Source organism: Aethalodelphis obliquidens, unplaced genomic scaffold, assembly GCF_003676395.1.
Source record: "Aethalodelphis obliquidens isolate GAN/ISIS:26980383/991018 unplaced genomic scaffold, ASM367639v1 scaffold1, whole genome shotgun sequence".
NCBI classification, from domain to species: Eukaryota; Metazoa; Chordata; class Mammalia; order Artiodactyla; family Delphinidae; genus Aethalodelphis; species Aethalodelphis obliquidens.
The window spans coordinates 15,025,505-15,169,683 of record NW_020837945.1 but is presented as its reverse complement, the minus strand read 5'-3'; the positions used below and the strand labels follow the sequence as shown (position 1 = coordinate 15,169,683).

The 144,179-nt window shown below is 38.1% G+C and overlaps 1 protein-coding gene across 1 annotated transcript; it reads right to left on the bottom strand.

Annotated features, from left to right (window-relative positions):
* Positions 1 to 47,103: 47,103 nt before the first annotated feature.
* Positions 47,104 to 125,100, bottom strand: LOC113623593 (glutamate receptor ionotropic, kainate 1-like). Its single transcript, XM_027113092.1, has 9 exons — positions 125,094 to 125,100; positions 124,965 to 125,052; positions 95,967 to 95,995; positions 94,267 to 94,434; positions 90,380 to 90,637; positions 79,753 to 79,934; positions 62,526 to 62,579; positions 59,138 to 59,311; positions 47,104 to 50,005 (listed from the first exon to the last, which is right to left on the bottom strand). Exons 1-9 carry the CDS (start codon positions 125,098 to 125,100, stop codon positions 49,793 to 49,795), a joined length of 1,173 nt encoding a protein of 390 aa, XP_026968893.1. The 3' UTR covers positions 47,104 to 49,792.
* Positions 125,101 to 144,179: the final 19,079 nt, after the last annotated feature.

The window sequence follows — 144,179 nt, the reverse complement described above, 5'->3', positions numbered from 1 at the left end:
TAGCATATAGCTCATAGCAAGGTCTTAAAACCCAGGTCAGAAATCCAATTTTATTTCCACTAAGTGTGTCTACTGTGTCCCTTTGTTTGGATCCTGTTGTGCTAGTTTTATTCTTGGATTTAGTGTTCCAATCACTGGTGCAGAGTAACTCCCACTTCCCGTTTCTCTTCCCTGCTCATCCAAGTGGTAAAAAGTCCCCTTTTCATGCTCTAACAATGCTTCTTTTCCTGCCTCAATATCTACAAAGACACCCTGCCTGGTCCTTTACTGAACTGAAATATCTTTTGACCTTCGAAATCAGGTTTCCCTAACTGACACAATTACCTCTGTCTTTCTTCCTCCCAACCCTAGATGAATATTTTTTATATGTTCTTTCTTCAAAAATTAATTGTTGGTAAGCTTTTATGAAATCACCAATGCATTATTGATCAGGGTGAATAGACAATGACTAATTCCTGGATATGATGAATAAGGTCCATAAGGAATCCATTTTCTGGGCCAAGGCTGAAGCATACACAATTTAGATAATGATATATAATTATATTAGTCATAATTACAATTTGCTTGCCTTATGTAGAAGCATTTGCACAGAGGACAATTATAGTATACTTAACTGAAAACAATACTTAAACTATTGTCCCTATTTTAGGAAATAGCTTTAATTTCTACTCTGTATTAGACCTTTTGACAACAACTGCTTAATAGCAAGTGAGTCAAATGGTGTGACTCTCTTCTCTCTTATCAGACACAAAATTTGATGGCCAAGAGACAAAAATTAAGAGATAAAAGAAGAAAAATAAAAGTTTTCATTAATGTTTCATTTCTATGCTCTTTCCCAAGATGATATTTATGGTCCAAATAAAATACATATATTTTAGAATTGAGGAAGTAAGTGGCTAGCATTTAACTCTAGTAATAGTCAGGTATATTTTTTTTAATTTTTGAATTTTATTTTATTTCTTTCTTATACAGCAGGTTTTATTAGTTACCTATTTTATACATATTAGTGTATACATGTCAATCCCAATCTCCCAATTCATCCCACCCGCCCACCCCCTCACTTTCCCCCCTTGGTGTCCATACATTTGTTCTCTACATCTGTGTCTCTATTTCTGCCCTGTAAACCAGTTCATCTGTACCATTTTAGGAGCCTACTTTTCTTTTTCATTTTTTTAACATCTTTATTGGAGTATAATTGCCTTACAATGGTGTGCTAGTTTTTGCTTTATAAAAAAATGAATCAGCTATACATATACATATGTTCCCATATCTCTTCTCTCTTGCATCTTCCTCCCTCCCACCCTCCCTATCCCACCCCTCTAGGTGGTCACAAAGCACCAAGCTGATCTCCCTGTGCTATGCGGCTGCTTCCCACCAGCTATCTATTTTAAGTTTCGTAGTGCATATATGTCCATGCCACTCTCTCACTTTATCACAGCTTACCTCCCCCCACCCTTTATCCTCAAGTCCATTCTCTAAGTAGGTCTGTGTCTTTATTCCGGTCTTGCACCTAGGTACTTCATGACCTTTTTTTTTTTTTCTCTTAGATTCCATATATATGTGTTAGCATATGGTATTTGTTTTTCTCTTTCTGACTTACTTCACTCTGTATGACAGACTCTAGGTCCATGCACCTCACTACAAATAAATCAATTTCCTTTCTTTTTATGGTTGTGTAATATTCCATTGTATATATGGGCCATACCTTGTTTATCCATTCATCTGTTGATGGACGATTAGGTTGTTCCATGTCCTGGCTATTGTAAATAAAGCTGCAATGAACATTTTGGTACATGACTCTTTTTGAATTATGGTTTTCTCAGGGTATATGCCCAGTAGTGGGATTGCTGGGTTGTACGGTAGTGCTACTTTTAGCTTTTTAAGGAACCTCCATACACGTCTCCATAGTGGCTGTATCAATTTACATTCCCACCAAGAGGGCAAGAGGGTTCCCTTTTCTCCAAACCCTCTCAAGCATTTATTGTTTGTAGATTTTTTGATGATGACCATTCTGACTGGTGTGAGATGATATCTCATTGTAGTTTTGAGTTGCATTTCTCTAATGATTAATGATGTTGAGCATTCTTTCATGTGTCTGTTGGCAATCTGTATATCTTCTTTGGAGAAATGTCTATTTAGGTCTTCTGCCCAGTTTTGGATTGGGTTGCTGGTCTTTTTGTTATTGAGCTACATGAGCTGCTTGTAAATTTTGGAGATTATTCCTGTTTCACTTGCTTCATTTGCAAATATTTTCTCTCATTCTGAGGGTTGTCTTTTCATCTTGTTCATGGTTTCCTTTGCTGTGCAAAAGCTTTTAAGTTTCATTAGGTCCCATTTGTTTATTTTTGCTTTAATTTCCATTTCTCTAGGAGCAGGGTCAGAAAGGATCTTGCTGTGATTTATGTCATAGAGTGTTCTGCCTATGTTTTCCTCTAAGAGTTTTCTAGTGTCTGGCCTTAATTTAGGTCTTTAATCCATTTTGAGTTTATTTTTGTGTATGGTGTTAGGGAGTGTTCTAATTTAATACTTTTACATGTAGCTGTCCAGTTTTCCCAGCACCACTTATTGAAGAGGCTGTCTTTTCTCCATTGTATATTCTTGCCTCCTTTTTCAAACATAAGGTGACCATATGTGCGTGGGTTTATCTCTGGGCTTTCTATCCTGTTCCATTGATCTATATTTCTGTTTTTGTGCCAGTACCATACTTTCTTGAGTACTGTAGATTTGTAGTATAGTCTGAAGTCAGGGAGCCTGATTTTTCCAGCTCCGTTTTTATTCTAAAGATTGCTTTGGCTATTCGGGGTCTTTTGTGTTTCCATACAAATTGTGAAATTTTTTGTTCTAGTTCTGTGAAAAATGCCAGTAGTAGTTTGACAGGGATTGAAATGAATCTGTAAACTGCTTTGGGTAGTAGAGTCATTTTCACAATGTTGATTCTTCCAAACCAAGAACATGGTATATCTCTCCATCTATTTGTATCATCTTTAATTTCTTTCATCAGTGTTTTATAATTTTCTGCATACAGGTCTTTTGTCTCCTTACGTAGGTTTATTCCTATTTTATTCTCTTTTTGCAATGGTAAATGGTAGTGTTTTCTTAATTTCACTTTCAGATATTTCATCATTAGTGTATTGGAATGCTAGAGATTTCTGTATATTAATTTTGTATCCTGCTACCTTACCAAACTAATTGATTAGCTCTAGTAGTGTTCTGGTAACATCTTTAGGATTCTCTATGTATAGCATCATGTCATCTGCAAACAGTGACAGTTTTACTTCTTTTCCACTTTGAGTTTCCTTTATGTTTTTTCTTCTCTGACTGCTGTGGCTAAAACTTCCAAAACTATGTTGAATAATAATGGTGAGAGTGGACAACCTTGTCTTGTTCCTGATGTTAGTGGCAATGGTTTCAGTTTTTCACCATTGAGGACGATGTTGGCTGTCGATTTGTCATATATGGCCTTTTTTATGTTTAGGAAAGTTCCCTCAATGCCTACTTTCTGCAGGGTTTTTATCATAAATGGGTGTTGAATTTTGTCGAAAGCTTTCTGCATCTATTGAGATGATCATATGCTTTTTCTCCTTCAATTTGTTAATATGGTGTATCACATTGATTGATTTGCGTATATTGAAGAATCCTTGCATTCCTGGGATAAATCCCTCTTGATCGTGGTGTATGATCCGTTTAATGTGCTGTTGGATTCTGTTTGCTAGTATTTTGTTGAGGATTTTTGCATCTATGTTCATCAGTGATATTGGCCTATAGTTTTCTTTCTTTGTGACATCCTTGTCTGGTTTTGGTATCAGGGTGATGGTGGTCTCGTAGAATGAGTTTGGGAGTGTTCCTCCCTCTGTTATATTTTGGAAGAGTTTGAGAAGGATAGGTGTTAGCTCTTCTCTAAATGTTTCATAGAATTCACCTGTGAAGCCATCTGGTCCTGGGCTTTTGTTTGTTGGAAGATTTTTAATGGCAATTTCAATTTCAGTGCTTGTTTTTGGTCTGTTCATATTTTCTATTTCTTCCTGGTTCAGTATCTGAAGGTTGTGTTTTTCTAAGAATTTGTTCATTTCTTCGAGGTTGTCCATTTTATTGGCATAAAGTTGCTTGTAGTAATCTCTCATGATCCTTTTTATTTCTGCAGTGTCAGTTGTTACTTCTCCTTTCTCATTTCTAATTCTATTGATTTGAGTATTCTCCCTTTTTTCTTGATGAGTCTGGCTAATGGTTTATCACTTTTGTTTATCTTCTCAAAGAACCAGCTTTTAGTTTTATTGATCTTTGCTATCGTTTCCTTTATTTCTTTTTCATTTATTTCTGATCTGATCTTTATGATTTCTTTCCTTCTGCTAACTTTGGGTTTTTTTTGTTGTTCTTCTTCTTCTTTCTCTAATTGTTTTAGGTGTAAGGTTAGGTTGTTTATTTGAGATGTTTCTTGTTTCCTAAGGTAGGATTGTATTGCTATAAACTTCCCTGTTACAACTGCTTCTGCTGCATCCCATAGGTTTTGTTTTCGTGTTTTCATTGTCATTTGTTTCTAGGAATATTTTGATTTCCTCTTTGATTTATTCAGTTATCTCTTGGTTATTAAGTAGTATATTCTTTAGCCTCCATGTGTTTGTATTTTTTACAGACTCTTTTCCTGTAATTGATATCTAGTTTCATAGCGTTTTGGTCAAAAAGATGCTTGATATGATTTCAAATTTCTTAAATTCACCAAGGTTTGTTTTGTGACCCAAGATATGATCTATCCTGGAGAATGTTCCATGAGCACTTGAGAAGAATTTGTATTCTGTTGTTTTTGGATGGAATGTCCTATAAATATCAATTAAGTCCATTTTGTTTAGTGTATCATTTAAAGCTTGTGTTTCCTTATTTAATTTCATTTTGGATGATCTGTCCATTGGTGAAAGTGGGGGGTTAAAGTCCTATACTATGATTGTGTTACTGTCAATTTCCCCTTTTATGGCTCTTAGTATTTGCCCTATGTATTGAGGTGCTCCTATGTTGGGTGCATAAATATTTACAATTGTTATATCTTCTTCTTGGGTCAATCCCTTGATCATTATGTAGTGTCCTTCTTTGACTCTTGTAATAGTCCTTATTTTAAAGTATATTTTGTCTGATATAAGAATTTCTACTCCAGCTTTCTTTTGATTGCCATTTGCATGGAATATCTTTTTCCATCCCGTGACTTTCAGTCTGTATGTGTCCCTAGGTCTGAAGTGGGTCTCTTGTAGACAGCATGTATATGGGTTTTGTTTTTGTATCCATTCAGCCAGTCTATGTCTTTTGGTTGGAGCATTTAATCCATTTACATTTAAGGTAATTATGGATATGTATGTTCCTATTGCTATTTTCTTAATTGTTTTGGGTTAGTTATTAGAGGTCTTTTCCTCCTCTGTGTTTCCTGCCTAGAGAAGTTCCCTTAGCATTTGTGGTGCTGAATTCTCTTAGCTTTTGCTTGTCTGTAAAGGTTTTAATTTCTCCATCAAATTTGAATGAGATCCTGCTGTGTAGAATAATTTGGTTGTAGGATTTTCTCCTTCATCACTTTAAATATGTCCTGCCACTCCCTTCTGGCTTGCACAATTTCTGCTGAAAGCTCTGCTGTTAACCTTATGGGGATTTCCTTATGTGTTATTTGTTGTTTTTCCTTTGTTGCTTTTAATATTTTTTCATTATATTTAATTTTTGATAGTTTGATTAATATGTATCTTGGCATGTTTCTCCTAGGATTTATCCTGCTTGGGACTCTCTGTGCTTACTGGACTTGATTATCTATTTCCTTTCTTATGTTAGGGAAGTTTTCAACTTCACTTCAAATATTTTCTCAGTCCCTTTCTTTTTCTCTTCTTTTTCTGGGACCCCTATAATTCGAATGTTGGTGCATTTAATGTTGTCCCAGAGGTCTCTGAGGCTGTCCTCAATTTTTTCATTCTTTTTTCTCCTCTGTTCTGTGGTAGTTATTTCCACTATTTTATCTTCCAGGTCACTTATCCGTTGTTCTACCTCAGTTATTCTGCTATTGATCCATTCTAGAGAAATTTTAATTTCATTTACTGTGTTGTTCATCACTGTTTGTTTGTACTTTAGTTCTTCTAGGTCCTTGTTAAACATTTCTTGTATTTTCTCCATTCTATTTCCAAGATTTTGGATCACCTTTACTATCATTATTCTGAATTCTTTTTGAGGTAAATTGCCTATTTCCTCTTCATTTGTTAGGTCTGGTGGGTTTTGGCTTTGCTCCTTCTTTGGCTGTTTGTTTGTCCGTCTTCTCATTTTGCTTAAATTACTGTGTTTGGGGTCTCCTTTTAGCAGGCTGTTGGTTTGTAGTTCCCATTGTTTTTGGTGTCTGTCCCCAGTGGCTAAGGTTGGTTCAGTGCACTGTGTAGGCTTCTTGGTGGAGGGGACTAGTGTCTGTGTTCTGGTGGGTGAAGCTGAATCTTGTCTTTCTGGTGGGCAGGTCCACGTCTGGTGGTGTGTTTTGGGGTGTCTGTGGCCTTATTATGATTTTAGGCCACCTCTCTGCTAATGGATGGTGTTTTGTTCCTGTCTTGCTGTTTTTTGGTATAGGGTGTCCAGCACTGTAGCTTGCTGGTCGTTGAGTGAAGCTGGGTCTTGGCATTGAGATGGAGATCTCTGGGAGATTTTTGCCATTTGATATTATGTGGAGATGGGAGGTCTCTCGTGGAGCAGTGTCCTGAACCTGGCTTGCCCACTTCAGAGGCACAACCCTGACACCTGGCTGGAGCACCAAGAGCCTTTCATCCCCACAGCTCAGAATAAAAGTGAGAAAAAATAGAAAGAAAGAAAGAAGGAAGATAAAATAAAATATAATTATTAAGAAAAAATTTTTAAAAAGTTAAAAAAAAAAAAGGACAGATATAACCCTAAGACAAATGGTAAAAGCAAAGCTATACAGACAAAATCACACACAGAAACATACACATACACACTCACAAGAATCAAAAAAGGGAAGCAAATATATATATCTTTGCTCCCAAAGTCCACCTCCTCAATTTGGGATGTTTCATCATCTATTCAGGTATTCCACAGATGCAGGGTACATCAAGTTGATTGTGGAGATTTAATCCTTTGCTCCTGTAGCTGCTGGGAGAGATTTCCCTTTCTCTTTTGGTTCGAACAGCTCCTGGGGTTTAGCTTTGGATTTGGACCCACTTCTGCATGTAGGTCGCCTGAGGGCGTCTGTTCTTCACTCAGACAGGATGGGGTTAAAGGAGCATCTGATTTGGGTGCTCTGGCTCACTCAGGCTGGGCGTGAGGGAGGGGTACGGATGTGGGGCGAGCCTGCGGCATCAGAGGCCAGAGTGACATTGCAACCGCTGAGGCATGCCATGTGTTATCCCGGGGAAGCTGTCCCTGGATCACGGGACCCTGGCAGTGGCGGGCTGCACAGGTTCCTAGGAGGGGAGGTGTGGAGAGTGACCTGTGCTCGTACACAGGCTTCTTGGTGGTGGCAGCAGTAGCCTTAGCATCCTATGCCCGTCTCTGGGGTCTATGCTAATGGCCATGGCTCGCGCCCATCTCTGGAGATCCTTTAAGTGGTACTGTTAATCCCCTCTCCTCATGCACCAGGAAACAGAGAGGCAAGAAAAAGTCTCTTGCCTCTTTTGCAGCTCCAGGCATCTTCCCCGACTCCCTTCTGGCTAGCTGTGGCGCACTTGCCCCTTCAGACTGTGTTCATGCTGTCATCCCTAGTCCTCTCCCTGGGATCTGACCGAAGCCCGAGCCTCAGCTTCCAGCCCCCACCCGCCCCAGTGGGTGAGCAGACAAGCCTCTCGGGCTGGTTGGCACCGATCCTCTGTGCGGGAATCTTTCTGCTCTGCCCTCTGCACCTCTGTTGCTGCACTCTTCTCCGCGGCTCCGAAGCTCTCCCCTCCGCCACCGGCCGTCTCCGCTCACAAAGGGGCTTCCTAGTGTGTGGAAACCTTTCCTCCTTCACAGCTCCCTCCCACTGGTGCAGGCCCCATCCGTATTCTTTTGTCTCTGTTTTTTCTTTTGCCCTACTCAGGTACATGGGGGTTTGTTGCCTTTTGGGAAGGCTGAGGTCTTCTGCCAGCATTCAGTAGGTGTTCTGTAAGAACTGTTCCACATGTAGATTTATTTCTGATGTATTTGTGGAGAGGAAGGTGATCTCTGCATCTTACTCTTCCTCCATCTTGAAGCTCCTCTCCAGAGATTTCTTTTTTGAGAATTGGAAAGACTGTGCTTTTCTCTGTTTCTGTTTTTGTTATTTTTTCCAGTTTCTTTTCTTCTGATTCTATGTTTTGAATCTGATTTTTCCTCAAGTATGTCAAACTGAAAATATCTTGCCTAACTCGTAGTTTGAGCTATTTCTCTTCCAAAACTGGCTGCAAGGACCAGTAGATCCACATCTAGTCGTGCACCACTGGGCCATCTCCCCAGTGCCATCTCCAGTGCATAGTCAGGGGAGCCTTTTGTGTCTCAGAACCTCTCAGTTTGAGCCATGACCAAGTCTAGGGACTAATGGGGATTAAGAACAAAGGCAAAGGCCCTATGTGTATGTGAATTTGATTTGCACAAGGTGTTCTCCATTGGTGGCAACAACAATTGGGAATCTGACTTTTTGTTCTGATTATATGGTGACCAGTCAGGTAGATGAAAGTCATCTAATTCTTCATCTCTAGGGTGAGAGATAACCAATAATTTGGTTTCTTAGCCTTTTTATTTTGTTTGAGTAGGATTATTTATCAGAACTACCCTTTAACTTCTGTCCCCATGAGTTTTTATGTTCTGTGTTTACTTTCAACCCATGGCTAAGGTTGTTGAACTGAAGCCACAGCCCTCAGTGACTGTGTGCTGTGTCCAGAGATGAGAAAAGGCTCTTCACCTCATTCTGTAAATGTGAAATTTAATCCTAGCTCCAGAAAGTATTAACAATTTAAATTATAAAACCTTACAAAGTAAAGGATCATTTTATTTTTGTTTACATATTTGATTGTTTATATTATTATTCCCAGGCTTACCATAATATAGAGAAACTGAAATTTTAGTATACTTGATGTGCTACCCTTAAAAAAATTATAGAAATTCCTAGCTCAGAAGCATTTTTATGTAAAAACTTAAGTTCCTATAACAAAAATGCACCTTTGATCATATTTGATTTTAAAAAGAATTAAAAATAGGCTAAAAGGCCATTTCAGGCCTAATTGTATCACTGAAAATTATAGTTCAAGTGAAATTTTGTTTTTACAGATTGTTTTGTTTTCTGATGAAGAAGCTAGTTAAACTGAGCATTCTAAACTTTGTACACAGGTTTACTGATTAGAAAAGCTAGCATTGCTTGGCAGGCTTGTGTGCTCTGGCAGCCTCAGGAGCAAAAGACAGTAGGTGGCCCACACATAGAGGTGGGGCTGAAACCACAGCTGAGCCCAGGGACCATGTGGCTAAGGAAGAAGAGGTGAAATCTCTCCTCACGGCTGCATGAACCATGGATTTCCATCTCCAGTGATGGCTTCATAAACTCAGAGCCTGTGGAACTACCAAACAGACAAGTTCTCCCACAGCTGAGATAGGTCTGGCTTTAGCAGCTGTGGGCTTTGTAGGCACGTACACTTGGGGGTTGGGCCAAGCCAGAGTCTGAGCTGCTTTCATAGTTCTCACAGCGGGTCCAGGTGCACAACTACTGCAGTCCTAGGACCTGACTTCAGTGGAACTGTGCTGGGCTGGTGAAAAAAATGAGTGAGAGTCACCAGGGCCAATAGCTGGCCTACCCAGGGTTAAGGTGGAGCCAAGAGCAGTGCCAGCAACTGTGTACTCTGTGAGCCTGCACAACAGGGGAAATGTGACACAACAGAGCACAATCACAGGTGAACACCTCCAGAGGAGGAATACACATTGGCTTCTCTCACAGTGGGAGTGCTCCAATCCCACCTACCTCATACCACAGATCAGAAACACAGCTAAAAGCAGATATGGGGACCTCCACTCCAACAACTAGGGAGCAGACCCTGTCCCTGACAGAACAAAGGGGAGGTCTTGCTCAGTATCTAGGGTTCTGGTCACCACAATGATAGTCAAACCCCCTATCAAGGGGATAATGGCCAGCATACACTGAGGAAAGAGGTGGCAGTCATCCATACTAAAAGCAGCATCACACCAAAAAAAAAAAAACAAAAACAAAAAAGAAACCCACTCAGGCTACACAGAAATGTTGCCACATAAAAATAGCTCTCCAAGACAGTCTGAGGGTCTGGCATTGAGAGGAAGAACCCCCCAGAGGATTTAACCTTGAAGGCCATCAGGGCTTGAATGCAGGAACTCCACAGGGCTGGGAGAAACAGAAACTCCACTCTTGGAAGGTGCACACAAGGTCTCATCACACTAGGACCCAGCTCAAAGCACTACCTCCGTAAGAACATGAGCTAGACTTACTTAGGGATATTGGAGGTTCTCCTGGGGTGGCAAGAGTTGGCTGTAGTTCACTGTAAGGGCAAGGACACTGGTAGTGGAAGTCCCAGGGAATATTAATATGCATGAGCTCTCCCAGAGGTCCACATATTGGCACTAATTCCTGACCCCACCCAACAGCCTGTAGCTCCAGTGTTGAAATGCCTCAGGCCAAACAACCAGCAAGACAGGAACACAGTCCCACCCATGAGCATACAGGTTGCCTACAGTTGTACTAAACTCATAGACACCCCAAAACACACCCCTTGACATGGCCCTGCCCACTAGAGAGACAAGACCCAGCTCCACCTACCAGAGGGCAGGCACCAGTCCCTCCCACCAGGAAACCTGCACAAGCCCATGGACCATCCTCAACCACCAGGGGGTAGACACCAGAAGCAAGAGGAAGTACGACCCTGCAGCCTTCAGAAAGGAAACCACAAACACAGTAAATTAGAGAAAATAAGATAACAGAGAAATGTATTGCAGATGAAGAAGCAAGATAAAAACATACAAGAACAACTAAATGAAGAAGGACCAGGCAATCTACCTAAAAAGAATTCACAGTAATGATAGTAAAGATAATTCAAAAATCTCAGAAAAAGAATAGAGACATAGACCAAGAAGATACAAGAAATGTTTAACATAGAGATAGAAGACTTAAAGAACAAACAAACAGAGATGAAGAGCACAATAACTAAAAAAAAAAAAAAAAGAAGGAATCAATAGCAGAATAAGTGAGACAGAATAAGGAGTAAGTGAGCTGGAAGACAGAGTGGTAGAAACCACTGCTGCAGAACAGAATAAAGAAAAATAATGAAAAGAAATGAGGACAGTATCAGAGACTTCTTGGACAGCATGAAATGCATCAACATTCACATTACAAGGGTCCCAGAAGAAGAAGAGAAGAGAAAGGGACTGAGAAAATATTTGAAGAGATTATAATTGGAAACTTTCCTAACATGGGAAAGGAAATAGTCACCCAAGTCCAGGAAGTTCAGAGAGTCCTATACAGAATAAACCCAAGGAGAAACACACTGAGACACATATTAATCAAACTAACAAAAGTAAATGCAGAGAAAAAATACTAAAAGCAACAAGGGAAAAGCAACAAGTAACATACAAGGGAATCCCCATAAGGTTATCAGCTGATTTTTCAGCAGAAACTCTGCAGGCCAGAAGGGAGTGGCATGATATATTTAAAGTGATGAAAGGGAAAAATCTACAACCAAGAATACTCTACCCAGCAAGGTTCTCATTCAGATTCAGTGGAGAAATTAATATCTTTACAGGAAGCAAAAGCTAAGAGAATTCAACACCAAGCCAGCTTTGAATCAAAGTTAAAGGAACTTCTCTAGGCAGGGGTGGTGGTGGGGTGAAGGGACCACAACTAGAAACTAGAAAATCACAAATGGGAAAGCTCACCCGTAAAGGGAAATACACAGTAAAAGTAGGAAGTCATCCTACTTATGACTTTGTACATATCATCCAAATATGATATCAAAACCAGCAACCATGAGGAGAGTACAAATGCAGGAAATGGAAATTGCATTTGAAATTAAGAGATCAGCAACTTAAAACAACCTTTTATATATAAAGACGGCTAGAGGGAACTTCAAGATGGTGGAGGAGTAAGATTTGGAGATCACCTTCCACAAATACATCAGAAATACATCTACATGTGGAACAATTTATACAGAACACCTACTGAATGCTGGCAGAAGACCTCAGACTTCCCAAAAGGCAAGAAACTCCCCAAGTACCTGGGTAGGGCAAAAGAAAAAGAAAAAACAGAGGCAAAAGAATAGGGATGAGACCTGCACCTCTGGGAGTGAGCTGTGAAGGAGGAAAAGTTTCCACACACTAGGAAGACCCTTCACTGGTGGAGAAGGGGTGTAGGTGGGTGGGAGGGTGGACAGAGGGGAAGCTTAGGAGCCATGGAGGAGAGTGCAGCAACAGGGGTGCAGAGCAAAGCAGAGAGATTCCTGCACAGAGGATCAGTACCGACCAGCACTCACCAGCCTGAGAGGCTTGTCTGCTCACCTGTAAGGGCGGGTGAGGGTTGGGAGCTGAGGTTCGGGCTTCGGAGGTCAGATCCCAGGGAGAGGACTGGGGTGGGCCACGTGAACACAGCCTGGAAGGGACTAGTTCACCACAGCTAGCCAGGAGAGAGTCCGAGAAAAAGTCTAGACCTGCCTAAGAGGCAAAAGACCATTGTTTCTGGGTGTGCAAGGAGAGGGGATTCAGAGCACTGCCTAAATGAGCTCCAGAGACTGGCACAAGCCATTGGTATCAGGGCAGACACCAGAGACGGGCATGAAATGGTAAGGCTGCTGCAGCCACCAAGAAGCCTGTGTGCAAGCACAAGTCACTATCCACACTTTCCTTCCTGGAAACATGTGCAGCCCGCCACTGCCAGGGTGCCGTGGTACAGGGACAACTTCCCCAGGAGAACACATGGCGCACCTCAGGCTGTTGCAATGTCATGCTGGCTTCTGCTGTCACAGGCTCATCCTGCATTCCATACCCCTTCCTTCCCATGGCCTGAGTGAGCCAGAGCCCCCTAATCAGTTCCTACTTTAACCCTGTCCTGTCTGGGAGGAGAAAAGATGCCCGAAGTTGACCTACATGCAGAGGCAGGGCCAAATCCAAAGCTGAACCCCAGGAGCTGTGCAAACAAAGAAGAGAAAGGGAAATTTCTCCCAGCAGCATCAGGAGCAGCAGATTAAATCTCCACAATCAACTTGATGTATCCTGCATCTGTGGAATACCTGAATAGACAAAGAATCATCCAAAAATTGAGGCAGTATATGTTGGGAGCAACTGTACCCTTGGGGTTTACTTGCTGTATCTAATTGGTTTTTGGTTTTATGTTTATCTTAGTTTACCAGTTAGAGCTTGTTATCATTGGTAGATTTGTTTATTGATTTGGTTGCTCTCTTCCTCTTTTAAAAAAAAATATATATTTTTTCCCCTTTTTGTGTGTATGTGTATGCTTCTTTGTGTAATTTTGTCTGTATAGCTTTACTTTTACAATTTGTCTGAGGGTTCTGTCTGTCCATCTTTTCTTTTTTTTTTTTTTGTATAGTTTTTAAGCGCTTGTTATGTTTTTTGGTTTGGATGCTCTCTTCTTTCTTTTTATTAGTTTTTAATTTTTTAATTTTTAACAATATATCTTTTAAATTTTTATTTTAATAACTTTATTTTATTTTATTTTTTCTTTCTTTTTTTCTTGTCTCACTTTTCTTCTGAGCCATGTGGCCGACAGTGTCTTGGAGCTTTGGCCAGGTGTCAGGCCTGAGCCTCTGAGAAGGGAAAGCTGAGATCAGGACGTTGGTCCACCAGAGACTCCTGGCTCCATGTAATATCAAATGGTGAAAACTCTCCCAGAGATCACTATCTCAATGCTAAGACCCAGTTCCATCAACGACCAGCAAGTAAAATGCTGGACATCCTATGCCAAACAACTAGCAAAACAGGAAACCACCACACTCATTAGCAGAAAGCATGCATAAATTTGTAATATGTTCACAGACACTCCAAAACACCTCAACAGGACACTGTCCTGCCCACCAGAAAACAAGATCCAGCCTCATACACCAGAACACAGGCACCTGTCCCTTCCACCAGGAAGCTTACTCAACCCACTGAACTAAACTTATCCAGTGGGGGCAGATATCAAAAACAATGGGAACTAGGAACTTGCAGCCTGTGAATAGGAGACCCTCAAACACAGTAAGTTAAGCAAAATGAGAAGACCTAGAATCACATAGCAGATGAAGGAGCAAGATAAAAACCCAACAGACCAAAAAAATGAAGAGGAAATAGACAGTCTACCAGAAAAAGAATTCAGAGTAATGATAGTAAAAATGACCCAAAATCTTGGAAATAGAATGGAGAAAACAAGAAACCTTTAACAAGGACCTAGAAGAACTAAAGTACAAACAATGATGAAAAACAGAATAAATGAAATTAAAAATTCTCTAGAAGGAATCAATAGCAGAATAACTGAGGCAGAAAAACGGATAAGTGACCTGGAAGATAAAATAGTGAAAATAACTACCACAGGGCAGAATAAAGAAAATAGGATGAAAATAATTGAAGAGAGTCTCAGAGACTTCTGGGACAATATTAAATGCATCAACATTAGAATTATAGGGGTCCAGAAAGAAGAAAGAAAAAGAAAGGGACTGAGAAAATATTTGAAGAGATTATAGTTGAAAACTTTCTTAATATGGGAAAGGAAATAGTCAGTGAAGTCCAGGAAGCACAGAGAGTCCCATAGAGGATAAAGCCAAGGAGAAACATGCCAAAACATATTAATAAAACTTTCAAAAATTAAATACAAAGAAAAAATATTAAAAGTATCAAGGGAAAATCAACAAATAACATACAAGGTAATCTTTGTAAGGTTAACAGCTGATCTTTCAGTAGAAACTCTGAAAGCCAGAAGGGAGTGGAGGGACATATTTAAAGTGATGAAAGGAAAAAGCCTAAAAACAAGATTACTCAGCAAGGATCACATTCAGATTCGTTGGGGAAATTAAAACCTTTACAGACAAGCAAAACTTAAGGGAATTCAGCATCACCAAACCAGCCTTACAACAAATGCTAAGGGAACTTCTCTAGGCAGGAAACACAAGAGAAGGAAAAAACCTACAATAACAAACCCAAAACAATTAAGAAAATAGTAATAGGAACATATATATTGATAATTACCTTAAAGTAAATGGATTAAATGCTTCAACCAAAAGACATAGACTGGCTGAATGGATTAAAAAACAAGACCTGTATATATGTTGTCCAGGACAATTGAGAGAGGAGGCTGGGTCTTGCCCAGATAGAAGATAAGAGACCACATATTCCTCATTCTCGAAGTCAGGAGACCTCCCCGACTACACATGTGCAGAAAGGCTCCCTGGAGGTCAAAAGAGGAGTGATGCTAAGTGGCTAAGTCTACCCATAGGCCTCTTCACTAGAATCCATCTTTGCTGAGAGATGCACGTACACACCTGGGAAAATCCTGATACACCAAATATGGATTCTGAACCAAGCAAATCAAAATGATTGGTCAAAGGAAACACGGAAGAAACACCCCATAAATGTGATTCAAACTGCCATGAGGGCACGACTCTCTCTCTGAGCCCACCCGTGTGTCTATCCACACGTCCTGTACTCTTTTTTTCCCTTAATAAATACTTTGTTTCGTTACTTTCCATCCTTGTGGAATTCTTTTTCTGCAAAGCCATAGGGCCAGGGCTCTGGCACTGACCGCTGGTCTAGTGGCTAGGGTTTGGTGTTCTCACCGCCGAGACCCGACCTCAATGACTGGCTGGGAACTGAAACCCTGCTTCAAGCCACTGCAGACCAAGGCCACTCTAGATCAGTACCTGATACTCTTACCGTTGGTACTTTAAGAAATCGAGTCACTGGTATAGACTTTGGAGCTACAGTGATATCACTTAGACAACCGTGACTGTAGCACAGCACTGAATCAGGACTTCCAGGACTCTTTTTAGTAGGTCTGGAGTAGAAGACCTTAGGAATGCAGAATGCTGACCCAACATCCGGATGTACATGACTTAAGTAGGATTAAATGAATAGTGGGGGGAAATCTAATTGAGGTTATTGGGTTTTGAGTATTGCTGATATGTAAATGTTCTATTAAGGAAGTGAAGTTATCCTTTATCTTTAACCCTTAATGTAGTCTCCTGTAAATGACACATTCTTTATATGGTAATTTATTTTCCCTGACTCCTCAAAATTCAGTAACAACACACTAGTTTTTATGGCAATGTGGTTATTTGCATAAGACAAACAAACAATTGTCTTCTGTTTTCACCAGGACACAGTTGGACAAATTTGTTGTGTCAATAAGGTCATACCAAGATTGCCACATCTGAGAATAAATCTCATTTAATCAGGTATAGCAAACCCACACCGAAGAAACAAGTGTTGTTCCTCATACTTAGAACAAAGATCTAGAAAGCCCTCTTAGGAAACTCGTCTGTTATTTGTTCTATGGTTTCTATAAATCTCATGAGGAAGGTCATTTACTGGCAGGACAGGAAATCTACCAGAGGTTGGGCCCCTCAAAGAGAGAGAAATTCACCAAAATGTGTAGGTAGTATAAGAATACTGTGCAGATGAGTTCCTTGTGTTTAGTTTCTTACCCTTGTTTGGTAGGGTGAATAATGGTTCCCTAACTGCAAGTGTGCACGTCCTAATCCCCAGAACCTAGAATGTAGCAAAACGGACTTGTTGATGTGATCAAGTTAAGTATCTTAAAATGGGGGGATCATATTGCTTTATCTGGGTGGGCCCAATATAATCACAAGGGTCTTTATAAGAGAGATCCAGGAGAAGTCAGACAGATAGAAGGAGAGGGACAGAGCAAAAGAGATTGAAAGATGCTCATTGCCAGCTTTGAAGATGGAGGAAAGGGTCCACAAACCAAGGATTACAGGAGGCCTCCCAAAGCTGGAAGAGGCAAGGGTACTGATTTTCCCTGAGAGCTTCCAGCAGGAGCCCACCCTGCCAACTCTTTGACATTAGCCCAGGGAGACCCTTGTCAGACTTCTGACCTCAGAGTTGTAAGAGAATAAATTTGTGTTGTTTTAAACCACCAAGTTTATGGTGATTTGTTTAAGCAGCAATAGGAAATTAATACACCAATAAGAGCCACAAAAACACTTCTGGAACAAGAGAGGCTTATGAAAATGCAATCAGCGATTCCTTTTGAAATTTCCATATGGAAGTTAATTTTCTAACCTTAGTAGCTGCTAAACAGAAGCTCTGAATTTGTTGTCCATACTCAAAGAAACTTATGCAGTTAATCAAAGCTCTTATTTCACCCATGTACATTAATTAGGTCCAACACAATGACACCAGATTTTCTGTAACATAAATAATCTTCAGAGATTACTTATGATACGAGAGGGACTGTTGAGAAAATTATCTAACATTTGGAAATAAAACAAGAGGATGAATGCATGTGCTTTTAAGGTCATTTGGGATCATTGTCTGACTGGCCCACCCAAGGATGATTTAACTTTCTAGCAGATTGTACTTTTGTTTGTTTTACTATTTCCTATTGTTCAGGGTCAAGACTATGAAATTATATGTTAACTTGTAGACTTTTTGTCCAACAGAGATGCAAATAATTTATGTCTGGTACAAAAGACAACCTCAAAAATTATGGTTTTATTGTTCTGTAGGACAAAAATCAGTTTCATCTCTAATTCAGCATTCTTATTTCAGTTAGCCTCTCTGGGTGGACTATATAATCACTGTTCCTTTAACTCTTCTTTGAACCAGTTTTACTGTCCTGTTGGTTCCATCATTAAGGAGTTTATTTCCATCATTATTATTCCATCAGTGTATTTATGGCACATGCTTACTTTACATTTGCATGAGAGTCATTTAATAACTTTACAAAGTTATATATTGACAATTGCTAAGTGGTATGCTTGTACTATCTTACTTGATCCTCACAGGAGCCAGATAAGGTAAGTAGGATTGTTCCTACTTTAATGAAGAGGAAAGAGATCCCATAGTCAGTAAGATGCACTGGAGGGATTCAAAATCAGGTGTGTGTGTCACATTCTTTCTCCTGCACCACTCTGTATTCCCCAAGGTAAGGTCATGAGAAAGAAAATGAAGATGAGTCGGTTAATCTCTACCATCTAAAATCCTCACAATGGACTTTGCATGTGTCAAAAGGAGAAGATATTCTTACACCAAGAAAATATAAAAATAAAAAATGAAATATAAATGCAAACTAAATCAGCCCCCAAATCCTGACTTCCCACTAACTCAGTGACATGTTAGAAGCCTGAGTTGCTCAGCTGACCCAACTTGAATCTGCTGGGTTTAATTAGAAAGACAAAAGCCTCTGCCCTAGCTCCCAGTTTCTGTGCTTCATCTATGCAGAGCAGCCTCTCCTGAAAGTCAATATAGCATAGCTGGAGAGTGCTGTCAGCCTGAGTCAAAATAAAAGAAGTCGTCAGCCTCTTTTTTGCAGTTCCCTCCATAGGAGTCCTGGGGCAACTGGAATTTACACACAGAATTCTGATGGCCATCAGGGTTCAAGGCAAGAGGAATGTCTAGAAAGTGTCTAACTCTTGGGTTTATGCTAGCTTGGTTGAAATGCCCCTAATTTTCCCTCTATCACTGACCTTTATTGCTCTTCTGAACCTCATTCTACTTGTCTACGGTGGATTAAATTGGTCCCAGGATGGTCCTACTTCCTAGGATTTCCATTTTGATTTACTTGTGTGTGGCTGTTCACTGACTGTTTACTGTAAGTGTTGGTAACTTTTGCTGACTTAAAATTGAAAGACTGGGGAACATGTTTTAAAGTCCTTTATCTTCAGTCACAGTGAGTCTCCTCCTTTGGAACCTTCTTCCTGGACATCCCTCTGATTCCCTTCTCTTCAGTACCTTGTCTTCCTTATTTTTAATCAAGCTAAAAATACCTCTTTCTCTGTTATCCTGAGATATCAATAATGCCTTGACTTTTATAAAGCACATCACATGGCAACACATGACAGAAGCAATTTGTGGTTCAGAAAGCTACATGGAAAATGAGAAGTTTTTAAGTAAAGCAGGAAGACTTAATAAAATCATAAATTAATGTGCTTTTAGCACCCTAAGCAACAACAACAACAAATCACATATTGCATTTAAAAATTAAAAAAAATACTGCTAAAAGGCATTTTGTTGGTTTTCAAGTGTTGTTCACAAACAAATTTTTGTCATAAACCTGGCATTGTAAACAAGATGCCTTTCAACACAGTGATATTAATTTTAATTGCTAGCATGTTTTGTCTGAGCATGGTGTATTAGGAAGGGCTTGACTTTGGGATCAAATGATGTGGGATTAATTGGGTGACTATGAGCAAGTTGCTTAACTTCTTCAAGGTCCTTTTGCAAAAATTAAAACTGTCTTTGACTAGTTGTTGTAAAGATTAAGAGAGATAATTCTTCAAAGCCTCTAACAGTACCATCAGTGGGAAGCTCAATAAAAATCCAGTTTCTTTATTATCTTGACCTAGGTAGAAACTCCTCAGCTCTCCTCACAGATGCAAGATCACTCATAGACCATTTTGCAATGATCCTTGCTCTTTGTCAGAGCCTTCCTTTATGCTGCTTGTCAGTAAAAAACTAACTGCCTTCCTACATCATTAATTACATTAATGCAGTGGCTGTCAAATTCTAATGAGCACAAAATCATTGGGATACTTGTTCGAGATCTGCATTTTTTTTATAAGCACTCTACTTGGTTTTGATGAAGAAGGTCCTCATACTATACTCTGAGAATCACTGAAACGGGGTTCAAAACCTGTCAACTCCATAGACCCAATGCTACCTGTATTTGCTGAACAATCTCACCAATTACCAGTCAGTTATCAAACAATCAGAGTCTGATTTCAGTGACAGACTTTACACTCTGATGATTAAGATATCTATTTATTATCTATGTATCCTGTATTTATCTATTATCTATTTATGTGGGGGGAGTATATAGTATATAATTGAAAAGTAAATGAGTGCCACTGATAAAAGTTTTACAGAATTGAAAAAATAAGCTGTGGCTGGTATGGCCAGTGCAGGTTTTAGAAGAAGAAGGAGATTGAACTAGTCATTGAAGATAAGCAGCATTTGAAAAACTGCATATTCTTAAGTCTCTCAGTACAGTATTGATCTAGCAAAATATTGTCATCATGCAGTTCGGCATGTATTGATTGCATCCTATACCCTTATATTCCAAGAAATTTTTAGAAATTATACAGACCTCTCTGGGACAAGACTTTTTGGTGTATTGTAGGCAAAAGAGATACATTGAGTCTTTTCAAAGTCTGTGCTTGCTGAGAAAATAGATTTGTCCCCAAAGATCCTGATTGTTATAATTATTCTTGGGGTCACACTGACCTCATACATCCGCTTTCAGAATCTAGCATCAATCCTTAGCATGGACCCAAACCAGTTTATTTTTTGCCAGTGTTCCCTCAGTGGAGTACTATCCTAGTGATTAGATTCCTGGCATGGCCACACAGTCCAAAACTCATACATTAATGTGGAGCTGAGCTAAACCTGGAAATTTCAGCCATTTGCCCATGGTCCAGGGACTCCTGCATGCTGCCAGTCCTGGAAGCATTTACACTGATCTCCAGGCATTTCCCAATGCTACTGAAAAACAGCAATCATAGCAGTTGTATATACATACCCAGGTGTTTCAGAATCCTCATTAGAGCACTTTCTTGAAACAATATTTTCAATTGCCTAGAGAACAAAACCCTGCCTCTCTAACATACTCTTTACTGCTATTCCCTACTCTTTCCTTTTCACCCCCATCTATGGACATGTTTACCCCAATGGTTACCATGAAACTTATGTTTCAATTGTGGACTCTGTGCGTATTCATAATGAATTTGTTCTTGCTACTTTCTTTACTTGGAATTTTCTCCCTTGACATATACTTAGACATACTGTTCATTGTTAGAGTATAAGCCTCCCAAGGGTAGGGATGGGCATCTGTTTTGTTCACTGATATAACCCAATCACCAAAGATAGTGCTTGACACCTAGTAAGTAGTACTCACTCTATGCTTGTTGAATGAGCAAAAGAATCTATCAAGATCAGTTCAAATATCACCTCCTCTCTGAAGCCATTCCCAATTCCTTCAGTCAGAACACATAACTTTTCCTCTGGGATTTAATGGTATTATACTTATTATTCTATCACAGCCCACATCACAACAGTCTTGTATTACAATCAGGTGTATGTATTTCCCTCCAAATTATACCTTTTTTAGAGTCAGGGGCAGTGTTGTATTCATCATTTACTTTCATTGCTCACCACACTTCTTATACCTAGCAGTGCTGCATTATTAGTACATACTTAGTGCTTATGAATTAAATTGAATTTCTGACTAAGATCTTCCATAAAAACTTATCTTTAATACTACAACTTTAGAAGATGCAAAAATGAATACTTTAATTAGAAATTATTTGGAAGCAACTTGAGCCCCTCTCTGTTAAATCTTCCAGTGTCAGAGACTTTTTGTGGTTCTACTTGGATCACAATATGATAGCCCTATTTTGCTCAACCTCAGTCCCCTGTAACTTTGGATTCCTTGCAAGTAGCAAGATTTCTGTTGCTCTGGAAAAATCATTTCACCTCACAGGACTTCTGTGTCTTCTATAAAAGAAGATGTTGAATGGAACAATCTCTGAGATTCAACCATTCTGTTACTTCCTCTGTCTGGCTTGGAAATTCACCCAAATTCTCAGCACATGCTTACACAAGCCTGAGTGCAACAAGTCTTAGGAATCCATCCCGGACCTCTTTGAAAACTAACACTGCACTTTTGAGAGTCAAACAAGGAAGATGGCCAATCTGTGGAGGAATATCCAGGTCTCTAATTAATCAATCAGAATGTAATGCTTAGAAATCCTTCTAACATGGGACAAAATCCAGTCCTGTCTTTTGTCTCTCTACTTACCCTACTCCTTTCAGCTCCAGGAGACTTGCTGAATTTACTCCTTACTTGCCAGACATACCACTTTCTTATCCATTGAGGAAATAAACTTATTTCTTTAAAGATTATTTTTTATTTTATCATCTCACACCAGTTAGAATGGGCATCATCAGAAAATCTACAAACAACAAATGCTGGAGAGGGTGTGGAGAAAAGGGAACCCTCTTGCATTGTTGGTGGGAATGTAAATTGATACAGCCACTATGGAGAACAGTATGGAGATTCCTTAAAATACTAAAAATAGAATTGCCATATGAGCCAGCAATCCAACTACTGGGCATATACCCAGAGAAAACCATAATTCAAAAACACATATGCAGCCCAATGTTCATTGCAGCACTATTTACAATAGCCAGGTCATGGAAGCAACCTAAATGCCCATCGACAGATAAATGGATAAAGAAGATATGGTACATATATACAATGGAATATTACTCAGACATAAAAAGGAACGAAATTGGGTCATTTGTAGAGACATCGATGGATCTAGAGACTGTCATACAGAGTGAAGTAAGTCAGAAAGAGAAAAATAAATATCATATATTAACACATATATGTGGAACCTAGAAAAATGGTACAGATGAACTGGTTTGCAGGGCAGAAATAGAGAGACAGATGTAGAGAACAAGTGTATTGGACACCAAGGGGGAAAGAGGCTGGTGGGGGAGGGGCTGGTGGTGGGATGAATTGGGAGATTGGGATTGACATGTATACACTAATAAAAAGAAAAGAAAAAAAATATTTTTTATTTTAGCTCTAGGACTCTTTTTCTTATTCTGTGACAGGGTCTTATACTTTAAATCCCAAGTGCTCACCTACCTACAACTTCTTAACTAACCCTTTTGAGGCTGTGCCCATCAGAACACAAAGAAGTAAGTGGGACTTGCCTAAAGCAATATCATGATATTTTGGCAGAACTGCTGAGTAAGTCCTTCAGCTTTGTTTTTCTAACATCACATTAAGCAATACTATTTCAACACAAATGCTTTGCAGCATTTATTTCCTCAGGATGAGGATTCTGGGGTTTAGATTCACTCAGCGTCAAGAACTTTCAGTCAAGTGAAGAAATGAGTCAAATAAATCCCATGGCATTTCATGAAACTGCCTCAAAACTACAAAAGACTTAATTAGACTATGGTTATTTGACTTAACGATGTTTTGAAACAATATTCACAAATCGTGGGTGAGAAGATTGCTTGGTGCCATACTTCAAAGATGTCATTTCCGAAATTGCTTTAAGCAGGAAGCAACACGCATTACTCACCCTATTATAGAATAATTAAGTTTGAATGGTAGAAGTCAGTTGTTTTGATACCATTACAGTTCAACTGAATCATGTTAAGTAGAACAGGTTGGACTTGGCCTCATTTAGATCAGCTTAGTTTCCTTCTCTCTTCTTGTATGGAGCAAAATTTACTATAGGCCATCACTGAATAAAATCTTTTAAAATAAGAAAAAACAATTATAAAAGATGGGCTTTCCAGATCTCTAATTAGCAAACTACTTTGAAAGTATAGTAATGAAAGTACACCTGTGGTTTAATTTTTAATAATGTTATTACCACTGCATTAAAAATACATAAAACACCTTTCTGAGAAGGGGAACACAGCAACACAGGAGCAATGGAAGTGTTGCTGCTGCTTAGCACTGACAATGCAGCAAGTAAATTTGGTTTTTTTACAGCGTGAAACCTCATCATTCAACAACACAGTTGCCAACAGTCAGTTTCTTTGTTTTGTCCAATATGTGTGACATTAACATCAGTACACTTTAAGTTTTTGTCAGATTGTACCGCCAGGCAAGTTCGAGCAACCGACACTAAACATGACTGATTTTGGAAGAGACATGAAAAAATCTACACAATCAAATAGTTCATAAAAAGATGCTCTTAAAAGATGTGTACCAGGTACTGATGGTCTCACCTCTGCACGGCTTCCACCCAAATGCCACCCAGTGCACAGTTCCCCTGGGGCAATGGCCTTAGAAACACTCCTGGACAGACATGTTGTCGAAAGCTGCTTGCAAAGGGGTCACACTCCAATTACTAAGACAGGCTGTTGATTTCTATTTAATGTAAATTCACTGAGCATAGGGAATAAATGATCATCACACATCTGCCATCAGTATTTTGCTTAGCATGAAAAAAATTACATACTGGAAAAGGCTTGAAGTGTGGCATCAGATTCACATATCCATAGATTCTACATCCACAGATTCAACCAACTGCAGATTAAAAATATTAGGAAAAATTCCAGAAAGTTCCAAAAAGCAAAACTTGAATATGCCGTGTAATGGAAACTATTCACATAGCATCACATTGTATTTACAATGATTTGCATACTATTTAATTTGTATTAGGTACTTTAAGTAATCTAAAGATGATTTAAAGTATAGATGAGACTGTGTATCGGTTATATGCAAATGTTACACCTTTTAATGTAATAGACTTGAGTATCCACAAATTTTGGTATCCATGAGGGTCCTGGAACACATGCCACATGGATACTGAGGGACGGCTGTATTTCCTCCTGTATCCTTTGTGTAATTCAAACCAAAATGCCTTCAGAGAACCCTTTGGGGCTGGTATTACATAGCCTAGTGTTTGAGAATTTGCAGGGGCTTATTTGTTTTAGAATATCTTTATTCCAAACCCGTTTCTTCTTTATTGCTTCATGATCATTTGCATTTTCATTCCTTTTCATTGTACCATGGCATTTGGCTTAATTCTGCATATATTCATTTACCTCTCAGTTACAGTTTATCATTTACCCTGTCTGGAATGCTTGGGATAACCTAATACCCCAGTGTCATCTTGATAATCTCTAACTGCCCTTTAGATTTTATATTTGATGTTCCTTCCTCCAAGAAACTCGAAACCTCAAAACTGGGTTAGGAATTCTTACAAAGTTTCCCCATAGTGTTCCGTAATTTTCGCTATGAAACTATGCATTGGACTGGATTGATTGCTTACTTGTCTTCCTCTGCTATTTTACTACTGATGCACTGAGGGCAGGGTATCAGTGCTTCATAAGACTTACATGTTCTTACCGTGCCATTTGTGAATCTGTCAGTTAAATATGTTGAATGGAAATTTCTCTAATGGAGGCAGTTTTGGTATAACAGGAGCAGCATGGATTTTGGCATCATAGAACCCAAGGGTCAAATCCTTTCTACATTCTACAAGTTGGACAAGTTGATCAAACCAACTGAGTTCCACTTTCCTCATTTGTCAAATGGGAATACAAAAATATATCTTGCAGGAATGTTGAGAGGTTAATAACCTAACCTGACACCTAAAATATTTTCATATCCAAGCACCAAAGGATGACCAGAGAGGGTCTGGCTCTTTTTACCCCTCAGAGATTTCCATTAAGTGCAGGGATTGAATTCAATCTCTGTCTCTAGAGATGCTGTGTTTCTGTAAAGTAAATCTCCTTAGAAAGACACACGTTTATGAAATATGTAGAAAGCATGTGATGTTATGAAATTATTTTCCAATTAATTTAGGATGTGTCCAGCTACAAACAACAAGCTTGGATGTGGATAGGGGCCCCAATAATATTGAGTAGGTCACCAGGTAAAAGCAAGCATCAGCTCTGTAGTTTTCAAGTGTTGGATATTAACTGAGATGTAGCAGGTACTTCTGCTCTGAGTGGAATTTTTCTTGCAGGCAATCACTAAGTGATCTCATGCAAGGATTACAACAGTTTTAATGGGACAAGGGTATCACATGTGAAAGTGCTACAAGGTAAGAATAAAATTGGAATTGGAACACAATTGAGCAATTTGTTGAAAGAGATGACTTGCTTCTATCATGGCCCTTCTTTAAACTCCCTTGAAATAGAGGACATGCCCTAGCCTTTGAGGACAAGCACTTTGTCAGACTTGCTCCAGAGAGATCACCACCTATTTTCATTCTTTTGTGGATAGTCTAGTCTTTTCTGAACGTAAATCTTACTTGTGCTTTACACTCTAGCTAGAGCATTGTCAGCAGTTTTTCTTGGATCAGAAAAAGCAGTAAAACAGGAACCTCACAACATGATCCAGGCCCTAGGCTGTGACCAGAAATTGGCAATGTTCTTGGGAAAGACACTGAAGTTGAGATAAAGCCAGGTGCTTACCTCCTTTTTTAGGCTAAGCATAAGTTACTTAAATGTTATGAAAGTTAGCAAATCACTTACAATCCTATATTCTCTCTTGACTTCACATGACTACAAGCTTTGGGTGTACTGACAAATCCAATAGTAAATTGACTTAGCCAACAGCATACCTTCCTAAATTTTGAAAAGTAGAAAACCAGCTTTCAAATTGGGAGAGGACTAAATCCTAATCTCACAACAACCACAAAGAGAAAGAAGCAGGAATGAATAAAAAATTACTTCTGAATCAAGATAAAGCTTTTCTTAGATACCTATTAAGAGAAATCAGGGATGACCTATAGAAACTGGTAAGAAATTTTACTTCCTGCCTAAGAACAAACAAGTGAGACACCTGACAGAAATCCTGTCATTTAATTTGGAACTTCATCTAAAAACAATTTTTCAGGGATTAGGTATGGGGTGGGGAGGCAGTGAAGAAGATCTAAAATCTGCTACTGTTTGTTTCATTCCAAATTTTAAATGTAGAGGGCGCACAGGATGCGACCGTGTCCATCAGAGGGCCCAGGACCCAGTCCAGCACAGACACAAAATTAACAAATGGCAATAAATACATACATATCAATAATTACTTTAAATGTAAATGGATTAAATGTTCCAATCAAAAGACATAGAGGGGCTGAATAAATACAAAATACATTAATTACTTTACATTTTACATTTAAGGTCAATGGACCAATTATCCAGACAAAAGATCAATAAGGAAACACTGACCTTAAACAACATACTAGAACAAATGCACTTATATAGAACATTCCATCCTTTTTCTGGTGTACATGGAACATTCTGCAGGGTGGATCACACACTGGGCAACAAAACATGTCTCAGTAACTTTAAAAAGATTGAATCATATCAAGCATCTTTTCTGACCACAGCACTGTGGGCAAGAAATCAACTAAAGAAAAAAAAAATGACAAAAAACACAAACACTGGAGGCTAAACAATATATGACTAAACAACCAATGGATCACTGAAAAAAATCAAAGAAGAAATAAAAAAACAAAACCTAGAAACCAATGAAAACAAAACCACAATGATTTAAAATCTATGGGATGCAGCAAAAGCAGTTCAAAGAGGAAAGTTTATAGAGATACAAGCCTACCTCAGAAAATAAGAAAAATCTCAAATGAATAACCTAACCTTACACCTAAAGGAACTAGAAAAAGAAGAATAAACAAAGCCCAAAGTTAGTAGAAGGAAAGAAATCATACACAGCAGAGCAGAAATAAATAAAATAGACACTAAAAAACAATAGACAAGATAAAAAAAAAAGCCTGTTTCTTTGAAAAGATTAAGAAAATTGATAAAGCTTCAGCCATACTCATCAAGAAAAAAAGAGAAGGCTAAACCTATAAAATCAGAAATTAAAAAAAAGAGATATTACAACTGACACCACAGAAATACAAAGAATCATAAGAGATTACTACAAACAATTATACATCAATAAAATGGACAACCTAGAAGAAATAGACAAATTCCTAGAAATGTACAATGTCCCAAGACTGAACCATGAAAAAACAGAAAATATGAACAGACCAATTACCAGTAATGAAATTGAATCAGTAATTAAAAACCTCCCAACAAACGAAAGTCCAGGACCTGATGGCTTCACAAATGAATTCTATTGAACATCTAGAGAAGAGTTAACACCTGTTCTTCTTAAACTATTCCAAAAAAATTGCAGAGAAAGCCAGCATTACCCTGATACAAAGCCAGACAGAGATATCACAACAACAACAAAAAAGAAATTGCAGGCTAATTTCACTGATGAACATAGATGCAAAAATCCTCAATGAAATATTAGCAAATAGAATTCAACAATGCATTAAAAGGAGAATACAGCATGATCAAGTGGGATTTATTGCCGGGATGTAAGAATGGTTTAGTATCTGCAAATCAATCAATATGATACACCATATTAACAAATTAAAGAATAAAAATCACATGATCATCTCAATAGATGCACAAAAAGCTTATGACAAAGTTCAACATTCATTTATGATAAAAACTCTCCACAAAGTGGGTATAGAGGGAATATATCTCAACATAATAAAGGCCATATATGGTGAACCTAACATCATGCTCAATGATGAAAGCTGAAAGCATTTTCTCTAAGATCAGAAAAAGAGAAGGATGTACACTCTTGCCAATTTTATTCAACATAGTATTGGAATTTGCTAGCCACAGCAATCAGACAAGAAAAAGGAATAAAATGAATCCAAATTGGAAAGGAAGAAGTAAAACTGTCACTGTTTGCAGATGACATGATAATCTACACAGAAAATCCTAAAGATGCCACCAAAAAACTACTAGAGCTCATCAATGAAATTTGTAAAATTGCAGGATATAAAGTTAGTATACAGAAATCTATATTCCTATACACTAACAACAAACTATCAGAAAGAAAAATTAAGGAAACAATCCCATTTACAATTGCATCAAAAAGAACAAGATACCTAGGAATAGATCCACCTAAGGAGGTGAAAGGCCTGTATTCAGAAAACTATAAGATACTGATGAAAGAAATGAAAGACAATACAAACAGATAGAAATATACTGTGTTCATGGATTGGAAGAATTAATAGTGTTAAAATGACCATACTACCCAAAGCAATCTACAGATTCAATGCAGTCCCTATCAAAACACCAATGACATTTTTTCACAGAACTAGAGCAAATAATTCTAAAATCTGTATGGAAACACAAAATACCCTGAATAGCCAAAATAATCTTGATAAAGAAGAACAAAGCTGGAGGTATCAAGATCCTTGATTTCAAACTATACTATAAAGCTACAATTATCAAAATACTATGGTACTGGCACAAAACCAGACATGTAGGTCAATGAAACAGAATAGAAAGCCCAGAAAAAAGCCCACATGTTTACGAGTAATTAATCTCTATGACAAAGGAGGCAAGAATATACGACAGGGATAAGATAACCTCTTCAATAAATGGTGTTGGGAAAACTGTACGGCCACATGCAAAAGAATCAAACTGGACTCTCACATCATGCACACAAAAAATTCAAAATGGATGAAAGCCCTAAATGTAAGATCTGAAACCATAAAACAAGAAGAAAACATAGAGAGTAAGCTCTTTGACATTGATCTCATAATATTTTTTTGGATGTCTCTTCAGGCAGGAAAAACAAAAGCAAAAATAAACAAATGGGACTATACCAAACTAAAAAGCTTTTGCAGAATGAAGGAAACTATCAACAAAACAAAAAAGCCACCTACTGAATGGGAGAAGATACTTGCAAATGATATATCTGATAAGGGATTAATATCCAAAATATACAAAGAACTCATACACCTCAACATCAAAAAAATAATCTGATTTAAAAAATGGGCAGAGAATCTGTATAGACATTTTTCTGAAGGAAATACACATGAAAAGATGTTCAACATCATTAATCATCAGGGAAATGCAAATCAAAACCATGATGAGATATTAACTCACACCTGTCAGGATGGCTATTATAAAAAAAAGACAACAAATAACAAGTGTTGACAAGGATGTGGGAAACACGGAATCCTTGTGCACTCTTGGTGGGAATGTAAATTGGTGTAGGCACTATGGAAAGCAGTATGGAGATTCCTCAAAAAACTAAAAGTAGAACTATCATATGATCCAGCAATTTCACTCCTGGGTTGTTATCCAAAGGAAACAGAAATACTAATTAGAAAAGACATATGCACTCCTATGTTCACTGCAGCATTATTTACAATAGACAAGATATGGAAGCAACCTAGGTGTCCATGGAGTGATGAATGGATAAAGAAGATGTGGTATATGTATATGTATATGTATATGTATATGTATATGTATATGTGTATCTATATCTGATCTGCAATGGAATATTACACAGCCAAAGAAGAATGAAATCTTGCCATTTGCAACAACATGGATGGACCTAGAGGATATTATGCTTAGTAAAATATGCCAGAGAAAGACAAATATTCTCTGGTTTCCCTTACATGTGCAGTCTGAAAAAACAAATGAACAAACCTAACAAAACAGAGTTATAAATACAGAGACCAAACAGGTGGTTGCCAGAGGGGAGGGGGGTGGAAGGAGTAAAACATAGTTGAGGGAGATTAAGAGGTATAAAATTCCAGTTGCAAAATAAGTGAGTCACAGGTATGAAATGTACAGTGTGGGGAACATAGTCAATAACTATGTAGCATCTTTGCATGGTAACAGACTATAACTAGATTTATCATGGTGATCATTTTGAAATGTATAGAAATACCAAATCACTATGCTGTAGAGCAGAAACCAACATAGTGTTGTAGGTCAATTATACTTCAAAAACAAACAAACAAAAACTGAGAGGAAAGTAAATCAGATTTGTGATCACCAGAGGTGGGAGTGGGGGGAGGCAGAATAGGATGAAGGCAGTTAAAAGGCACAAACTTCCAGTTACAAGATAAATAAGTGCTAGGGGTGTAGAGCACAGCATGATAAGTATAATGAACGCTGCTGTATGTTACATATGAGTGTTGTTAAGAGAGTAACTCCTCAGTGTTCTCATCAGAAGAAAAAACAGTTTTTTTAATTTCCTTAATTGTTTTATTTTTATTAGATGATGATGGTTCATTAAATTTACTGTGATAATCATTTCATGATGTATGTAAGTCAAATCATTATGCTGTACACCTTAAACTTATACAGTGCTGTATGTCAATTATATCTCCATAAAACTGGAAGAATAATAAAGACATATCTCATGGCAAAAAAAGGAAAAAATGGAGAGGGGGCAAATTATGTATCTATTGGTGTAAGCCAAAACTAAACAACCAAATACTCTAATATCTTAATTCATAGGTATAAGGAAACTTCTTGCTATAAATTTCAGGTAGGGTGGCGAATCAGTCTCAGTTTGCTCAAGATTGTCTGGCTTTTAAAACTGAAAGTCTCATATCCAGGGGAAACCTTCAGTTTTAGGCAAACCAGGATGGCTGTTCAGCCTAATTACAGGACAAGTCCAATACTGAATTTTTTTCCCAGTAAGTAGTTTCATGGTATCAGTCAAGGCATCCTACTTTTTTTTTTTTGAAAGTTGCAAAATGTTCTTTATTTATATAACTCAACTAAGAAAGTTCTTTCTGAGTCATGTGTTTCAATGTATTTTATTTTTTAAAGTTATATTGGGGTAATATGACAATTGAAAATTGTATACATTTAAGGTGTACACTTTGATGATTTGATAGATGTATACATAAGTTGTCCTAATTCCTGAATCAATAAAATTTAGCATCTACAATATAGCTGCAATACAGTGCACTTGATGGATTCATAAGATCATAGAGCTGGAGATCTCAGGGATGATAAAATTACTAAAATGTGTAGGGAAATCAAATATATATAAATCAAATTCAATGTGAGATGTTCTGAGAATATTTTCTGTTCAAAGAATCCTATAGTTAACTTTTCTTAAACGTGAGTTCATAATTGTTCTCGCATTTGGTTTTGAAAAACTGAATTGTCATATAGTTCTTGTTTAAGTTGCCTATGTTGGAATGCATGATTTAGAATAAAATCTATGTGATTGAACTCAGTCCTTTTCCTCCTTCCTATGGTGGTTGTGATTGGTGTCCCACCCAATTCCCCTGGTGCCTTGTTACAGGGAGTGTTGGTTGCCCTAGTCCTATAGGAGCTTACTAGCTGGGAAATGCTGGGGAGGATATGCCCCAAACTCGCAGGAGGGTGGTGGCCTATAGCCAATGAATGAGTAATATTGGGGTGTGTTAGACTCCTAGAGGGCCCATACATGCTGGTGAAATGCATGCTCCAAAAGTCCCCTGGTGGGATAAGAATGAAGGTAGATTCCTCCTAGTTTCTTTCTCTGTCTAACCTTCCCTCACTCCATTACCTGCCTCTCCTGAGAATGCTCTCTCAATAAATCATACAAGTGTCCCCATCTTAGGCTGTGCTTCCAGGGCAACAGAACTTTACTGTAACTTATATCAATCTGTAATTTACTATAATTTTATCTAAAACTGGAAAGATTGCTACCATTTAGTTGGCCATTCATATCTTCAAGATAACATAGAAATTTTCCATTAGGTCATAGAGGGGTAGGAAGATGGGAATTAGCATATTGACTGTCTATTAATTTATATCATCTCCTTTAATCATAATCAAGACTCTGCAAGGCAGGAATTTTTATCTCCTTTGTTATCCACAGGAAACTGAGTCTCAGCTAAGTCAAGATAGAATCATTAGTTAATGGGGAATCCAAGCTTAATTCAGCTTGTCTCATTTCAAAGACTCTTCTTGTTTCTTTTTGTTTTTGTTACTCTTCTGTCTTCCTTTACTTTTCTTTCCTTTTTCTTCAGTTCCTCAATTTATAATGTCAGTTTAAAAATGATTGAAGTACATTTATTTCCCTAATAGCCAGTAATCTCATCAATAGTCAAAGTAAAAATGGTTGGACTTGCATTTTTCATAAGCTATGATTAATTTAAAAATTCATATCTGAAATAATAAAAATAGAATGAATAAAAAGCACTTGTATAATTTAGTTGGTAAGTTTGACCCTATGTAATCATCAACATATTATGCACAAAAGTCTGAAGTATGAATTCTATCAAGCTAAACATATGCAGAATAATTGTCTAATGCTCAGGTAACCTTTCATAGGGAGATTTTCATTTATTGTCTTTATTTTCAAAATGTTTTGTTGGCAGATCTTGTCAATAAAATGTGAGAGCTGTGAGGGTAATTGCAATTCTTGGCTAGATGTGTCGCTTTGTGTAAAGATGTTCTATTTCCATTTCTAATAATAGCAAGATGAAAAGAAAATGTGTAATGGTTGAATGGAGCAAACTTAGTTGAGGTTCAAAATTACATCAACAATTGCCACATTATTTCTTTAAAAGTAAATCCCTTGCAATTGTTGGAATTGTCTTTTCAAATATTTGACAGTAACCACACTCATCACATATATTGATTAAGAAAAAAATGTTTATTTTTCAATTCCTTGCCTCAGAAGAATTTTAATCACAAATACTGCCACTCCCTGATTAGATTCTTTCATTTTTTTGGTCATAAATCATGACTAGATTATTTGAGTAAGTCTAGAATTTAGGTAATTAGATGATGTTGTTATCAGCCTGTCTGACTTTGGTTCAGAATATCTACTTTAAAAGGGTATAGGATATTTAGAATGAAGTTTTTAAAAAACTGTTTCCCTTAAAAGACACTGCCTTTACTCTGACTTATCATACCACATAAACTTTAAAGCTGTATTTACCATGGAATCAATGAAAGGAATGAATGAGTAAAAAAAAAACCTCTAACATTTATACCCAAAAGGTCAGTTCCAGTTATTAGTGTCAAAACCTGATTTGCCCAGGCAAACCTTAGGATCATCAACTAACATAAAAGCCAAAAATGAACATTTGCCTCCTGTTTTTCCGAGTGTTCTTTCGTAGGCTGCACCCAAAGGGAGCCAGCATTCACATATTATTTTCCAGTGATAATTAGCTTGACCTTGAAATCACTGGTTTGTAATTTCAGTAATGTCAACAACTGTAGCCTGGCCATGGGCTGAACTTGCTGTTTGGCCCTGATAGGACTGGGAAGGAAAGGTGGAAGGATGTTGAACAGGGCCTGCCCTGCCCCTCTGCAGCACCCATGCCTTTCCTCATATCCCCACCTCTCCTGCTGTTATGAAAATTAGGGAAAAAGAAAGGTTGGACACAGGCCTTCCTTCTTGCCTTCCTCCTACTTTCTCTTCCTCAGCATGAGTTCATGGCTGCTCTGTGTTGCTTTATTAGATCTTCACTTAGATCTGATAACTGGAGGGCAAGAGGCTATGCTTATTTTGGCTTTGGTCTACTAATGTCTCTTTCAGTCTCTTCTTTATTGTGAACACTGATGAAAGTTTACTTCTGAATAATGGTACAGTATAAAAAGCATGACTATACCTAACATCATTGGTTAGGGATGAATTATACAAGTCACAGGGGACAGAGGATGGGCAACATAGTTCAACTTCATCTTGATACCTCAAATGCCATCTTTCTCAAGCTGGCATAAGAAGTGTCTAAGTCTCTGGAGGTTGAATGAGGGAAATAATTATTTTCTTGGCAATTTCTTCAAGGTGATTTTTGTGTGCACTACATTTTGCGAATCTCTAGCCTACAGAATTGCTAGGAATCATTAGCACAGCTGAGAAGGTACTTCGTGAACCAGTCTCTACTCCTCATCTACTATTTGACCTCCTACCGTAATTCATTCTCAGCCACCAACCAGTCTCCAAGAATGGAATGCCCTTCCCCACCATGCTGCCTGCCACTGTCCTCCAAATGAGGCCTACCTTCATTTCCTCTGAGAAAGCTTTTAAAGCAACTCAGATGGAAGAACACTATTGCCCTGTGACCCCCTCTGCACCTTAAAGATGCCTCTAACCTATAACTCAGTCCAGACTAAGGCATATATTTGTTTTCATGTCTATCTTTATATTGGAATCTGCTTTTCTTGAAGTCAGGGACCGGGTCTCACCTGTTTATGGATACAGTTCTTGTCACAATTCCTAGTCCTTAGTATTGATACATCTTTCTCAGTACTGATTATAAAATAAACGTTTCAGAGCAATCTTGGTAAATGGTACATATTAGTATTTGTTATTTTATTAAATGGTTCTACTCTGGAAGAATTCTCAAATATAGGTAATGTGGCTGACATCCACTTCTTTCATTGCTGTAAGAAATCCTAACTGTTCATCCTCAGTCTCAGTGATGATCTTGTTCTCTGTCTTACTGAGGAAGCAGAAGCACTAAGTTTCACCGCTATGTCCCAGCATCTATGCTTGTATTCTCTGCTTTCCCTCCTGTTACTAGAAATGAACAGTTCGTGTTCATATGCATGTGTGCACCAGACTCTCTCCCCTCACCTACACAATAACATTGTTCCAGCAGTTTCTCTCTCTCTTTCATTAGCAACTTGTCTCTCTCTGACTGGGTCTTTCCAATCAGCGTACAGACAATGCTATAAAATATCTCATCTTTGGGATATCTCTCTCCATCTCTTGTCAAATGTACTAGATACTTTCACAAATGCTATTTCCTTTCATTCTTGCAACTGTGTAAAAATCATTAGCCTTGTCTTATGAGATGAGGGTGTGAGGATTCAGATCCATACTTTCTGGTTCCAAAGACAGCACTCAGCTGAGAAGATGGCCCAGTGTATTAGAATAGTATCCAAGAAAGAACACATAACCAGTGTATAAGTACCCAAAATGTTCTTGCTGATCTGTTTTTGGTGCTCTGAGACTGCTGTGCCTACCCCTCTAGCTCAATCTCCCCAACTTCAGTATGAGGGAATTGAACATCCTATCATTCTATACTGCCAGTTAGGGAATATAAAGTAATTCTGCCAGAGAGGTGAAGTTGCTGAATCACTGAACTTTCAGAGAAGTTATGGGTTACTATATTTTCAGTCTAAGCTTTTCCAATTTTTTTTTTTTTTTTTTTTTAGTATTCTGTAAGTGTAAATGAGAGTAATAAGAATTGTAATGGACACGGTCGTATTTTGCATCAAAGAAGTCTGAATCCTCACTGTTCAAAGAGAACCAGATGCAGTAAAACCCCTGATCATTTTATTATTCAGGGCAGAGCAAAGCTCTGGACCATTGGCATCTGTGCCTTTTCAGGCACTCATGGGGTAGAAGCACAGCTGTGCCACAGAGGATTCTGAGGAACTTTGCTGAATGCTTTGAATATCACAGGATTATCAGATATATTTTAAAATAAACAAAAGCACAGATATGAATAAAGTATAGTCAAGGCTTTGAGGGAATGCTAGTTGGATATCACTGGGTAGAGATTAAGGCTCTATCTAGCCATCTCAAAATTCTGAAATCTTAGATTACAGAGGCAGTGTAGTACAGAGATTGAGATCATTGGCCTGCTCATGTTCTACCTGGATGGATTATGATCTAGCTTGTAACCTTTGGACAATTATCCAACCTTGCTAAGTCTCTTGTTTCCTCATATAAAATGAAAATAACACTCATAGGGCTGTTGTGAGGATCAAGTGAGCAAATAGATATAAACCATTTAAACCATGTATGTTCCTATTTATTCTTTTCCAATAATTATTATTTCCTTGTTAAGCTTCTGAACACTCTCTAACACTTGACTTGGGAGTAACTGAAAAAGGTCTGCACCTTGACCCAACAGTAGGTTTTGGCGTTAGTTTCCTTTTTCTGAGCAGTGCATGAGATTTCTTAGAACAGTCAGCCTTTGGTACCTGGAAGGATTAGCCCTACATCCCTCCTGCACTTTGGGTGGGCAGTTAAGTGAGGAGGATTCTCTACCAGTGGGCACCAAAAAGACCCCTGGTTCATCTAGAGGCACCTATGAGTCACCACTGATGCAAGATCTCTTCTTCTTTCTTCATATTTCCTTCCTATTGCATGTCTGTGATTTTGTTTTCTTTTATTTTTGCTCCTGATAACTTCAATTTAATCCAATCTGGGTGGACAAAGGGCTCCCAGTGCAATTGGCTTTCAATCCTCAAAGGTATCCTCGCCTTGCCACTGTCCTAGGCTCTTGTGAAACATTCAAGGCTGTCCTCCTTCACCTCGCTGGCAGGGACCACAGTGATCTTTTCATTCCCCACAAGACAAGCACTTGAAACCACTTAGTTAATAGAGAAGAGAAACTTTATATTCTAATACTCTAAATTGTGAGCTGAGTTAATAGGTCAATTCTTATAACTGAACAGGTAAATACTTTAGGGTAAATCTGACCACCAAGTTTATGTAGACTTTATTCCAGTGGGCTGCCCACAGGTTGTGAGTTTTTCTCTCTGTACAATGTTCCTGGGTTGTCTGACATGAGGCACAGAGGAAGGTACTCAGGGAGTTGGTGAAACTATTCGGGTGGAAAAGTAGTTGATCAATCTCCCACATTTTAGGACATTTAAAAGGCATACTAATAGAATTTTGAACTCATGGAGACAAAGTGTTGATGTGATTTACTCAAAGTTACATAGATCATGAATGATAGGACTAAGTTGACACTGGACTCTTTCTTGAATTCCAAGACTGACGTGTACTGGTGTGTGTGTGTGTGTGTGTGTGTGTGTGTGTACATATATTAGAAACACAGCACCTTAACACATTATGATAAAGAGTAAATGGAGAGTTGTTATACATATATAACAATGCACATTATTAATCTTTCTTTCTTTAAATGGGTTATTCTGCTTCAAAGTCATGAAAAGCAATTGACTTGCTGAGTCAAACACGCAAATCTAATAAAGGAAAATAGTGCTGCTGACTGGTTATCTGTGTTAAAAAGAATCTGAATTTAAATTTTATTGTTGGAAACTTAGCTTTAAACTATGGCTGCTTTAGACTGATTACTGAGTTGTAGGTGTCAGTACTCGGCAGACCTGAACACAACTGGAAAGCATTACCTCTCTTTTTATTTGTAAGTCCAGTAGGATTTTTATTAGTAGGGTAGTGTTTGACAATCCTCTCTCTAGTTTTCATTAATTGATTCATATACCCTGTTCTTAATTTTATTGATTGATATCAATGTCTAGCACCATCAATTTTTTTATGCATTGTTGAGCACACTATTTCTAGTCTGGGAATTCTGAAAAACAATCAATAAATTATACTAAGTGAATCACTCAGCACATTTTCAATGTTAACCTTTGGCAAGGAGTCTCCCTTTTTGCCTTGATTACCTGAAGAATGGGTTCCATTAGCAATGCAGTATTTGAAAACAAACGCTGCATATTGAAATGGCTACCCAGTCACATTTCAGAAGTGTTCCAGTCATTAGGGGGGTTATTCTAAAATATGCTGCTGTTCAAATTGGAATCGTGAAAAATTTGGAGTTAGGGGATGCAAATCTTTTAACAGAGAAAAATATGGTTATGGTCTCTGTCCTTGTAGAAGGATACTTCTCTAGTATACTTTATTAGGTCTTGTATTATGTTAACTGTTAACTACTTGTATTTTGTCAACTGTGTATTTCTTAGGTATTTATACATAATATTTGTATATTATGTTAACTATTTGTGTTAACTATCTCTTCTTCAATTGATTGTTAATTCCTTGATGGCAGGAAATGGTTTACTCATCTTTGAAGTCCAACACCTGCATTTTATAGATATCCAAAATATATGTAGAAAGTATGGTTGAATAAAGTAACACTTCCAAAAGTTACACACTTCCAAACGTTACACACTTCAAGTAGTAGGAGAAATGCAGTGGGAATGTAGCAAGACTGGGAATTAGGATTTTCTTCCTACCGGCTGTGAGACCTAGGAGGAGTTACAGGATTACAATGAGGAGAAACATATCTTCATGCCTCACCCCATTCTCCTGTCCCCTTTCTTCTTCTTCTAGAAAGATCTGGACAAGTGGACTGTACGACCTGCAGGTCAAAGAAGTGAAATCATGTGACCCTCTCAAGGCCATGGTGCCTATGGTGGTGGGACTGGAGGGGCAGTCAGATTTAGTTTACTTGCACCACCAAAATCAGCTCTTATACAGCAATCCAATTCTAAGGAGATTTTTGTTTGAGTTTTGAAGGCTTTTCAAGTTTAGAAATTGGCCTGAAGGGAATGACATGAAGGGAATGACACTTTTAAGCATTTACTGACTCCATAATTAATAGAGTCATTCATTCATTTAGCAAACCTTCTTTTCGCTAACACTTTATCATGAAATTACTAAGAGTAAGATCAAGAGATAAAGTTATCTTGGGGGAGATGGTGCAGAGAAAAGAGAACAGAGAAAAGATTTTATGTGTTTCAAAAACTTGTCTGCACCTGACTCTGTTTCCTGAATAGAAAAGTTAACAAATGTGATTCATTGTGGTGTTATTTCATTTGTTTTTAATTAAAGGAGGCCCACTCTATATCCATGGTATAAACATAGCCCTGATGGACTAACTGTACAATTATTGTCTTACTCAGGTCCCTGGAGTATAACACAATGACAAATATCTGAAATTCATCCTCTATCTAAGCAATGTGATCTCTGTCCAGTCACCCGCAATTTTAAGCCAGTTCTCAGAAAAGCTATTTAAAACAAAATCTGAAGTATACATAATAGTGGTTATGAAAATAAACATTAAGCAAAGGAAGAAATGATAAACATAATCTTTAGACCACATAACTTCTTTGGATGTCAGCTATTTCAGGAACTGAAATAATGCATTTATCATATTCTCATCTGTTCAATATATAATTATTTTAACTATTATGTGTATTGTTTATAACCCATTATCTTGCAATAACAGCTTACATGGATCACTGCATAATTTAAAAATATAGTGGCTTTTCTTGCCAATATTTGATTTCCAACTTTAAATCTGCTGACTTTATATCTTTGCCATGAACTCTGGGTAAACTTTTTTTTTATTTCCTAAGGATTTATCTTAGAATGTGCACCTGCCTTTTCTTTTATCATAAACTAGTTTGCTTTGGCATTGGCTTGTGTGATGGCATGTTTTCCAAAATAGAATGAATTAGCTTCTGTACTTGCAAATCAACTAAATGGGCAGGAATACAAATCTGAGACCCAGGGGGTGTGAAGTGGGTGGGAATAAGGCACTTGTCTAATTATCTAGATTATGTGATCAATTTAATCTGGAAATCAAATCATTCTGTCTTGAATTACTTATATTACTTTGGTCACGTTAATCAAATTTTGTCTTTGTTGGATATATACTTATTATAGCTAATCAATATGTTCTTTGTCTATGAAGACAAAAATGTGGATTCCACATGGGTTGAATTCACATCTTTCCCTAGTTAGCCTGATTGGGTGGGATATTGTATTATTAAACATTTATTTATTTAGTCACCAAGTTTATTGAGGACTTGAAATGTGGCTAGTATAAATTGAGGACTATAAGTTTGAAATGCAAACTGAATTTAAAAGACTTATGAAAAAAGTAAAATCACAATTTTTATATTGATTACATGTTGAAGTAATAATATTTTAGATATATTGGGTTAGATAAAATGCATTATTAAAATTAATTGCACCTGTTTATTTTAAGTTTTTAATGTAGTTACTAGAAAATCTATGTGACTCACATAGTACTTCTACTGGACAGTGCTGCTCTAGAGCAAATCTTGCATTTGTGCATAGAGGCTATTACTTAGATGTTCATCACAGCATTGTTTGGATGTGTAAAAGAAAAGCAGACAGCCAAAATATCCATTCGTGGGGAATGGATAAGTACCCTGAAGTATATTTAATACATAAGTTGTCCTTCTGCTTGGATCCTTTACTCTCTTAATATTTACATGTCCTGCTCCCTCTTTTCTTTTAGGACTTTACTCAAGTTTCACATTTTTTATGAAGTATTTTCTAACTACCCTATATAACACAGTAATGCCCATTTCTGTCTTCAAGGACTCATCCTGCACAGCTTACCTCTCCTGAGTTTTGCTTTTCTGATAATCCTTGTCATTATCTGAAGTACAATATTGCCTTTTATATATGTCTGATCCCCCCACTAGAGTATCAGTTTCATGAGAGCAAGGGCTTTGTTTTGCTTACCATTGCATTCTTGGTGTCTAGAATAGTGGTTGCAACATATTGAGTATTTAGGAGATATTTGCTGAATGAATGAATGATGGAATACTAGATTTCAACAAAAATGAATGAACTGGGTAAATAATAAAGATGCATCAACTTAGATATATTCCAAAAGTTAAGTAAGATTAACTGGAAAAGAAAATTGATGAATGAAATATATATGCACACAATATATGTAGGCACACACACACAAAATTTATATATATCCATACAAAAATGTACACACCCACACATCCCCATATCTCTCTCTATGTGTGTGTGGATATGTATACATGCACATATATGTATGTGCATACACACAATATACATATATGTGCATCTATAAAATGGCATTCATTTAAATAGATTAAACACATGTGTGCATGTGTACATATTCACATGTACACACCTACATAACAGACTGTAGTATAGAAAGCAAATTCTTCAATCAACCTTGCAGAGCCAGGACATTAGTAGATGAATGGAAGGAAGATGATAACTGACATGAGTCTTTGAATGCTCTCTCATAAATAAAAATGTTATTTAGAATCATATAAACTAAGGAGAACTTGGCAGACCTCCCATTTTATGCTGACATCCCCTTTCAACATTTCTGACAGGTGATTTTTCACCTAGCCACTGACTGAATATTTCAGGGGCAGATATCTTAGCACCTTAGTTATAAATGAGACAATGCATATAATTGGTTAAAATTGTAAACTTCAAACATTTAGGAACGGATGTCATTTCTTTGTCCAGAGCTGTACAGGGAACTGAAGCAAGGACCTGAAGAATTCTCTCTTCCTTTAGGTCTAAATGTCCTAAATATGAGAGAATGCTGGGATGAATGGGTTTCATGTACACAGTGCAAGCTAGGAGTCAGAATGCAGGTAATTTTCAATAGGTGTGGAATGAAAAATACAAATGGAAATTTTTCTGAAGAGTGGAAATTTGACTGAGTTTGCTGCCAGATCCAATGTCATCTAATTAATCCAAAGGACAGCCTGTCCTGGCAATCAAAATCAAATTGTATGCATAACAGGAAGTGTTACTGGAGCCACAGCAGGATAAAATCATGGCAAAGCTTATGTTTCTCTAGGGAATTTTTTTCACCTGGATCCCATTAAAAAACCCCACAAAATCCTCTCAATACTGACATACTAAGTAAAAGTCCAAATAAATATCAAAGCAAATATAGGTGTCTCAGTGGAGAATTTTAACTTTTACTCTTTGATTTTTAAAAGCTTGACTTTGAATATTTTGTTTATGTATTCAAATTTCTAATCTTCATTCCATCAAAATAAATCAATAAATTACATTTTCATAACCAAACAGTGGCAGAAAGCTGTCCATATTTTATATAGTTCTCAGTGATATACCATATACTTTGGCATTTGTAAATAATGTTTCACTCTTATGTAGGAAATTTATTTTGGACCAGATCAATTAGGAACTATTTACATGGTTTAAAATAAAGTATCACCTCAGTGAAATTTAATAAGAGTTTGCTAGATTTTAGCTTCCTGGGTTCAGTTCAACAAGCATCTTTTAAATGCCTGCCATGTACTGCACAGCAACGTGAGGACACAAAGATAAATTGATTTTGTCCTTGTCCAAGGGAAAGATCTTACAGTGTCTGAATGAAGCATGTGAAATGCTAACATAGAGATGTACAGGAGCTATGAAGTCCAGTGGAGAATCCATCCCCAAATAAAGGTTAGAGAGAGGCTTACTGGACTAGGAGAATTAACTCTGAGAGAGAGTCAGCTACATGAAAAATGGGAGGCAGTGCTTTTCAGACTGAAAGGAGTATGACAAAAGTGGTGTTGTGAGGTCAGTTTTGCCAGGAAAAGAGGAACTCACCTATCTTTACTGTATGAGAAAAGCATGGTGAATGCAGGAAACTATAAGCAAGTTTGTGTTTCTAAAGGGTAGAATACCTACTATGCACTCTTGTACATCACTTTGCTTATATGGTGACGACAGTTGTAGAAGGGCTAACAGTCAAGATATGGGGCCTAGTTAGAGGCTATTTTAATGGTCCAGGGAAGAAATGATGAGGGCAGTGGGCAAGGAAGTTTGTTAAAAAATATTTAGGATAGAAAGTCTGATGGGACTTAAGGCAATGAGTGTGCTGAGTTGGATGAAGAAATTTAGACAAACTTGTAGAGGTCTGGTTTGAGTGATATGTCCTATCTTACTGTGATGTGTCAAGTCAGGTGCCCAGATGATGGATATCAGGATACTAGAGTAGGTAGTTAGACACTCCCAAGTTTCCTATACATACGTACAGAGGAAGCCCCCTCAGAGACTGTTCTAGATCAAGGATTTATACAAAGGGTCACATGTGTGGTAGAGGTGGTTGCTGAAGAGATTTCTCTGGACAGAGCTGTTGCCTCTCTGTGAGTTCACACCCCTCTGCCTTTAGGATACTGTTTTCTAATTCCATTCTTGGTGAATGGAGCTTCCAGGGAGCCATTTGGAGAAATCTGAAATAGGTTGGCTACAGTTGGAGATGCAGAAGATCAATGGCTGACGCAAACATGAGAAAGTGGAGGTGGACTATGGTGTGACTCCCAAGTGACAAAAGAAGTCTATATAGAGTTGACCAGTTGAAATGATGGGCCAAGCAGAAGTCTGCTGCATTGCAATTAGAGGTATTCCCTGAATTAGAATGAGTAGGTATCTCCTGTGGACCAGATTTGTATCCATGGTACCTGGGTGGGATAGGCTTGGGTTATAGTCAATAGGACTGTCTAGAAGGGTGAGGAGACTTCAGCAGAAAGAGCAAGAGGTGTACTACTGGATTTCAAGGGGCTGAGAACTCTTTATACCCTTCCATCTGAAACAGGGATCCACTGGTCTGAGTCAAAGAAACATCAGGAGAGCCTGCCCAATAGGAACTCTAAGCTTTAAAAATCTACCAGGCTTACGGGGGCACCCGCTTAATGTAGGAATTTCCTGCTAAGCTTAGAGAACACTGAGCAGCCCAGCCAAGCAGGAAGTGTCCTAACACAGGGGTCCTTAACTCCCAGGCCGCAGACAGGTCTGTGGCCTGTTAGGAACCGGGCCACACAGCAGGAGGTTAGCGGAGGGTGAGTGATTGAGGCTTCATCTGCCGCTCTCCATCACTGGCATTACTGCCTGAACCATCCCCCTCCTCCACCATCCGTGGAAAAATTGTCTTCCAAACTGGTCCCTGGTGCCAAAAAGGTTGGGGACCGTTGTCTTAACACTTTTTGAGCCTGGTAGGAGGTCCAGCAGCTAAGGGTGTGGTGAGGAAGTCAGCAAGGAAAGGAGAAAGAGGAGAGCCCACCATCCCTCCATTTCCCTAGAGTCTTCCAGCAGAGCTCAGGGAGAGGAGAAATATGATGTTATATCAAGTTGCACTTTTGATTAATGTCTTAGACTACATAGTATAATTCATAAGTTGAAGTTCAACTTAAAGAACCTCTAGGACTGCCATTACCTTAGTAAACAAAAAATCATAGTCTCTATGCAATTTTCACTAAATAATTTTAAATGGGCAGTAGGAACAAAATAAACTGTTTGTTGTCCCACTAGTTGTGTTTGTTTGATATACTGGTTACATCATCATTCATTGACATTGGGCCTACAGTAGTGTTAATAATTTTAATAGATAAAACTGATGGGTTCTATTTGGGAATTTGTTGATATGTGGGTGGCAGCAGGACATCCAGATGGATTTTTCCAACAGGGAAGAAAATGAATGAATTTAGACCTAAGTTCATTTTGGTCTAAATTTTGGAGAGAAATTAAGGTTAATTCAAGAAACATTTGTTTATTTCTCTTGAACATTTTTTTCCCTTTTAGCTCTTTATGAGTGATGATTACTTCTGAACAAAGATGTCCACAATTCCTCAATAATCATTGTGGGTTTTTCTGTTTCAATCAAACTTACACATAGCTACGAATATAAACTGTCTAAAATATCATTTTGTTTCTGCCTGAAGAACAGTGACTTCTTTATAAATCATCAATAAAATTAGAAATTCTCAGCAGAATTTCTCAGGTGGAAACCAATTGTCTTTCCATATTTATGTAAACTCATTTCTCGCCACTTCCACGTGGGACCACTCCATCTGAGCCCATCAGAACTCCTTATGTTTCATTTATATTTTTGCTGGTCACCAAACTGGAACATGATTTTAAGCAAATTCTGCCTTAAATACTCAGTTCAGACACCTATTTTTTTTTCATTTCATTGACGTATAGTTGACTTACAATGTTGTGTTAATTTCTGTTGTACAGCAAAGTGATTCAGTTATACATATATATATTTCATATATTTTTCATATTCTTTTCCATTATGGTTTATCAGAGGATATTGAATATAGTTCCCTGTTGCTATACAGTAGGACCTTGTTGCTTATCCATCCCATATGTAATAGTTTGCATCTGCTAATCCCAAACTTCCGATCCTTCATTCTCCCACTCTTCTCGCCCTTGGCAACCACAAGTCTGTTCTCTGTATTTGTCAGTCTGTTTCTGTTTCATAGATATGTTTATTTGTGTCATATTTTAGATTCTACATATAAGTGATATCATACAGTATTTGTTTTTCTCTTTCTGACTTACTTAGTATGATAACCTCTAGATACATCCAAGTTGCTGCAAATGGCATTATTTCATTCTCTTATGTGGCTGAGTAATATTCCATTGTGTGTGTATAACATGAGTTTCAAGGAGACCAGCATGTTTGTAAGGCCCCTGAGATTGCAAACAAATCTTTTTGTGGGAATAACAGGTACATGGTTTAAATCAGTTTTAATATAGGGTCTGTAACCCAGGAAATAGTTAAGAACCCCTGATTTAACCTAAAATCTGATTCATTTTGCCGTACCCACCATTTACTGCTCTTCTCAACACCTGTGATTTCAGACTCTCCTCCTCCCAGATGCTCTGATGTGCTTTTTGCTCCTTTACCAGCTATTCCCACTGATTTCCCCACGGCCAGCTTGAACTTACTCTGGGTCCAGAGTAACTCTGGCTACAAACAAGAAGTGTTTCAGCTTCTTCACCCCACATTCAGCTATCATTTCCCGGACTGACCTGAGATGTGGTTTGCCAGGGTTTTCTATTACCTCAGCATGGCTGATTGTTACCTAATGTCTTTGGGTCCCTCCTGAACAGTCGTGTGTGTTTGATGATTGAAAGCTCCCTCCATCCCTGGCATCACTGCATTTGGCCGCTTGTATGCTGCATGACTGTCTCCATTGAATGACTGATTTTCCACTGCCAGGTCCTGTCCTTCTTTTTATAAGCACTGCTACTTCATCTTAGGCTCAATAATAACAGTGATGCTGTCAAATAACAACAGCAAGAATGCACTGCTTACATATGCTAGGCAGTACACTTAAAGTTTTATACGTGTTGCCTCATTTCTTCCTGACCACCACCTTATATGAGATACATTTTAACAAGGACCTTCCATTTAATGGTAGCTACCCTTTCTTGAGCAATCACTGTAAGCCAGACATTTTGCTAGGCTGTACATATATTAAATATAATCCTTACAGACATGTGAAATAGGTATTTTATCCCCAATTTATAGAAGAGGGAACTGAGAAAAAAAAAAGAGGCTAAATGACTAGGTTTACACAGAGAGCAAACTGATTAAATCTCAGGGTCTACACTCTCAGTTCACAGTTAAATAGGCTGGTCTATTCCTAGGACCCCTGCCTTACTCTCCCACTAGAACCTAGGACCCCAGTAGACGAGTCTAGCCCAGGCCCTTGTTTCTGCCTTATTGAATTGTGTCTGAGTATGATATTCATATACGGGGAGTTTGAGCTATAATACTTGCTCATAGATTGTATATGGTCTTCAGTTCCTTTGCTGTTCACTCATTCACTTATCCATTCATCTACTTGTTTGGCATCTATTTATCGGGTGATCATTCTACCTTCAGCATTGTGCAAGGACTAGGGAATCGAGACTAGAAAAGCACAGCTTGGAGACAGACATGCAATCAAATACCATGGTCTAACAACAGATGTAATAAAGGAGAGGAGCCTGAATTTGTGAGTCAGGGCCAGCAGACGGGGGCTAGTGCTTGAATTGGGTCATAAAGGATGACCCAGGGGAGGCACTTCAATCAGAGGCAAGAGAATTTGGAAGGAGCATATGACAAGTTCAGGGAGCCACAATAGGTTCAGCAAGTGCTGGGATTAAGGCAGGAGATGAGAGAGATGGCACAGGAGGTCAGCAACCAGATCACTAGGGGCCTTGCATATCCTGCTGAAGAGTGTGGGTTCAAATGAAATCTTCAGATGAAGCCTGCTATTCCTCCACTACATAGAATTTATATTAGTAGACAGTAGAAACCACATCTTGTAATTTTGGGGAAATATCCCCTAGAGCACCAAGTTAATATTACTTATATAATGGAGTCCCAGTAATTCTTGTTGAATGGGAATTTATAATTTCTTAATATGTATTTGCTTAGCAAATGCCCAGAGAGATAACACTATAACACACCCTATCGTGTTTGAAATATTCTTTAAGTCTTTCTCTCTTTCTGGTCAGCCTAAAAACACTGAAAAGTAGGTAGCCTGAGAGATCTGTCTGAAAGGCTTACTGATTCTAAATGATGTGTGGAATTATCAGGGGTTAGTGCACCCACAAATACCTCTCTGCTCAGGAAGTTTACCTCCTGTGACGAATTTGATCTTCACCCCGTAGATTCAATCTGCTGACTTGCTTGTTTACATTATTTCTGATTATAGTTTTGGAAATCATTTAGAAAACGATAGTTACTAAAAGAAAGGACCAGGGGAAGTTTTAGGACCAAGTGCTTTATTTCATGTTTCCTAATAAAACCTGTTAGCTTCAAAGTTTTGTTGTATTAGGTACTCACTGAAAGAAATATCTGCATTTTCTCACTTCTGCATGTTTTAGTTTGTCTCAGAATTCCCTCAGTGCCAGTCTTTCAACAGGCTGGGCCATTACTCCTGGTTAACCAGTTTTCCCATTTTCTCTGCAGATGCCTACACCCTGCCAAAGGCAGTATAAGGCATCGTGACTCAGGAGACAAAAGAAAAGATGAACACAAGGTTTCTAATGCATCTCCCCTTCTACCCCCAGCTGTGGAGCCTGAGAATGGGGAATTTGTTCTTTGGAGTAACTGAATGTCAAATGCTTTCAATGTGGTCCCTCATCTTAGAGCTCATTATTTCTTTAAACGTATCTAAAGATCACTTGGTAATTTCACCTTCTTATGCAACTTAAGTACAAGAAAAAAGGTGCTTAGGGTGTTCCAGAGTGTTTGATCCCAAGCTTTCATGTTGTCTCATGCCTCTCCTTGCACTGGTATGAGATAAAAAGAATCCAGCTGTTTTCTTGTTAAAGATCAAGGTGATCAGGATGGTGATTCAGGACATAACTATGATCGCTGCAGGGAGAGGAGAGGCTGTGTGATGTTTTCCTATTAGGCACAGTATGTCAGATGTATATAGTTGTCCGAACGGGTCATTTTATGCCTATTTGTGATTTCTCTGTTGTTGTTTCTGTTGCCAGTTTTAAATTCCTGGCATCATCCTCAGTAGAACTGAACAAGAGCTGTTATGAGTGGTCCATTCCAATGGTAAGAGAATAGCTAATGTTTCAGATTCTTACTATGTTGCTGCACTGCTCTTCACAAGTATTAACTTTACTCTTTATCCTCACAATAATACTGTGAGATAGAAGATTTTATTCCTATTTTACAGGTGAGAAAACTGAGACACAAGGAGTTTAAGTAACTTATCCAGGTTACATTGCTCATAAGTGTTGGTGGAGCTGGAATTTAAACCCAAATAACAATGCCAGGAATAGGATGAGGTAAGAGAGGGACCCAGGGCACATAATTTAAGGAAGCACTCTCTCTCAGTCTCTTGGAAGTGCAGGGTTCAAGCTTGAGAATAAGTGCCTCCTTAAATTGTGTGCCCAAGGCACTTCTTTGCTGTTAGCCATACTTCAGTCCCAGCCTTGTAAATAACCTTGGTTTGGAGCCTGGGTAGTATTAACCTTCATACTGCCTGTCTCTCTGGTCCTGACCCTTACAGATCAGAGCCAGCCTTCAATGAGGAAGTAGATTGAAGAGCCTGAAGAGGGGTCTGTAGGTGCTGAAGAGACTAGCAGAGATAAAGACCTAAGTAGGTATCTTTCTTTAGATTTCTCCCTTGCTCTTGGTTGGGCATTCTTCCCTTGCACTATGTTCCCTGCCACTCTTCTCTTTTATGACTTTGTCTCACCCCATCCTACTCCAGTACAGAAAGGAATAAAGATACTTTTCACTTGAGAGGTAAATCTCTGCATCCCATAGAGAAAGCATTAGAACAGCATCACAGCCTATGGTGTATCCTCAGTTAGGCCCGGCTGCCCCCAAGTACCTTATTTCATCTTGTCAAGTCCAGACACACTCTGAAATGTGTGTTGGGGTCAAAGATAATCCAAGAATACATGTCTATAAGGCATCTCAGGATCTTAGAACAGGGTCTGGTGAAGGGATGTCAAGTAGCCTTAGAGGAAAGGAATGGGTGCCCAAGATTTCAGGGCTATTGCCCTGAAATAGCAGTGAGAATTCTTTTCTTTCCCAAACACTGTACTCTTGAAAATCCTTTAGTACATGTGGTAGGTTTTGAAAGGTACCAGACTTTTCCAGTTAGCTGACAAATGGAGAAATAATCAGTATATCGTTAGAACAAAGAGGTCCTTCTGTTCAGTTCTGTAGAAGTCAAGACTTAGGAAACCACTGGGACTAGAGGCACTAGAGGCTGACAACATGGGAATTATCTCTGGTACTCTTCAGAGATGGACCAACCTACCCCTTGACTCAACAGTCCATAGAATAAGCACCTGCGCGCTATTTTGAACATGTGTGGAGGGCCAGCAGCAGCTGGGGTTATAGTTGAAATGAAGGATGGTGAACGTTATGATCTGGTAGCTTTTTAAAGCTTCTCAGCATCACACTGGAAACTTCCTGACAGTTCTTCTAGACAAACTTTTAACAGTGAATTCCCAGCAGACTGGTTGATGATGCCTTCTCATCTCTTATAGACATAATGCCAACAGAGCCAAATGGGAAGGACCTCACCACTTGGACAAGTCCAGAAGCACTAAGCCAAAGGAAGAACTTAACTGTGAACAAGCATCACTTGCCTCTTTGATCAGGTTCATAAATCTGGGTCCAAGGCGCCATGGCTTGTGTCGATGGCACTGCAGGGAGCTGACAGTCAGCTGGGAAGCCCGGTGGGAGGCAATGGCCACAATGTACACAGCATCATACATCAGAGCCGCTTCAGTCTGTGGAGGAAGACACACACCACATCTTCAATTCCACCTTTGCTTAGCTTCCTTTACCTGCGTAATCACTCTGCCTGCTTCCTTATCTTCTATTTTTCTGAACTCAGCAGCCATTTGTTCTCCAGCTGAACACCTGTCATTCTCCAATACTTATTTTTCTCTAAAATAATATCTCAAATGCCAGAAAAAATTGTAGTCATGGCTCTGCTTTGTTTTAAGTTCTTAAAAAGAAAAAAAGAAATGGAACTTTGATCAGCCACAAAAGACTTGACTCAGGGAACAAATATTTTTGGAGTGTCTTATGGTAAGCCCAGTGTTAAGATCAACTACATTGAGTTAGAGGTTCAATGTTGGATTCTGTTTCTCAGTATTTACCTATCTATCAGTCTATTTACTTGTTTATATTTGGTAGAAAGAAAGTGTTGTGAGTAAAATTAACATGTGATTTTCAGATAAGGATACTCATGTTAGGACACTTCCATTTACCAGAGTCAAGAAGGTTGTAGTCATAGAGTGAAATTCAACGGCAGATTTGAAGAGACCTTCTGAAGAACAGACATGTGGAACTTCCTCAGAAAATATGTACTCTTGTTAGCACTTACTTTCCTGATAGAGATTATAAGTAGTCATTCCTTTGGGGAGCTGGACATATTCTTCAACTCCTCATGAAATTTCTCTCATTTGCAAAATTTCACATAATGCTCTCAGCATTTTATAAAATATACTGCCCTGTGGTTTTCTTTAAGGATAAAATCTTATAATACCTTCATATTTTACTTGAGGATTTTCATAGCAACTTCAAATATATTAGCTCATTTGAAATTCTCAACAACCCCACAAAATAAGCAGAATAGATGGATTAAACTATTTATTATGTAGGAAATTGACCTCCAGACAGTATATTGATTTGTGTAAGGTCATACATATAGCCAGTAATTGGGTAGTTAAACCAAGAATCTAGGTCTTATAATGAAGACTATCATGCAGTTTTCCAAAATCAGTTGAGTTATTCAACATATATTTATTCATCATTTATTGAACATGTCTTGATGGAGGTAGAAAGAGAAAATAAGGGGAACTACATCTTGCATTCTATTAATCTTTGAGTCCAGAGAATATCTCTACTTTGAATACTTATTATCCTGTGCAATCTCTATCACTGCATTTTCCATATACTATACTTATAGTTATTGTTTTTACATCTCTTTCTTGATAAAAGTGCTCAACTTCATTTTTTAGTGGCTAACACAGTTCTTGGCACATAAAAGTTGTTTAATAAATGTTTGCTGAAGGAATTAATATTATTTCATGCTTAAAATAAAATACACTTTTGTGAAAACTGTATAATCCCAAGGTTTTATGATGTATTTCTAAGATTAATTGCTTCACTCATACTTAATATGAGTGATATATAGAAGTTGTGATGGTGATAATTGTTAAAGCTTAAAAATATTCTGGTCATGTCAGTTCAAGACTGATATAATTCATTTTATAGATCAGAAAGGGAAATTAAGTGACTAGTCTAAGGCTAATCTATTGACAGAATGAGACCGTTAAAAATGTAATCTATCATAGTAGCTGGCATTTATTGAGCACTCATATGTCAGGTGCTATTTCAAATATTTTGAAAACATTTGATCTTCACCATGACTTCCACTCCTTTATGGATGAAGAATTGACAAGGTTAAATGTTGCCCCCAAACTAGTGGTGGGAAAGCCAAGATTCAAATGCAGGAAGTTGGTGTTAGAGTTTATGCTCTCAACCACAAAGCTGAACTGCTTCTAAACCAACTATTTGTCTGATGATTTAATGATTATAATAATAAGTCAACAGTGGTCAATATCCATTGATGATTGACTACATGCCAGGCACTATAAGCATTTTACAAGTTGTCTCCTTTAATTACTGAAGTTAAACCTTTGATGTAGGTATTGTCCGCATTTTACAGACAGAGAAATTGAGGCTTGGAGATATAGGAAACAACTTTAATAACTTGCCTAAAGTTATGTAGCCAGTAAAGCAAGGAATGAAGATTCCATCTCAGGATGAAAGTTTAGATTTCAGAGCTCATACCCTTAACCACTATGCTATGGGGACCTGGACCTTTTTAGCAGTGCAATATGCCTTTTTGAAACACTTTTGTATATATATTCAATAACTGGCTGATTGATTTGATAGAGAAGTGTGAGGAGAGGAATTCCAATGATCTTAACTTTTTCATAAACTTAACATAGAGACTAGGATTTTAACTTTCTTTGTCAAGGTTGTCTCTACACTGGGCCAGGTAATAACAAGGTTCAAAACTATAGGCCTGACCAGTGCTTTCCAAATTCAAGGAAAAAAACCCATTTATTCTTAAACTATGCTTCCCCTTGTCATAAAGTGTTTTCTTAAATTGAGGAGATATTTAAGTATTTTATAGCACAAATGAACTACCACTGAATTTCCTCCTCTTTTCAGTTTTATGCTGGAGGCCTGCTTACCAAACAGCAACTCTCAAGTCATTTTAGGTAAATGTAAAAAAAAAAAAACTGGCTTGTGTTTCAAATATGTTTGTGTTCACATTTTATTTGCATCTAAAGCCTGGAAGAGACCACAGTGCTCAACGCCTGTAAGAGAATCTTTTTGCAACAACGTGTATCATGAAACAGGCATATTGAAAGTGAGCTTCTTGCCAATGCATAATGTTTTGGTTATTACAATGATGTGCAATAAAGGATTAACTCAGAGGGCTCAGGATATTCAATCTCTGCACATTCCGAAGAAAGGATTGGCCTTTGACTGGCTTCTGGGAGATTACCTCCTTAAAATATCCTGACTGATCAGAGTATCGTTGTATCCCTGGGGTCTTGGGTAATGCAAATAGTTTATGCTAACGGTGTGATTTATGGTGAATGCCTGTTTTTGTTCACTTGGGGCTCTGGACCATGCCATATCAGTTTGACCTCTGGAGTGGCTGGAGACCAACTAAAGTCAGCTGTGTAGGTGCTCTATGCCTATGTGACTGACCCCCCTCCCCCCACATAAAATCCCTGGACACCAAGGCTCAGATGAGCTTCCCTGTTGACAACACTTCATAATGTTGTCACACATCTTTGCTGTGAGAATAAAGCACTGTCAATGCAACTGTCGTGGGAAAGGACCACTAGAAGCTCATGCATGGTTTCTTCTGGACTTGGTCCTTTGTGACTTTTTCCTTTGCTGATTTTAATTTGTATCCTTTTACTGTAATAAACTGTAACTGTGAGTATAACATCTTTTCTGATTTCTGTGAGTCCTAGCAAATCATCAAATCTGAATGTGGCCTTGGAAACCCCAATACAAAACAATGAGATGCTACGTCACCTTAGGGATGAGAACTAAAAACATGATATAGCCCTATGGAGTCTTCACATTTTTCTGCCTGCCTGGTATGTAACTGTTGTTGGAGAAAGCTAGAAGAGATAGGGAGACCTAGTCTTTGGAAAGCAAATGAGCAAAAAGTATAGATTTCCCATTTTCTTTCCAAATTTAGAAACGTTCTCACTAACCTGATATGGATAGACAAGTCAGTCCTCTAGGAGGGAAATACTTTAAAATAATACCTCATCCCCCTCATTTCCTGAATTTCCTTTCTTTCATGGTGTTAACATTTTCCTCTATTACAATGCAAATATCTCACCCACAGCATAGAGCTAACAGAAATTTGCCTCTTAGTATGAATTAGCTGGTTTCCCTCTTTTCTGAGACATGCCTCTTGAACTGATGAGGATTCTGACAAGGGTGGGAGGACTAATGTTTTGCCTACACGAGCCCTGCTAGGGAGCAAAAGCTGGTGGGGGTGGATGCTTCTGAGGGAATGAAAGTGCTAGGAGAGGTGGTGAGCACGCAGAAAGTAGGGGAGAGCAACTCAAGAGAGAGCTGGGGTTTAGAAACACGTTGTAGAAGGTAGCAAAGATATCACCATGTACTCACAGTCTAGAAATTCAGTAATTAGGACTGCAGTTCTGACATGTCCAGTGAGGACTGGCCCAGAAGTTGGCATATTGTGAGCCTCAATGAGTATTTGCCAGCTTTTGAGAAAGACAGGAATAGGGGAAAGAGAACTATATGTGGAGTTGGAAAACAGGCCTGAGTGATGTTACTGGTCATACAAGGTCACACATGTCCCAGGGAATAAGCCACCTTGGGCTATATGTGCAAACTGAGGAATGTGTCTCTTGTAAATAAATGAATTCTGGCTTCAATAAGACAGAATAATAATTCTGCCTCTGTATTTCAGAATGTCTTTTGTTCTTCTTTGATTGACTACAAATTGGCAGAACAGCAGGTATCATCAAGTAAATTCAATGCTATGTCCTAAAGGCTTTATATATGTTATCTGATTTAATTTGTAAAGTAACACTGTAAAGTATTATTATAGAGATTTACAGATGAGCTAGGAGGTTCAGAAAGACTAAATAATTTAGGTTATTTAGTTATTCAGGGATATAACAAAGACCAAAAACTAGGTTTTCCTTATCTGGAAAGATCTTGCTTTTTCTACTGAATCTCACTGCCTATTGTCTTTCATCACAAGTATAACAGTGGACACTCAGGGTGGACACTAAAGTTGGACACTCAAAGTGGTCTTCTCTGTGGATCATTATAGGAAAGACTTAGATGTAAGATAAGGGTACTGACTTAACTACTCATCGTGAGTGCATTTGAAGAACTGGGAAGGCAGAAGACATCGATGTTTTGCTGTTCCCATAACTGCAGTATTGAATCATACACAATTTTAGGTTCAAAATCAGAGAAGGCTCCATCTGAGAATGGGCCACTCCATTACTCTAGTCTATCCTCAAAAGTCAATAGATCAAATTAGCCCAAATGCTGAGAGAAATTTAAACATATAGAAAAGGAATGAAGTAGATTTTACAAAATCACTCTAAACTTCAAGAAAGTTAATTAACATTTTGGTTGATAAAACACTTTTTTAAATATCTCAAGATGTTTTCAAATAATGAGTTTCACTATTTTTGAACTCTATTGACTCGGTAACAGTTTTAACTCAATTTTAACCCTGTTTTTGGTTTTTGTTTTTTTGCGGTACGTGGGCCTCTCACTGTTTTGGCCTCTCCCGTTGCGGAGTACAGGCTCTGGACGCGCAGGCTCAACAGCCATGGCTCACGGGCCCAGTCGCTCCGCTGCATGTGGGATCTTCCCAGACTGGGGCACGAACCCTTGTCCCCTGTATCGGCAGGCGGACTCTCAACCACTGAGCCACCAGGGAAGCCCGTAACCCTGTCTTTTAAAGTCAATATTTTTTCTCTAATGAAATTTATGTTTCTTAAATCTGAAGTCAAAATTTTTGGGCTTAGACATGTCCTACTTCTTCTTATTTTCAGATTTGGATGTGTTTTGACATAATACTATTCTTTGAGGATATTTTTAGTGTATGACGTTCTAAGAAATTCTTAATAGTTAAAACTTTGAAGAGGAAAATAGATAAGCAGGTGGAAAGTAAAAATACATAAGTTAGAAAAATTCCTATATTATATATTCATATGTGCATCTGTGTATGTATGCGGCACACAGAAAAATATGACTATAAAGGGCTACAGGGAAATTCACTTTGGAGAATGGTGGGATAATGCGTGTGATTTAGGAGAAAGAAATTCCATTATAGTAGGGTATTACTTAAATATTAATGGTGGTTAGTCTATGGCTAATTTTTCAAATAATATTATTACTTTAGAATAATCTATTTACTAATCATGTCCATTTCTCATTTATAGAAGCTCTCTTTGAACTTTTGCAGTATTATTTCTGGCCTACATGAATATTTTTCATTTAATATCTTGAGTCTTAGTAGACCTCAATTCATATTTATTTAGCACATTAATTCCTGTATTAAATACATATTTATTGAAGATCTGCTCTGTGCCAGCCCTTTCCTAGTGCTGGGAATAGAGCAGAACATGAAAAGACAAAATCTCCAGCTTCATGGAGTTTATGTTGTTATAGGGGATGACAACGAACAAATATAAATATGACGTATTGTCATAAGGGCTACAGAGAAAGGTAAAGCAGGTTAGGGGAGGGGGAATAACAGGAAGGGGACTACTATATTAGGTAGCAGGTTCATAGAAGGCCTCTCCGGTGAGGTAGCATTTGAGCAAACCTGAAGAAGGGAAGGTTCTAGGCAATGGAAGCAGCAAATCCTGGAGGTGCAAAAATGAATGAAATGCTGGACCTGAGATATATAGGCCAAGTGGAATTGAAACCAAAGGACTTTTAAACTTTAAGGTAGAGAAGAAAGAGTTTGAGTACAGAGGCAATTTGAGAACAAAGACCTGTTAGCAGTGGGCCCGGGCTTGGGGACTTGAGGTGTGCTCTCTTGACTCAATGATCAGTCCGTTGGATGCCCTTATACTTGTCCTTTAACCTTTCTGTGACTCTGTTTCTATATCCCCAAATTAGCCACCTCTACTAGAAGCCAAAAGGAAACAGTGAACTGCAAAATGGACTCTTTGGATAAATAAAGGTCAACACTATGCTTCACAGGATCAATTTCAAGGCTCTATCTTGAAATGACGATGGGATCCGACTACTAGTGGGCAACTGAGTGCTACCAATGTTTTCGACTAATAATGTCATGACCTAATATAGCTACTGTACCCAATTTTAGAGCAACCTGGTGAGCCACCGTCTTCTGTCCTAATAAATCCCCATTTCCTTTTTATAGTTTATTATAATAACAATAACAGCAATAATAACAGAGACCCCTCTGGTTAGATGAAAAGACAATGAGAAACTCTAGACCGAATGGGATCTCTCATCCACTGGGAACTTGGCTCTGCCATGCTTCGTGTCCACAGGACTGCTGGGCCTGATTGGGTGAGAATGGAATGGCTCTATCTCCCTCATTCAGTGGTTTGCCACATCTCAGTCAATATGTACAAACTGTTGTGTCAGCTCAGTATAACTGAAGGGAACAGGCACTTCTTTGCTAAATTAAGCCATACTTGTGATGAATATTTGATGTTTGTCGCGAATCCACAATCTGTGTTAATATAGCTCCAAACTATAACTCTTTTAGGCGTACATACGAAGCATAGGTAAAAACCTCATCCTGTGATAGAGATCGTGTTTGGGAGGTGGGGTTGGGGTATGGGCAGAAGATTTTGAATCATATTTGAACACACTGGAATTATAAATCCAGCAGGAAAAAAAAAAACCCCAAAATTAGCACCTCTTTCTCTCTCCCTCCCTCGCTCCCTCTCCCTCCTTTTCTCTCTCTTTCTTTAGCTTTTCTTCTTCCTTTTCAGAAGTCTAGTATTTCCCTGGGTATTCTTTACTTATTCTTATTCAAAGCAATGTTTCAAATCATCCTCACACTCATTTGTACCAAAATGCTTTTTATCATTATCTTTCAGATCTCTTTGTGTATTTTTAGTTATTTCAGGTTTAAAAAAACAGAGACCTTGAACATGGGATCCTCCAGAACCACTTCATTTATTCATTTATTCTTTTTTGTCATTTGTACCTCATTTAAAGAAGGTAGAAAAAGAAGAGAAATCTCAAGTTTATTTCTATGTGCGATGATACCTTTCAGTTACCAGTAAATTGCATCTTAAAAGCAATAGTGTTTCTCCTGATGATGGGAACAGAGAATGAAATACTATGCCAATTTAAAATGCTATTACCTGCCCACATTCCCAATATCTTTTCCTTTGGATGACACTGTTCCGGAACAGAAATCTTTTTTTTTTTTTCCTGCAATTTTCTTCCATCACACAGGGAGCTTCATTAGAGAAGTGCATTTGACAACAAGAGACAAATGATGTTAGTGAGAAGCTCTCTGACGAGGCAGTTTGCAATTTATCTGTTCAGCAGAGTACCTGTCTCTTCTTAGGAGGCAGGCTTGGCATCTGCTTCGAGAGCGACATATGGCTGGTATAAAGCACTGTCAGTGTCTGCAGAGGTGTACCTCCATGTATCCAGGATGGGAAGAATGTGAACACACCAACTCTATGGAAATCCAGATTTTTCCACATGCACTTCTGCTTGCTGAGATGTAGCAGAAGCGAGGAAGGCAAGCTGGTTCTGCAGAACCTTTATAGGCAGCTTGCTCCTCTCTTTCCCTCCCTCCTTCCCAAGGTCACATTCCCAGGGGCAACCCTCTCCCCACTTACCCTTGCTTTTGTTTATGCTTTGTCTCCATTTGGCTGACAGTGGTGGCTACACCTGTTAACTTTTTAATCTGAAGCCATTACTCTCAGGAAGCTGAAAATAGCAGTTTTTGATAGTAGCCATGCACAGGCTTTCAAAATAGTAGTCCCTATATATGAACCTTCAAGTTGTGAACTTTCAAAGATTCAAATGTGTGTTTCATCAACTTCAGCCATGAGTGAAATTGCAGTTTTCCCTCCGTCTCCTATTGCTGATGATCTGTCAGCTCTACCATCTCCCACCTCCTCTCCCATCTCCAGTCAGTAACTCTTCTTGCCTGTTCACTCGATGCCAGCCTCTGTATGCCAGCTGTTGGACTGTACTACTGTACTCTTCAAGGTACTGTACTGTAAGATTAAAAATGTTTCCTTTATTTTTTGTGTTTGTTTGTTTTCTATTTATTATTTCTGTGAAAAGTATTATAAATCTATTATAGTACAGTATTATATAGCCTATTGTGTTAGCTGGGTACCAAGGCAAACTTTCTTGGACTTAAGAACAAATTGGACTTACGAACGTGCTCTTGGAAGGGAACTCGTTCATATGTAGGGAACTTACTGTACATAAAATGTTTCCTCCTCTTCTCATACAAGTCAAGGCACAGGTTATAACACTTTTCCTCTCACTATGAAAAGCATATGAGATTCTTTTTTTTTTTTTTTTTTTTCGGTACGCGGGCCTCTCACTGTTGTGGCCTCTCCCGTTGCGGAGCACAGGCTCCGGACGCGCAGGCTCAGCGGTCATGGCTCACAGGCACAGCCGCTCCACGGCATGTGGGATCTTCCCGGACTGGGGCACGAACCCGTGTCCCCCGCATCGGCAGGTGGACTCTCAACCACTGCACCACCAGGGAAGCCCAAGCATATGAGATTCTTAACCTAACCTCTAAGGAAGTCAAACATCATCTCAAATGATTTTATTTTAAAACTACTTACTGTCATCATGCCATCCAAAAGGCCAGTCCCAGGCCTGGGTGGGGCCTGCAGTCTCTCCATGGACCACTTCTCAATGATGGATGACACGTGAGGATTGTCAACATTAAGCAGCCGAAACCCGGTCATATTTACACCACTGTACCTATAGAGTTCCAGATCTAAAGCAAATAAGTCCTGCGCAGTATTAAAAATGATAAAAGTAGAAAGAGTTAACATTTTCTGTGCTCTTTAGGCAAAAAAGAACTAATGATTGTAGAAGCAACAAATGATTAAAACAAGAATGGCAGCCATCATCACACTGGTTCTATAAAAGAACATTTCCTCTTATTTTTCACTTGCATGCTGCCTGACAAACTCTAAGTAATCAGTTCTCATTTTCATTCTTTTTTTTTTTTTTTTGCAATACCATTAAAATTGGTATAAACCAAGAACAAGAATTTAGCTGCCAATAATTAGTATGCCCTTGGGAACAGGATGTGACATTCTGAGAAGCTAGAGAATTCTGTTCCTAGGATATAGTCTTTGGGGAATTGAAAGGGATCTTTGTGTCCGTTTGATTCACTGCTTTTATTTTCTAGATGAGGAAACTGTGGTTCTGAGTTGTGATGTGACTGGCCTGAGAATGATCCACTTGTCAGTGGTAGTACCACTCTTCTCCCTCAAAACTTGCTGCCCCAGGCTGCCTTGAATCTTGCAAAGGAGGTGAAGTTTGGAACTTGCATATACATTTGATGGAAAGATAACTCTCAGCAAAAAAAAAAAAAATACCATTCCCTTGCTCACTGAAAATAACCTATGTCCCATATAATGAGAGCATAAAGAATGCCTGGGGCAAATAAGTCCTGAGCAATATTAAAAATGATAAAAGTAGAAAGAGTTAGCATTTTCACAAGCTTAGAATAAGAACCAAAGTGTTCTCTTCAGAGAATAAACTGGAGCTTATGGTTGTGTTGATGTATCTTAACAGTAGTATTTGTTCCCTTTTAGATAATGTTGCAGGGAAAAAACTTGAACCCACTCTAGTATTTTCCATTACAGGTGAAGCTGAGTGTAAACCAGAAGTTTATGTTGACTCATATTTAAAATAGACTTAAGTGATTATTTCAACTTTTTCCTGTAAAGAAATGTTAGACACTAAAATATATCATTAAAATATCTCATATTTATGAATAAACCAAACTTTCAAAATAGCATTTAACAGTTAATAAAAGAGAAAAACTTCCATAAAAATTACTTACCAATGTAACTGCTTTATGAAAGAACAATACAAAACAGTACATTATTTCTGATGATAGTGGTTACTAAAGAGAAGTAGCTTCAGAAACACTCCATGATTTATATGTGCAGAAGATGCATATAGATTTATTATTTTGAATAACTCTTTTCTACATCACTAGTTCTTCCCAAGATAACTTTGGATTAGACTGTAGAACTATAAGAATGCACCTCTGAACTCGCTCATGTGAGAAAAAGTATACTGCCTTTTAAATTGTTATATTTATTTCCCTTGCACTAACTAATTTTTTCTTTAAGTTTCATTAATACTCATGAGTAAGAGTGGTAGGAATATAAAAGCAAAGCATGGCAGAATGCAGATAAAACCAAAGGAAATTGCTTAAAGAAGCAAATTTAAAGAATAAGACCCAAGGAAGAATGATTCCTTTAGCACACTCAATGAATAGAAGGAAAGTTACTCAAGATACAGGGGGTTCAGACAGAAACTTCCAGGATGCATATTGAATCCCTTATTAATTCAACAGTACAAAAATACAATGTGCTAAAATGGATACATTAAGCATGTGCAAAATTAGCTTGGTTTCCAAATTGTTTCTATGCAATATACAATATGGAAAATTTGAGGCCCAATTTTCAACATCCCCTTGTTAGTGGAGGTTGAGGAAAGAAAGAGTGTGAGGGCAACTGGTTTGTCCTTCCATTGAAGACCAACCTTCTTAGGTTTCTTTGTTTATATTTTTCTCAAACTTCAATGAAGCTAACTCAACTGGTGTGTACACCCGGGAAGGATAGGAAGTTCTAAGGCAGATGGCAATCTCACCTTGAGTAAGACCTACGTGTTCATGGTGATGGGGAAAGGACCATATTTGTGATCAGAGTAAGATACTTTCCAGTTCTCAGGGTCTCCCTCAACTGTTCTGACAGAGGACCTGATCAGGATGTCAATGAAGGAGGGAAGACCACGGAAACTTTAGTTCAGGAATTTCTGCCCTGCATCCCACTCCCTAGTTCCAAGCTCAGGAGCAGTGATAATTTTGACAACTGCCCCAAAGCATTTGTCTCATGACATCCTCTGCAACCGTTCATGCTCTTAGAAATACTTGAGTTAGGAGTGGAATTTACTACTTCTAGAAGTATGTGTATGGTAGCTGCCTGATCCTTGTTCCAAATTCTTTGATTTCCCTAACGTACTAGCCTGCCTTGCCAGTTTTATTTGGTAAAATGATACTCTTACTGAATCTCCCAAAATCTGGGTAGATTTTAGTCGACACACTTTTATAGGTTAGAAACGGAGGTTGGCTCTGTATTTTCTTCTCACGTAAAAGAGTGGAGTGTATGTGTTGGAAGGGGTGTTTTGTGTGTGTGTGTGTGTGTGTGTGTGTGTGTGTGTGTGTGTATGGCGAGAGCTATCACATCATTTTGATTTGTTAACTGCCTAAATCATTCTCCTTGATCTGATAATCTGTCAAAATTTAAAGTTGTATAGTTTCTTTTGAATTTCTCCAGCTTAGAGCCATGATTTTTCTTATGATGAAAAATGTTCAATGTGGAAAGCATCTCCCAAGCTCTTTATCTTGACGGTCTTCAAAACACCTGACAGGTGAACCTTGGCTAATCCAGCTATCCACTGGACACAGGTGAGGAAATCACATCAGATCAAAGAATGCCAAGATACACTTCAGTGTGCCCTCTAATGTATATAGAAAATGTAGATGATTCTTCTTTATTAATAGTTTGTACTTTGGCAGTTTCTATTTAATGAAAGCTTGATTTTAATTCCTTTCTGGGTGCACTTGCATTGATGCTAGTTAAGAAAGGAAAAAGAAAGAAAAAGAAAGAAAGAAAGAAAGAAAGAAAGAAAGAAGGAAAGAAAGAAAGAAAGAAAGAAAGAGGGAAGGAAGGAAAGAAGGAAGGAGGGAAGGAAAGAAAGAAGAAAGAAAGAAACAAAGAAAGAAAGGGAAAGAAAGAATGAAAGAAAGAAAGAAAGGAAGGAAGACACCTGCTGTTCAGCATTTCTGGATTTAGAGGGTTCTTAGGAAAGTAAAACAAATCTCCATGACAATAACTTGCCTTGACACTGGTGGGGCTGACTTAAAAATAACTGAAGATTTTTTTTTATAGTGTGGAATACATTTCCACCAGATATGCTTACCAGGGTTGTGAAAAAGTAATGATAGTACTCAGTCATCATGCCCATGAACAGGATCTGCAAAAGAGAAATAAGAGAAGAATCAGAAACAGAATTATAATAAGAAATAGATAATTAGTAGGTTGACTGCAATAGCTTGGAGGCATAGAATAGGAAGGGGCTTTGGAAATCCATACACCAAGTAGATCAGAAACCTGAGACAAACCAATGATTGATGTGGAGCTAGGATCCAGGTCACTGACCTCCATCCAATGCACTTTCAGTATGCTATGTTTGACCTTCATGGAAGTAATTGGTCTGACGATCAAATTTAAAAATAGTTTATGCTCAAAAAATTTTATATCTGGAGTTGTCCATAATGGCAGAGAGTTTTGCCTTTCCTACTCCCTGGGTTTCTGAGTAATCCTATGCTTAGATATATATTTTATTGATCTCCTTAGCTTTAGTACTTATCATAATGCCTCAGAGTAAAACTCATTAAATGTTAAATTGGCAATACTGATATGTAGATATATTTAAATGAGGATTTATAAATATGTATATCTCGGAAACCCTTCTCTCTACCCCTTTTCCATCTTATCCCATAGAGTGAGTAGGGGAAGAGAGGATTGTTTATAGATAGAAGGATGGGGACTATTTTTATACCAAGTCTCGCTGCCTCTTAATTCTGAGTCTGTTACCTAATTGGGACCCTGACAGTTCCAAACATCCTGTGTATATTGTCTTTATTTGGTGGGGAGGGGCAAGAAGGAGGTAGACAGAAAGGACAGGGGTTCTAGGTAGAGGTAGTTTCTTAAAACTGTGATCTTACTTTTGGATTCCTGAAAATGGTGTCCACTGCGAAGAAACAGTTGCAAATGCTTTGGAGATAAGATATTGTCATCAATCTTTTAAATCAAGAGTATCACCTTCCTTGGTGCAGGTCACAAAGGACTGTTTGAGTGCTGTATTTTTGGTATTTGCATAGAAATGAATGGAGAAGACTCAGAAATGAAACTTTCAAGACAGTTTCCCCCACAACTCTGATATATTCTGGATGCAAATGAGAATCCCCTCTGGAGGTTTTAAAATCAGATATTCTTAGGCTCCATCCCAGAGACATCCAGAATTAGAATTTCTGAGAGTGGAGCTTCTGTATTTCATAGCAGTGGCTGATAATCACTGCTTTATGGAAAACATGTCCGTTTGCATTAAGGAACAAGGACTTTCATAACTTCAGTTGAAGAGATGGATTGAAAAATTCTTCAGAAAAGCAAAACAAGTTATTGAAGTTCTTATAAGGTGTCTAAGATATGTAAACTAGAATGATTTTACATGAAAGGGGATAAAAAATGGAGAGGGTATTTGGAGACGGCATGTAACATACACGAGCACAGATCTGACACTTCTTATGCCCTCTCTGCTAACATGGAAACCAGAGGAATATTTGGTGAAATTGTAATGTCATGAAGGCAAGAAAAATGACAGGAAACTCTCTCTATGAATCATAAGCCCACAGTATGTAAGTCACTCCTATGGTGATAACAAGACCAGGTGCACAAAAGAATTTTTAAAAGGGTAGGATTGCTTTAGGGCCATCAATAACATTGAAAATCATGCGTGGTGAGCTCTTATTAGCTGGTCTCTTATACCACTGGAGCATAAAGAGCTAACCTGCTGAGGTCAGTCAGGAATTCAATTTTTCATTTAGGTTGTTAGTATAATTGCAGGCAAGACTATCTCTTGAAAGGGAACTGGAAAGTTTTATGTCAAGATATAGACCTGGACACTGAGGTTTAAAATATTGTTGCTGAAAAAACACAAAGGCACCTGAGTTTCCAGCTTTTCACATGGGCTAATTTTTCTTTTTAAACTTTATTGTGGGGGCATTTGATCACCATTTGAGAGTATAGGCTTTTTTTTTTAAGCAACCATTCAACTAATTATTATTATTTATAATTTCTGGAAGCAAATATTCATTTGATATGTCTGATACTTAATGTTAGAAAAGAGTCATGCAGATGCAGTGAATAAATAACTAATGGACCTGCTTTTGTAGCAGAAAGAATCCTTGGGACTTCCAGATACACTTTTTATTTGATATACTAGAAAAGTCCCCCTTCTTGACTTTCCTACCTAGTGCCTGGGTCAGTGCTTCCTGGTTCTTCCCTTGAATTTCCTAGAAATGAAAATTAAGAAAAAAGTATAGTCATGGATCACTGAGCTGTCAATTTTATGGACTCTCTAGGACATGGGTGAATGAGAAATTTTTAGATAGAAATAAAGCCAATAGCACCAAAACTCTTTATAATGGTTTGTAGACTGGTTGGGATTGGCTGCTCTGCTGTCAAATGGTAGTATACTTTATACTTTATAGCATTCACACCACGATTCTCTCTGCATGTTGGTATTTCAGCTAAAAGTCATTAACTGTTTACGAAAATGTCATATCAAGATAAATGTCAGTTTTTCAAATAGTGTAATCATGATATGGGGATTTTTAAATGGTTCTTTGCAAAACTGACTTTTTCTTAACAAACACTACCTTGTTTGAATTTTTTTTACTGTATTTTGCTGGATTGACCAGGAGGCACTGACTTAGGTAGTGTACACTTTACCAAGACAGTATTACTAGGAACTAGGTTTGGCTCTATTTAAATCATTTTTAATGGTGCAAAATGCATCACATCACACACACTAATAAGTAATAAATGTGGCTGTCAATACTATTTGTACTGATGGCACATTCCCCTTAATTGCTTCCACCAATACTTTAATAATGGTTGCTTCCTAACAGAATTATTCTTACTAAATATCCCCTTGAAACCTTATTATTGACATAGATTGATAGACTGTAAAAACCTAGCCCTTTCAATAACATTTTATATCTATAGTAGGGATGTATTTAATACCTATTAGTCTTCTTGATTTTGGAAGACCCATAGCATGGACTTCATTAGTGCCATTTCCAATTTTCCAATGTGATGTGATTGTATTTCCTGGCCCCTTGTGCTTGGGTGGAGCCATGCGCTGGTTTTGGCCAAGGAAGTGGGAAAGATACTGACATATGTCACCCTCCAGAGATCTCACTCACCCTGACAGGTGACTACCATGATTATCAGTGCCAGACAAGTCATTTTTTTGTTTTTGTTTTGTTTTTCTGAATAAATACAATTGTCTGTTTCATGAATACTTCAAGGTATGTCATGACTTTCTTTTGATTACTAGAGACTTTAGGGTCAACATTGTGGGTCCTCCATTAGCAACTACTCAGGAACATAGGGTATATATTCTATGTGCTAATGCCATTCAGCTTTATGTTTTTCTTTAACTTTTCCCTTGGTACCAACTCTGTCCCTTTCTTAAAAAATATTTATGACTTTTTTCAAATGTATTTTTCTAGGCTGCTTCAGTTCTTTGTATAATAAAGATATAACATGAATAAACTATCATGGTTGGGAGAAGCGGAATATTTTTTTTTCCATAAAGAGAAATGAAGTATTCAGATCTGATATAGCTGGGTTGGGCTAGGGTAACAAAAAGGCCTCTAACAAAATACCATTCATAGTTAATCATATTCTATGTCCTTGCAGAATCAATGATAAGAACTCAAAAGTTCTTGTAGATGATGGTGGTTCATTTTACATGTCAACTTTACTGGGCCGAGGGGTGCCCAGATTAAACGTTATTTCTGGGTGTGTCTGTGAGGCTGTTTCCAGATGAAATAAGCTTTTGAGAGAGCAGATGACTCTTCCCAATATGGTGGGCATCATCCAATCCACTGAGAGCTTGATTAGAATAAAGAGGCAGAGGAAGAAGGAATTCACCCCTTTTCCTTCCTGCTTGACTGCCTAAGCTGGGACTTTGGTGTTCTCCTGCCCTTTGACTGAGATTTTCACCACTGACTCTTCTGATTTTCAGGCCTATAGTTTCAGACTGTAATTACACCACAGCCTTTCTGGGTCTCTAGCTTGCAAATGCCAGACTGTGGGCCTTCTCAGCCTCCATAGTTAAGTGAATCAATTCTTCATAATAAATCTATTCATATATATTTCCTATGGGTTCTGTTTCTCTGGAGAACCCTGGCTAATACAGAGAACAATACTAAAATACTGAAAGTCCTACATACTCTGCATACGTATGACATTCCTTTCTATCTAGATAACACAATCCTTAAACGAGTGAAGGGAAGAGAGGCTGACACCTACGTGAAGGCTTTCTCTGTATTATGCTATTATGGAAATGCCACAGACTATTCTATTGTTTCAGTGGCTAGAAAATAATTACTGTTTTCTTTCTTTTGTAGTCAAAATGAATCATCAGAAAGCAGAATAAAACTCATTGGCATCTTTACTCCTGTCCTGCCCCCTAGGTTCATCAGAACCATTTTTTTTTTTTAGATTCCATGTATATGTGTTAGCATATGGTATTTGTTTTTCTCCTTCTGACTTACTTCACTCTGTATGACAGACTCTAGGTCCATCCACCTCACTACAAATAACTCAGTTTTGAGAATGGACTTGAGGACACAGGGAGGAGGAAGGGGAAGCTGGGACGAAGTGAGAGAGTGGCATGGACATATATACACTATCAAATGTAAAATAGATAGCTAGTGGGGAGCAGCTGCATAGCACAGGGAGATCAGCTCGGTGCTTTGTGACCACCTAGAGGGGTGGGATAGGGAGGGTGGGAGGGAGGCACTAGAAGGAGGGGATATGGAGATATATGTATACATATAGCTGATTCACTTTGTTGTACAGCAGAAACTAACACACCATTGTAAAGCAATTATACTCTAATAATCATGCTAAAAAAAAAGAACTCATTGGCAGTTGACTCTTGGAAGGACAACTCTAATGACCCCACTGTTATCAAGGTTCTCTGAAGCACAGTTGTTCATTAACTATCATGGCTCCACATTTGCCCAGCTGTTCTCTGGAGTTTTTACAATAGAACTCTCATGGCCTTGTTCACAGTAGTATTGATTCTTCCTGGTCGAGCTCTGTTGTTCTTTGCAAAGACGGTCTTTTGGATTTAGATGAGTAAATGTATCACATACATCCTGAGCATCACAAAGACCATATTTTAGTTTGTCTTGAGAACCCTCATCCAAGTCTAGATGAAGAGAGTTTGTGGAGTCTAATTCCTATGGTTGGTGAGAGAGTTGGTCTATAAGACACTTGGAAAGCCTCTGAGAAAAATCTTGCCATAACATGTCCTGGTATAAAGACGCCTATGTCACATTTCAACAGGATCATTTTCCTGAAGGCAATGCAGAGCTATGGAGACAGCAATTCTCCACAAACTCTCAGCATCCATTGCTAAAAGCAATTCATACATCACAAATAATTGGCATAATGCTGCTATCATCGTAGCAGAAACTTGAAATGGAACCTGGAGTGCTCCTAAGCATTTTTGAGGGATTCTTATAATATTTATAAGGGTTTTTATTACTGCATCTTTCCATTGAAAAATAGGTGTATTAGAAGTTTATATTGACTAACCTAAAGTGTATTGCTCCTTTTATAGCCTTCTCAGTATCAGGATAAATTCTAAACCATCAGACATGATTTCTAGTCAATAATTTCAAGTGAACAACTTCCAAATATGTGACATACAATGTGGCTAAAATAATGTTTTTACCTCAAGATAGAAATAAGTTATTTCAGCATAAAATAAATCTTCAGGAAACCAGTTGAATAATATCAAGTCTCAGAGAAGCAGTTTTAAGAAGAAAGTTTGAGCTCTAGGGTGTAGATTTTTCTCACCTGCCAACTGTGGTACTTTAGGCTGCAACTGCACTATCCTCTGAGCAGAATGCTCCTTTGGCAACATAGTTTTTAATGTTTGTCACCAGTAGAATTAGCTAGGTAAATTAGGCCTTTAGATCAATCTTTATTGATGCAAAAAAAGACACTCGTACAACACTGAATGACTGTAACATATCTACAAAGGTAACAGTGGAGTGTATGGAAAAATAGCACTGGATCCCTGAAAACCCTGACATGTAGAAAACTACCCATATCCTTATGGAGTAGGATGAATAATGGCCCCTTATAAATGTCCACATCCTAATTTCCAGAATCTGCTAATATGTTACTTTACATGGCAAAAGAACTTTGCAGATGTGAATAAGTTAAGGATCTTAGTTTATGGGAAATTACTCTGGATTATCCAGGTGAGCCCAGAGTAATCACAAGGGTTCTTATAAGATGGAAGCAGATGGTCAGAAGGTAGAGAGGTGATGTGAAGATGGAAACAGAGGGAATGAAAGGCAATGTGATGTGGGACCACAAGCCAAGGAATGAGGACAGCTTCTAGAAGCTGGAAAAGACAAGGAATTAGGTATTCCCTGAATCCTCCAGAAGGAAAATAGCCCTGTCAACAGCTTGATTTTAGACTTCTGACCTCCAGAATTGTAAAAGAGTAAATTTTTATTGTTTAAGCCACTACATTTGTGATAATTTGTTACAGCAGCAATATGAAACCAACACTCCACATTTGCTCATCTTTCTGGGATTATGGCCTATGAGATTGCACAATTTTGGTGTTTTGATATCAAGAGCATGTATCAAGAGGAAAAATGACTTGTTTGAAGTTGAAAACTTTCTAAATTTCCTTGTGCCCCTCCATTCATGTACATATACTAACCACATGCATATACACAGATACAGCTACTCACAAAGAGTCTAGGGTTTTCCTTCCATTCGAAGATAGTGCTATGCCATTTACAAACCCAGGTCACTTTCCTAATGCCTCCAAGTGAAATCAAAGGAAAGCAAAGAGTATTCCACACAGTGTAGGTGAATGGAATAGCTGCACTATTTGAGAGTGTCTTTCAGTCTTAATTCCTTTATTGGCTTCTCTCCAGAGGTATGGTCAGAAGAAGAAGGGAGGCTGATACTAATAGATATTAATAAATGGAGTGGAGCCCAATGGGGTTTAGTTTAGCTTCAGAAGATAATCCTACTAGAAGAGCCACATGGCATCATCCAGGTGCACAGCAGAAGAGATTATGCTATTTAAGGAGTACAGTTTGCTGACAACAGAGCAGGAAAAAAAAGATTTCCCTTAGCAGAATGAAATAGGCAACGTGGCAAATAGGAGAGAGTGGAGCTTTTGGAGGATTACATGAACCCAAAGAATAAACTCTCTGCAATATCCAAGGGAAATTGGTGGAAATATGAGGTATAAGAAAGACTATAGTAGAAGAAAAGTTTTAACAGCAAAGAACTGAACGAATCTTGAAGTTGGAAATTTAACAGAGGATATGTTGCATACACTGTAATCTTTGTGCAATAAGCTTCTTTGGTAATGGTGGTAATAAAAACTATACCTTAAATTTGCCTGAGGGTGACCTTTGGAGGGAGAGATTAGTCATGTAGTCACTAAATGGTGGTCTTGCTGGTCTCATGATATCTCTGTAGCACAATAAAGTTATCATAATTTTGGTCCTGTTTCTCAGATTTTTGGCTTTTTAGATGACTTTATTTTGTCAATTTATCTAGTAGCTATCAGGCTTAGAAAACAATTATTTTTATCAGTGTTTCTGAGTGCATTAGTATCTCCAAAGAACTCTTTGAAAACACCCATGACTGTACCCTATCCCTAAATATTCTGATTTATTTGGTCTAGGGTATGTTCTAGGCATTGGTATCTGTGACACCAAGACTCTCCAGGTGATACTTACGTACAGCCAGAGCTGAGAACCACTGATTTATATTAACCAAACTCATATTTTAAAGGGATAACAATAATGATCAAAACTACTATTTGATGAGTGTTACAACATGTCCACTGCTGTAACAGGTTCTTTATCTACTATTGGGGAGGAAGTGTTATCCCCAGTTTATAGATGTGAGCATAGTTATAGTACTTGAACCCAGGTTTGATTTCAATCCTGGGCTCTTTGTGCTATATTTATAATAGGAGGTATATGTGGGAGGAAAGTCAGTAATTTGTACAAAGTCCTTCTGTACTTTGAGAACCCAAATAAAAACATATGGTTCTTTGGTGAGAGCAAAGTTAGAAGGACAGGAATTGGATCTTTATCTTGAGGAATGAATCCATCAAGCCAAGAGAGCTTGATAAGTTGCCCCTCTATTCTTGTTCAGAGAGCTGGCCTCCATTATAAAAGGTTGTACCATGGATGCTGCTGCAGGTATTATGGGGAGCCTCACTCACTTTTCCTCCTTCTGTCAGGAATTCAGACCTACATAGCTCTTCTATTATAACATCTCTTTAGATATTAGAATTAATTAGATTCCAATTTTAAATCCCTTTAGTGATCTTTCAAGAAGAACTTTGGCCTCTTTAATGGGGTCAGCTTTCATGAAGAAAAGATAGTTTGGGACTTCCCTGGTGGCACAGTGGTTGGGAGTCAGCCTGCCAATACAGGGGACACGGGTTTGAGCCCTGGTCCGGGAGGATCCCACGTGCTGCAGAGCAACTGGGCGCCTGCGCCACAACTGCTGAGCCTGCATGCTGCAGCTGCTGAGGCCGGTGCGCCTGAAGCCCGTGCTCCGCAACGGGAGGGGAGGGGCATCTCAGTGAGAGGTCGGCGCACCGCAGCGGAGACCCAACACAGCCAAAAATAAATAGATAAATAAATTTATATCTTCAGAAAAGTAAAAAAAAAAAAAAAAAAAAAAAAAAAAAGTACTGCTTTAAAAAAAAAGGAAAGGATAGTTTGTAAAAAAAAATTGTAATGCAATTGTTAAAATTGTGTGATACACATAATAATAGATATTTTTGTGTACTTGATGTTATAATGGCAGTGGACACAAGGTGCTTAGGGCTTTGCATGGCATGCTAAACAATGCGGGCTTATACTTAAGGCAATAAAGGGGTGGGGCGGGCACTCAGGAATTTCAAACTTGAGAGGTGTAAGATCAGATATTTTATTTAAAATGAACAGCCTCACATGGAGGCTGGGTAGAGAAAAGGAGAGGGAGGGGACTTGTGACTGAGAGATCAATTGTTCTAGCACAGGAGGAAGATGATGAAAGTGATGGAGAAAAGGAGGTAGAATCTGAAACATAGTTAGAAGGCAGAATCTACAGCATTTGGTAACTAATAAGTAGGAAAGGTGAGGGAGAGTCAAGGAGATTCCCAGGTTTCTGGCTTGAGTAAGCGAATGGTATTTCTGGTTGGCGGGGGAAAGGATGAGTAGGAAGATGTGATATGTTAAGTCTGGCATGGAGATTTAATGACATCAGATGAGATCCTCATAAGATTGTGAGACTTGGTAATTCAGACTGAAAGGAGGTTTGGGAACCACTATTGTGATATGATAGAGGAGGTGATGCAGTGATAGAGTTAGGATTGGGAAGCACTGTATCACTCTTGTAGTTTTGCCTAGATACCATATCACTAATAATACTGGCGATGCTAATCCATAACATGTGGAATACTTTATGCATCAGTGGTGGGCAGCTTAGTGCCTTATAGGCATTGTCACATTTAACATTTCTCAAAACAGCATGAGCTATGGGCTATGACATTCCTATTTTACAGATGCAGCAAAGAACAAATAACTAAGTCCTCTACTGAATAACCTCATTCAATACATTGAAGTTTTTCACAGCACTTTATTCTCCCTTTACCCTGGCACAGTCTTTAGCACATAGAAAACAGCCAATACATGTCAACTGAATAAATGGTGACATTTAGATCTTACAGAATCATGCTTATAACAGAAAGTATGTGGCTAACAGTCATGGGGAAAGTAGGGTGGAGGGATATTTTTGGTAAAACCTTGCATCTATGAAGGGTTGAAGAAGCAGATATGGTTAACATAATGAAGTGATTTTTAACCTACTTCAGTCTTCAGCCTTCTTTAGGGAATCAGATAGAAGCTATGGATCTTTTCTCCTGAGAAAGTCATGACGAGGGGCACAGACATCCTCAAAATTTTGAATAGAGCTGAGGATCACTGATCCTGCTACAGGCTTAAGACATGTTTTTTGTTATACACATCTTCAAATTCCTTACATGATTCCTTTTAAATTACCCCCACCTTCCTTGCAAAGATAATTTCTCTTATTGCCTATTACAGCCAAATTTTGATGTAGCTGGAATTAAGCATTAGAGCATTTCTGAGGCACATATGTGATTTTTATTACCTCTCAATTTGGATTGAAACAAATCTAAGTCCTTTTCAAAATCTACTCATTGGAGGTTTTAAAGCATCCTCAAAAGGGCATCCTATACACTAAGAATACAAACAAATTGCAAACTCTTTCAGTAACTTTTTGATTATTCATAGAGGTCAATTAATTCTTGTGTATATTAATAACATACTCACATCTATGAACCGCTCTTTATAATCCAAACAAACTATGTGCTCAGGAAATGTAAAGAGATTTTAATATCAGCCTGAGAGAAACATAATTAGAATAGGAATGTGTTGTCAAAAAAAATTATATAACTGCAAATTATCATCCAGTTAGTATAAACTGAGATTCAACATTATTACATTGTCAGGATTTATCCAAAGTAATGAACTTCTCATCAATTAAGTATCTCAAAGACTACCAAAGGACTCTAAAAAACCTTACAAAAGAATGAACTGCTTAATTATTTCCCCATTTCTTTGAAAGCTTACTAAGTACAAGGCAATGTGCAAGTTCTTTATGTCTAGATGCTAGTAAGAGGATTCTTGATTCCTTGTATGCATGGAAGCTCAGAGCTGGAGGGAAGCTTAGCAACAGTTAGAATCTAATCCAACAATCCTATTTTACAGGTGAGGTGACTGGGTCTCAGAAAAACAAACAGACTCGCTCAAAGTAGCATATTAAGACGGGCTAAGAAACTCAGATCAGAGGCACATTAGACCCTGGTTTGAAATTCCAGCCTTGCTATTGAGTGTATGCTCTGGAACCTCATTCTTCTCATCTGTAACATGGGATATTTTGAGGCAGTAAATAGATAACACTCCAGTCAAATACATAGCCTATTCTGGCACACAATGACTACCCAATAAATGGCATTTATTTCATCTTATTAGGGGAAGAGCAGAGTTTGCAACTGCATCTCCCAACTTTCAGTCTAAGACTCTAGTCACAGTCCCCTACTGCTTTAGAAATTAGCTTCATGGTCTCCAACCAGTAAATTGGCATTAGATAGCTAAACTCTTGTGACATGCATTTTCAAGGTCTCTTTTTGCCTTAAGGTGGCAGAGATTTGGGGTTTTGTTGTTGTTTTCATTGTTGTATCTTTATCACCTTCAATCAGTGCTCAACAAATATGTGTTGAATGAAAAAATGAATTTCTTTACTATGTCCACACCACATTCACTACTTGGCTTCAATATAAACAACATTTCTTGAGAACTTGTGTAAACTAGAGATGATTGGATGTTTGAGAATCAAGGAAATAACACATCCAAGAAGTATGAAGCTTAACTAAAATGTGTTCCAGGTTCCATTACTTGGAGAATCAGTTGACTTCTTGGTGTACATAACAGTAACAGAATAGGATACTTTCTTTTCCTTTTAAATCCTGAGATAAGTTTCAAATCCCAGCTTAGCCACTTGCTGGCTCTGTGACTTTGGGCAAGTTACAAAATCTCTCTGAAATCTGTCAGTTTCTTGTATGCAGAATTTTCTCATAAAAATTAAATGAGTGATGCATTTCACTTGCTTAGCACAGTGCCTGGCACATAATAAGTGTTGAGTAAAATGTAGCCCTAAGGTCTTTGGCTTATTTTATGTGTTTATGATTAGAAATAACAGACTTGGGGATCTGACTTAGCTGGTGCAGGTCCCAAACACAGAATTGCAACCTTTTAGCACATCACAGCTGTACTGCTTGACTTGATGTTTTCTGTCCTAAGAGATGAAGGCTGATGGTACTTCTGTCCTGTGAAAACATGAAATGAAACCCATCTAACTACCTCTGCTTGCCTTGGTCAGAGATGTTAGGCATAACTTATGTGGGGACAAAAATCCATGCACAAAATTATTTGATTAATCAGCATTGCCATTGCACTTCTTAGCAGAGGGAAGCCAAGCGTTTAAGAAATACATTTTCTGCCTGGTCTTGTTTTTATGTTAATTGAAACAAAAGAAAAACAAAATAGAAACAAAAGCACACAAATGTTGACAGGAGAAAATGCAATATAATTCTACAAAATATTTTGGTACTAAAATGTTCTATGGAGGCTAATGGCTCAATTATAGCTTAATGCTCATTGCCACGAGTGTTGAAGGAGGAAAAACATCTCCCCTCTGATGCACTTGTTCATGTAAACAAGACAGCAGTTTTCCTGAGTCAGAAACAGTATGTTCATGCTCATCCACTGGCCACTCTCTAGCTCAGGGAATTGGCCCAGCCCTGAAACAGCTTCCCTGCTAGATGAAGCACCACTGAATCCCTTCCCTCCCTATCAGAGACCCATTAGGTTTCACTATGCTTGAAGTAGTGACCTGCTTTCTCAATCCTATTACAGGATTTGAAAACGACTCTGCAGTTCTCCAAAGAGGCAAATTTATTTTCAGGAAGAAGAATCATTAGCTCAAATGCATTATAGTTCTTAATAATACAGAATTTCAGGGTTGAATGAAACCTTCCTTTTGAGGAAACTGAGGCACAGAGGGGTGACTTGTTCAAATGTGCTTGGAAGAGTTGAGAGTTCAGCATACTGAGTGGAGTGGAAGAAAGGTGATTTGGGAGATTACTGATTAAGAGCTTCTAAGCACAGTTCTTGCATCATTCATTTCATCTATTCATTCAACATAGATGTATTGGTCACTCGTTGTGTGTCAAATAATGTAATAGATGTTGGGGATTTGGGAGAACAAGACAAAGAAAGCTCCCATCCTCTTGGAGTTTACAGTATAGTAGGGGATAGAGATAACAAATGAATCAATGTCCTTAATTAATTATAGATTTTTATTAGGGTTACAGAGCAACTCAGTAGAGTGCAAGGTCATAAGGAATGAGAAAATAGTTTCTTCTCCTTTATCTCCCAAGAGTTAATCATGAAGGCTTAGGTGAGGCAGACTTTGGAAAAGAATGTTCCAGGTGTTGGCAACTGCAAGTGCAAAGGCCATAAAGTAGGGAAAGGAGGGCATGTTACATGACCAGGCAGAGTGCCCTTGAAATAGTGTATTGGAAGCTGGAGGCTGGCAGGGAGGCTGGAGGGGGCGGATGGGTCACATAATGCAGGCCACAGATTTTCTCATTAAAAGAATGCTCAGTAGATAAAATTAACACTGTCCCTGAGCTTCAATTTTCATTTCCAGAAAAAAAAAAAAGATAGTACTAATTATATCAATGATTATTATGTCAATTAAAGGAGATGGTTGCTTATCACCCAGCATGGCACTAGGCACATGTTAGGAATTCCCTACCTAGAGTCGTCCTACCTTGTGCCTCACCTTTATTTGTTTTGTTTTTGTTTCTTTGGCTGCACTGTGTGGCATGCAGGATCTTAGTTCCCCTGCAGTGGCAGCGCAGAGTCCTCACCACTGGACTGCCAGGGAATTCCCCTGTGCCTCAGCCTTAAATTCATCTTCCAGCAGCCACTCCCTTGGGAGAACCATACTCAGAGTGAAGGTGCAAGTGCGGTGGATGGTGAGCCATCAGTGGGAAGACAGAGGGACGTGGGGGGTGTGGGAGTGAGGAGGGGCTGGGGACCTGGGATTTCCACATTAAAGACAGGCTAAGGAGAGATCAGCATCCTCTAAAAGCAGCAGGATGCCTGCTGGGAGGTGATGCATGGACAGGGAGAGATGAAGACATGCAGTGACCTGACGGGTCCCATGTGGGGGCTGTTGGTTTTTGGGGCCACTCTCAGACTGCAGAAATTCACGAAGACCATTTCTTGTTATAAGAGCCGTGCTCCCCTGTAGCCTAATCAAGTCTTGACATTTGAATTTCTAACTAATTTGGGGGAAATAAATTTTCAGATTCTCATCATATAGTACTTGTTAAATATGAATAGAAATAATCACTTTGCTGAAGTGATTATCATGCCCAAGAATAATTGTAGACTTTTCCCCAATTTTTACTTTTAGATAAATGTCAAATATCTTCTTTAAAGTGCATTTGATTTATTTTTTCTTAAGAATCATTAAAAAGTAGTAAAATATGATGAAGGTGCAGGGAAGTACAGGGAAATAATGGGAAATGTGCATGAGGAGAAAGATACGTTGACCTGGCAGAGAAAATTTTCTCAGCAGTGATTTTAGTCACCAAAGAAGTAAAAGCTATTAATACTAATTTCATCTAAAGGAGACCAGCAGCGAGTGGTTGTGTTTTCCCCAGACATTTCTGGAAGCCTAGTTCAGAATGGTTATCCATTATGAAATGGGGGCCCGTTATGGTAAAGTAGGCATTCAGGATCTGAGATCACAGGGCAGGCTGGCTATTCAGAGAATGACCTTGTATGAGGCACTTAACCTATCTGAGCTTCAGTTTTCTCAGCTCTGAAGTGAGAATACCAAATTTACTTCAGGATAAACTGAGATGACATACAGGGTGCGAGACACCATCTTTGGTACCTCAGTAAAAGATATAAGTCTCTTTCCTTCCTTTCTTTCTCTCAGGAGAAAGGGTGGTTGAGCAGTGGCTGGCAACAGGACCCTGAACTCCTGAACCCTCAGACTCCCTAGAGACACTCCGCAGACAGATTCAGGAAAGGTCTCTGAAAGAGTTTCTACATGTTGTTGTCCAGGACTAATGAAGCAAGTTAAAATGGAATCACACAGAGTACTAGTGTCTCATCTTGACTAGAAAAGAAAGTCCTATGGTCTTCATTATAACTTTTCAAACCATAAGAGCCTCTTGGAGGTCCAAATGAAGCCCATTAAGCCAACCTGGATCCTTTGCTGTGATTTCACAATGAGCAACAGTTCTTTCACATGCAGTAAGGTAAGGGTTTCATGCTGGTAGCTTTTAAAAAAGTTCTCCACCCCTCCCAATCTTTTCAGATCATGGGTCTAGAACAAAGAGAGGATGAACAGTCTTTGAGTCACTTCCCCCAAGCTTCACAGCCAATCGTACCATTCACGTGATTAGGAAAAGCAAACACAAGATAAAACATGGTAAGACAGGATGGAGAAAAATGTTTGTGCCAATGGCTTGTGCAAAGTGGAACTAATCCTACTTCTCTTTGCCCCTGCCAGACATTTCTTGAGAGGGCTTCTCTTAGATGATTTCCTGTGTCTTTTTGTTTTTTTTTTTTTATTTCTAATTTTCCTTTGAATGATATAATCTCCATGCCACAAGGAAAGAACAACTTACATCAAAGGAATTTTATATCCACATTTATCAAAATACAGGAGAAACTCTAGCAGCCCCTGCCCATGGCCATCAGGCACTTCCCTTGCCTATTCCAAGCCTGCCCTTTGGGAGAGATATGACCAGTTATGTGAGCCAAGTGGATTTCTAACTAAGAGAATCCTCATCAGCAAATCATTCTCTTAAATGTAACAGAAGTCCCTAGATTCTGTTAAGAAAGACTCTTGGGAAGGGATACTTCTTGGCATTTTGAGGGCTATGCATAAAATCTGGGTGTTTTTCTCATTTCTGGCCCACACTCCATTACACACTTTAATGACTGTATTAAATTCTCAGATGAAGCCTTAAGATAAAGAGAAGCTGATGATATTTATTCACCTTTCAAGTTCTTTAGTTGCTGACATCACTGCAGCATGCTTGCTTTCTTTACTGAGAGGTACTTATAATATCTAAAGACTTGTTAATGCAACTATAGTCTAGAAGTAAGTAACATATAGTTTGCCTAACTGGAGAAGCAACGTGTCACTGTGGAGAAAGCATCAGATGGGATAAAGGAGGTTCAGTGCCCGTTCCTGGCTGTGTCGCTCTGGGAAAGTTATTTTATCTCCTATAAAGTGAGAGGATTAGCCTTGATGACGTCTACGATTGTTTGCAACCACAATTTAAAATATGTTCTATGACTCAGTGGCTTCTGAGAAATGCCCTTCCAGTGTGAGATATAGCACTAGAGAGTCAGGCTGGATGACTGAGCCCAGAGAGCTCTTCTAAGTGACTCAGAAACACACAGTTCTGCATTTGTATGGAGGGGTTGGTCTACTTGTGAAATTAGTGCCCATTACCAGTCAACCCAACAGTACACCCCAGACATTTTAAACTAGGGAGTGTAATAACACCTTGTGTCATTTTGGGTAAGAACATTGCCTCATGCCACAGTAACCACTTAAATATAGAGAGGCACCCATTAGGCCAAGTAAATATAACCTGGCTATTTTATTCCTACTTTCCCCAAAATTCAATTCCCTGATTTTTTATTAGTGCTTCTATTTTAAACATCTGGCTTGCCTCTCCCATTGTCTCTGTTTATGCTAGAGTTTCTCAGCCTCAGGACTATTGGCATTTTAGGCTATGTAGTTCTTTGTTGTGGGGTGGGGGGGATCCTGTGTCTTATAGGATGTTTAGCAGCACCTCTAACTGCTAGCTGTCAGTAAAATGCCACCATCCCCAATACGACACCAGAAATGTCTCTGGACATTGACAGAAGTTTCCGAGGGGGTGAAATCACTCTGGGTTGAGAACCACGAGTCTAGGTTTAATCTTTTTTAAAATTTATTTTTAATCTATTTTTTATTTTGATTCTGAGTTTTCTTTCTTAGACATAAGACCAGTGCTATATCCTGAAGTGCCCAGAAAGTATTAACACTGTTGTTATCATTCTTAATGTTATTAAGATCTTTCATTTATATAAGATTTCACAATTTATTGTTTCCACCCACATTACCCGTGGAGATTAATGCATGGCAGCTCATTGTCTGTAATAAATTAGAAGAGAGAAGCATCTTTTCCATGACTCTCTCCATGCCCCTTTTTCACTGTGCTTGGAATCTTGCATGTTTGACAAAAGAGGTCTTGCCATGAGGAAGATGTATTTAGGACAAGTAAGGCATTGTGTAAATGAAATCTAGCTTGTTTTTTTCAAAGGACATAAAAGAGGAGATGATTAATCAACTTGAAATGATACTCTTCTCCTCTCAATCTCTGCTGGCAGGATCTATATATCTCCGAGTATGTACACAGGACCACACATCTACAACTACATACGAACAGGTGGCTTCAAAGAGGTCTGAGCCCTATGACTCTTTAAAAGGGTTCTGAAATCTGCAATCTTCAGCCTAAAGTGGACTGCTGGCATTTTATCATGCTGCACTAAGTGAAAGCAGATGGCATGTCTGAGAAAGATAAACGAACTCATCTCCCAGTATTTTCACCTCCTTCTTACCCCTCTTACCTGCTTAAGGATTTCAGCGGCTGTTTCATGTGAACAATCAAATATCACATAGAACTCCTTGCCTTTCTTCATCTCCTTGAGTAAAGGCTTGGCATCTTTATTCCCAGAGGGCAGCTGGCGGATTTTGATTTTAATGTTATATCTGGAGGGAGCTTTGATGAGCTCTTGCAGACGAATGAGACCTAGAAAATGACATTCAATCATGCAACAAACTGTTCTGTCCAAAGTATGTTTATTGCCATTTATAGGCAAACTCATATAATTCCCAAAATGTATCAAGACACCATCTACCTAAAGGTTACATTATTGACTTCTCATTTGTCATTCCTCTTTCTATGAAATTCCTCTTTCTATATGGATTATACTGTATTTTCCTTTTGTGGGTATGTGTGGCTGGAAGCACAATTTTCCCAAGAGGATTCTGAATTTTTTAGAATGCAACTGTCCTCTCCAGCTTTCACCACAAATCTTTAACAAATCAAGTCAATACTGTAAAACTTTTGTAAACAAAAAGTTGCTTGAAGTTTCCAAAGATGCTTTTTGAAATGGATAACACCCATTCACTTTAGAACACTAGAATTTCTTGGGGTTATAAACCTCTGTAAACCTTTCAGCAAGTTTTTATATATAACATACTGTTTACCAGCTAATTGGTTGACTGTTCTATATAATCTTCCAGTTCCTGCCATATAAGCTATTTATAAATGGCTTATTATATTTTCTTTCTAATATAATTGAACATCGTATGGGAAAATACTTTCTTGATTTAAAAGAAAAGACGATAGAATTTTAAAAGATTATGATAATAAGGGCAGAAACAAATTCTTTAAAAATACACCATTGGTAATTGTAGGAAAGTGTATACAGCCAACTAACTTGATGAAGAGTGTTTAATTCACCACAAATATGAATCCACCGAACTGCACCATTTTTTTAATAGAAGTGCTTTAATAGGGCAAGACCAATAGCTATAAAAAGCCTCCATCTTATTTCCCCTAATATTAACTGGTGTTCGCTACACTGCATGATGTTGGCTCTTACTCAAGGACGACCATTGGAAAATTGAATATTTTTTATTACACAGTCTGTGCCTTCAGGATGTGTCAGCTTCAAGTAATCAATAGGAAATATTAAGCTTTGTCACTATTCAGATAGAAATTGTGGCATGCACTGTGCAAGACACAGCATGGATGCCAACTACCTCTGGACTTGATGCACTTTTTTAATTTTCTTGTTTTATTTATTTAGTTATTTGTTTTCCCTAGAAGCTACATTTTTGTGTCTAAGATGTTATAAGATTCCTCTGTACCTTGGGTAGGTGTGGTCCTGAAGTACAGTAAATTTGTAAGCTACTCTTCAGAGTCAAGTGGACCAGGGCAAGGAAGGAAGGAGTTGTAGAACTGTATCAAGATTTAGTGCTCATTATCTTTTTTAAAAAAATTGTATTTATTTTATTTTTGGCTACACTGGGTCTTTGTTGCTGCATGTGGGCTTTTCTCTAGTTGAGGTGAGCGGGGGATACTCTTCATTGTGGTGCGTGGGCTTCTCATTGCGGTGACTTCTCTTGTTGCAGAGCACGGGCTCTAGGCGTGCGGGCTCCAGGCGTGGAGGCTCTAGAGCGCAGGCTCAGTAGTTGTGGCGCACGGGCTTAGTTGCTCCGCGGCATGTGGGATCTTCCCGGACTAGGGCTTGAACCCGTGTCCCCTGCATTGGCAGGTGGATTCTTAACCACTGCACCACCAGGGAAGCCCTCATTATCCTTTTTAATTTCTTTAACATAAAAATAGAAATTGTTAGAATGATAGACTTCCTGGGTTCTTGATTCTTTTCAAATCAACCAATGTGACTGAAGGCTCCCAAGCACCAGTGAGTCACTTGTCCTCTTACTTCCAGAATCACTTGTCCTGAGCAACTGATGAGTCCTAATGGAAGAAAACTGAGCACATGGATTTGTGTATTTGTTAATCCTAACAATAACCCTATGAAGCAAGGGTTATCATCTTCATAATTTCAAGTAAGAAAACCAAGGCTTGGAGCAATTAAGTAACTTACTCAGGGTTACAAAGATAGGAGGAGCTATGGATTCAAATTGCTTGTGAGTCTAGCACTCAGTCTTTCCATGCCTTACAAATCATGCCTTACATCTTTCCATGCCTCACCATCATGCCTTACAAATACAAATTGTTGGTGCTTGAAGGACCAGATATAGCTTTGGATTATTTGATAAGAGAGGTAAAGAGTAGAAAGCGGTACCCATTCTCCTTTCTTCTTTACTCCAGGCTGCTTGTGAGTCTCTCTTGTTTTTATTGTTTGTTTATTTGTTTGTTTGTTTTTTTCCTATCGCCTTCCTGCTTTGCAATCGCTTCCTTTTTTTTTTTTTTTTTTTGAGCATGACCACAAGGGAGATCAACATGGCCTTTAAATAAAATGGGAAAAATATTTAAGAAGTACATTTCATATGCTGCAATGAACTGCTCTTTTGTTCTTTGCTAAATGGAATGTCAATCTTGAAGTTCATTTTCCTATCATGATGACTTAGATGCATGTTAATGGCATTTAAAGTTGAATATATTCTCTCCCTTCATTCATTCACTTTTACGGGAAAACATTTTCTGGATGTTCACTCCATGCCAAGTCCCATCCATGTTAAGGGCTGGAAATATAACATGAACACATCTTGCTTTAAGGTCTGCACAGCCCACAGAAGGAGTTCATCCCATCGAATCTTGTATTATGCATGGGGCATCACTTCTTACTTAATTTGGTAAACTATGACCTGAGGCTGACGGGGGCTGGAGCAACTTGCTCAAGGTTGTGTAAGGCTATCATGTGGCAGATCCAGGGTTTAAAGCTAGTTCCACCTCTGACTCCCCAAGCTAGGGCTCTTTCATCAAATCAGTGGCTCCTCCTGACTTTGAGATTTAAGATCAACTAACTAACTGGCTGAATGACTAACTAACTATATAAATAACTATCTGGATAAATAGAGCAAAAAATTTAAAAAATTTGGACCAGCATAAAACATTCAGCCTTTATTTGGCAAATGAAGCTGTTAATAAACAGGTTCCCTCCTCAAAAAAAGTAACTGTGAGCTTTCACAATTGTTTCACAAAAGAAATTTATTTTAATACCAATAGAGGAGAAAGGAGAAGTCAGTACAAAAGATTAGTTTTTAATTGGACTAAATTTACCTTTCAGAAAAACTCACTACTAAGCCCTAGTTTTCTCTTTTTGTCCATATGCAGGTGAACTGGCCTCAGGAAAGGAGAAGATCAGCAGATTTAAAGGTTACAGACCCAAGATGTAGGAAGAACAAAGAGCAAGAAACAGGGAGGTTTACATTTCTCTTTCGAAGCAATTGTTTGCTTAAAAGAAGCCTTGCTGCCTTCATTAGCAAACATCACACAATTTACAATTAGAAAAGCTTTTTAGTCCACAGGAGACAAAATTTAGAGAAAGCTTTCCCTTTTATTTGCATTTTACAGCAATCCAGCAATCCATTACACTTCATTGTAAAAAGTTAAAACTTGTCTTTAAACAAGTCATTACTTCAGGGAAAGAAAATTGATATAGGCACAATTCCTCACTTTGCTAATGGCCCTCCTGTGTGTGGATGCCAGCCCTGCCAGAGTGACCCAGTGCTTCTAGGATGGGACTCCAATTGCAGAGAATGGTAAGGGTGCATGCAAACCTGGCAATGGTGATGGATTTTCTAGTCCATTGCAGGAGAGACACTTTAAAAATGAAATGCAGAAAAGGAGATAACTAAACAAACCGAATAGAGAGACATTCTACAGTAAAACTGGTATGGACTCTTCAAAAATATCAAGGTCATGAAAGACAAGGGAAGGCCAGACTGTTTTAGACCAAAGGAGACTGAAACGACCTGACAGCTAAATGCAGTGAGTGATCCTGGATTAAAAAAAAAAAAACTGCAATTGGGACAATTAGGGAAACTAGAATATCGTATATATCTATATAGACATTAATATTGATATAGATGTTAAAAACTGTATCCGTGTTAAGTTTCCTGTGTTTGATAACTGTAGTGTGGTTATAAAAAGGAAGGTCCTTGTTCTTAGGAAATATACTCTAATGTATTTAGAGGTAAAATGGTCATGCTGTCTGTCACTTACTTTCAAATCGACAATACTACTACTTGTTGTTGCTGTTGTTATATTGAGAGAAGCAGAGAGCATTAAAGCAAATGTGATCAAATGATGACAACTGCTGAACTTAGATGCAAGATGTACAGAAGTTCATTGTACCTTTCTTGCCATTTTTCTGTAAGTTCAAATCTTTCTTAATAAAAAGACAAAATATGAGCCTCCTGCATCCACTCCCACCTCTAGTAATGCAATTGGAAATTGCACCTTTGGTTTGAAAAGTGCTTGAGAGCAAGGAGTCTGTTTATTTCACATGAGTTTGATCTGGGCTCTGAATGTAAAGATAACATTCAAAAGTGCTCAAATTCTAAACTCTTTCTTTGGCCATCTATCTACTCTGCGCACTCAGATATGACACAGAAAAGTGCTGATTGTATGCACGTAGACTCTGGGAACAGGTGGAGCATATGGAGGAGAAAAAAAGAACATGCTATTTCCAGTAGCTGTTTAAAAATTTCCCTGTCTTCTCCTTAAATAATAATAAACTTTGCTATTTGCATTGCCCCTTTTTATGAAGTATCCTGCATGTCTTATAAACAGCTCAGTAAACCTCAGAATATACCTCTGAGGTGGATAGGTGTCAGTGCTGTTTTACAGTAAGGAAAGTGAGGCACAGTGAGGTTAATTGTTTGGATTGGCCTTGAAAATGAGTTACAGAAGCCAGAAATTGGAAGAGACCTTAAAGGTCAAGCCCCTACTTGATGCATGAATTCCCGCTACACAGCTGCTGCTGAACACCTCTTTGTTCGAGAAATTCTCTACCTCAATTTTTGCAACTCAATCCATTTCTGGACAGTCTTAGTTATATTTAATGAGCAACAGTTTAAAAGAAAAGTACCTATGTTTTCTTGAGTCTTAGTCCAATTCCCTTTTCACTGTACCACAACAGTGGATTTGATGTCATAAAAATGAATGTAATAAACCATTGGGACCCAAAGATAAGATCGCACATTTTAAATGTTAATTTCATCTTCATTTGAACTTGGAAACATGCAAAATGGCATTTCACAAACCTGTTGGTATATTAATGTATCCAAATCTAATAGGATTCTTAAGGGGATCTATATACCCTCCAGAGAGGAGGAAAAAATCAGAACTGAGAAAAGGAGATGGGTAAGTGAGTGAATTACCTGTGGAAATACAGCACTTATAAGTGCAGATCTCCATACATACGATTTTTCAAAAGTGCATCAAAAAAGGCTAAAGACTTCCCAAAAGAAAAATTGTGTTCCTTGATCGCAAAGAACCTCATAGAAGAATCTAGTCAAAATATTTTAGATTAACTATGCTGCATTTAGCTCTATCAGTATGTTTTGGTCCTAAATTCTGGCCAATATCAATGGTAGCTAAAAATAATAAACCACCATGAAATATCTAAAAATTGATTTCCTGAGCAGAACTCTGAAAATTTGATAGGGTTCTGGTCAGGGGACTGGAGTGGGTAAATAGGAAGGGTAAAAAAGAGTAAGCGCAGAAAAAAGTGAACTATAATATATTATCTTGCTGGTGCTGAATGCCAAGGACTTTCCATTCTCCAACTATTTCAGGTGGAATTTTGGGAGGGCATGTGGTAGAGTGTTTTGGCTAGCATGAGTCATCATAACAACACAGAGGTGTGAATTGTGATTGCTAAGGTGAAATGATTCACTTAGTCTTTTACTTGGCACTGATTGTTTACGTTTTGGCTTAATCACCTATGTCAAAATGTTTAATTTTCTTCAAGTCTAAATTTTAGGGCTCGTCAAGATTCTTGGTTCCGAACAATATATTCTTTCTATTTTCTATGGGGAAATGAAGGAAAATATAATAAGCATAACAAATCTAAGTCACTATTTAAATATAGCCCAAAGAGTAGCTATTGCACTTATTTACGGGGTGGTTGAGCATATTAAATGAGTTAATTATATAAAATAACTATAACAATGCATGGCAATCAGTCAGCACTTCAAGAATTTAGTTATTGTGATTTTTGTGGTTGTCATTTTTCTTGGGTTTTCTTTCTGGATTTAATGTTTCTTTCAATCACTGACATTTTTATGTATATTAATCTTATCTCAAATGAATCCTCATTGTAAAGCTTTGAGACTATGTTTTAAGTAAGTGACAGATAATAGTTCTTTATGGCAGGTTGCATTTTATAAATCTCATGGCTCTGGTGAATTGAGAAAAATGATTTAAGGCAACCATGGATGAAAAAATCCCTCTTAAGTACTATGTGTTATGAACACATCTGGCTGCAGCTCACTTCTCTGATGGCCTCATCTAGTCCCATGTATATGCTGAGGACCCTCAATTTTATTTTTTTTTTTTGTTTTTTTTTTTTGTTTTTTTTTTTGCAGTACGCGGGCCTCTCACTGTTGTGGCCTCTCCCATTGCGGAGCACAGGCTCCGGACGCGCAGGCTCAGCGGCCATGGCTCACGGGCCCAGCTGCTCCGCGGCATGTGGGATCTTCCCGGACCGGGGCACGAATCCGTGTCCCCTGCATCGGCAGGCGGACTCTCAAGCACTGCGCCACCAGGGAAGCCCAGGACCCTCAATTTTGTATCCCCAGCCTACACCACATTCCTGAACTCTAGAGTCATATATTAACTGCCTACTCATTGCCTCTTTTTGGATGTCTAGTAGACATTGCAAAATCAAACTTAACATATTCATGACTGAACTCCTGATAGCCTTATTTCTCCAAACTATGTCCATTTATCCGTTTCCCCATCTCAGGCAATGGCAACTCCATCTTTTGGCTCAGGCCAAAAAGCTTAGGGTCATCTTTGACTCCTCTATTTTTCTCACTCAGCCTCCACCCCTCAGAGAATTATTCCAGCTCAACATCAAAATATTTCCAGAATCTGACCATTTCTTACTCCTCTGTTGCTATCACCTCATCTCTTGCCTTGATTTCTCTAGTAGCCTCCAATTTTATGCTTCCCTCTCTATGACATTTTATTAATACAAGGGCCAGAGTGATCTTTTTATGGTATAAATCTGATCATGTCACTCCTCTTCTGAAAACTCTCCAATGTCTTCCCATTTCATGAGGAACAAAAGCTCTTCCAATAATCTACAAAGCCCTCCATGATCATGAAGACCCTCCTCTCTGACCCCACCACCCTTCCCCTCTCAGTCTGATCCAGTCACACTGGCTTCCTTGTTTGTTGTAAATAAAGGTTTATTGGAACACAACATACCTGTTCATTTATATTTTGCCTGTGGCTGTGTTCTTGCTACCTCAGCAGAGTGGGATAGTTGTGATCAAGACACTATGGCACATGAAGCTTAAGCTATATAGTATGTAACCCTTTTGAGAGAAAAGCTTCCTGGTCCCTGCCCTACAAAATCAGCTATGGCTACATTTCACTAAGATTAGCCTTGAGAAAGCAGAAACTGTTGAATATTCTCCACACTGCATTTGGTGCTCAGCTTCTCAGCTCTTTTTGAAGAGTGTGAAGGGATAGAAGCCAGGCTTCCACCAGGGGTCTAAAGAAGCAGAGGGGATGAACAACGAGCAGTGATTTCGCATTGCCTAGGGTCACCTCTGAATGAGGGAGTCAGAGAGAAGTAGATGACTGATGGGAAGAATATCCAGGCACCAGAGAGAGAGCTGTGAGGCAAAACTCCCTCCGGGGTCTTCTCTGGTGGCGCAGTGGTTGAGAGTCCGCCTGCTGATGCAGGGGACACGGGTTCGTGCCCCGGTACGGGAAGATCCCACATACCGCGGAGCGGCTTGGCCTGTGAGCCATGGCCGCTGAGCCTGCGCGTCCGGAGCCTGTGCTCCGCGACGGGAGAGGCCACAACAGTGAGAGGCCCGCGTACGGCAAAAACGAACAAACAAAAATAACAAACAAACAACAACAAAAAAAACTCCCTCCGACAGTTCTCTAGGGTCTTTCTACATTTGCTCTTCCAGAGGACAGAATTCTGCCTGCTAGTATTTAGTGATTTGGATTTTGTCCTTAGAGACATGCACAGTGCTCCCCTTGACTTCAATGGGAGTCAAGGACCATTTGGTCCCTTAGACATCTGCGCTGGCTTCAGGTTATTTCACAAACTCCTAAACAAATCCCAGTAAAGTGCTCTTTAATGGGTAGTTAATTCTGGTGTAAGAGCAGGTGCTGAGCACACCTAAGTCCTTTTTTTTCCTTCAGGTTTAGTAAGTTTTCTTTTTATGACTTGATAATTACTGCAACCAAAACCCTGAGTCAAGCAGTATTAAACCCACTCATAGTCAAAAGATGTCTTCTTCTATTGATCTCAGTTGACCTGTTTACTCTCTGGGTTCCAATTTCATGGCTCAATTGATTATTCATTTACATTTTTAATGTCTTTGGGAGTAAAATCATTTTAACATGAATCGTCTCTAACTTAATGGGCAAAATACAGACTCATTTGGATTGTCAATTTCAGCAAGTATATATTGAGCAACTGAGTTCAGGTGAACTTAACAAGGATGAAAGGAGATTTCAGTTTCTTGTAAAAGGTAATAGAAATGATAGTTTGAATTTCCTCTTATGCAAAATGGCTGTCAACTATGGGTACTCACTTAAAATCAAAAGGGTGGTTAGGACATCAACTTTTATGTTATCCTTTTGCAAATTATAATTTTTCTAAATACAATTATGCTCACACCTTTAGTTGAACTCTTTCTTAAATTAAATCCAGATGCCTCAATATTATTCATTGATTTGTTTTCCTTTTAGATGGCCTGGCATTGCTGGAACTGGTAGAAATAGTGAGAGAAAATTATGCTATAGAGTGTACTACATAATGAGAAATAGTATTATTTTATTAACTCGTGGAATTCTCTATTTACAAAGGTAGACAACATGGAAGGCCTTACCATACCTATATATAATATCTATATTTTAAGGCTCTTTAAATATACTTATGGAGTTCCTTTGATAATATATTTTCTTCCTTCACAGCAAGCAAGTGCAGCTCTAAAAATACGACTATCCTTCCCAGTAGGACTGTTTTGAATATAATATTTATAAATTATATATACAATCACCTACCTTCACTTCTTTCTCAAATGAGATGAGATATAAGAAAATACATAAATGTATAATTCCAATCACAATAGTCACTTTTACCTGACAGTTTAAAATGGAAGCAGGATTTAGTGCCAAATAGAGGAGGCTCACTATTCATCCTCTGAGGAACAGTAAATGCTAGTGCTTGGTGGAAATGAGTGAAAAAAATGAAATACTATTAAAAAAGTTCAAAAGTGCTTTGCTTTGTTAATTTTCACTGATAATTTTATTAGTCTTTTTACCAAATGTGTAGATTAAGGAAAGGAGCTAATTTCAATTCTTGAAGAAAAAATATTCAGAAAGTAAACAGTACTATGTTAGGTAGCAGATTATAAAAATAAAAAGATAAAATTCCAACTTTTTGGAATTCCTAGTCTCAAAAACATTTAAGCAGATAATTGAAGCATGTGATATAATGCTTATATTTACACCCTGCTACTAATTCCTAATGTCGTCTCAGTGAGCTTTAAAAAGAAATGATATTTGGGTGTGATCATGGAGAATGAGGGAGCTTATCACCTTGGGGGTTATGTGGAGGATTATCCAAAGTTAGGGGCCAGCCTCAGAAAGAAAGAGTAGGGATGGACTTGGGGGTATTTAAGAAGTGATGTAACAGTACAGGGATGTAGAGCAGCTGGTGCCTGGGTTAATGGAGATGAAAATGATTAGATGGTGAAGAGCTTTAAATTAGAATTGGACTTTCCTATGTGGACAATGAAGAGTCACTGGAAGAATTTAACTGAATAAAAGGGATCTGGAACTCCAACAAACCTCAAAATGTAAACAGGAGGCAAAGGGGGAAGGCGCCAGTGAGAGAAACTTCAAATGGGAGAGAGTCAGAGAAATGTCTAGTGAGGCGCTGAGCACCCCATGTCTGTCCTGCATCCTAAAATAAGCAGACAGAACAAAGCAAGCTTCACTAAGGGCTCATTACTGGGGTTCATAGTCCTTTTCGCATGAAATGGTCAGATTTTATTGATACAACCTCTAACATTATTCCTCTGTGTATGTACTTTAGAAACTTTTCAAGGCATTAATGCAGCTACTTATTGAATTGGAATCATACTTCATGGTCAATTTCAAACTTTCTCTGCATTATTTAAGAATGGAGTCGTGGTCAGTCTTAACAGAGTTGGATACATTAAATTACATCTTTAATATTCAGATTGGATTACAACATATATTAATAAGGTGATATTTCTTTTATAAAAGTGCCTTAAGTTTGATGATGAATGGGTCATCAGAAAGGGTCAACTCACCAAAAGGAAAAGGAATTAGCTACACATGGCATTTCCCAATTAGAAAACTCAATTAGCTTCATATAAAATAACATGTTCATGAACTCTGCCTGATGAGTCAAGACCTGTAGCAAATTCTGGTTCCCTTTTTCCAGACCAGACATGGCCATGTGAGGGCTTGTGTGAGTCCCATACCTGTGCTGTCTTCATACACCACAGTCACTGTTTTCCAGTTGTAGTAGAGGACCAGATCCAGGACCGCTCTGCTGATAGCTGCATAATCTGGGTAGAGGTTGACGTAAAACAGGTCTTTGTTGTCCACTGAAGGGTGTTTCCAGCGAGTCTGTACATGTGGAACTTCGAGAGCATTGCAAATAGACTGCACAGCACTGACAGAGGAGCTATGGGAAGGGCCAAAGAGAGCAGCCACACCAAGAGCCAGCTGGTCACATGCTGATGTCCACAGACAAGGAGGGGGTGGAGAGGGAAAGCAGGGAAGAGGGGAGAGAAAGAGAGAGTTCTGTGAATTTAATCTTCCCTTTCATGGTTCCTCCTTATTTTCGCTATTGGAAACTATTATCCACTCTCCATCTGTATGCTGAGGAAATATGCTTCATCCAGCTTCCAATATTCCTGAGATACTAAATATTAGAGATGTAAATGGAGAAATGATTAGCAACACATCACAAGGCCAATTTTCTGCAAACAAAAATGAGCTGTTGGTCTCACTTCATTACTTTTTTTTTTCTTTTTAATTTGGTCATGCCACGCGGCATGTGGGATCTTAGTTCCCCAACTAGGGATCGAACCCCCAGCCCCTGCATTGGAAGCATTGAGTCTTAACCACTGGACTGCCGGGGAAGTCCTCATTTCATTACTTTTAATCAGATGGAGTCTAAATCTCTTGCTTGGTGTGGTGTTACCCAGAAGCACTCAGAGCTATTCTTTAAGCCATTTGCCAAGTGAATGTCATAAAAATCAAGTTCTGTCATCTGGCAATGTGGCAATGAAGGTATTAATGGGTCAGAGAATTCAGAAGACTCTCTGGGTGGCTGCAGAGTACTTTAGTTCCAGTCCTTCCCAAAACTCAGAAAGGAGGTCCAGGATATTGAAAAATTGCTAAAGAATGTTAAGTGATACTGATAGCTAATTAATTATAGAATAATAGATTAGCATAGCTTAAAGGGATCTTAGAAGACATTTTCTCCAACCCACTAATGTCATAGGCAATGAAGTGAGTCAGGGCCACTGGACAGTGGCAGAACTGACCAAAGCCCAGGGACCCAGCTCAAGGACAGGCTTCTTTCTATTTCAATATCAGCCAACATGTACACAAAAATTAATTTTTAACATTTATTTATTTTTTGCATTATAAGATTATATACACACATTGAGATAATTTAGAATATTGAAAAGTATAAGGAAGAAAAAAGGCTCTGAAATTCCATCACTGGGATATCTATTCATAGTTTGGTGTTCTAATTTATTAAAAAATTGAACATGATATAGATACAGTTTGATACATTGCTTTCTGTATTTAACACTAAGTTTAATGCTAAAAGCACACCCTTTCCCCTAAGTCATCACAAATTCTGCAAAAGTATATTTTTAGTGTCATAGAATAGCCTAATCCATGAGTATGTCATTACTTATTTAACTAGTCCTATGATACTGAATATTTAAGCTGCTCCTAATTTTTGGTTATTATAAGTAATATTATAAGCACTTATCTTAGTTCTTATATTTTTCTCTAAATTTTACATTATTTTCTTTGAGTAGATTGAAATCTGTAATTAAAGGGTATTGATATTTTTAAGTCACTTGATATATATAAACCAAATTTCCTTCCAGAAATGTTGGGACAGATTATCTTCTATGACAATGTAAAATAGTGCCTACTCATTTTATGCTGGCATAAATTTATGCTGGCATTAAATATAAATGTAAAAACATTTCAAATTTACATTTTAATTGTAGTTTAAAGGGATTTGGAACTGCCAAGAAACAATAGTTGAATATTTGAATTAAATAATAACAAAATATTTAAATGAAATTGTCAATTTTTATCATAATGCCATCATACAAATAAAAATAAGTATAAAAATTATATGGCTTTGTCAAAATTATCTGACTTGATTTAGAGAGAAAAATTAATAAGTAATATTTGAGAGCCATATTTCAAATATCTGTGGGACAGCAAATGTTCACAAGGAACTTTCTGACACTGTGCTCTTCGGTACTGAATTATCACATGAGGTATGAAGACATAACTTTCTGTATTAAGTGCTAGAAGTGAAAACTGTCCTCAGAAGCTCATTTTCTGGATGTGCTTTCATTGGTTAGCAAGAAAAAATGAGGGCATGAAAGTATATGAACTATTACTTCATCTAGAGTAGGCGGTGGATTGAGATTCCTGCTAATATTTAGCTCTGGGATGCTAATATTACTTGACAAAAAAGCAATCCTTTTGAATTCTGTTTGCCAGCAAATTACCAGTTTTAAGAAGTTTTGGGAGTGTTTAATTTACAAGTATGGCAGGTACTTCAGGTCACAAAAACGCTTTGGATTTTAAATGTGGTTGGCTTTCTGGGGTATTTATTCAACAATGTTTTGTGTGAGTGTGTGTGTGAGAGAGAGAGACAGAGAGAGAGAGAGAGAGACAGAGAGAAACAGAGAGAGAGAAACAGAAACAGACAGAGACACAGAAAGGGAGATATGGAGAGAGGAAGATAGAGATCTAACACATAGAGATAATTTATGTAAAGATGCCTTGTAAACTTTAAAGTGCTGTATAAACATAGCATTTTATTATTTGTCATAGACAACTCTGACCTGTATAGTACCTACAACTCCATCCATCTTTGAAAATAAAATATTCTTATACTAAGATCATGCCATACAGTAAAAAAAAAAAAAAAAATCATTATACTATTCCATTTTCATCTGTGCTCCCAGGAGAACAAGTTTCACATTTTTTTTTTTTAAGGGACACTAAGAATCTTGCAGAAGAGTCTACTAGGTGCAATCCAAACTGGGTTAATTCTATGTGGAAACAATCAATATTTAGTTACTTAGAAATCAGCATGAACATGGCATTCATTGTATTCCATTTACTTGTGTGTGTTTGATGGGCAAAGCTTTCCTCTAGGAGAGAAAGAGCCTCTCCTATTCTGGGGTGATGTACCCACACAAACTCCTGTATGGAGGTCCAACAACTCCCTAGTTAGAGGCCAGCCTTCAAGCATGTCAAATGTGGCTTCAAAGAGTCATCTTGGAAGTGTCTGAAGGATGTGCAAACAAGCCCCACCCTTCCAATGACTCTTTCCATGAGACAAACCTTGCAGCCTGCGTACAAATTAGATTACTTTTTAGGAACTTGTCTTCTTTTCAGATGCAAAAGGGAATCAAATGCAGAGATTGTTCTCCTAGGTTTAATTTTCTTTGACCCCAAGTCCCTTGCTTGCTTGATTGCTTGTACCGTTCCATTAATTTTTTTCTTAATTTTTTCCTTTTTTAAAATTGACATATAATCAACACATAACATTATAACATTTCAGGTGTAAAACATAATGATTCAATGTTTATAATCTTCACATTTCTATGATCTGTGGAAAGGGGTTAGAAAATTATTTGAGAGGATGGTAGGTAAACCCAGTAGCTCACAACCTGTTAAGATTCAGGTTGTGAATTCTGTGTGTTGTGGGCATTTCCACATGCTAATTGCGTATGACCTTCCACAAAGTTTTATTTGACTGCACTGTACAATTTCATGGTGGTGTCTCAGCCTCAGGAAGGAAAAAACAGATCAAGCTTGACATTTTCCATTCTCAGCTGAACCAGTTAATCATAGAGTGGAGGGCACTGAAGGCTAAGCTAATCAGAAAGGCCCAGAAAACAGAGCTAGGCAACATCCATTAGGATGGTTCAGATTGTACTGGACAGTGACATCTTGCACCAAAAGTTCCTGCAAACCCATTTGCACAGAGATGTCCACTTTGAAAAAGAGCAGGTAGCAAAAAGAAGTTGACTTGTAGAGCAGACATATCACCCAAAGAAGCTTTTAAAAGTGTGAAAATAGTTACCTCTCCGTGAGGCTTCAAAACTATCAAAAAGGTTAATTCTCTGAATGTCATAGGTTAATGTGGTGTTAGGCATCAGGGTTCGATTTCTGTTAATGCTGGTGACTGCAAACTTGAACGCTAATTCTTCAACATTAACAGGTTCATTTTCCATAGTTTCAAAAATTCCTCCTGCAGAAGCAAAAGAGATGCATGAGAAGCATTAGTTACATTATTCATGTGCATTTTTCAAAAAGAAGAATATAAATGATACAAACAAAAGACCCCAAAGAATAAAAGCAGGAATGGTCAGAACAGATCCCAAAACCAGTGTTAAAAGTTAAGTGTATCAGCATGTGTCAGATGCAGATAAAATTTCATACATGTGCTTAAGATTTCAAATCCAATACTGGACTGTGTAATACCTATCAGACGGTGAATGAACTCTAAATATTTACTACCATGTAAAGTATGACTGATAATATGGTGGAGGATGATTTTCTACCGTTTGGACATGAATCACTCTGTGGTTGACCTAAGCACAATTTCAGTTTTATCCTGGTAGGATCATCCTTCCTTAGAATGAAACTCCTGCTATTCAGAAGCAGACATTCTAGACTCCAGAAGCATCATGCAGAGTTGAGTAGAGTCAAAATGAGTCATATAGGCATTTTTTTCAAATGAAAATATCTCTTCTTCTTTGTGGCTCAGAATTCTGGGGTCATATGCTAGAACTTTCCAAAGTGCATGGGCAGATTCAAAAAACTATGTTCTACATTTGTTTTGTTTTGTTTTGAGAAACTGGTCCTGCCCCAAAGCAAACCTGTATCCTGTCTCTGGAGAAATAAATTCCCCCACTCAACAAACACATGCATTAAGCCTCTGATATCTTAAAAATGAGGACCTCCACAAGCAACAATACAAAGTATCAGCACCTAAAGCCTCATCAGAGAATTCAGCTCTGGCTTTGTTGTTGACAGAAGCAATTTAAGTATTATTAACTGCATATTCTTAATGTACTTTAAGAGCTCTCCTGGGATTATCAACAGAAACAGAACATACAGTAGAGGCTCTTAGCTGGCCTCTGCTTAACTTACTCCTTGATTGACCAATAAACCTCATTTTCTTTGAAAAAACATATGAATTGGTGTCCATAGAATGCTGAATACTTATAACTAGTAGATTACTTTCATCTACTATCACCACTGAGTGATTCCTTACCTAAGGCCAGTTGTAGGATTTTAGCAAACTTATATATGTTAGATTGGTTTGCGAGCGCTTCAAGTTTTCCCTCCACTCAAAAAAAAAAAAAAAAAAAAAAAGATAAGGGAGCTTCAAGATGGTGGAAGAGTAAGACACAGAGATCACCTTCCTCCCCACAAATACATCAGAAATACATCTACATGTGGAACGACTCCTACAGAACACTTACTGAACGCTGGCAGAAGACCTCAGACCTCCTAAAAGGCAAGAAACTCCCCCGCGTACCTGGGTAGGGCAAAAGAAAAAACAGGGACAAAAGAATAGGGACAGGACCTGCGCCTCGGGGAGGGAGCTGTGAAGGAGGAAAGGTTTCCACACACTAGGAAGGTCCTTGGTGGGTGGAGACTGTGGGTGGCAGAGGGGGGAAGCTTCGGAGCCGCAGAGGAGAGCGCAGTAACAGGGATGCGGAGGGCAAAGCGGACAGATTCACGCACAGAGGATCACTGCGGAATAGCACTCACCAGCCCGAGAGGCTTGTCTGCTCACCCGCCAGGGCGGGCGGGGCCTGGGAGCTGAGGCTTAGGCTTCGGAGATCAGACCCCAGGAAGAGGACTGGGGTTGGCAGCGTGAACACAGCCTAAAGGGGCCTAGTGCGTCACGGCTAGCTGGCAGGGAGTCTGGGAAAAAGTCTGGACCTGCTGAAGAGGCAAGAAACCTTTTCTTGACTCTTTGTTTCCTGGTGCACGAGGAGAGGGGATTAAGAGCGCTGCTTAAAGGAGCTCCAGAGATGGGCGCGAGACGCGGCTATCAGTGCAGACCCCAGAGGCGGGCATGTGATGCTAACGCTGCTGCTGCAGCCACCAAGAAGCCTGTGTGCGAGCACAGGTCACTATCCACACCTCCCTTCCTGGGAGCCTGTGCAGCCCACCACTGCCAGCGTTCCAGTATCCAGGGACAACTTCCCCGGGAGAACGCACGGCATGCCTCAGGCTGGTGCAACGTCACGCCGGCCTCTGCTGCTGCAGGCTCGCCCCGCACTCCGTACCCCTCCCTCCCCCAGGCCTGAGTGACCCAGAGCCCTCAAATCAGCTGCTCCTTTAACCCCGTCCTGTCTGAGCGAAGAACAGATGCACGCTGGCGACCTACAAGCAGAGGCGGGGCCAAATTCAAAGCTGAGCCCCAGGAGATGTGCGAACTAAGAAGAGAAAGGGAAATCTCTCCGAGCAGAATCTGGAGCAGCAGATTAAAGCTCCACAATCAACTTGATGTACCCTGCATCTGTGGAATACCAGAATAGACAACGAATTATCCCAAACTGAGGAGGTGGATTTTGGAAGCAACTATATATATATATATATATATATATTTCCCTTTTTCTCTTCCTGTGAGTATGTATGTGTATGCTTCTATTTGTGATTTTGTCTGTATAGCTTTGCTTTTACCATTTGTCTTAGGGTTCTGTCTGTCCATTTTCTTTCTTTCTTTTTTTTTTTCTGTATAGTTTTTAGCGATTGTTACCATTGGTGGGTTTGTTTTTTGGTGTAGTTGCTCTCTTCTTTCTTTCTTTTTTTTTATTACTTTAATTTTTTTTTTAAGAATTATTTTTACTTTAAGAACTTTTTTAAAAAATTTTATCTTCTTTCTTTCTTTCACTGTTATCTCCCTTTTATCTAAGCTGTGTGGATGAGAGGCTCTTGGTGCTCCAGCCAAGTATCAGGGCTTTGCCTCTGAGGTGGGAGAATAAAATTCAGGACACTGGTCCACAAGAGACCTCCCATCTCCATGGAATATCAAATGCCAAAAATCTCCCAGAGATCTCCATCTCAATGCCAAGACCCAGCTCCACTCAAAGACCAGCAAGCTCCAGTGGTGTACACCGTATGCCAAACAACTAACAAGAAAGAAGCACAATGCCACCCATTAGCAGAGAGGCTGCCTAAAATCATAATAAGGCCACAGACACCCCAAAACACACCACCAGACGTGGACCTTCCCAACAGAAAGATAAGATCCAGCCTCATCCACCCGAACACAGGCACTAGTCCCCACGACCAGGAAGCCTACACAATCCACTGAACCAACCGAAGCCACTGAGACCAGACATCTGAAAAAGAATTCAGAATAATGATAGTAAAGATGATCTAAAATCTTGGAAATAGAATGGAGAAAATACAAGAAACATTTAATAAGGACCTAGAAGAACTAAAGAACAAACAAACAGTGATGAACAACACAATAAATGAAATTAAAAATTCTCTAGAAGACACCAGTAGCAGAATAACTGAGGCAGAACAGATAAGTGACCTGGAAGAAAAAAGGAGAAATAATTACTGCACAGCAGAATAAAGAAAAAAGAATGAAAAGAATTGTGGACAGTCTTAGAGATCTCTGGGCCAACATTGAACTCACTAACAATCAAACTATAGGGGTCGCAGAAGAAGAAGAGACAAAGAAAGGGGCTGAGAAAATATTTGAAGAGATTATAGTTGAAAACTTCCCTAATATGGGAAAGGAAATAGTTAATCAAGTCCAGGAAGGACAGAGAGTCCCATACAGGATAAATCGAAGGAGAAACACACCAAGACACATATTAATCAAAATATCAAAAACTAAACACAAAGAAAATCTATTAAAAGCAGCAAGGGAAAAACAACAAATAACATACAAGGGAATCCCCATAAGGTTACTAGCTGAACTTTCAGCAGAAATTCTGCAATCCAGAAGGGAGTGGCAGGACATATTTAAAGTGATGAAGGGGAATAACCTACAACCAAGATTACTCTATCCAGCAAGGATCTCATTCAGATTTGACGGAGAAATTAAAACCTTTAAAGACAAGCAAAAGCTAAGAGAATTCAGCACCACCAAACGAGCTTTACAACAAATGCTAAAGGAACTTCTCTAGGCTGGAAACACAAGAGAAGGAAAAGACCTACAATAACAAACTTAAAACAATTAATAAAATGGTAATAGGAACATACATATTGATAATTACCTTAAATGTAAATGGGTTAAATGCTCCAAGCAAAAGCCATAGACTCGCTGAATGGATAGAAAAACAAGACCTGTATACATGCTGTCTACAAGAGACACGTCAGACCTAGGAACACATACAGACTGAAAGTGAGGGGATGGAGAAATATATTTCATGCAAATGGAAATCAAATAAAGCGGGAGTAGCAATTCTCATATCAGACAAAATAGACTTTAAAACAAAGACTATTACAAGAGACAAAGAAGGACACTACATAATGATCAAGGGATCAATCCAAGAGAATATACAAAATTTTAAATATATATGTGCCCAGCATAGGAGCACCTCAATACATAATGCAAATACAAACAGCCATAAAAGGGGACATCAGCAGTAGCACAATCAGAGTAGGGGATTAACACCCCATTTTCAGCAATGGACAGATCATCCAAAATGAAAATAAATAAGGACACACAAGCTTTAAATGATACATTAAACAAGATGGACTTAATTGATATTTATACGACATTCTATCCAAAAACAACAGAATACACATTCTTCTCAAGTGCTCATGGAACATTCTCCAGGATAGATCATATCTTGGGTCACAAACAAAGTCTTGCTAAATTCCAGAAAATTGAAATTATATCAACTGTCTTTTCCGACCACAATGCTATGAGACTAGATATCAATTACAGGAAAAAAATCTGTAAAAAGTAAAAACACATGGAGGTTAAACAGTACAATACTTAATAACCAAGACATCCCTGAAGAAATCAAAGAGGAAATGAAAAAAAAATACCTAGAAACAAATGACAATGAAAACATGATGACCCATAACCTATGGGATGCAGCAAAAGCAGTTCTAGAGGGAAGTTTATAGTGATACAATCCTACTTTAAGAAACAAGAAACATCTCAAATAAAAAACCAAACCTTACATCTAAAGCAATTAGAAAAAGAACAACAAAATAACCCCAAAGTGAACAGAAGGAAAGAAAACATAAAGATCAGATCAGAAATAAATGAAAAAGAAATGAAGGAAACCATAGCAAAGATCAATAAAACTAAAAGCTGGTTCTTTGAGAAGATAAAAAAATTGATAAATCATTAACCAGACTCATCAAGAAAAAAAGAGAGAAGACTCAAATCAATAGAATTACAAATGAAAAAGGAGAAGTAACAACTGACACTGCAGAAATACAAAGGATCATGAGAGATTACTACAAGCAACTCTATGCCAATATAATGGGCAACCTGGAAGAGACGGACAAATTCTCAGAAATGAACAACCTTCTGAGACTGAATGAGGAAGAAATAGAAAATATGAACAGACCAATCACAGGCACTGAAATTGAAACTGTGATTAAAAATCTTCCAACAGAAAGCCCAGGACCAGACACCTTCACAGGTGAATTCTATCAAAGATTTAGAGAAGAGCTAACACCTATCCTTCTCAAACTCTTCCAAAATATAGCAGTGGGAGGAACACTCCCAAACACAATCTACGATGCCACCATCACCCTGATACCAAAACCAGACAAAGATGTCACAAGGAAAGAAAACTACAGGCCAATATCACTGATGAACATAGATTCAAAAATCCTCAACAAAACACTAGCAAACAAAATCCAACAGCACATTAAAAGGATCATACACCATGATCAAGTGAGGTTTATCCCAGGAAAGCAAGCATTCTTCAATATAGGCAAATCAATGTGATACACCATATTAACAAATTGAAGGAGAAAAACCATATGATCAGCTCAATAGATGCAGAGAAATCTTTTGATAAAATTCAACACCCATTTATGATTAAAACCCTGCAGAAAGTAGGCATAGAGGGAACTCACCTCAACAAAATAAAGGCCAGGTATGACAAACCCGCAGCCAACATTGATATCAATTGTGAAAAGATGAAACCATTTACACTAAGGTCAGGAACAAGACAAGCTTGCCCACTCGCATCACTATTATTCAACAGAGCTTTGCAAGTTTTAGCCACAGCAATCAGAGAAAAAAAAGAAATAAAAGGAATCCAAATCAGAAAAGAAGAAGTAAAGATTTCACTGTTTGCAGATGACATGATACTATACATAGAGAATCCTAAAGATGGTGCCAGAAAACTACTAGAGCTAAACAATGAATTTGGTAAACTAGCAGGATACAAAATTAATGCACAGAAATCTCTGGCATTCCTATACACTAATGATGAAAATTCTGAAAGTGAAATTAAGAAACCACTCCCATTTATCATTGCAACAAAAAGAATAAAATATCGAGGATTAAACGCACCTTAGGAGACAAAAGACCTGTATGCAGAAAATTATAAGACACTGATGAAAAAAATTAAAGATGATACAAATAAATGGAGAGATATACCATGTTCTTGGAAGAATTAACATTGTGAAACGAAAAAAAACAAAGACAAAAACAAAAAAAAATGAGACTGAAAGTCACAAATATCACAGGCACAGTTATGATTTATGATTATTCTTTCTAAGAAAAAGGACTCGAGTTGGCAGACTCTCATTCAGAAAATTTACTTTGATCCTATTTTGAAAGAATAGTAAATAAATACTCATCTGTAATTTTTAAGTTAAAATAATTTGGTGGATGGGCAATTTCTTTCTTTTTTTTAAAGTTTTGTTATTTATTTATTTATATATTTATTATTTATTATTTATTCCTGGGTCAAAATATATACAAAGTTCTAACGTTTTAAATGGTTATTTATTTATTTTAAACATCTTTATTGGAGTATAATTGCTTTACAATGGTGTTTTAGTTTCTGATTTATAACAAAGTGAATCAGTTTTACATATACATATGTCGCCATATCACTTCCCTCTTGTGCCTCCCTCCCTCCCTATCCCACTCCTCCAAGTGGTCACAAAGCACCAAGCTGATATCCCTGTGCTATGCAGCTACTTCCCACTAGCTATCTATTTTATGTTTGGTAGTGTATATATGTCCACGCCATTGTCCCATTTTGTCCCAGCTTATCCTTCCCCCTCCCCATATCCTCAAGTCCCCTCTCTAGTAAGTCTGTGTCTTTATTCCCAACTTGCCTCTGGTTCTCCATGACCTTTGTTTATTTATTTTTGTAGATTACATATATATGTGTTAGCATACAGTATTGTTTTTTCTCTTTCTGACTTACTTCACTTGATATGACATACTCTAGGTCCATCTACCTCAATATAAATAACTCAATTTCTCTTCTTTTTATGGCTGAGTAATATTCCACTGTATATACATGCCACATCTTCTTTATCCATTCATCTATTGATGGACACTTAGGTTGCTTCCATGTCCATGTCCTGGCTATTGCAAATAGAACTGCAATGAACATTGTGGTACATGACTCTTTTTGAATTCTCGTTTTTTCAGGATATATGCCGAGTAATGGGATTGCTGGGTCATATGGTAGTTCTATTTTTGGTTTTTTAAGGAACCTCCATACTGTTCTCCATAGTAGCTGTATCAATTTACATTTCCACCAATAGTGCAAGAGGGTTACCTTTTCTCCACACCCTCTCCAGCATTTATTTTTTGTAGATTTTTTGAGGATGGCCATTCTGACTGGTGTGAGATGATATCTCATTGTAGTTTTGATTTGCATTTCTCTAATGATTAATGACATTGAGCATTCTTTCCCTTGTTTGTTGGCAACCTGTGTAGCTTCTTTGGAGAGATATCTATTTAGGCCTTTTGCCCATTTTTGGATTGGGTTGTTTGTTTTTTTGATATTGAGCTACATGTGCTACTTGTATATTTTTGAGATTAATCCTTTGTCAGTTGCTTCATTTGCAAATATCTTCTCCTATTCTGAGAGTTGCCTTTTTGTCTTGTTTTTGGTTTCCTTTGCTGTGCTAAAGGTTTCAAGTTTCGTTAGGTCCCATTTGTTTACTTTTGTTTGTATTTCCATTTCTCTAGGAGGTGGGTAATAAAGGATCTTGCTGTCATTTATGTCATAGAGTGTTCTGCCTATGTGTTCCCCTAAGCATTTTCTAGTGTCTGACCTTTCATTTAGACCTTTAATCTATTTTGAGTTTATTTTTGTGTATGGTGTTAGGGAATGTTCTTATTTCATTCTTTTACATGCAGCTGTCCAGTTATCTGAGCACCACTTATTGAAGAGGCTGTATTTTCTCCACTGTATATTCTTGCCTCCTTTATCAACATTAAGGTGCCCATGTGTGCATTGGTTTATCTCTGGGCTTTCTATCCTGTTCCACTGATGTATATTTCTGTTTTTGTGCCAGTACCATACTGTCTTCATTACCGTAGCTTTGTAGTATAGTTTGAAGTCAAGGAGCCTGATATCTTCAGCTCCATCTTTCTTTCTCAAGACTGTTTTGGATATTCGGAGTCTCTTGTGTTGCCATACAAATTGTGAACATTTTTGGTTTTGTTCTGTGAAAAATGCCAGTGGTAGTTTGATAGGGATTGCATTGAATCTGTAGATTGCTTTGTGTAGTAGAGTCATTTTCACAATGTTGATTCTTCCATTCCAAGAACATGGTATATCTCTCCATCTGTTTGTATCATCTTTAATTTCTTTCATTAGTGTCTTATAATTTTCTGCATACAGGTCTTTTGTCTCCTTAGGTAAGTTTATTCCTAGATATTTTATTCTTTTTGTTGCAGTGGTAAGTGGGAGTGTTTTCTTAATTTCACTTTCAGAATTTTCATCATTAATGTATAAGAATGCAAGAGATTTCTGTGCATTCATTTTGTATCCTGCTACTTTACCAAATTCATTGATTAGCTCTAGTAGTTTTCTGGTAGCATCTTTAGAATTCTCTATGTATAGTATCATGTCATCTGCAAATAGTGAAATCTTTACTTCTTCTTTTCTGATTTGGATTCCCTTTATTTCTTTTTCTTCTCTGATTGCTGTGGCTAAAACTTGCAAAGCTCTGTTGAATAATAGTGATGCGAGTGGGCAAGCTTGTCTTGTTCCTGACCTTAGTGTAAATGGTTTCATCTTTTCACCATTGAGGACGATATTGGCTGTGATTTTGTCATATATGGCGTTTAATATTTTGAGGAAATTTTGAGGAAATATGCCTACTTTCCTGAGGGTTTTTATCATAAATGGGTGTTGACTTTGTTGAAAGCTTTCTTTGCATCTATTGGGATGATCATATGGTTTTTCTCCTTCAATTTGTTAATATGGTGCATCACATTGATTGATTTGTTTATATTAAAGAATCCTTGCATTCCTGGGATAAACCCCACTTGATTGTGGTGTATGATTCTTTTAATGTGCTATTGGATTCTGTTTGCTAATATTCTGTTGAGGATTTTTGCATCTATTTTCATCAGTGATACTGGTCTGTAGTTTTCTATCTTTGTGACATCTTTGTCTTGCTTTGGTATCAGGGTGATGGTAGCCTCGTAGAATGAGTTTGGGAGTGTTCCTCCCTCTGCTATATTTTGGAAGAGTTTGAGAGAATAGGTGTTAGCTCTTCTCTAAATGTTTGATAGAATTCACCTTTGAAGCTGTCTGGTCATGGGCTTTTGTTTGTTGGAAGATTTTTAATCACAGTTTCAATTTCAGTGCTTGTCATCGGTCTTTTTATTTTCTATTTCTTCATGGTTCATTCTCGGAAGGTTGTACATTTCTAAGAATTTGTCCATTTCTTCCAGGTTGTCCATTTGATTGGCATAGAGTTGCTTGTAGTAATCTCTCATGACCCTTTGTATTTCTGCAGTGTCAGTTGTTACTTCTCCTTTTTCATTTGTAATTCTATTTTTTTGAGTCTTCTCCCCTTTTTTCTTGATGAGTCTGACTAATGGTTTATCAATTTTTTTATCTTTTCAAAGAACCAGCTTTTAGTTTTATTGATCTTTGCTATCATTTTGTTCATTTCTTTCTGATCTGATCCTTATGATTTCTTTTCTTCTGCTAACTTTGGGTTTTTTTTGTTGTTGTTGTTCTTCTTCTTTCTCTAATTGCTTTAGGTGTTAGCTTAGGTTGTTTATTTGAGATGTTTCTTGTTTCTTAAGGTAGGATTGTATTGCTATAAACTTCCCTCTTAGAACTGCTTTTGCTGCATCCCATAGATTTTGGGTCGTTGTGTTTTCACTGTCGTTTGTTTCTAGGCATTTTTTGATTTCCTCTTTGATTTCTTCATTGATCTCTTGGTTGTTAAGTAGTGTATTGTTTAGCCTTCATGTGTTTTTATTTTTTACAGATTTTTTCCTATAATTGATATCTAGTCTCATAGCATTGTTGTCAGAAAAGATACTTGATATGATTTCTATTTTCTTAAATTTACCAAGGGTTGATTTCTGACCCAAGATATGATCTATCCTGGAAAATGTTCCATGAGCACTTGAGAAGAATGTGTATTCTGTTGTTTTGGATGGAATGTCCTATAAATATTAATTAAGTCCATCTTGTTTCATGTATCATTTAAAGCTTGTGTGTCCTTATTTATTTTCATTTTGGATGATCTGTCCATTGGTGAAAGTGGGATGTTTAAGTCTCCTACTATGATTGTGTTACTTTCAATTTCCCCTTTTATGGCTGTTAGCATTTGCCTTATGTATTGAGGTGCTCCTATTTTGGATGCATAAATATTTACAATTGTTATATCTTCTTCTTGGATTGATCCCTTGATCATTATGTAGTATCCTTTATTTTTTCTCTTGTAATAGTCTTTGTTTTAAAGTCTATTTTGTCTGATATGAGAATGCTACTCCCTCTTTCTTTTGATTTCCATTTGCATGGAATATCTTTATCCATCTACTCACTTTCAGTCTGTATGTGTCCCTAGGTCTGAAGTCGGTCTCTTGTAGACAGCATATGTACAGGTCTTGTTTTTGTATCCATTCAGCCAGTCTATGTCTTTTGTTTGGAGCATTTAATCAATTTACATTTAAGGTACTTATCGATATGTAAGTTCCTATTACCATCTTCTTAATTGTTTTGGGTTTATTATTGTAGGTGTTTTCCTTCTCTTGGGTTTCCTACATAGAGAAGTTCCTTTAGCATTTGTTGTAAAGCTCGTTTGGTGGTGCTGAATTCTCTTAGCTTTTGCTTGTCTGTAAAGGTTTTATTATCTGTGAAATCTGAATGAGATCCTTGCTGTGTAGAGTAATCTTGGTTGTAGGTTTTTTCCCTCATCACTTTAAATATGTCCTGCCACTCCCTTCTGGATTGCAGAGTTTCTGCTGAAAGTTCAGTTGTTATCCTTATGGGGATTCCCTAGTGTGTTATTTTTCTCTTGCTGTGTTTAATATTTTTTCTTTGTATTTAATTTTTGATAGTTTGATTAATATGTGTCTTGGCATGTTTCTCCTTGGATTTATCCTGTATGTGCCTCTCTGTGCTTCCTGGACTTGATTAACTATTTCCTTTCCCATATTAGGGAAGTTTTCAACTATAATCTCTTCAAATATTTTCTTAGTCCCTTTCTTTTTCTCTTCTTCCTCTGAGACCCCTGTAATTCGAATGTTGGTGTGTTTAATGTTGTCCCAGAGGTCTCTGAGAATTTCCTCAATTCTATTCATTCTTTTTTCTTTATTCTGCTCTGCAGTAGTTATTTCCACTATTTTATTTTCCAGGTCAGTTATCCGTTCTTCTGCCTCAGTTATTCTGCTACTGATGTCTTCTAGAGAATTTTAATTTCATTTACTGTGTTGTTCATCACTGTTTGTTTGCTCTTTAGTTCTTCTAGCTACTTGTTAAATGTTTATTGTATTTTCTCCATTCTATTATTTGCAAGATTTTGTATCATCTTTACTATCATTATTCTGAATTCTTTTTCAGGTAAACTGTCTATTTCCTCTTCATTTGTTACATCTGGTGGGTTTTTGCCTTGCTCCTTCATCTGCCGTATGTTTCTCTGTCTTCTCATTTTGCTTAACTTACTCTTTTTCGCAGGCTGCAGGTTTGTAGTTCCCATTGTTTTTGGTGTCTGTCCTCTGGGCCTAAGGCTAGTTCAGTGCATTGTGTAGGGTTCCTGGTGGAGGGAACTAGTGCCTGTGTTCTTGTGAATTAGGCTGGATCCTGTCTTTCTGGTGTACAGGTCCACATCTAGTGCTTTGTTTTGGGTTGTCTGTGGCCATATTATGATTTTAGGCAGCCTCTGTGTTAATGGATGCGGTTGTGTTCCTGTCTTGCTACTTGTTTGGCATAGGGTGTCCTGCACTGTAGCTTGATGGTCAATGAGTGGAGCTGCGTCTTGGCATTGAGATGGATATCTCTGGGAGATTTCGCCAATGAGTGGATCTGGGCAGTCTCTTGTGGACCAGTGTCCTGAACTTGGCTCTACCACCTCAGAGGCACAGCCTTGATTCCTGGCTTGAGCACCAAGAGCCAGTCATCCACGTGGCTCAGAATAAAAGGGGGAAAATAAAGAAAGAAAGAAAGAAAGAAGAAAATATAGTAAAATAAAGTAAAATAAAATAGTTATTAAAATAAAAAATAATTATTAAAAAATTTTTATGTAATAAAAAATAAAAAAAAAGAAAGAAAGAAAGAAGAGAGCAACCAACCAAAAAACAATTCCACCAATGATAGCAAGTGCTAAAAACTATACTTAAAGAAAAAAAGAAAAGAAAGAAAGAAAAAAAAAAAAAACGGACAGACAGAACTCTAGGACAAATGGTAAAAGCAAAGTTATACAGATGAAATCACACAGAGAAGTATACACATACAAACTCACAAAAAGAGAAAAAGTGAAAAAAAATATATATATCGCAGCTCCCAAAGTCCACCTCCTTGATTTGGGATGATTCGTTGTCTCTATTCAGGTATTCCACAGATGCAGGGTACATGAAGTTGATTGTGGAGATTTAGTCTGCTGCTGTTGATGCTGCTGGGAGAGATTTCCCTTTCTCTTCTTTTTCGCACAGCTCCTGGGATTCACCTTTGGATTTGGACCCGCCCCTGTGTGTAGGTCGCCTAAGGGTGTCTGTTCCTGCCCAGACAGGACGGGATTAAAGGAGCAGCTGATTCGGGGGCTCTGGCTCACTCAGGCCAGGGGGAGGGAGGGGCACGTATGTGGGGCGAGCCTGCGGCGGCAGAGGCCAGCATGACATTATACCAGCCTGAGGCACGCCGTGCGTTCTCCCGGGGAAGTTGTCCCTGGATCACGGGACCCTGGCAGTGGTGGACTGCACTAGTTCCTGGGAGGGGAGCTGTGGAGAGTGACCTGTGCTCGCACACAGGTGTCTTGGTGGCGGCGGCAGCAGCCTTAGCATTTCATGCCCTTCTCTGTTGTCTGCGCTGATAGCCGCAGCTCACGCCTGTCTCTGGAGCTCCTTTAAGCAGTGCTCCTAATTCCCTCTCCTCGCACAGCAGGAAACAAAGAGGCAAGATAAAGTCTCTTGCCTCTTCGGCAGTTCCAGACTTTTTCCCGGACTCCCTCCTGTGTAGCTGTGGCGCACTAACCCCTTCAGACTGTGTTCATGTCGCCAGTCCTCTCCCTGGAATCCAACCTCCGAAGCCCGAGCCTCGGCTTCCAGCCCCCGCCTGACCCGGCGGGTGAGCAGACAAACCTCTCGGGCTGGTGAGTGCCGGTCAGCACCGATCCTCTGTGCGGGAATCTCTCCTCTGTGCGGGAATCTCTCCTCTGTGCGGGAATCTCTCCACTTTGCCCTCCGCACCCCTGTTGCTGTGCTCTCCTCCGCAGTTCTGAAGCTCCCCCCCTCCACCACCCACAGTCTCCGCCCGCGAAAGGGCTTCCTAGTGTGTGGAAACCTTTCTTCCTTCACAGCTCCCTCCCACTGGTGCAGGTCCCATCCATATTCTTTGTCTCTGCTTTTTCTTTTTTTCTTTTGCCCTACCCAGGATTTGTGGGGAGCCTCTTGGCTTTTGGGAGGTCTGAGATCTTCTGCCAGCGTTCAGTAAGTGTTCTGTAGGAGTTGTTCCACATGCAGTTGTATTTCTGATGTATATTTGAGGAGGAAGGTGATCTCCACGTCTTACTCTTCCACCATCATGAAGCTCCCGCAATTTCTTTCTAAACTGACTTTCTCTCTTAAATAACCAACTAGTGTCAGTTTTCGAAAGCTAAGATGTTTGTATTAAACTATTTCGGCTCCTTTTGGAAATGTCTCTGGCTTTTATAGACTGATGAGATGAGATGCATGTGAAGATTATTTCTCTGTTCTTTGAGAAACCAGAGGTGAATATTATGTGACCATGTTAATACTTCCTATGGAATCATGTTGGATATATATTCTGAAATTTACCTTAGGAAGAATTCTGCTTTTTGATTTTGTCTTTTTCTTTTTTCAGACAATGGTAAGTAGGTCCTGGGGTAGGGGGACTTTCAGTTTCTCTCAGAAATGTTAGTAGATGTGCAACAGTGAAGTGGTAAGCTCACACAGCAGACACTTTTTCACCAGAAGAAGATCGACATATGGTGGGTTTACTGCCGCAAACTAGCTGGCCCACAATTGGAATAGCCCCTACTTAAGACCAGAAACTCTTTGATGTTACGGCTTCCACAGTAATTAATAGCAATTATTTGTTTACTTGTCTATCTTTGCAAGAACGTGGTGAGAACCCTCATGAAGATGGACTGTGTCATATTCAGAATCACCATCCTTATGAAGACCAAAGTATCTTAAGATGTTCAGCCTGCAGCTGTTTAGGGGAAAAGTTAACCACTGGCTGAGATGTGAGCACCATTAATCTGTATACGGCAGGCTAGAACAAATATCTGAATTGGAAATGAAGTTCTGAATCTTGGTCCACCTACTTCCTCTTTGAGAAAGATTTTTAAGTACCAGGAAGAAAGTTAGTATGAAATAGCTCTTTCACTATTAATATTTCATTTAAGCCTTATAATAATCCAGGTAAGAGGTAGTGTTCTTGTTTTTATAAATGAAAAAATAAATAGAGAGGTCACATATTTTGACCAGATTATTCAAAATCACAAAGCCTTGTCTTTAACAAACTCAGGTATTTGATTCATTATAAATATAAATATATTTACTTCACCAGGTTATTTCTGATGTACTTCATCTCTAAATATTAGTTAAAACTGCTGCCTTGATTACCTTGGAGGACTGCTCTATAAAGGAAATGATATAATGCAGTGAAAGTTCCTTGAACATGCAATCATGCCTCAGAAATAAGTATTATTACACATGGATAATGGGGATAAAAAAGGGATTTGGCACTTGTAGAACTGCCTGCTCGCCTCAGAATTGTTTCTTTGGTATAGGGTTGTCTTTTACGTAAAGCTGCATATACCTGGGTTTAAGAGAATATTAAGTGCTGTTGTTACGTGCTTAGATGGTGTGTAAGTAGACTGTGTTTTGTCATTTTGGGGGTTACTTTCTTTCATTCCTTCACCAAACAAGCATTATAAATGGTGTCCTTAGCTCAACACCCTACCACTATCTCCTTTTTTTCTTTAGAGAAGGTTGCTGACAAATACCAAAAACCTATAGTGAGTGAAGTGAGATATATACAAGACTGGGGAAGTGCCAAGAAAGTGAAATATGATAGAAACAGGAGAAAGCTATTAACAAGTGTCAGACCTCACACAGAAGCAGATTCTTTCAGCATTAGCCACTTCCTCTCTCCTCCCCATAGCTGCAGTTTTACAAAATTGAGTTTCGGTGTCTCTGACAGGTGAGTAGAACGACACATACATAATGACACATGTATTATTATTATTACTACTATCATTATTATTTTAGTTTTGTAGGTGTGAGCTTGTCAATGAGACATTTCAAGTCTTTGGGATTCTCCATATAGACAACTTCTGGAGGCCTGGGTTCCATGGTTTACAGAGGAGGAATCCCTACTTTTTTCCTTCTTCTGTTCCTCTTCCTTCTCTGCTCTTTCTCTCCCTTCACTACTCCCCATTTCCCGTTTTTTCCTAAGGTCAATGCTTCTCTCTCTTTCTATTAGTTAAGCTGAGCTGAGCATGACTTCTCTTAAAAATTCAATGGGCCATGGAAGGGTTAGAAAAAGCAAAACTAAGAAACTAATTTAGGCTCAAGGGAGAGAAGTTAAGTGGCCCCTCCCACCCCTGACCATCTTATTTTTTTCTAAATTGTCCCAGCCAAGTCAGTGCGTGAGGGAAGAGAACAGGAATTTGAGAGTTCCTCAAATGAAGGAAAGGAACCAAATGAAGATGAAGACCCAACTTTCTTTTTCTTTTCTTTTCTTTTTAACTGAACTCCTGAGAAGTAGAGCATGGCAGATGGAGTGCAGGAGGGTGATAAACCTCAAAATCCATGTGCCTGGCTTTTCCATGTTCACTTTCACCACCCACAGTCACACGTCATATGTACCCAAAGTTAAGAAGTATTGTTCGTATTTTTTTACATAAACTATTTTTCTATTTTTAATTATGTGAATTATATAAAAACATTTTCTGTTTTCTCTTAAGTGAATCAGACTAAGTACAAATTATAAATCAGTCCTTATATATTGACTGACATATGTGATATTGTAATTAATAATAAGAAGTACAGGGCTTCCCTGGTGATGCAGTGGTTAGGATCTGCCTGCCAAAAAAAAAGAATCCGCCTGCCATTGCAGGGGACACATGTTCAAACCCTGGTCCGGGAAGATCCCACATGCCGCGGAGCAACTAAGCCCATGCACCACAACTACTGAGCCTGCTTTCTAGAGCCCATGAACCACATCTACTGAGCCTGTGTGCCATAACTACTGAATCCCATACCTAGTGCCTGTGCTCCGCAACAGGAGAAGCCACCGCAATGAGAAACCCACACAGTACAATGAAGAGTAGCCCCAGCGTGCAGCAACTAGAGAAAGCCCGCACGCAGCAATGAAGACCCAATGCAGCCAAAACAAACAAACAAATATATAAACAAACAAATAAGTAAATATAATTTTTTAAAGAAGTATATATTTGGTTTTTGACCTCATTTCTGGCACTAAACTCCTAAAACCCTTGAAATTTCTTAACTGTTGAGAGCAATTAAGGTGTCTTTTATTATATTAATGAGATGGCTTTTGGAAAATATCTAAGGCTGGAGGCTGGTTGCTAGGAGAACCAACGATTATGATTAGAAGGTTGGAACTTTCAGTCCCCCCTCCCCCAACTTCTGGGAAGGGGAGAGGGGCTGGAGATTGAGTTCAATTTCCAATGGCTAATGATTTAATCAATCTTGCCTTTGTAATGAAGCCTCTATAAAATCTCAAAAGAACAGAGTCTGGAGAGCTTCTGGGTTGGTGAACACATGGAGATTTGGGGAGAGTGGGGTGCCTGGAGAGGGCATGGAAGCTCCACACTCTTTCCCTGTACCTTGTCCTATGCATCACTTCCATCTGACTGTCCCTGAAATATATTCTTTTTAACAAACCAGTAATCTAGTATGTCAAGTGCTTCTCTGAGTTCTGTGAGCTGCTGTGGCAAATAAATCAAAGCCAAGGAGAGGGCTGTTGGAACTCCAACCTACAGCTGGTCAGTCAGAAGCACAAATGATAATCTGGGTATATCTGAAGTGAAGAGCAGTCTTGTATGACTGAACCCTTAACCTCTGGAATCTGACACTATCTTTAGCTAGATGGTGTCAAAATTCAGTTGAATTGTAGGACACGCAGTTGGCAACAGAGATTTGCTTGGTGGTTGGGGAAATCCCTCCTCCCCCAATATACATGTTGGAATTAAAATCAGAACCCTCTTAATATGGTTAGGGACCAGCCTCTGTCTTATCACCAATAGGAAGCTTGCATGAGGGTCAAAGGTCATCATCAATGTATACCCCCAGCCTATTCCCCATCTTCCCCACAATTTTCAGGCTGAGGTTATGGCAAATGATAATTTAGAACATATTGTCCAACCAAAAGGAAAAGGTCAGAAAGTGGAAGAGGGTTTTTGTTGTTGTTGTTGTTTTTGTTTTGAGTCAGGCTCTGACTTCCTGTGTGAATGTTTGTGCCACTTAAAATGATAAGGGTAGCATCATATAACCTATACACAGCAAACTAGATTGCGTTCTGAAAAACACTTTTTCTTAATGAATGTGTGTATTTAGGCTTGGTTTACAAGGGCCTATGGGTCCCTGTCTTTGTTTTTATCATTATACTCTGCTGGGAAGAATAGATGTTGGCACAAATAAGGCTAATGTGAAAGGCTCTGTCCCCTTCCACTCTATATCCCTCACCTGAGAAAAGGCACCACACATGTTCACTCAAAAAGGGGTGTGAAAAAATAAGGTGTAGGCTTACCTTCTGGAGTAGTTTTGAAAGTCAAAACCAACATTTTTTGGTACGGGACAACTTGGAGATCTGGGAGCAGGGCTGTCCAGCGAAACTCTGGGGTGTGACCTCCTTGGGAAAAGCTGTGAATTGGCCCAGGCTCTACAGTGAGCCACTGAGCACTCCAGCGAGCTGTGGGGTGATTTTGCTAGCCCAGTGGGTCCAAATGGCAAAGCATTGAGCCAAAGAGGATTATTCTTAAACCTTAAGCTCTTTTGGAGTTTGCATTGCTAGCCTTCAGACTTGCTTGGGACCCATCACCTCCTTCTTCTTTCTGATTTCTTCCTTTTGGAATGGGCATAACTATCTTATGCCTGTCCCAACGTTGTATTTTGCACATAACTTGTTTGGTTTCACAAGTTTGTAGCGGGGAGAGAATTTTACCTGGAGCCTCACCCATATCTGATTTAGATGAAATTTAGATGAGACTTTGGCTCTAGATTTTAGAACTAATGCTGGAACATGTTAAGAACTTTGGGGCTGTTGGGATGAAATGCATGTATTTTTATGTGAGAAGGAGATGAATTTCGGAAGGACCAAGGCCAGAATGCTATGGACTGAATATTTGTGTATCCCCAAATTCATATGTTGAAGCCCTAATGTGACAATATTTGGAGGTGGGGACTTTGGGAAGTAATTAGATTATTAGAGTGGAGCTCTCATGATGGAATCAATGTCTTTATAAGAAGAGGAAGAGGGAGAGAGAGAGATCTTTATCATGTGAAGATAGGAGAGAAGATAGTTGTCTACAAGCCAGGAAGCCTGTCCTCACCAGACACCAGATCTGCCATCATCTTGACTTGGACTTCCCAGCCACCAGAACTGTGAGAAACAAATGTTTGCTGTTTAAGCCACCCAGTCTATGGTGTTTGTCATAGCAGCCCTTGCTGACTAAGATATACAGCATCTTCATTTTTTACCCCAAGTGCTTTGAAATTGAAAATGGACAATTTAACAGAAATCACATCTATGCATGTACCATTCTCTTGCAACAGGATTCTGAATTCATGGCACAGTGATTTACAGTAAGCAGAGAAAAACTCACTTGAAATTGCAGTAAAACTTAGGTAGCAGAGTTCCATTACCATGAGAGTGTTTCTCTCTCTATTGCGTAGACTCCTGCACCAATGAGTTCAAGCTAAGTCATAGACTGTAGTATTTTGTGACTACAGGGACACAGCTGGTAACCACAGATGGCTACATCCTGCACAGGTAGCAGTTTGCTTTCAGTGGGGTATAGTGGTGGGGAGATGTGGGCCTAGTCAAAGCTAGTGGTTTGCATCACATAGTTCGATCTAGACTTCCAAGAGAATTGTTCATAATCATAAGCCCTACTACTGTTGGGTCAACAGCATAATCTCTGTAGGCAAAAGGTAGCACTTAGAGAAGGCTAAGACCAAATGCTGTGCTTTTACAAGGATACCTGAGGTAAACCCAAAGCAATGGTTTCCAAACATTTTCTAGACCCCATTCCACACATAATCAAATAGAATCATAATGTCAAGGAATAGGGTCCAGAAATCTTAAAAGGACCCAGCCTTGCTCTAGGTCCAATTTATTGAACGTTTATAAATTAAAAAATGTTTTTCTTAGTTTCCAAGGATATTTAATAAACTGCTTCCTAACCTGCTTTCAAATCACTGCTTTCCTGTAAAGACCTTTCCTCTAACTTCATGGCTTACAGTAGTTTAATTCAGTTCAACACACATTTATTAAATACATATGTGCTTTTCCTGAAGAAAGCTGTGTTTAGCTTTGATGAAAGAGAACCGGGCATTTCCTAGTTTTCTATGGAGCAGGGAGGTATCCCAGTCGAGTCAGTGTAAGTATAAAACAGTGGGAATTAAGACCTTGTTACACGCACATATTTTATAAAGAAGCATTTCTACTGTTACCTATTGTTTCCACTCCAGCTCCCTCTAGATGGAGCCTATGCTGGATGATGAGTGGAAGTATAAAATGTACACTATTCTTCCCAAAAGGAATTTAAGAAAAACAATACTTCATTGTTCCAGGGAATCCATCTCATTTGATGATGAGAAAGAAAAAAAAAACACACACACACAAAAATAATAACACTCAATCTTGTTCCTGTAAAAGGAATATATTGTTTTGATTCTATTTACTTTGTAATGGTGAATATATTCCAATAACAACCATTTCAGAAATGCAGTAAAATTACACCCCACATATATTTATTTGTTTGTTTGTTTGTTTGTTTTTTACTTCAACTGGTCATTGCTTATGTTATGTCTATAAATCTATTGAAGAACTCATTCATTCATTCAATGATTCATTCACTCATTTATTCATTCATTTATAAAATGCCTACCCAACTGTGAGCCAGACATTGTACTAGACACCGGGGATACAGCAGTGAACAAAATAGACAAAAATCTGACTTTAGGGCTTTACATTCTAGAAGGAGAACTGATCATGAACAAGAAGAAGGCCATTGGCATGTCAGGGTGAGAGGCCCGGGAAAGATCTCATGGAGAGGGCAACTTCTGAATAAAAACCTGAAGGAAGTAAGGAAACTGCATTGGAGATAATGGGAGAGCATTCCTGATGGAGGCAACAGAATGTTCTATGGTAGGAGCTGGCTGGTGTTAATTTTGAGAAGTAATGAGGATGAATGGGGGTGAGCCAGGTTTGGACCAGCAGAAGATGAGCTGAGGACAATGATGGTGATGGATTAGAGCAGATCACAGAGGGCCTTACAGGCCATAATAAGACTCTGGGTTTTACACTGAGTGATATGGAAAATCACTGGAGGGTTTTGAGCAGAATAGTGAAATGACAGGACATATATCAAGAAAATCACCCTGTGTGATACTGTGATTTATGATAAAAGAAATAGGTATTCTTTGGTCTTCATCGCCTTTTCTGGCACCACGCTCCTAAAGCCTTTGGAATTTCCTAAGTGATGAGAGCAATAAATGTGTCTTCTGTTATGTTAATATGGTGACTTTTGGACCATATCTAAGGATGGGGGCTGGTTGCCAGGAGAACCAATCAAGTGATCAGACAGTTGGAATTTTCAGTCCTACCCCTGACCTCCATGAAGGGGAGAGGGGTTAGATGTTAAATTAATCATCACTGGCCAATGGGTTCATCAATCATGCTTATGTAGTGAAGCCTAAAGGATGGGGTTCAGAGAGCTTCCAGGTTGGTGAACACATTCATATAACAGGATAGTGACACACATCAACTCCATAGGGACAGAAACTGCTGTGCTAGGGGCCCTCCCCAACCTCACCCAAGATATCTCTTCATCTGGCTGTTCATCTGTATCCTTTATCATATCCTTTAATAAACTGGTAAACATGAGTATTTCCCTGAGTTTGTGAGCTGCTCTAACAAATAATCAAATTCATGGGGGAAGAGGTCATGGGAACCTCTGATTTGTAGCCAAGTAGAACAGATGTTGTGGGTAGCCTGGGAATCTACCATTTGTGATTAGCATCTGAAGTGGCAGGGCAGTCTCATGGGACTGAGCCCTTACCTCATGAGATCTGACACTATCTCCCAGTTGTTTCATAATTGAGTTAAATTGTGGGACACCCAGCTGCTGTCACAGAGAATTGCTTGGAGTGGGAAAACCTACACACATTGGGTGACCAGAAGTATCAGAAGTGTTGTGACTGTGGCAGTAGTGTGAGATTTAAGGAGAAACACAGGGGATGGGATTTGTCCAACTCACCTTGGTTTCTGTATTAAAAATGGACTGAAGGAAGGAGAAGGGCAAGGACAAAAGCAGAGAGATCTGCTCCCGGAGCAGGTGCAATTATAGGCTATTGTAATAAGCGGCACCACGATAATCCAGGTGAGAGATGATGGTTTGATACAGGTATTGAGGTGTGCCAAAAAGTGGTTAAGTTCTAAATAAAAATTGAAGAAAGAGCTGGCAGGATTTGTTGATGAACACTGAGAAGAAAAGTGTCATGAATGTCAACAGGTTTTTGGCTTGAAATTTCCATTCACCAAGATGAAAAAAAGCACAGGTGCTTGATTTGGAGCATGATGATTTTGTGATGCCTATTACAAGCAGAGCTGTCAACCAGGAAGTCATACATATGGATCTAGATTTTATGGGAGAGGTCTGGACTGAAGAGAGAAATTCAGGAGTTATCACCAAAGGTGATGTTTAGGTGGTATTCAGAGTCACAAGACTGGCTTACATCATTCAGGAGCAAGTGTAGACAGAGAGAGGCAGAGATTGGAGTGGTACAGTCAGAAGTCTAGGAATGTCTGCAGCCACCAGAAGCTGGAGGAGTCAAGAAATTGAACCTTCCTTAGAGCCTTTGGAGGAAGTGAGACCCTGCTGACACCTTGATTTTGGACTTATGTCCTCCAGAACTGTGAGAGAACAAATTTCTGTTGTTTTAAGCCAACCAGTTTGTGGTAATTTGTTACAGTAGCCACAAGAAATGAATACAGTATCCAAATTGTCTTAAGAAAGTTTCAATAGTGGCTGCTTTTAATTACTGTATTCTTTTCCTCCTTGTAAACGTTACTTTATTCAGTACTTCAAATAATAATCTCTACATTTCTAACTTGATTTTGCAAATAAAGTTAAGTAACTGTACCACACAGCACGTTGGGTTTCTTTGTTTATTACATTTTCTTTGGACATGCAATAAACATGGAAAGTGGGTTTCTATGAGCTCTGCTTAGTGCCTTAAATAGCTCCTGTGTGCCTGTGGTGACAGATTGTGAGGTAATCCAGGAAGGAAGGGTAAAACTATTAGCTGACAATCGAGAAATGGAAAGCTTCAGTATTGTTGACTCCTGTTTTGCATTCCCGTGGAATAATAGCCATTCCAGAGCCATCAACAGAAAACAAGATGGCGGGGGGAGACCTTCAAGATGGCAGAGGAGTAAGACATGGAGATCGCCTTCCTCCCCACACATATATCAGAAATATATCTACATGTGGAACAACTCTTACAGAACACCTATTGAATGCTGGCAGAAGACCTCAGGCTTCCCAAAAGGCAAGAAACTCCCCACATACCTAGGTAGGGCAAATGAAAAAAGAAAAAAAAGAGACAAAAGAATAGGGATGGGACCTGCACCTCTGGAAGGGAGCTGTGAAGGAGGAAAAGTTTCAACACACTAGGAAGCCCCTTCACTGGCGGAGACAGGGGGTTGACAGGGAGACAGCTTCAGAGCCACAGAGGAGAGCACAGCAACAGGGGTGCAGAGGGCAAAGTGGAGAGATTCCCACACAGAGGATCGGTGCCAAAAAGCACTCACCAGCCTGAGAGGGTTGTCTGCTCACCTGCTGGAATGGCTGGGGGCTGGGAGCTGAGGTTCTCGCTTCGGTGGTCAGATCCCAGGGAGAAGACTGGGGTTGGTTGCATGAACACAGCCTGAAGGGGGCTATTGCAACACAGCTAGCCATGAGGGAGTCCGGGGAAAAGACTGGACCGCCTAAGAGGCAAGAGACCATTGTTTCAGGGTGCGCAAGTAGAGGAGATTCAGACCAACGCCTAAATGAGCTCCAGGGATGGTTGCACGCCACAGCTATCAGCGTGGACACCAGAGACTGACATGAAATGCTAAGGCTGCTGCTGCAGCCACCAAGAATCCCATGCACAAGTGCAGGTCACTATCCATACCTCCCCTCCTGGGAGCCTCTGCAGCCTGCCACTGACAGGGTCCCATTAACCAGGGACAACTTCCTTGGGAGAACAGACAGCGTGTCTCAGGCTGGTGCAACATCATGCCAGTCTCTGCCGCTGCAGGCTCGCCCCGCATTCTGTACCCCTCCCTCCCCAGGGCCTGAGTGAGCCAGAGCCCCTAAATCAGCTACTATTTTAACCCCTTCCTGTCTAAGCAGGAACAGATGCCCTCAAGCGACCTATGTGCAGAGGCGGGGCCAAATCCAAAGCTGAACCCCAGGAGCTGTGCGAACAAAGAAGAGAAAGAGAAATCATTCCCAGCAGCCTCAGGAGAAGTGGATTAAATCTCCACAATCAACTTGATGTACCCTGCATCTGTGCAATATCTGAATAGAAAAAAAATAATCCCAAAATTGAGGCAGTGGACTTTGGGGGCACCTGTAGACTTGGGGTTTGTTTTCTGCATCTAATTTGTTTCTGGTTTTATGTTATCTTACTTTAGTATTTAGAGTTTATTATCATTGATAGTTTTGATTATTGATTTGGTGACTCTCTTCCTTTTATATATATATATATATTACTTTTTTTTCCTTTTTGTGAATGTGTATGTGTATGCTTCTTTGTGTGATCTGTCTGTACAGCTTTGCTTTTACCATTTATCCTAGGGTTCTGTCTGTCCTTTTTTTTTTTCTTTTTGTATAGACTTTAGTGCTTGCATCATTGGTGGATTTGTTTTGGTTCTTTGGTTGCTCTCTTCTTTCTTTCTTTCCTTTTTCTTATTACTTTTTAATTTTTTCAATTTTTAATTTAAATTTTAATTATTTTATTTTATTTTAATTTAATTTTTCTTTCCTTTTTTTCTCCCTTGTCTTCTGAGCCTTGTGGCTGACAGTTTTGGTTCTCAAGCCGGATGTCAGGCCTGTGCCTCTGAGATGGGAGAGCCGAATTCAGGACACTTGTCCACCAGACACCTCCCTACACAATGTAATATTAAAAGACAAAAGCTCTTGCAGAGATCTCCAGCTCAACTCAATGACCAGCAAGCTACAGTGCTGGACACCCTATGCCAAACAACTAGCAAGACAGGAGCACAACCCCACCCATTAGCAGAGAGGCTGCCTAAAATCATAATAAGATCACAGGCACCCCAAAACACACCACCAGACATGGTCCTGCCCACCAGAAAGACAAGGTCCAGCTTCATCCACCAGAACACAAGCACCAGTCCCATCCACCAGGAAACTTACACAAACCATTGAACCAACCTTAGCCACTGGGGGCAGACACCAAAAACAACAGGAATTAGGAACTTGCAGCCTGTGAAAAGGAGACCCCAAACACAGTAAATTAAGAAAAATGAGAAGACAGAGAAACATACAGCAGATGAAGGAGCAAGGTAAAAGCTGATCAGACCAAAAAAATGAAGAGGAAATAGGCAGTCTACCTGAAAAAGAATTCAGAGTAATGATAGTAAAGATGATCAAAAATCTTGGACATAGAATGGAGAAAACATAAGAAACATTTATAAGGACCTAGAAGAACTAAAGAGCAAACAAACAATGATGAACAACAGAATAAATGAAATTTAAAATTCTCCACAAGGAATCAAGAGTAGAATAACTGATGCAGAAGAACAGATAAGTGACAAGGAATATAAAATAGTGGAAATAACTACCACAGAACAGAAAAGAAAAAAGAATGAAAAGAATTGAGGACAGCCTTAGAGACATCTGGGACAATATTAAATGCACCAACATTCGAATTATATGGATCCCAGAAGAAGAGAAAAAGAAAGAGACTGAGAAAATATTTGAAGAGATATAGCTGAAAACTTCCCTAAGACAGGAAAAGAAATAGTCAATCAGGTCCAGGAGGCACAGAGAGTCTTATACAGGATAAATCCAAGGAGAAACACGCCAAAACACACATTAATCAAACTATCAAAAATTAAATACAAAGAAAAAATATTAAAAGCAATGAGGAAAAAACAACAAATCACATACAGGGCAATCCCCATAAGGTTAATAGCTGAACTTTCAGCAGAAACTGCAAGCCAGAAGTGAGTAACAGGACATAATGAAAGTGATGAAAGGGAAAAACCTACAAACAAGGTTACTCTACCCAGCAAGGATCTCATTCAGATTCAATGGAGAAACTAAAACCTTTACAGAAAATCAAAAGCTAAGAGAGTTCGGCACCACCAAACCACCTTTACAACAAATGCTAAAGGAACTTCTCTAGGCAGGAAACAAAAGAGAAGGAAACCCTACAATAACAAACCCAAAACAATTAAGAAAATGGTAATAGGAATATACATATTGATAATTACCTTAAATGTAATTGGATTAAATGCTCCAACCAAAAGACATAAACTGGCTAAATAGATACAAAAATAAGACCCATATATATGCTGTCTCCAAGAGAACCACTTCAAAACTAGGGATGCATACAGACTGAAAGTGAGGGGATGGAAAAAGGTATTCCATGCAAATGGAAATCAAAAGGAAGCTGGAGTAGCAGTTCTCATATCACACAAAAGGGATTTTAAAATAAAGACTATTACAAGAGACAAAGAAGGACAGTACATAATGATCAAGGGATCAATCCAAGAAGAAGATATAAAAATTGTAAATATTTATGCATTCAACATAGGAGCACCTCAATACATAAGGCAAATGCTAGCAGCCATAAAATGTGAACTTGACAGTAACACAATCATAGCAGAGGACTTAAACACCACACTTTCATCAATGGACAGATCATCCAAAATGAAAATAAATAAGGAAATGCAAGTTTTAAATGGTACATTAAACAAGATGGACTTAATTGATATTTATAGGACATTCTAACCCCCAAAACCAGAATACACATTCTTCTCAAGTGCTCATGGAACATTCTCCATGATATATCATATCCCAGAGGACAAATCAAGCCTTGTTAAATTTAAGAAAATTGAAATTGTATCAAGCATCCTTGCTGACCACAGTGCTATGAGACTAGATATCAATTACAGGAAAAAACCTGTAAATAATACAAACATATGGAGGCTACACAATATACTAATAAATAACCAAGAAATCACTGAAGAAATCAAAGAAAAAATAAAAAAAAAACCCTAGAAACAAAAGAAAAAGAAAATACGACAATCCAAAACCTATGGGATGCAGCAAAAGCAGTTCTAAGAGGGAAGTTTATAGCAATACAATCCTACCTTAAGAAACAAGAAACATCTCAAATAAACAACCTAACTTTGCACCTAAAGCAATTAGAGAAAGAAGAACAAAAATACCCCAAAGTTAGCAGAAGGAAAGAAATCATAAAAATCAGATCAGAAATAAATGAAAAAGAAATGAGGGAAATGATAGCAAAGATCAATAAAACTAAAAGCTGGTTCTTTGAGAAGATAAAAAAAAAATTGATAAACCATTAGCCAGACTCATCAAGAAAAAAAGAGAAGACTCAAATCAATAGAATTACGAATGAAAAAGGAGAAGTAACAACTGACACTGCAGAAATACAAAAGATAATGAGAGATTACTACAAGTAACTCTATGCCAATAAAATGGACAACCTGCAAGAAATGGACAAATTCTTAGAAATGCACAACCTGCCAAGACTGAATCAGGAAGAAATAGAAAATATAAACACACCAATCACAAGCATTGAAATTGAAACTGTGATTAAAAATCTTCCAACAAACAAAAGCCCAGGACCAGTTGGCTTCACGGGCAAATTCTATCAAACATTTAGAGAAGAGCTAACACCTATCCTTCTCAAACTCTTCCAAAATATAGCAGAGGGAGGAACACTCCCAAGCTCATCCTACGAGGCCACCATCACCCTGATATCAAAACCAGAAAAGGATGTCACAAAGAAAGAAAACTACAGGCTAATATCAGTGATAAACATAGATGAAAAAATCCTCAACAGAATACTAGCAAACAGAATCCAACAGCACATTAAAAGGATCATACACCATGATCAAGTGGGGTTTGTCCCAGGAATGCAAGGATTCTTCAATATACGCAAATCAATCAATGTGATAAACCATATTAACAAATTGAAGGATAAAAACCATATGATCATGTCAATAGATGTAGAGAAAGCTTTCAACAAAAGTCAACACTGATTTATGATAAAAACCCTCAGGAAAGTAGGCATAGAGAGAACTTTCCTCAAATAATAAAGGCCATATATGACAAACCCACAGTCAACATCATTCTCAATGATGAAAAACTGAAACCATTTCTTCTAAGATCAGGAGTGAGACAGGTTTTCCACTCTGTCCACTATTATTCAACATAGTTTTGGAAGTTTTAGCCACAGAAATAGGAGAGAAGAAAAAGGAATCCAAATCAGAAAAGATGTAAAACTGTCACTGTTTGCAGATGACATGATACTGTACATAGAGAATCCTATAGATGCTACCAGGAAACTACTAGAACTAATCAATGAATCTGGTAAAGTAGCAGGAGACAAAATTAATGCACAGAGATCTCTTGTATTCCTATACACTAATGATGAAATATCTGACAGAGAAATTAAGTAAACACTCCCATTTACCATTGCAACAAAATGAATAATATACCTTGGAGTAAACCTACCTCAGGAGACAAAAGACCTGTATGCAGAAAACTATAAGACACTGATGAAAGAAATTAAAGATGATACAAACAGATGGAGAGATATACCATGTTCTTGGATTGGAAGAATCAACATTGTGAGAATGACTCTACTACCCAAAGCAATTTACAGATTCAATGCAATCCCTATCAAACTACCACTGGCAGTTTTCACAGAACTAGAACAAAGAATTTCACAATTTGTATGGAAACAACAAAGACCCAGAATAGTGAAAGCAATCTTGTGAAAGCAAAACGGAGCTGGAGGAATCAGCCTCCAGGATTTCAGACTATACTAAAAATCTACAGTAATCAAGACAGTATGGTATTGTTACAAAAACAGAAATATGGATCAATGGAACAGGATAGAAAGCCCAGAACTAAATCCAGGCACATATGGTCAACTTATTTTTGATAAAGGAGGCAAGAATATACAATGGAGAAAAGACAGCCCCTTCAATAATTGGTGCTGGAAAAAGTGGACAGCTACCTATAAAAGAATGAAGTTAGAGCACTCCCTATCACCATACACAAAAATACACTCAAAATGGATTAAAGACCTAAATGTAAGTCCAGATAGTATAAAACTCTTAGAGGAAAACATAAGTAGAACACTCTATGACATAAATCACAGCAAGATCCTTTTTGATCTATCTCCTAGAGAAATGGAAATAAAAACAAAAATAAACAAATGGGATTTAATTAAACTTAAAAGCTTTTGCACAGCAAAGGAAACTGTAAATAAGACAAAAAGCCAACCCTCAGAATGGGAGAAAATATTTGCAAATGAAACAACTGACATAGGATTTATCTCCAGAATTTATAAGCAGTTTATGCAGCTCAATATCAGAAAAGCAAAACACCCAGTCCAAAATTGGGCAGCAGACCTAAATAGACATTTCTCCAAAGAAGATATACAGATTGCCAACCAACACATGATAGGATTCTCAACATCACTAATCATTAGAGAAATGTAAATCAAAACTACCATGAGGTATCACCTCACACCACTCAGAATGGCCATCATCAAAAAATTTACAAATAATAAATGCTGCAGAGGGTGTGGACAAAAGGGAACCCTCGTGTATTGTTGGTGGGAATGTAAATTGATACAGCCACTATGGAGAACAGTATGGAGGTTCTTTAAAAATCTAAAAATAGAGCTACCATATCACCCAGCAATCCCACTACTGGGCATTTACCCTGAGAAAACCATAATTGAAAAAGAGTTATGTACCACAACGTTCATTACAGCTCTATTTACAATAACCAGGACATGGAAGCAACCTAAGTGTCCATTGACAGATGAATGGATAAAGAAGATGTGGCACATATATACAATGGAATATTACTCAACCATAAAAAGAAATGAAATTGAGTTATTTGTAGTGATGTGGATGGACCTAGTGTCGGTCATACAGAGTGAAGTTACTGAGAAAGAGAAAAACAAATACCGTATTTGTTTCCAAACACATATATATGGAATCTAAAAAAAAAATGGTTCTGAAGAACCTAGGGGTAGGACAGGAATAAAGACTCAGGCCTAGAGAATGGACTTGAGGACACAGGGAGTGGGAAGTGTAAGCTCGGATGAAGTGAGAGAGTGGCATGGTCATATATACACTACCAAATGTAAAATATCTAGTGGGAAGCAGCCACATAGCACAGGAAGATCATCTCAGTGCTTTGTGATCACCTAGGGGGGTGGGATAAAGAGGGTGGCAGGGAGATGCAAGAAGGAGGAGCTATGGGGATATATGTATATGTATAGCTGATTCACTTTGTTATAAAGCAGAAACTAACACACTATTGTAAAGCACTTATACTCCAATAAAGATGTTAAAAAAAACAAAAACAAACAAACAAATAAACAAAAGATGGCATTTTGATCTATTCCTTTGCTGATAGCTGCTCCTTAAATATAAAATATTTTATTGCCTCCCTTTATTGCCACATCTATAATTCTAGTTTATCACATCATAAGCAATTTACTACACCCTATATTTACTGCTCCTTTAGTTTCAAGGCTACACATTTAGATTCTAAAATTCCCTTAGATAAATATTCTCTTCCCACTCAGCTTACCTCTTCTTGTTTACTTTTGGAGACCAAAACAGTCTTGATGAAGTTTTCATGGTAGTCGAATTTGGAGGAGAAGCAGGTGTTTCTTGACCTAATGGAGCATTAGAGTACAAGGGATACCTGGATTTTTACCTTTCATGATGTCCTGGGTGAGGACAGAGCTGTGGATAAGGATGGGCACAGACTCAATTATCTGGCTGTTGCCCAAATCTGCTACAAGTTTCTTCAGATATCAGTGTCCTTTGTAAAGGGAGAATGGGGTTTGATGTTCCTCCCCTGAGACAATAACCATGCCCAAGCTGTCTCCTTGATGTCTCAGAGAAAGCTGCATGAATTCAGTAGGAATGGCCTTTGAGGAAGAAGAAAATATGGCTATGGGGTGAGGAATTTCTTGAAAAGGTAGCCAGTTGTGGGAAAGGCCAGGTAAGGGAAACGTTATGGGTTATGAACAGTTTAGCAGATGCTGCCAGTAATTTTTCTTAATTTCAGTTGCACATAAAATAAAAAAAAAATATCCAAAGCCAAAGGTACTCTTATTCCAGTGAGAGACAATACTAAATTTAATTCAATGCATCAAATTTTATTGGCCACTAATTCATGTCTAAGACCATGCTAGCACAGTGGGGGATACAGAGATGAAAGCACTTGGTTCTTGCCCTCAGCAGAGCTTCCAGTCTATTGGGACAGGGTGAACTATTGGTGGTAGATTACAGAAAAAAACAAAACAACAACAAAAAACCCCACTATGTACAGCAGTTGATTATTCTATCAACAAAACAAAAAGCCCACTCTTTGTCCTCTCCAGTGTGGACTCTTTCCTGATTCTTCTACCAGAGGTGAACTCTTCCCTCTCTTTTGATAACATACAATCTAGCACATATTTGAGGAATTCATTTTGGTATAAAATTGCAAGCTGGGAGTCTGTTTCTTAGGAGTAAGGACTGTGTTGATACTAGCCCTCTCGGCCAGGGTTCAATGCAATGATTTGGGCATAGTACATTGTCCCCAACAAATGACCATTCAATTGAATTGAGTCTCTTTGTGCTTTAACGTCTTGCCTGATAAAGTGGTAAGTTCTTCCAAGACCAAGAGGCTTATGAAAGAGGCAGGGCAGGAGCGTGCTGCTGAGACACTTAGAGACTCCAACTTTCCCCATTACTGCTTTTGAGCAGTGATTGCTCACTCCCTCTCAACCATTATGGCCCATTGTCCCCAAGCACTTTCAGAGCTCTGATCCTCTCTAGATGATCACTTTCATCAGGCTGCCAGCACCTTCACATCATGGAGGAATGGCTCATCTCCTAGTCAACTACTGATTTCAGGTGAGAACCAAGAATACTGCCAAAGGATTCATACCAAACTTTTATTCTTATGAAAGTCTGTGATCATTCTAATGCCTCTTGAGAGCAGTTACATTTTTCTCTTTTAACATCTCATTTAAATGACAGAAGGGCTCAAATTTCATTTATCTACTTATTAATTAAATGAATGGAATACTCCTTGTTCACAACATGTGGTTCCAGAGAAGCTGTGTTATACATTTCACCACAATTTTCTAGTTTTCTCCCCCCTCTATTTTTGCTGTTTTTCAAGCTGAAATTTCTTCTTGCTGAGAAGGAAATATTGCTGTTAAAGATGAGAACTGATGTCTGAAGCCAGAACAAATGGAAGCTCACAGCTCCGACAGAGCAGTATTTGCCAATCTGTATGCACAGAAGTCACCCATGAGATGCTGCACACAAAGAGAGTTCAGTGGTCAAATATGTTTGGGAAGCACTGCTGAGTACCACACATTTTTGGAAATTTACACTGCATGATAACATATAAAAGTCTCTTAGAAGTCCTATAGTAAAGAAAGCAATTTGACTCTGTTTAATCCAGTGTCCCTCAAATTCATTTGATTATAGGACAGTTCTCTTTGTAACTGGGACATGAAGTGGAATTGCTATCTTGAGAAACACATTTTGAAAAATTTGATCCAGTGACCTGCTTTCCTTGGGACTGACTGAAATAATTTGCAGTCTTGAATATTGTGTTTGTGCTCATATTAATGAAAAGTTAAATAAGTTCTTGATCAGAAATATAACCCCCTTATTATGACACAGCTTTTTGAAAAAGTAATATTTGATTTATACCATCAATTTTTACCTTCTTTTTCCATTTACAAAAATAATCTGACTATGAAGATGGTCTGTATTTCTATGAAAAAAGCATCTTTTAATCAATCATCTCAGATATGTTGTAGACAGGATGCAAGTTCTTGATATTTAATGCAAATATTTTAAAATGCAAAGTCCTTTACTACATTTTCTTTTTCTTTCTATTCTTTTCCATTAGGTTTTAACATTTCTGCATATTTATTTGAAACATTAAAAAAGGCTAAGCTGGGATGAAGTGAGAGAGTAGCATGGAGATATATACACTACCAAATGTAAAATAGCTAGTGGGAAGCAGCTGCATAGCACAGGGTGATCAGCTCAATGCTTTGTGACCACCTAGAGGGGTGGGGTAGGGAGGGTGGGAGGGAGACTCAAGAGGGAGGAGATATGGGGATATATGTATATGTATAGCTGATTCACTTTGTTATAAAGCAGAAACTAACACATCATTGTAAAGAAATTATACTCCAATAAAGATGTTAAAAAACTCATTTTAATGAAACTTTTCATTCACTGATTTAAAAAACTGTGCAAAATGGTATACTAGGAAACAATAGTCATGTAGAACACCTGAAAAGGTTACAGAATCTCAAGTTTAAACACACATATTTTACTACAACCTCCTTCCATTAAAGAGTCTCAAACTGAAATTCTGTATTTGTTATTTTTCAAGTCTCGCAGAGTCTAGAAGCTTTTCAGTTGAGCATACCCTCCTAGATTGGCTCAGTCCCATTCTAAGGTCCAACACTACAAAATGCACAGTTTTTGCTGACATGAATAATGAATAAGGTCTATAGAAGTTATTTCTCTGAGAAAATCTCTTTGTGAAACATTTAGGTCCCAGATGAAGAGAGATAAACTTGACTAATACGCATATCCAGGAGAGCTACAAGTTGATCAAAAATAAAGCACAGTTAAATGTCATGTCACAGAGGGATCTGTTTCGAATGTTACTTAGAGAAACTTTTGGAAAAACATGCATTACTTATTTTAGAAGTACTAAAACCTGGAAATTCTCTTTGCTGCTCATTTACATTTATTTTAAAATATGCTGCATTCTGTGAATTCCCACAGTGGACACCACTGTCTGGTATGTGTGCAAGCATCATTATTTTTTCTAAAAATTTTGTTTTAAAAACAGAGATATATAAATTGGGTAAAATGTATAAAGAAAGCTAAAAACAACAAAGTATAATCACACCACTGTGAAACAATTATTATTAACATTTTGGTGAATTTCCTTCCATTTTATTCCTATACATATCTGAATTCTTTTAAAATAATTAAGATGATACTATCCTATTACCTCCCAACATTTTCACATAACACTGTACCATAGACATCTTTCCCCCCAAACAGCCTTCATTTTTAATGGTTGTCTAATATTTTATTGCTTGGCTATAACATGGTTTACTTAATTAACCTCACTTTTTTGGTAAATTATTGCTAATTCTTCACTGTTATAAATCCTACTATGGTTGACAACTTGTGCTTTCCATGATTTTGCTGGGAGAAAGGAAAATGCTTTGAAATGTAGTTATTAGGTCATATGTTATAAACAGTTCAAGCTTTTGTTACATAACGCTACATTGCCATGCAGAAGGCAGATGTGAAGGCTGACCAATTTGTACTTGGCATCCACTGTGTAGAAATGCCTAACTGAATGACAACCTCACTGAAAATCTGTATGGTTTCTTTCACACACTAACTGTGACAGAAAGTATTTATTATTGCTTTAATTTTCATCCTTTTTAATATGGATGAGTTTAATTGTTAAAACTTATTTACTACCTATTTGTATGTCTGTAATTTTAAATGACTTGTTCCTGTCCTTTGTCTTTTTATATTTTGAAATATCATTGTTTTTGTTACTGAGGTAAGTTTCTCTCTTACTCATAAGGATTCAAAGCATTTGACATTTTTATTGCAAATATTTCCCAGTTTATTATTGAGCTCTTAATGCTGAGTAGATTTTAGGAAGGAAATTTTAAGTTTTTATAATGTCAAATATATTGATTTTTTCCTTCAAACATGAAACATTTGTAATAGTTATTAAATTTTCTGGCTCTTTCCTTTCGGAATGTATGAATGGATTACACCTAATTGGGATTGGATTGGGCTGTGTCCAATGACTTGTGAGCAGAAATTACGTGTGCCGCTTCCTGGACAGAGGACTTAATGGCCACTGAGGCAACCCCAGAGCTCTCTTTTGTTTCTCTGTCCTGGTGACTGGGACAATACAGCTGCTCCATCAGCCTGGGATCCAGAGGAAGGATATGTGGAGCAGAACCTGCAACAGACTCACTTTGGCATTTCAGCAGGAAAATATCTTTGGTTAGTTAAAGCCCCTCTTTTGGGGGTAAGACATTTGTTAACAGTAACTGAAGAGCCTTGTGAAACTGTTGGATTATTTACAATTATCCACCAAATTGATAAATATTCACATATATAATTACTGCTGGGATTAAATTTTTTCTTATAATTTAGTTATTTAATCCATTTACAATTTATTCTGGTGTATGATATTAGGGGAAAAGCATATAAGTATAAATTATACATATATATATATATATATATATATATATAATGATGTGTTACATCACCTTGAATTCATCATATATTGAATTATTATATAATTTAAGTTCCAGGCTACTCTGTTTGGTTGACCTTTCTGATTTTATCTATGATAACATCATACTGTCTTAACACTAGTTTTAACACTTGCTAGGGAAATGACCCTTCTTCCCAAGTTACTCTTCTTATAGAATATTTTTCTTGAAAATTTTTGCCTATTTATTCTTTTGAGAATATCATGAATTGTATAAATTATTTTTTCAGAAATATTAAAAAATCCTATCTTTCTTAAGAACATAGGCATTTGTATTTATTAGTTTCATTTTATAGTTTTCTAAAGCAAGTCACACATTAATATTTTTTCTTAAGTATATTCAGGGGTTAAGATTTTTTGACAGTTGAGTTTGATCTTTTGTAATATTTTCTTTTTTTGTTTTTATTTATTTTATCCCCCAACTTTATCAAGGAATAATTAACAAAATATGATGTAATTGATTTTATTTTCTTGTATCTACATTTAACTTGCCTTTCTGCTCTATTACCAAATTATTTAATTTTCTGTTTATTATGTTGAGTTTTCTCATAAAGTAATCATCTTCAAATATCCATTGTTTCTGTTTTGCTTATTACACTGACTATACTTGAATTAAAGGCTTAAGCTATTACATAATATGTGAGTGTTCTTTTGAGCTAAAATGTTCTTAAAACATGAGGATGTATATGAAATATATTAATTTTCATACTATTTTCTCAGGCAAAAACACGATAAATATCTAATGTAGGAAGCAGTAATTCCCACTGTCACGATAAATGCCAAGGAATGTGTTTGCCTTTCTGAGTAATTAAAAAATAGCCTCAGTGTGACTTTTGTGGATCTCTCTTTATACCCAAACTGTACTTACTGTCATTTTGGCTGTTAAAAAAATTTACAAATATGTCTACACCTTTTCTAAATTTATTAAAACATTTGAGTTTGCATATTTACTTCTCCATATAACTTTGGCAGTATTCCATAACATTTTAACATGTGTTTTTTTGCATTTTTGTTATTTTAAAGATTGTTTTAAAATACATACATTATATCCTCATTGACTCAAAATTTAGTCAGAGTTATTTTTAAATTTCAAAGTTTGAAGTGTCTTCAAATGTTTAGTTTTCCTAATTTAAAAGAAAGCAGACCAAGTACATTATTGGAAGTCTGGAAAATCTAGAAAAAAGGAGAAAAAATAATAATTTCAAATGTTACCACTCACAGAGTTAACAATATCAAGATTCATGTGTATTTTCTTCCAATCTTTTTTTTTTTCAATGTATAATCAATACTAGAATCATATTGCATGTATGATTTTTGTGTTTTTCTCTTAATGACATTTTTATGTTATTTAATATTTAGTAAAACATAATTTTAATGGTGTGTACTATTCCATCTCAAGAAACAAAAGTTTATTTAGATAACTGTTGTTAGACATATCTTTATTTACAATTCTTGTTATCAAAAATAATGTTTCAATAAATACATCCTTGTGAAAAAAAAATTGCCCATCTATTTCCTCAATTATGTTCATTTTAAAAGATCTTGATGCATATTACCTAATTGCCCTCAAGAAAGATTGAATCAATTCACGTGCCTACTGTGAGTGTATAAAAAGTGCACATTTCTCTGAATTTCTCAGCATTGTAAATTAAAAAAAAATCAATTCCTTAGGCAAAAACTTTGTAAGTGATGGTTATTTAAATTCACATTTCATTAACTATTAATGAACCTGAACATCCCCTGACAATGTCCTGTTGTATTTCATTGTAAGTGTTCTTTCTCCCATTAATTCCTGGTTCTTATCCATTTGGAGTGGAGTACCTATATTTATCTTATACATATATGCGTTAAGGAAAGAAATTATCTTCCCATGATCGTTTCAGATACGTTTTCTATTTTGCTATGCCTTTTAATTTTATTTAACTTTTTTTTCTGATCATGAAATTTTATATTTTAATGTAATTTTATCTATCTTTTTATAATGAAGATATTTACTCCTTTTCTTTTTGGAAACTCTTTCCCACTCATGCTTCCATACCATTCTTGTGGTGAGACAGGGGTGGCCGTATTTTGTTCTAGTGACAGCTGAGTGTTTCAACATATGCTCATCTCTCTTGCTGGACTTTTATATGAGGACCAAGAGAAAGTAAGTCCATCTCTCTTCTGGTACCCAACCCACAAAACTGGAAGCTCAGCAGCTGTCGGCACACTGACTGCCTTTCACCATATTGACAGAGAAACGGAGGGACGATGTGCAGTGATTAGAATGAAGGAGATATGCAGAGGAGAGCAGAGATTAAAAATATCTTAATGGGGTCAGGTCTCTGCTTCTAGTTATTTCTGGGGTCCAGCCACATCCTTACTTCTGCAACTCAATATGCATATAATAAATTCCCCTTTTCAACTTAACCTAATTTTATATGGGTTTTTGTTAAATTCAACCAGAGTTCTAACTGATATTTTATCTTTATGATTTTTGTTTTATTGCTGTAATGCTTAAAAATATTCTCTCTATTGTAAGGCCAGAGAAATATTGCCTACTAATTTTTTCTGTTGATTTTTAAATATTTAGTGCTCTAATGTATTTAGAATATATTTTGTGTGTGGTGTGAGGTAATCATCATTTTTTGTAATATATAACTAGTCATGAATACATTAATGCATATGCTATACCAAAATAAATTCTAATTGTGGAATTTTAGACAAATGAATATTTAATCTTGATTGGGGTTTAAGACATGTTTCCTACAACTTTTGGTTTGGCTATGAAGGATGTATAGAATTTTGAGATGTATAGAAAACACAGGCAAGGCATTAGAAAAGACTTTAAAATTTGGAAAATATTGGCCAAATTGGGACAAACGTTCCTGGAAATAAGTTAAACTTTTCCCCTGCTTTTTTGTCTCCAGCTGTACAGACTTCAGCTATGGCACCTCTCACTCTGTATTGCATTAATTTTAATCCCCCTTTTTGAGCTACAAGCCTGAACTCTCTTATTTGCCTTTATAGTCTCCGTAACTGTACAGTACACTGCACAGAAAAAAGATGGTCAGTGAATATTTGAGAAATGGATGAATAATGGAATATGAGTTTTAACTGACAAGAGCAACATTGGGGAGATAGCCCAGAGATTCACCTGGAATGTTAACATGATATAACCTGCATTTTAAGCTGGTGGTTATATAGTTATAATTTCATAACATATATTTAGAACATCTTTAAATTTTGCTGTGTTATTTTTTGTGGTTGTTTTCAGACAAGACATGTACAATTAGCTATTTCCACACTTTTCCCCATGGTTTTCTTTGGTATTTCAAAGTCTGATCTCTTATCATAAATTCAAAATATCAGCTAAGAGTAACAATTGATTCATTTCTGAATATGTAATGCTGAAATTAAACAAGTGGTTTTTGGGTGAATCATTAAAAATGTGAATTAACTAAGAAGAATAGTGAGGAAAGAAAAATCAATGTGCATTTGCAATGTGGAGGACATTTCTTGTTAGCAACTATGGTGACTAACCATCCCGGCCTTCCTGGGTTGCAGGATCTTCAGAGCTAAGACCAGGACAGTAGGTCACTCTGTAACCTGATAAATATGAGAAGCTTTGACTTTGCCAAAATTAGGTGGATACCTGTGGGTGGGACTGGGGAGCATAATTCATGCCACATGAAAGCATTGTGATAACTTTTTATTCTCCCTACACTGGAAATTGGAGAGCACCTCAAGCAATGTAATTGCAAGGTCTAGGAAAAGGACTAAAAAATCTTAGATGTAAAAGTTAGCTCTAGCTATAAATGCTTTTGATATCTTTGATTCTAATTTCCACTGGGATTCTTTGTAAATAAATCTCTCCGTCCTTTAACTTTTTAACTTATCAAATGGGACTGATAACACGAAGTGACAATAATCAGAGCTATGATAATCAGCTGAATGATTGAAAGCATTCTCTAAGCATTGTGCCAGTTTTCTTCCAATGCCTAATCTTCTCTGAGGATGGAATTTAGTTAGACATTTTATTATTTTCATTAGAATTCAGAGCCCAGATTTTCATAGGACAAGGGACAGTGATTGTAACCCGAGATTAGATGAACTCTTAAATGTTCTATGGCAGGGGTCCTCAACCCCTGGGCCACAGACCGATAGCAGTCTGAAGCCTGTTAGGATCCAGGCTGCACAGCAGGAGATGAGCAGCAGGTGAGAAAGTGAAGCTTCATCTGCCACTCCCCATCGCTCCCCACTGCTCTCCCTTGCTTGCTTTACCACACCCTGTACGTGGAAAAATTGTCTTCCACGAAACTGATCCCTTGTGCCAAAAGGGCTGGAAACAGCTGTTCTAGGGGACTGAAGATCACTGATAACCTTATCTCTCACAAATGTTCTATGGAGTTGGGTAGAAGTCCCTTCTCATTGTCATATAACTTGATAGAATCCAGGAATACATGCCTGGGTGTAGACACTGGCTCATACTGGTCACCATAAATTGAGCTAAACTTGCACACAGTTTCAGAGCACAGGAGGATCACCAATGACTGATGATGGTGGGTCTGATGAGTCAGCAATGAGCCAGGGGTCATCATATTCAACTGATGAAAGCTAACTCGAGGGGAAAAGGAACTCACACCATTCTAAATGTGCTAGGGTGAGGAGAGAGGGGACCATAAGACTCAGGAGCCAAGCTTGGAACTAGGGTGAGGCAAGTGAGGTATTCATTTAGGCTATACAATTTGAGGGGACACAAAAAAAGATAGGAATCAAGATAAATAATATTTTAATTCAATATCTTAAAAATCTAAAGTGAATGCAAAAAATATCTATGATGAACAAAATATCTGAATTTCCAATAAAAATCAGAATCCTACACTATACCTGAAGCCTTAGTTCACTGACCTGCTCCTAAACTTGACTCTGCTCAGCACTATACTGAGAGAGCTGTGGGCCACAGTCACATTACAGAGTAGCCTTCTCACCAATGTGTTGATGACGGTTGTAGATTCAGCCACCTGGAGCGTAGTGTGTCTACTTTAGTGCTGAAGTAGTAAGGTTAGCACCACTTCCCAATGTACCTCTATTCTAGTGGAGAATAGCTTAGGTGCTAAAAAAATTTTACATATATATAAGCTGAGCGCTCTGTAAGTGCCAACTACTGTGGTAAGTGCTTTATATATATCATTAGGTTATCATAATCCCTCCAGTTAATTATCTTATGAGATAGATGCTACCATTCTTATTTTTTTAGAAGAGCAAACTAAAGCTTAGAGGTGATAAACAGCTATCCCACTGCCACATAGCTGGTAAATATTAGAGTTTGCTTGGCATTGGGCCAGTATGGTTACAAAACCTTTGCTTTCATTTATTACTCATCTACTTACTCCAAAAAACACAGAATTAAATGAAGTAGCTAAAAGCCTACAAGCAAGTGCCCATGTGTGTCTAAAATATGAATTCCTGAATAAGAAAAGAAACACACACAAAAGCATAGTTCCCCAGGAAATGTATCCTGAGAATTTATTGAAAGGCAAGAACCAGAATTTCTGTTAGTGTAAGTCATTATTCAGAAAGCGACAGCAAGAGGCAGGATTGTTAATAAAGTGATGGTGAGAGATTGGATAACTCAGGGTCTCAGCTTTATTGCCAGTTTTCTGACTCAACAGTGTCTCAAAGGAATGTCATGGACCACGTATCTTGCAAAAACTTTACCTTTATTATGGCTTGGACAGAGCTTTGAAAGTGGCAGATATCAGTAGCACTTGACAATGGCAAAACATGATCACATATGCTGTTTATTGACCACATAGACCTGAAGTGGGTGAGTTGTCTGTTTTGAGAGTAAGTATATAGTCCAAGTGCATGTTGAAATGTCTCTGTTACTGGGCATACTGGTGCTCTGATTCTACAGTAATCCTTATCTCAGTTCTTGTCACTCAAAGACCCCTTTTTAAATTTCTGCATGGAGCAGCTGGGAGAGAGAAATTGTGAAACCCGTTTCTGTAAAAGATTATAATGTACAAAACTCACAGCAACATTTATTTTTCCTTTGCACTTTGCTCCAACTTCTGTTGAAGTCAAAATAGATTTTACTTTGGAAAAAGTGGATACAAAATTCACACCTTTGGGCCAGTATTTATAGCAGGAAGGTATATAAAAGCATTTACTTTATCCAAGTGGAATTTTTTTCTTAACGATAGTGTATTTTACAGTCTTTCAGCTTCATTCACTCAAGACTTGAGGAATTGTTCCCTAAGTCTATTTTAAGAGTCAATTGACAAGGCAAGATCCTGAAACTTCTGGGACTTCTCATCAATAAAGGCACAGTTTTCAGCTTAACAGAGCAGAGTTTACACCTTCCTCTCTATCAGTTTTTATGTTTCTTTGTCAGAGTATAATTTTTGTAAAATTAGAACTTCATTCTTTCAGGAAAACTTAAAATATATAAATTTTATTAAGGAGGCCATAACATCTTATGGAAAAACCCAAGAAAACTTTTTGGCCAACACAATAAATATTTAACTAAGTCTCAAAGAAGAAAGATAGGAAACTGAGTTCAAGGGATTCTTTTTCTTCAGCTAGCATGGTCTGCATTCCCTGTCAGAAATCTTATCTTTGCTCAGGCACTCCAGGATTGTGATAAATTGCAGCAGGGCTAGGGGAGGATGGGGGCAATGGCTGCTTCTTCTGATGCTAGGGAATGCAGCTGAACATGATTCCAAAACAGGCTCTCCAGCCTGTCTTCTTGATCAGGCCTGGAAGACAACGCCTGTATGGAGGACTGAGTGGAGTGCAGAAGGCCAGCCACACTGTGCCTTTGGATTGGAGAATTTAACACATTTACATATAAGCCATGTAGCTGACAGGGTCTTGGTCCTCCAGCTGGATGTCAGACCTGAGCCTCTGAGGTGGAAGAGTTGAGTTCAGGACAATGAACCACCAAGGATCTCCTGGCCCCATTTAATATCAATGGGCTAAGAGCTCTCCCAAAGATGTCCATCTCAAGGCTAAGACCCACCTCCACTCAATGATGAGCAAGGTACAGTGCTGGACACCCCATGCCAAACAACTACGAAGAGAGGAACACAACCCCAGCCATTAGCAAAAAGGCTGCCTAAAATCATAATAAGGTCATAGACACCCCAAAACACACCACCAGATGGGGTCTTGCCCACCAGAAAGACAAGATACAGCCTCATCCATCAGAACACAGGCACCAGTCCCCTCCACCAGGAAGCTTACACACCTCACTGAACCAACCTTACCCACTGGGGAAGACACCAAATACAATGGGAACTACGACCCTGCAGCCTGTGAAAAGGAGACCCCAAACACAGAAAGTTAATCAAAATGAGAAGACAGAAATATGCAGCAGATGAAGGAGCAAAGTAAAAAATGACCAGACCAAACAAATGAAGAGGAAATAGGCAGTTTACCTCAAAAAGAATTCAGAGTAATGATAGTAAAGATGATCCAAAATCTTGGAAAAAGAATGAGGAAAATACAAGAAACATTTAACAAGGACCTAGAAGAACTAAAGAACAAAGAAACAATGATGAACAGCACAATAAATGAAATTCAAAATTCTCTAGAAGGAATCAATAGCAGAATAGCTGAGGCAGAAGAACAGATAAGTGACCTGGAAGATAAAATAGTGGAAATAACTACCACAGAGCAGGATAAAGAAAGAAAGAATGAAAAGAATTGAGAACAGCCTAAGAGACTTCTGGGACAGCATTAAATGCACCAACATTCAAATTATAGGGGTCCCAGAAGAAGAAGAGAAAAAAAAAGGGAGTGAGAAAATATTTGAAGAGATTATACTTGAAAACTTCCCTAATATGGGAAAGAAAATAGTCAATCAAGTCCAAGAAGTGGAGAGAGTCCCATACAGGATAAGTCCAAGAAGAAACACACCAAGACGCATATTAATCAAACTATCAAAAATTAAATACAAAGAAAAAAAATTAAAAGCAGCAAGGGAAAAGAAACAAATAACAAACAAGGGAATCCCCAAAAGGTTAACAGCTGATCTTTCAGAGAAACTCTGCAAGACAGAAGGGAGTGGGCAGGACATAATGAAAGTGATTAAAGGGAACTACGTACAACCAAGATTACTCTACCCAGCAAGGATCTCATTCAGGTTCAACAAAGAAATTAAAACATTTACAGACAAGCAAAAGCTAAGTGAATTCAACACCACCAAACCACCTTTACAACAAATGCTAAAGGAACTTCTCTAGGCAGGAAACACAGGAAAAGGAAATAACAATAACAAACCCCAAACAATTAAGAAAATGGTAATAGGAACATACATATTGATAATTACCTTGAATGTAAATGGATTAAATGGTCCAACCAAAAGACATAGACTGGCTGAATGGATACAAAAACAAGACCTGTATATATGTTGTCTACAAGAGACCAACTTCAGACCTAGGGACACATAGAGACTGAAAGTGAGAGGATGGAAAAAAATATTCCATGCAAATGGAACTCAAAAGAAAGTTGGAGTAGCAATTCTCATACCAGACAAAATATACTTTAAAATAAAGACTATTACAAAAGACAAAGAAGGGCACTACATGATGATCAAGGAATCAATCCAAGAGAATATATAACAATTGTAAATATTTATGCACCTCACAAACACAGGAGCACCTCAATACATAATGCAAATACAAACAGCCATAAAAGGTGAAAGTGACAGTAACACAACCATAGTATGGGACTTTAACACCCCACTTTCACCAATGGACAGATCATTCAAAATGAAAATAAATAAGGAAACACAAGCTTTAAATGGCACATTCAACAAGATAGGTTTAATTGATATTTATAGGACATTCCATCCAAAAACAACAGAATGCACTTTCTTCTCAAGTGCTCATGGAACATTCTTCAGGATAGACCATATCTTGGGTCACAAATCAAGCCTTGCTAAATTTAAGATAATTGAAATTTTATCAAGTATAATTTCCAACAACAACATTATGAGACTAGATATCAATTACAGAAAAAAATCTGTAAAAAATACAAACACATGGAGGCTAAACAATACACTACTAAATAACCAAGAGATCACTGAAGAAATCAAAGAGGAAATTTAAAAATACCTAGAAACAAATAACATGAAAACACGATGACCCAAAACCTATGGGATGCAGCAAAAGCAGTTCTAAGGGGCAAGTTTATAGCAATACAATTCTACCTCAAGAAACGAGAAACATCTCAAATAAACAGCATAACCTTACACCTAAAGCAACTAGAGAAAGAAGAACAAAAACAAGCCAAAATGTAGAAGAAGGAAAGAAATCATAAATATCAGATTAGAAATAAATGGTAAAGAAATGAAGGAAACAATAGCAAAGATCAATAGAACTAAAAGCTGGATCTTTGAGAAGATAAACAAAATAGATAAACCATTAGCCAGACTCATCAAGAAAAAAAGGGAAAAGACTCAAATCAACAGAATTAGAAATGGAAAAGGATAAGTAACAACTGACACAGCAAAAATACAAAGGATCATGAGAGAGTACTACAAGAAACTATATGCCAATAAAATGGACAACCTGGAAGAAATGGACAAATTCTTAGCAAAGCACCACCTTCTGAGACTGAACCACGAAGAAAGAGAAAATACAAACAGACTAAACACAAGCACTGAAATTGAAACTGTAATTAAAAATCTTCCAACAAACAAAAGCTCAGGACCAGTTGGCTTCACAGGTGAATTCTATAAAACATTTAGAGAAAAGCTAACACCTATCCTTCTCAAACTCTTCCAAAATATAGCAGAGGGAGTAACAAGCCCAAATTCATTCTACGAGGCCGCCATCACCCTGATACCAAAAACAGACAAAGATATCACAAAAATAGAAAACTACAGGCCAATATCACTGCTGAACATAGAGGCAAAAATCCTCAACAAAACACTAGCCAACAGACTCCAACAGCACATTAAAAGGATCATACACCATGATCATGTGGGGTTTACCCAGGAAAGCAAGGATTCTTCAGTATATGCAAACCAATCAATGTGATAAACCATAATAACAAATTGAAGGAGAAAAACCATATGACTATGTCTATAGATGCAGAAAATACTTTTGACAAAATTCAACCCCCATGTATGATAAAAACCCTCCAGAAAGTAGACATAGAGGGAACTTATGAAGACATAATAAAGGCTGTGGATGACAAACACACAGCCAATATCATTCTCTATGGTGAAAAACTGAAAGCACTTTCACTAAGATAAGGAACAAGACAAGGTTGCTCACTGTCACCACTATTATTCAACATAGTTTTGGAATTTTAAGGCACAGCAATCAAAGAAGAAAAAGAAATTAAAGGAATCCAAATCAGAGAATAAGTAAAATTGTCACTGTTTGCAGATGCTATACATAGAGAATCCTAAAGATGCCACCAAAATACTACTAGAGCTAATTAATGAATTTGGTAGAGTAGCAGGATACAAAATTAACGTACAGAAATCTCTTGCAGTCCTATACACAAATGATGAAAAATCTGAAAGAGAAATTAAGGAAACACTCCCATTTACCATTGCAACAAAAAGAATAAAATACCTAGAAATAAATCTACCTATGGTGACAAAAGACCTTTATGCAGAAAACTATGACACTGATGAAAGAAATTAAAGATGATAAAAACAGATGGAGAGATATACCATGTTCTTGGATTGGAAGAATCAACATTGTGAAAATGACTCTACTACCCAAAGCAATCTACAGATTCAATGCAATTCCTATCAAACTACCAATGGCATTTTTCACAGAACTAGAGCAAAGAATTTCACAATTTGTATGGAAACACCAAAGACCCCGAATAGACAATGCAATCTTGAGAAAGAAAAATGAAGCTGGAGGAATCTGGCTGCCGGATTTCACACTATACTACAAAGCTACAGTAATCAAGACAGTATGGTACTGGCACAAAACCAGAAATATAGATCAATGGAGCAGGATAGAAAGTCCAGAGATAAACCCATTCATATTTGGTCACCTTATTTTTCATAAAGGAGGCAAGAATATACAGTGGGGAAAAGATAGCTTCTTCAATAAATGGTGCTGGGAAAACTGGACAGCTACATGTAAAAGAATGAAATTAGAACACTCCCTAACACCATACACAAAAATAAACTCAAAATGGATTAAAGACCTAAACACAAGACTAGTCACTATAAAACTCTTAGAGGAAAACATAGGTAGAATACTCTATGATGTAAATCACAGCAAGGTTCTTTTTGATCCACCACCTAGAGAAATGGAAATAAAAGCAAACAAATGGAACCTAATGAAACTCAAAAGCTTTTGCACAACAAAGGAAACCATAAACAAGACGAAAAGACAACCCTCAGAAAGGGAAAAAATATATTTGCAGATGAAGCAAGTGACAAAGGATTAATTTCCAAAATATACAAGCAGCTCAATAACGAAAAAAACAAACAACCCTATCCAAAAATGGGTAGAAGACCTACATAGACATTTGTCCAAAGAAGATATACAGATTGCCAAGAAACACTTGAAATGATGCTCAACATCACTAATCATTAGAGAAATGCAAATCAAAAGTACAATGAGGTATCATCTCACACCAGTCAGAATGGCCATCATCAAAAAATCTGCAAACAGGGCTTCCCTGGTGGCGCAGTGGTTGAGAATCTGCCTGCCAATGCAGGGGACACAGGTTCGAGCCCTGGTCTGGGAAGATCCCATGTGCCGCGGAGCAACTAGGCCCGTGAGCCACAATTACTGAGCCTGCGTGTCTGGAGGCTGTGCTCTGCAACAAGAGAGGCCGCGATAGTGAGAGGCCCGTGCACCGCGATGAAAAGTGCACGCAGCAGCACTTGCAGCAACTAGAGAAAGCCCTCACACAGAAACAAAGACCCAACACAGCCAAAAATTAAAAAAAAATTAAAAAAGCAACAAACAGTGAGAGAGAGAGAGAGAGAGAGAGAGAGAGAAACATTAAAAAAAAATCTGCAAACAATAGAGGTTTCGGAGAAACGCCAACCCTCTTACACTGTTGGTGGGAAGATAAAATGATACAGCCACTATGGAGAACAGTATGGAGGTTCCTTAAAAAACTAAAAATAGAACTACCATATGACCCAGCAATCCAACTACTGGGCATTTACCCTGAGAAAACCATAATTCAAAAAGAGTCATGTATCACAATATTCATTGCAGCACTATTTACAATAGCCAGGACATGGAAGCAACCTAAGTGGCCATCAACAGATGAATGGATAAAGAAGATGTGGTACATATATACAATGGAATATTACTCAGCCATAAAAAAAGAAACTGAATTATTTGTAGTGAGGTGGATGGACCTAGAGTCTGTCATATAGAGTGAAATAAGTCAGAAAGGGAAAAATAAGTGCTGTATGCTAACACATATATAAGGAATCTAAAAAAAAGAAAAAGAAAGGTTCTGAAGAACCTAGGGACAGGACAGGAATAAAGATGCAGACGTAGGGAATGAACTTGAGGACACGGGGAGGGGGAAAGGTAAGCTGGGACAACGTGAGAGAGTGGCATGGACTTATATATACTGCCAAATGTAAAATAGATAGCTAGTGGGAAGCAGCCGCATAGCACAGGGAGATCAGCTCCATGCTTTGTGACCACCTAGAGGGGTGGGATTGCGAGGGTTGGGGGGAGATGCAAGAGGGAGGGGATATGGGGATATATGTATATGTATAGCTGATTCACTGCGTGATACAGCAGAAACTAACACAACATTGTAAAGCAATTATACCCCAATAAAGATGTTTAAAAAAAAAAAAAAGAAAAGAAATCTTAGCTTAAAAAGCTCTGCAGTATGTCCCTACACCCTTTGACAACAGCTTCTGTACTATATAAAAATCTCATTATGCTTATTAAGGAATGAAATTCACTGTTTCCCAAGGGAATCATTTTGAACTAAGAGAGATAATTCCCATAGGACCATTTGGCATAATTCACATTTCAAGACTTCTAAGCAATCTGTTCCTCTTCCCCTTCTTAAAGAAAAAAAGGTTATTTATCTTGATTTACTTACATAATGTATTACATAAACTGTAGCCTATTTCAGAGATACAGGTTAAAAGCTAATTATATCAGAAATTCATCCTTGAATTTTCTTCTCTTTCATTTAGAAATACTTGTAAGTAGAAAAGAAATCTGAGCTACTCAAGAATTCACTGAAATTTGGACAGTGTGATTTCTAATTAGATTTCTGCTGATCATGTTTCTACGTTTTAAAAGAAGAAAAGAAAATTATTTATCCAGATAATACTGCCCTTACTATGGTTACCCAGTCTCCCAGCTACGTTGGTCATAATTGTTATGTCATTAATTTCAAATATGGTTTGTGTCTTTTAAAAAAGTGTATACATATTTCTCAGATAATTATTTTATTTCTCTGTATGAAATACAGTTTCTTTTACTTTCAGCCATTTGTATTCTGTGGACATATTTCCTTGTTTATAAATTGGTGTCAATTATGTCACATCAGCCTAACTTTGATTCCGAAAAATCCTCCTATCTCTTAATGCCTCTGCTAACTTACATGTTTCTGGGCTACAGATCCTTCCTATAAGAAATTGAATTTAGCTTGTTCATTTTAGGTTGATAGAACAACTGTGGACATGTAAACAGCAGTGGTGTACGGAACTATTCTACTAGAATGGACTGAAACTCCCAAGCAGCCCCTGGAACAGCTGGTGAGCTCATGGAATGTCAGGGGTGCCTCTGAAGGACGAGAATTTGGTACCCACATGCAAGATTAATCTTCAGACAGTTATACTATCTATCCCCCTGCTGGAACATTCTTATTTGGCTCAGAGCCACCTCCATGAGAAATCACTGCTTCCCAAATTAAACACGAACATCCCAGGACTGTTAGAATTCACATCCCAATGATATTACAAGGATTTCATCATTTTCACTAATTGCATGTTAACTTAGTAGATGTTTATATAAATTTATAACCATCTACCGGATAGAACACTTGATAAAATTTAAGTCTTTGGGAACATTTTTGATGAAAAGGGCAGAGAAACCTGCCATCTTCTCTTAAAATGTTCACGGCAGGTGGCACACACAGTGTTCCAAGCTGTGGGATGGACCCCTAAGTATTTATTCCACTCAGAGGGCTTTAGAAAGCTGAGTTGAAAATGGGCAAGAGATGCAAGTGACTGAAAAGAAATTCATTCATGGTAGAAAACAAATCAAAGAGAATGGCAGAAAATACATGTAAAAAAAGAAAGATGAAGAAGAGCTAGAAAAAAGTCACATATTATGTTTCCTGAATGAAAAATATAAAAACAAGCAAATAAGCAAACAAAAACTGCATTAGAAGCAGGGTGTTCCAGGCTCAACAACTTGTACTACTTCTGACTGGGCTAAGAAAGAAACCCTCCTCACTCAGGACTAGCGAAATTGTCAAGTGTTC

Bases quoted from the DNA above. Each gene is read 5' to 3' on its own strand.
- LOC113623593 (XM_027113092.1), bottom strand. The intron at 90,638-94,266 runs GTAACTATTTTC...TGTGGACATCAG, and splicing joins TTTTGAAGCCTCACGGAGAG to CATGTGACCAGCTGGCTCTT. The intron at 50,006-59,137 runs GTAAGTAGTTTT...CTTCCTCCACAG, and splicing joins TTTTGGATGGCATGATGACA to ACTGAAGCGGCTCTGATGTA.